The 144179-nt window shown below is 36.3% G+C and overlaps 1 protein-coding gene across 1 annotated transcript; it reads right to left on the minus strand.

Annotated features, from left to right (window-relative positions):
• Positions 1-50832: 50832 nt before the first annotated feature.
• Positions 50833-119954, minus strand: LOC130146722 (cadherin-19-like). Its single transcript, XM_056333179.1, has 15 exons — positions 119791-119954; positions 109319-109357; positions 108885-108976; positions 99311-99451; positions 91532-91761; positions 87937-88231; positions 80063-80183; positions 79255-79418; positions 78082-78266; positions 76592-76845; positions 73407-73543; positions 66723-66844; positions 58355-58472; positions 56011-56262; positions 50833-52300 (listed from the first exon to the last, which is right to left on the minus strand). The coding sequence occupies exons 5-15, from the start codon at positions 91730-91732 to the stop codon at positions 51810-51812; spliced, it is 2340 nt and encodes a 779-aa protein (XP_056189154.1). The 5' UTR covers positions 91733-91761; positions 99311-99451; positions 108885-108976; positions 109319-109357; positions 119791-119954; the 3' UTR covers positions 50833-51809.
• Between the last annotated feature and the right edge of the window lie 24225 nt (positions 119955-144179).

Consider the following 144179-nt stretch of genomic DNA (forward strand, 5'->3'; position numbering starts at 1 on the left):
CTGACCCTCAAAATAAAATCATATAGCATTGCCCTAGTTTTAAAACTATTCAGTCCTTTAAAAATTGCATTTTGTTTTTATTTGGATTAATACTAAATTAATGTCACATTATTTCCTTTCTAAGCAATTCTTTGGTTTGGTGTTTGGTGCTTTTTTTTTTTTTTTTTTTTTTTTTTGTGTGTGTGTGTGGGTTGTTCCTTTTCAGGCTCAGATGAGTATTAACTTATGACTCAAATACAACAAAGTAGAGAATATTTAAAGTTACATCACATTTCTGACAAAATACTCCTTTTAACAAGGATTTAGAAAAAAATAAAACCATGTGTTTGCATTTCTTAGGCAATAAATAGTCGTTGGTATTTTGTGTACCACATGCCAGCTGATAAAATGAAATGACTCTGTGCCTATAAAATTGAAATGGATCCCTGCCTCTCTTTATAGAAATTCTGCCCCTGCTGAGGACATTGTAACTTTTAAGTAAAGACTATTTAGAACTGAGTATCCGGTTTTTCACTAAAACTTCCTACAGCATTGTTCTATTTCTATTTCCACACTGCGCATGGATTGATTCTTCCCTGTTTAATGTTGTAATTCTTTTCATATTTTGTGCATATTTTTTTTGTCTCAGCCTAGCGCAGGGCTGAAATGACAATACACATTCTGAAGTGAGACTGAAGAAAACAGACTTTAACTACAGCTACATATAACTCTATCTACCTATATCTCTATTTAGGTGCATTCTTTAATCCATACTACTGCTATATGGCAATGCCTTATATGCTGTCAAAGGATAATGCTATTTCTTGATCCTGAGATCATTCCAAGTAAAAAAGGATATCTAGAAATGGCCATGCAGATCTCATAAGTTTATTTTCTCAGGAATTATAGTATGCTTCTCATTATTTATTTCTGCAAGATGGTTTTTTTTTTACCATGATTTCATATCTACCCTTCACGATAAAGGTCTTTCTGGACATAAAACCTCACATAACCAGTCACCATGAACTCACTATATGGTAGAGGATGCATGGTACAGACAGATCTGCTTACATTGCATCATCTGGCTTGAGTATCAGTGAACATGATCTTTCAAGCTGGTCAGTTTATTTTTATACCTTTTCAAAAGAAATCAAGTGGCATATTTTGACGTCTATCAACAGAAAACTATCTACTGGAGCTACAATTATACAATCTGCTCCTAGTACACCATGCATCATAATGTATCATGACTGAATATTAACACATCCAACCTTTCCTGGCACATTTACAGCTGTTTGTTGTTCTAACTGACCCCTCCCAGGTCTATTATTATTGTGTTTTTCCAGAGCTGCAGCCTTGAGTAAGGACTGGCTTTGCCGACTTGTAGAGGGAACAGTTTGTTACATTGAAAATGAGAGAGGGGATCTATGGTCTCACTCTCCAGATCTACCACATACATTATCCAGAAAAGGACAATATGGAAGATACACAACCACAAAACTTCACAAGTACAGTCTGGGATTTTTAAGATCCAAGCTGACCATGTGCACTAAGATCTTGCAGAATACAAATGTGTTCAAACTTACTCTCTTTTCCAGCAACACCCTTTATCATGTCACTTCTGTCAGAATGGGGGAGAATTCTGTAATAGTAATATCTATTCTCATATTTCCCACAAGATATCTCACTTTATCCTATCTGTAATGTCTTTAAATAGTCATATGGCACTTCTGACTGTCTAATAATACTTCTGTGTCCATTTTGCTGCAAAATTAAAGATTTTCTGAAATGATAATGGATCTGAGTAGAGCTGGATACATGATTGTCATTCAGTTTATCAATATAAACAAAAACATAATGCAATAGTTATATATGTTGGTATCAAACATTTACAAATATTGATAAAAAAAACACTGGAAGCAGATAGATGGTATATTAATAGCAGATTGCTAAATAGTGGCTCTAATGAATATTCATTTTCAGTCATAGGGTGTTTTTTTTTTCTTCTTCAGATTATTACTGAAAACTAAGAATATATTTAAATTAAATCTTTGACTTTTAAACCTTATATTTTACTTTTTTTTTTTTTTTCCTGACAAACTTTGTATGTCTTTCCAACTTGCTCATACTGATTATCACAGCCTGGGTTGAAGCTGTTCGACTGTTGCTAGCAGTTTTACAGACTATAAGATACTTCTAATTTGTCCTAACAGCTTGTATTATTGGAAGGTAGGAAATCTAAGTCACACCAAAGAAATTCATTTTTAGGGAATGATCTTCTAGGACTTGATAGACCCTTCACATATTTTTGGGTAAAATCAGCTACCTTTGTAATCTGCATACATACTGTTATAACAGGTATTCTTAAACTTAGTGAATTACCTAGTGAAATACCTAGGTTAAAAGCTGTGTAGTTATAAACTAGATCTCAACCAGCCTTTACAGAAAATTCTCTATACATGCAGACCCCAAGAAGGTATATCCCAGACCTCATCTCATTGCTTAGTTGTTGCAGTATACTGAGACAAGACATAGGACTAGAAATAAGTCATCATAACCCATGACTGTGAAAAAGATTATCAAAATCCAACCTGTGTGTGATTCTGCCTTTTAGATATAATATTAATAGAGTTACTGGCATGTTTAATGTGTTCATTTGTTCGACGATCTTTGCAAACAGGGAACAGCACAGCGTTTAAAACTGTTCATAAGCAGAATGGCAGGGTTTTTATTTATTTTCCTAATCAATAGAAATTAACAGTATGTTTATAACAACATTGTTTTTTCAACAAGAATTTGAAGTGGAACTTAATATATTATATGTATTACATTATGAATCAGAGCTTAAAAATTTATATATAATATTATATATATTATATATATTCAGAACCAAATGAAATAATGTGAAGCTAATTATTCTGTGACTTGTTTCTAAAAGTTTATAGGATTGCAGTATGTGAGATGCTGAACTCTTCTCCAATGACATAGCTAAATTCTGCAATAGAAAAACAGTGATTTAATGATCTCTGATTACAGAAAGCAGGGCTTGTGTCTCTAAGTGTAAGTGCTCAAAGGTAGTAGTAGTGCTGTGTCCCTGTATCCTGTCTGCCTTTCCTAATTGCTGACCAAATACGAGCCGTTGTTTTCGCTCATAATGGCAGAGCCTCCTGGGCAGGCCTTGTGAGGATTCCCAAACCAGAAGGTTGAACCATCATGTTGTTTTGTCCTGCTACAGCTTACACAGGCTGTTGCTGGGTTTTGTCACTGCTCTGACTGGCTGAGCTTGTTGGAATCGATGAGTCAGAAGGTCAGACTCACACATTGCCTTGAGAGGGCACAATTCCTTGTAGCTTCTGATGATTTTCACTGCTCGTACTTGAAGTCTTTATCTACAGAAATAGTTTGTCAGATTGTGAAGGTCATCCTGTCAGAAAGTGCTTACAATTTCAGAATTTCTGTGTTTCATTGCAAGGCTTTTCTCTTGTGCCTAGATGGACTTGCACATCAGTTCAATCACTGAGCTTTGGAAAATGCTTTCCTCAGTGTCTCCTAAAAGCATCTGTGATCACAAGAAAAAGGTTGTTGTAAGAAATTATTACCTTTGCTCTAGTACTCATTCCTTGTTAATACCTTGTGAGAATGGATTAATTTTGTGCTATCTTCCGTCCTCATCAGAGTTTGCCCATTGGGAAAGAGAACTGAGAAATAAGTACATTTTAGCCTTTAAGTTACACAAAAAAGGTTGCAGTCAAGTGGTTTCATAACATATGTCAAGCAGTTAGAGATCAATGTATGCCAAGGTTCTTAGAAATCATGGACCTAGTGTTTAAATCACTATGGGTCCTATTTTCAGACGCTGACCTTTCCCAGCAAGAAAACATAACTTAGTACATCTGAGACATGCAAATGACCACATAGAAAAATTTAAGACAATAGGAAAATATTAAAAGAAAGAGTGGGTGTTTGAGAGCAGTACGGACTCTAAAATAAATATGTAACTGTAAAAATATTTCTTTATGGTATCTATCTGACATTTATAGCTGCATAAATTGCTTTACAAGTATGACAGCATAACAGGACTCCATTTTTTAATTAGAGATGCCAAGAACTAGTAGCATACAGTACTAAAACCGTAAAATAATAATAATAAAAAAAGCAGATGCTAATTATACTCCATTACAGCCATTATAACTGTTCATTTCATTTGGTTTGCAAGTTAGAAAACATTAAGAAATAATATATTTTGAAAATAAAACTATTTTTTTCTCACCTGAGCAAGGCTTTTAAGATAGGATTCTCTCATAGACATAGTTCTTTATGCCCATTCAGCATACTTATTTGTAACTGATTGAATTGTGAGTTGGAAAAAAAGTATGCAACAGATACTGTAAATAGAAAAAGGGAATTTAACTGAAGTGTTTAATATTTAACGAAAGCCTCCTACATTATATATTCAGGCTTTCTATTTCCAGTGAAAGAAAAAGATTGAATAAATATCGGATAAGTATTTTATGTCAGAAGAAAGTGTCATGTTAACAGCAATGACAATGGACTTTTAATGGAGTTTCAAGAAGAGCCAGAATGGGGGAAATACTGGAGGCTGGGAAACTGGTCATGGTTTAACCCCAGCTGGCAACTAAGCACCACACTGCTGCTTGCTCACACCCCCGCATTGGGATAGGGGAAAGAATTGGAAGAGTGAAAGTGAGAAAATTTGCTGGTTGAGATACAGACAGTTTAAGAGGTAAAGCAAAAGCCACACATGCAAGCAAAGCAAAACAAGGAATTCATTCACTGCTTCCCATCAGCAGGCAGGTGTTCAGCCATCACCAGGAAAGCAGGACGCCATCACATGTAACAGTTACTCAGGAAGACAAACACCGTTAACTCCAAACATCCCCCTTTCCTTCTTCTTTCCCCAGCTTTATATGCTGACATGATACCATGTGGTATGGGATATCCCTTTGGTCAGTTGGGGCCAGCTGTCCCAGCTGTGTGCCCTCACAGCTTCTTGTGCCCCCCCAGCCTGCTCGCTGGTGGGGTGGGGTGTGAAGCAAAAAATCTGTGCAAGCACTGCTCAGCAATAAGAAACCATACCTTTATCATCAAGACTGTTTTCAGCACAAATCCAAAACACAGTCTCATGCTAGCTACTATGATGAAAATTAACTCTATCCTAGTGAAAACCAGCACAGAAGTGAAAACTAGAGAGAAAACAAGAGAGAACTCTGGGCTTGGAGGAAGAGCAGAAGAGAGTGTGAGGGTGAATGACATGAGAAAAGCTACATGTCAGAATGGCTGACGAAAATGAAAGGAAAAAAAATCAGGGAAGCAGTAAGGAAAAACAGATGTTTTACTGATTTCAGGAGTCGGCTCAGAGTATAGTTGCTGACTTTAATAAGGCAGACTTAAACAAGCTTTTTAAAGATTTAAAGGAATGTTAGAAATAAACACACACGGTCTAACTGCCTCTTCCCCTTTCCCAACTGTATGCATTAACAGTGAGATGGCACAGTTGTGGGCTGGAAGAGCCTTGAGTGCACAGAGTATGTTAACTCTCTTGCTTTGACATAGAGATGGTATTCCACATGAGGTCCGGCCACCAAACCAATTTAAAAGATTTTCTGAAACTTCTGAGCTCAGTAATTCTGCAACAAAGTGTAATGGTTCAAATGTTTACTCAGAAGTCAACGTTTTGGATTTTTTTGATCTTTATTGAATTTTAACATAGAGATATACATAAAATGTAAAATTTAATGAATATTTGTATGTTTAAATATGTAAACAACAATTATGAAACTGTGCAGCTGATGTTATTCTGAACATGCTATTATAAAATAAAACTCACATTCTGAAATAAGTTGTTTACACTTACACAACATTATGTTTAGCCTGCTGAAGAGAACAGAAAGTGAAAAGCTAGCCCAGAAAATGCTCTCTCTCTTTTTTAACTCAGGACCTCTAGACTGAAATCTCCCACTGAAACCAATCAGTCAGAACTGTTCTCATATGAGAACTAAATGAATACTGAATATGGGCCTCAATTTTAGGTGCAATATACCTTTGGAAAAGATACAGCTCTGCTCGCAACCAGCTGTTGTCAGCATAAAACACAGGCACTGAAATGAAAACCACTGACCAAACTGATTTGCCTATCATTTTGTGCACAAAAATTAGCATAAGGAAGTGATGGAAATCCTTTATACCAGCTGTGCTACCAGACTGCATCAAGGTTGTTTCCTACTGTAATACAAATGACAAATTAATGTAACCCTCAGAGAGACATACTGAAATATACCTAAAATACAGGCACCACTTTCTCTGATCTCCCAAGGTGAAACCCTGAATTGATCAAAAAAAAAGAGAGGGAAAGCAAGAGGTCTTTGCCTTCTTATGCTATCTTAACTCACCTCTACTGAAGGTGGGAGCTCACTTGTCATGTGAGAATGAGCTGGTTACCTCGTAAATACCATCTTATGCTTCTTCTGGCACACTGTAGTTTCATGAAACAAGGTTGTATCTAAGTGGTAAGGCTGAGCTCTATACTACTTTTCTGCCGGGGTTCCAAAGTGATTGCAGCTTGTTCCTGGGATTTATCATTATGAATTTTCTATACACCTTCTGAGAGGTGTAATTTCCCATCTGAGTATGTCTAGCATGTGTGTCCTAATTGAAGAACTTCCTTGATGGACAAAGCAAAAATTCACATCTTAATAATCATGTAAAGCTCAACTTCACAGTAAACAGTTACTCAAGTGTTACCTGTGCAGGCTTTGTCTGGACACCAAATAGGTTGTTGTTGGCTGCTTGGTTGGTTGGTAAGACTGTTGTTTTTGAGACAGGTCCACTGTCTCTTCATTGACCTACACACAGATTTGGGTACTATATATAGTAATAACCATTCCCAGTGGGACTATGCAGATGCAGAGGTTTATCAGTATGTAAATTTTACAGGATCTGGCTTGTTCTTAACGGTTCATTTAGGTTGTCCTATTTTCCATGCAATATCAGGATTTCAAAGACCAGACTTCTGTTGTTGAAACCTATGCCAGAAATTATGACCACAGAAGCAGGAATACATAGAAGAAGATGGCAGCTCTAATACTGCTTATTTCAGGAATTTAGAAAGCTTGGTACTAGTATGCATAGTATGAACAACTCACCTTAGTGCAAAGTTAATTTTTTATATCTTGTGCTTAGAAAATGTCATATGGCCTTTGACCCTAACAAGATATAGTGTGAAAGGATATACAAACAAACAAAAAAAAAGTATGAGTGTTGTAATCATATACGATTTGTCTTATTTATATTCTGTATTTAATTAATCTGCTTCCCTACAATCCATCCTTGTCTTCCCAGCGCATATTGAAGAGACTGGCATGTGTTGTATATAACAGATGGACATGCCGTGGCGTACACAGATTCTCAGCACAGTTCTGGCACACATTTTCTGCTGAATTTGCTAGGTAGCAAGGATTCCAGCAGCAGCTGTTTCACAGAAAATGTTGCTCACTGTCACTGTATTAAAAATAATTAGGCCAGGATGAATCAATGCAACCAAATAAATGAAACAACCTTGGATCAAGCTGGATGAATATCTTTGATATGTACTTCCATAATTTGTTTGGTTTTTGTTTTAACTGGAATATATGTTATTAAAAGGAGGAAATTAAATTCTCATCCTGAATTCTCTGCTGAAGGCACTTATCCAACAACTTAGTCTCTTTGGAGAGCGCTGTTGAAGCCCTGGTAGGTTTTGCCCATGTTGGGAGGGCAGTCTCAAGCAAACAGTATCAGCAAACTCCACTGACAGATGCAAGGAACTTTTCTCATTGCTGTATCTTGTCTGTTCTGAGGACGACTTGGTTTGTGTTTTTTTGTTTTTTTCTTCAGTGTAAGCTAGCCCTAAGTGATGCAGCTTGGTAGACCTTATATTCCTTTCTTGGATGTAGTAGAGGTACTGATGTTAAATCTCAGACTATCTTTTCTTAGCACTGTTAATATTATCACAAAGATAATATTAAAGTTTGCTCATATATATATACATACCTAAAAATAGGTAGATAGATACTAAATGGACCTTTGATTTATCCCATCATTTTTGCTGTCCAACTAACTGGCCAGTGTGGCACAGAATAAAAAGGCTTCGTTCTTACAGGGTGCTAAAAATATTTTGTTACCCCTAATGTTATTTGATGAGTGGAAAGAATGAAATATGGAGAGAACAGGAAGGAATTACATCGCTTCCCATCATGTCTTTCCTCTTTACATGCTGTAATACCCATTTAGTTTTCTGTTGACAGATTGTAATGTTTGTTGGTGATAGACAATGATGACACCTGATGTTAAGATTTCATCATTAAATGCAATATACCCTTGTGTGTTTAAACTTGCAATTCATTCCCATTGTAATACTTCACTTGCAGCCTGTCAGGTTTTGATCCTCAGTTTGAGACTACTGTATTGATAATTGTCCAGATGATTGGCAGTCATGTAAGGTCTTCCTGACAGGAACTGATAATAAGAAATGATGTTCATGGCTCTTCCTTTAAATCCTGACCTTTTTTTCTGATTTATTAAAAATGTACTAAATGATATTTCTTTGGTGCTTGCTGATTAATATCTCCTCATTAACTACATACCTTTCAGCTTTAATTTCATACTGAATACCAATAGCTCCAAAGAAAACAAAGAAATTGGCAATGCAATTACATTGAATTTAGGGCTAAACGTAGGCATTCCAGCATTTCTACATTAAATTTATTGCTGTTAGTAACTGTCATTTCTGTAGTTGCTCAGAGGTCTTTGTCTTCTCTAGTTAATACCATTGCAGGTTTATTACCTGGAGAACTACTGATTGCCTTACATGGGAAGGAGTATTTAGTGCAACTGATATACTCTTCTGCTCTTCCATGACAGGATTATGCTTGTAGTTCTTAATGGAAATTGACCTATTGACCTCATCCTTATTTATACACAGCATGTACTGTTTGTTACCTATCTAAAGATCTGCTAGGAAGTCTTGTTCCTTATAACATAAAATAGCAAACAAAAACTCCCACTGCATAGATATCTTTGTGGAGCCTGCTTGTACTTTAATTCTGTGTATACAGGTATCTCAGGATTTAACCTGATTTTTTTGATATTTTTTTTTTTATGTTGAGGATGCTTCACATCACATATACTTTCTCTGATGGAATACATAAATTCAATATGTTTCTTTTTTACAGAAGAAAATGGCTAAGAACCAGATTATTGATTTGAATTAGAACACTGATTATAAAAATATAATTTCTGAGCTGTACAAACTGCCTCATGTATTTTAGTTCTATACTTCACTTGTGAACACAAATTGGTTTCTTTTTAGATGACTCTCCACTTAAATGATTTGCCAATATTTTGCCTTCTTGTTCACCCTTACCTTGTGTGAAATTATAAAGCTGTCATAGTATTAGCTATTTTTTCCCCCTAATATTAAGGTCTGTTCATTTGTCACTGATTACTGAGCTACCTGTACGTAAAGTTACACAAAAGAATTTGCATTGACTTGCCCTAGCATAATGAGTTTCTTCTCACCTAAACTAACATGATCACTGAAAACACATTTAACACAAAGTCCAAATGGTGAAAGAGGCTAGATTTACTAAAGCAATATTTTGATCCTCCAGACTAAACGACTATAGATTTGGAAGAGGCAAGAGGAAGAAACTGCACACAAGCTGAGAAATGGAGGAAATAAAAATTAATTACCACATGTTGAAAGCAAACTGACTCCTGTAATTAATAGGACATCTTACCATTTTTCAGATCACTTTGCTTTGTACTGTATTTATATAGCAAAGCTTTGACTATTTTTATTCTTCTTTCTTTTTGACAGAATAAAGAACAGCACTACAGGTGAGGTAAATCACACTTTGTCAGTTTGCTCCTTACAAATCTCCTCCTGGGTCTGTGTTGCAGGGCAACATTTCAGGCATTATTGCAATAGTATTAGTAATCACAATTGTCAGAGCCTTGTAGTAACTATGTTACCTGGAGTACAGCTAAACTACTGATGCAGTTACCTTCCCCAAGAATGTATTCAGTTTAAAGAAGGCTTTGTGAAGAAGATATATGCCTTATGACAAAGTACACCATCTTTTCCTAGGAGTTCTGTAAGCATAACTAAGCGCAGAAGCGTTAAAGACAAAGAAAAATACAGCTCAGCTAGGTGGCTCCAAGTGTAATAACAGCTACACCTCTCAATAAATAAATTACCCACATGACATGGCAGACTATGGAAAATGAATAGGAGAAAATATATGTCAGTAAATCAACAGAAGTTCAAACAGCATTATGCTGCATGGGTAGTGGAAAGGAAATTCAGAGCAGTAGCTGACACACTATTCTTTACTCACCCTCATTGCCAGCTGGTACCAAAATGATCCTTACTTGATTTTACATTTTTCAGCAGGAAAGCTGTTCATCTTGTGGCAGGAGAATAACTTAGTAAAAAGGTAAATAGTATTAGGACAGAAGGGTGAAACAGTTTAATTCCTAGCTTTGCAAGAGACTTCCCACATTGTGACCTTGGACAAATGCCTTAACTGTTACATGTCTCAATGTGTCCATCAAAATTCGTATCCATGATCTACAGATGACTATGATAAATTAATATTGTCAAGACTGCCAATGTCATCCATAGTAGAGTTCACTTTCAATAAGAACATGTTTACAGCTTTTCTAAGCTTTTCTTCCTCTTTTTTTTTTTTTTTATTTCTATTTCCAATTAAAAGGTTTCATTTTTTTCATTTGTGATTAAAAAATTTCTCACGTTTTGATCATCCTTGGGGAATGTCTATTGAACTACAGTTTTAATTTGTAAAAGTTTTGGCAGTTTTATCTCATAATGACCTGAGTAATACTTGATTGATTAGTCTTTTAGGAAGTAATATACACTTGTTCTGGTTTTAGACCATTTACGATCATTATCTTGTCTATAACTTTGAAAAGAATAGTAAAAATTTCATCTTTCTTGCCTGTGGTAAAAATCTATGTTTCCAAAAAGATATATTTGTAACCTGCAAGAATATTGCAGCCCTTTTCCTTTTGAAACTAAAATGTTTGTTGGAACTTTTCAACCAAATGCACAGGTAATGTGTCTATACCTCATTTTATGTAATTCAAAGGAATAACACTGATTGTAATATAATTATAGAAATACTGAATTGCTGAAAATATAGAAGAAAATCCCTTGATGTATTTCAAAATAGCTATGTAAAATAGTCAAGCAAAATAAAACATTTTCAGTAGGAAATACTTTATGAACACCTGATAGTCACTGACTAATTAAGATGAAAATAAAACAAAGAAAAAAATCCATATTTTCAAGAATTAGTCTTTTGAATCATCTCTGCAGAAATGATTTAAAAGTATCAGTGAATGATCCCAGCAAACCAAGGAAATTTTTCTCCAATGTTTGCTAATGCCTACTGCTTAATAAAAAACACCTGGGAAATTGTGACTTGATAATCCTATCACATCTGTAAGGACAAAAAAGGAGAATGCAGTGGTATCATCTAGTCAGAAACCAGCTGTGCCTGTTGAGGGTACATATTAAAGCTACCACTGGTTTGAAATTTGACCTCTAGGTAAGACTCTTATCATATTTGATTCAATGATCTTTCTGAGAAAACACTACAGATACTCCAACTTTGCAAAAATGGCATCATCAAAATTTTCCTCTAAGTGGCCTCAGTGTGTCAGTTGTATCCTGGAGGGAATACAGTGGCTCCCTATCAAACATAAAATTGATTTTCAAATTACTTTGATGGCTTATAAGGTAGTGCAGTTGAAGAAGTGTGTATTTATCAGAACTGCTTTCTCTGCATGAGCCCAGTCTCTCTTTGAGATCATAAAAAGCAAGTAATTTTGCAATTCTGGAATGTACAGTAGAGTAAAAACTCAGGAATACATATTTAGCTGTTTTACAGCTCAAATATGTAATTGATTCTCTGACCAGGGTCTGTAATGTGACCTGATCCATTCACGTTTATGTAGCATTTCAGACGCCTCTACATGATGAGCAGTATTTTTTTGTATCTGTTACTGTGTAATGATCTAGACCAAGACACAGGAACTGCCCTTGCAAAACACTTTTAAGGGAAGGAAATTGGTTTGAAGGATGACTCATAGTTGAAAAGGAAAGGACAGGCTTCTGTATGTGCTGGAACTTCTACATTGAAAGCTGACATACAGATGTACAGAGGACTTTGTATCATGTCAGTAAGAATGCTATGACCAGTGTACGTGCCGTACAGTTATTTATATACATTCAACACTTTGTATTTGCAGGTGTGGAGCCCAGAAAGAAAGGCGGCCTTGTTCTAAATCATCTCCTTTTGGTATCTTTTGATTCAAAGGATAATGGCAAAGTCAATACATTTAACTCTTAGGCACATTTGAGTTAGGGATTAGGCAAATAAAAAGCCTTTCCTACTTGAAAAAATACCCAAATAAAAATATTCTTTATTATTTAATTGTAATATTGCAGTAGTAGCTGAACACTCATTTGCCTTGACTGTGGTGCTAGAAGCTGCTTGGTTGTGTAATAACTGATAAAAACTAATTTTCTGGGTTTCTGAAAGAATTTCTAAAATCAAGGCATTTTCCAAGTGTATTTCTCCCTTTCAATGGGAAAAGGATGTAAGCTGGGGATCTGCCAAACCTTCTGTCAAACCAGCCATTTGCTCTCAGTTTTAGGTATGACAGGACCCCAAATTCTTTCAACAGTAGTAATCAAACTCTGTGGCCAGTATTATTTTTCATTCATCTCTATCTATTACTGGTCACTTGTATTTGGTATATTTTGTCTATAAAATGTATGCCCGTAAATTGAATAAGTTTAGGAAATGATAACGAGACACTAAGTTCCCCTACTTTCCAACAGGTGTTTGTGAAATTAAGAGTGAGCTTAGATATGGAGAGCTGTTGATTTCTGTTGCCTAAAGGGGTATAGAGTTACACAGATATGAAAAAGAAAACTAGAAGCAAAGTTATATTCAGTTTGGATATGTGCTTGAAATTTTTTCCTACATTGGGATGCACCTTTAGTCTACTTTCATCTTCATGGTGCTGTTGTTCAAGTGACCCCCAGAATGTACAAAATGAAATTTATTTATTCTGTCATTTTTATAACTCATCTTTGTGTGTCTGTGATAAACCACAATTTTTCAAAATTCAAAATCTTTAAAATGTTTTCCTATAGCTACACTAACACTTTATTTATCTTTTTTTAAATAAATTTCACCATATGTAAATAACCAGACCCATGTTTTCTAAGGTAGTTTAGAAACTTCTTTCTATACATAATATACATGTATTTTATAATATGGAAAGCAAAATTCATGGAAGCAAAGAGCATTGTCAGTAAAAGTTACCTGTGTGTAGGTGAGAGTTAAATAGTGAGAATTGCATAAAATATTAAAGGTTTTCACATGCTAGGAAAAAAAATCAAGGAATTATAAAATTTAATCTAATCTAATCTAATCTATTTTTTTTACTAGGTTACAATCTGGAATGTACTCGGTTTTTTGCTTTCCCAAGATATTCAAAAGGTTTTAAGGAATATAATTTGCCTGCTTTTTTCTTACTGACTTTTGTTTCATGAAAATAAATTGTAAACTCTAATTATGTATTTTTATAATATTTAACACAATATATTGTTGGTCTCAGATGAAGGAGTTCAATAATTATAGCAATAAATATTTTTCAACCTTTCCAAATAAAGATCTTGTTGGCAATGTAAAAATACTTTTTAACTGTATTCTTTATTTTTAATAACACATACAAATGTTAATGCTGACATTTTCAATATGACTATCAATCTCCTTCATTAAAATTATCTGAAATGCTTTGAACTTTATAATGAGTCAGGGTGGCTGAAATTTCAATGAAATTAAACTATGTTTTCTTAACAAGCTTCTTTGAGTTAAGTTTAAAAAAATATAAAGTATTTTCTTTCTGCTAAAGAACATAAAAATCAATTAAAATGTCAGAAAAGCATTTCAGTTAGATAAAACCAGAAATAAGCATTTTTGATAACAAGTAAAAATATGTCAAAAGTTTAAAGCTTTGTTTTCTTCTCTTAACTGAATTTGTTTACATGTGAAATATTTTAAAATTGTAATTTATGTTCTTTGATTATAACAGATATTTTGTCTTTTCCTTTAAAAAGACAAGGATTTGTCTTGCAATAAGATTTTCTATCTATGGCATACTAGCAGTTTTACTTGACATGTAAAGAATTCTCCATTTCTATACATGTATTTCACCCTGACTATGGCAGATGTAGCTCCTGCAGTTGTAATTAGAATCTATGTATTTGTTCAAGACAATTTCAGTTAGTTCTATCTGACACATATGTGATGTTATCACATAAGCAGATTAAACGTTAAGTCAAACAATTTACTATGTAATGGTGTGCACATTGACCTGGTGGGCACACAGGTCAAGTATATGGTGAATAAAGGGTAAAAATAGTCATGTTCACTTATGGTGCTACAAATCAATTAGTAAACATTATGAACAGGCAGTACAGTACTTCAGTTAGTTGTTTGATTTGGCCAATCATGTAATTGTAACCTTGAAAAGTGCTTCTGTATCCTTTTAAAGGAGGTCTTAACGGTGAATATTCATTTATTACATTTTTGAAAACTATTTAAAAAAAAAAAAAAAAAAAAGCTGCTCAATTAACATTCCTGTTAGGAACAGCAGTTGCAGAAAGCAAATCAGTGTGACTAAATATGCACATCTTTTGTAACACACTAGAAAACAACAACAAAGTGTTCTGGAGATGTTATTTCTGTACCTATGTAATTAGTTCCACTTAAAATAATTATGCTGAAGCATTTTTATTTTATAAAAGCATAAAAAGCTCTCAGCTGAGATTAGTCTCCTCTTTTGATAGAGAACATGCAAACATATAGACAGAGGAAATTATTCATACTCCATGGACATGAAACCAACCTCATAGATAGACAAATGCATGAACTAACGAAAGGACTTGCCTAATTTCATAGAAGATATGTCTTCAAGTAATATCTGTAGCAATTTTCCAAGCTCCAGCATGAAGTTTCATGCCATACTCAGACTCCGGGCAATTAAAAGTAACTTATCCTGGTTTCTGTATGGAACAAAAGTGAACTGGTGCCACCCAGAAGAGATTACCAGGACTTTGATTAGGTTGTTAACAACTATCTTCTGTGTGCTAGAAAAGCAGTGAATCAATGACTCAGCCAGGAATAGGATCCAGATTTATAGACTCACTGTCCGTACCTTCTAAGCTATGGTGTGATATCCATGCAAGAAAGTGCAAAGTAATACTTTAATATTGTTTAATAATAAATTAGAAAGGAGTCTGTGGGCTCAGAAGTTCAGTTTTGAAACTTACTGAGGTATCTGATAAGATCCTTTTCACCCTTAACTAGCTCTGATTTCTGTGGAAATTGAAGATACTGAATATTTTCCAAGATTGAAACTAGACAGATAGATCTATAGGCTATAACTTCATATGACATAAATCAGTCATTCCAGTAAACTGTCCTGATATATACCTCCTGAACTACAGATTCATAAAAGTTCCTAAAAAGTTAGCATGTATTTCTTAAAATTAATGAAAATCTGTCAGTTTTGAATACATAAAAATTATTCTGATAAAGTGTATTTTGGGGAAGAGAGTTTAGTATGGTCACCTAAATTCTTTATTAATAGTGCCAAAATAAAGCTCTCAAAGCTGAAAATCTCATATTAAATATTTAAAATGTGTTTAAAACTCTCAGAATATATTTAATTAATTAAACCTAAATTACTTAGAAAAGCCCTAAAAAGATAGCTATGAATGCGAGGAAGTATGTCACTTCAGCATCTGTTCTCTCAGCATTGACGCTCCTGTAAAAAAAATATATATATTGTATGCCTGCATTTTTTACCCTTGGACATCCGTGACTCATTACTTCTTCTCCTTTCTTTGTCTACAATAGGACCTTCACCAATAAGACCAAACAATATCTTAACAAGATTTACTTTTCTCCTCAAAATATATTTCACAGGCTGTTCTCTCACAAATATCAAACACAATTGTACTGCTCGAGAGGAGACATTTTTCTTCAACTGCTAAACTTTAGTGAAGAATTAAGTTATTCTATTTTATCATATCTGCCATCATATCTGTTTTCAGTAATACTGTAACACACACAGATACAGATAGATAGATAGATAGATAGATAGATAGATAGATAGATAGATAGATAGATAGATAGATAGATAGATATTTGACTAGAATTTGGTGAATGTGTTGAAGATGGGCCTCAGTCAGTGTAACATACATTTCTACAGAAGGCCTGAAGGAAACAGGCTGCAAAAACTCTGACTTCCAAATCATCTGTAATTCATTCTAGAGATGTATATCTACATTTTTAGTGATTGTTTTGTTTGTTTGTTTGTTTTTACTTTAAAAAAAACCTCTTTAACTCATACTACAGAAATGGGTAATGAATAGTATGTTGTGGAAAGGACACAAATGGATTTCCTGAAGAAACACTAGGTAACTGGTAAACACAGTAAATTAAGAGCAATCAGTGCTTAGCTGAGGAGTTGCTCATTATGAGAAAGATTAACCCTCTGTCCCTTGGCTTGATTTCAGAATTGCACCATAGAAATTTATTGGAAAATCTGTGTACATGGCCAAAGAGGGTCCTACACTTCAAAAGTCTTTTCCCCAGACTATGATGAAGAGGAAACACAGTCAGTGAAATCTAGAGAGCTCTGGATGATAAGGAAAACAACCCTGCAGCCCAGGCAAAGGTGGAAGAACCACAATGCCCTCATTGAACAGCAGTTCCTCAGCCCTGTTGCCCATTCCAAAGCACTCAGAGGGCTGGTCCAACACAGACTGCTTTACTGAACTTCTCAGTACCACAGCCCAATGAAAGGAGAAGAGGATGGAGGAGGGGAGCTGAGTCTTGGCTTAGCTGTTCTAACTACTCTTGAGTGTTGAAAGATGATTATTTTTTCCTTAATGATTTAAAAAAATTATCTCAAAAACTTCCTTGACAAGTTAATTTTCTCAAAGCTACAACTGAAAGCGCTTTTGAAAGGAACACAAAAAGCCAAGAAATATAACTTTGTGCAATACATTTTGGTTAAAAAAAGCAAATTTTGCTTTATTTGTATTGCTTTGTTTTTTTTCTTTTTTGACCTGATGAATCCAGCTCTATGTGCGACACAATCCCACTTGACCCATTTTCTCACAGATCTGTTTTTGACAAGTGTCAAAACAGTTCTGTCCTTCTTTTCTGAATGACACAAAACAGCACAAGCTATAGGTTTCAAGTTAAACAGTTAAATATAAAATAAGTCAACATAAAGATTGCCAGAAAGATACTATGCATCTAGCACTGCAATTACAAACAAGTCTGTTTTCATAAGCATGTTTCCCTAGCTTCAGAAGGGTTAAAATACTGGCATGCATTCATAAACTAAATATAGGAAGTTATTTCAAAGGAGTTGGAATGAATAAACATTTATAAATACCCAGATGATTAATAAACTCAATTTATTATTATTGTTATTATTATTATCGTTATTATTGTTGTTGTTGCTGTTGTTATCATCATCATCATCATTGTTATTATCTCTCTGAGACAATATTTTCCAGCCTGGAGCCCACAGTGATAAAAGACATAGCAAGAAGAATTGCCAGCTTCCAATTTGCATTGCTCTACTTTTTCAGCACCTCTTGATCATGACATGTTTAAAGGCTCAAACCCAGCCCCTCAGTGTGTGATGGGGTCGAGAAGGTGATACAAGAGTCAAGGAGTCAGGATGGGTCAATCAGGAACATGTTGAGAAGACTAATTTTACTGCACACCACATTCCATAAACAGCTCCAACCTCTGAAGCATTCCAGACCTAGGTGTGTGGGTTGTTTAAACGCTCCAGAATCCCTCTTGCTGAAGGATTGTACATTTGGTTCTGTACCTGTTAATCTGAACTAGAGTAGTCTTACAAAATCATCCCACCATCTGCATATGTAATGTATACTTCTCGAGTATTCCCATTATAATTGCATATTCTGCAGAAAAAAATAAACAAAGTAGCAATATAATTTTAATAATCTTACATATAACTATTTTAGATTGCAGGAAAATACTATGCTGATACTCAGAAAATGTTTCAAAAATAGTGCTGTATGTTTGTCTTCAAAGAGATTATTTTCTGGGCTCTTACTGTTTTACAATGGTGTGTTTTTTTTAAATATTCCAATCAATTTCTGTTTTACAAAATAGAGGAAAATTAATTGCACTGTAATTTAAACAAAAATGTCTCTAGGTGCTGTTTCTGTGCCCCTTCTCCTGAGAGAAGTCTTTAAAGTCCCCCATAAAATGCTCATTTGCTACAACTGTCTATAATTAAAATATAAAAATAGCTAAAAATACCCTATTACCACAAAAACAAGGAAGCACTGAATTTCAGACACTGAACAACATGGATGAGTAGACAAAAATATGGTATAAGTTTTTAATCTATTCTCAGTAAATCTCAAATATTTAATATTTTTTTGAAAAAATGTTCAATAACAGTTATTCAAGTTCTTTCTGCTCCTATAAAAATAAAGCCAAATAATATCACAAACTGTGTCGCTGGTGTCAGCAATTATTATACTAAAAAATCAAGACATTATAATAATATATTATAAAATACAATAAAATATGTATAAATTTTATATGATATAGAAAGAATATATATTTTATATAGCTTATGAACCCCCAGAAATATAATGTAGCTGCACGTTCTCGGTTTAGTGAATTTTTTTTCCTTACACCCCTGAAAACCCCATTAGATATATTTACATAAGCAGGAAGAATACAGACGATTTTTTATGATAAAGGGTTTATTCCTTAGCAAATACTCTATCTTTGTGTATGTGAAATATCCCTGACAATATATGATTGTTATCTTTTCGAGCCTTAGCTGGATATTATCTGCTCATTAATTCAGATTAACGAAAGGGAGTTCATGGCATTATGTTTGAGGGTGACATATCTGGGACATTTTGGAAAACCATAGCATTACCAATAGTGTAGACATATGTTAAGTGCTTATAAGGTTGAACTTCCCATTTCAGGGACAGCATAGGTCATAAATCTGCCCAGAAAAGAAGTGAAAGTAAGATTTTTCTCTGGATATGTACACTTATTTTTATTGTCTTTCTCCCAGCACAGAATATGGAAGTATTTGATAACAACAGACAAAAGATGCAACTCTAGTTTCAAGTAATCTGGTAACAAAACTTCTCTTGACTTTATTTGGGTTGGTTTCTGCGATAAATATGATAAATTAATGTAATGTGTAATATAATTTCTTGCAAAGATTATACTGTGGCTGCATCAAGTACATTACAATATATGCACAATACCCTTTCTCTTTCTTGGTCTTAGTCTAGGTTTTAGATGCATTCTGAAATCTTAAAATGTAGTTGTTATTTTCCTCACCATGGCAGCAATATTATTTGAGGTTTTACATGCCTAAAAAGAAATGCCTGTATTGGTTTGTCCAGTGTGCTTTCTTAATATACTTAACAATGTATGAGATCTTGTTTGTGCTATCATTCTAGGTGGGGGTTTTTTAAATGTAAGCTTATAGTTTAGATAGGCTGGAATGGGATCTCTAATTTTAACATGTTGCTGAAGAACCTCAGATCCTGAAGCAAGTGTGGATTTCATAAAGCCATGCAAATTCACACCAGCTAAGACAATAGCCCGTTGGCACTAAACCCCTGCTTTCCTCATGTTTCCATATCCTGCTGAGTGAAGAAGGTTAACTTGTCATTGTCTGGATCATTAACTTTTCAGAGAGAGATTTTTGAATGCTCTCATACATAAATTTACATGGCAAGATGTGCTTCTTAACTCCGCAACTAGACATTTCAGAATCTCCCAAGGATAGCATTCAGAAATCATCATTTTGATTAGTAGATATTTTTTCTAAATGGCACTGGAATACCATTACTGAGGTACAAGGATGATGGATGCACAAGGTAAATAGAGAAGGAAAAGTTCTCTGTTTTCTTCGTGAAAAGGTTAACATTCCCTGAAGACAAATTTGTTTAACATATGTGGAGCGACAATTTGATAAGATGGCTGCAAGTAACTTCCTCTTATTTTTTTTAGTCACTTTTGAAAGACAAGTGTAATGAAGAGAATAAAGTCCTACCACGTTAGCTTTGTATTCAAATGTTACTGAAACTCTATGCAGCTGCATGCTGTCATAAATTTTCCACAGGTATCTGGCATTTCACCTACTTTATCCTACTGTTGTCGGCTGCCTTGTAAACAGTAACAGCGCTATGCCTCTGCATCTACACACACTAGCTTTTTGAAAACAATTAAAATTGGCATGTAGAAGCATTCTGAGATGAAATCTTGTAATTGACAGACTGAGACACTAGCCAAAGGGGTATACATTTGGGTAATCCCTGGGCTGAAACACTGCTGGTCTGTCAGCCTCTGAAATTATTGGCAATCTCATAGTCCCTGTCTTGCAGCTGAGAGGAAGCGGTGCCAACCTGTGGCAGGCTTCAATAGCTTTAGAAAAGCCATCAGTTTAATTGTCATCTTTAACACTGAAAAGTGCTTAGATGCCATTGTGGTAAGTGCGATAGAAACTGTCTAAATAGAAAAGAGCCAGCAGAGTCTTGGAAAAGGCTTTCTGCATTTACTATCCCCCACCGCTCTGAACTGTCTGCAAACAGAAAGTTTAAAACAACAGATAAGTAACTCATCTCATCAAATCCAAAGCATTATGAGGATGACTTCAATGAATTGGTCTGATTCCTTGTGCTACACCGCACCGTGTCATGGGGAGGAGGCCAAGAGATGGCGGAAGTTGCCTGGGTCACACAGCTGCAGCACAGGACTGTATCCCTCTCCCTGACATTGGGAAAACCACAAAGCAAAAGGGACAGATAAACACTTATTAGAGTGTTTTGTGCTATTGGTATCTTTCTGTATTCTGCGGAGGACAAACCCCCTCATATTCTCAATGTTTTAGGTACTTCAGTACAAAGTCTTCCAAACTAGCACAGAAGTATTAATGATATTCAAGTCATGCTGCACACTGTGAGGCTGATAAGCTTTTTTAGTGTAATGGGTTTTAACAACAAACAGTAAAACCAACCAACCAGACATCTATGTGGCTTTTTCATCATACCAAGATGGTTGCTTGTTGATAGATCACCCATCACTCAAAAGTCTGTAAGTCCTAAGGCATGATATATTAGAAAAAGTCTGGATAATTATGAGCCCATTTCATTGTTCAGTGCCATAGTACTAAATAAAATAAATACAAGAGAGAACTGTGTGAAAGGTTTTCTGTAGCAAAGTATCTCAAATAAATTGTCTTTGTATATTAGCTATTTATTTAAAACAGCCAAACTGGAAACACAGGGAAAAGGACTAATTCTAAGTTATTGATAAAGTAATTGCTTTCCTGCTTTTTCCAAATGTTATGACACACACACTCTTGTGCTCACACAGAGGAATACTTATTATCTGTCAAACAGAATTATGCATAAGAATTATAAGCATAACACTTGTCTGTCTTGTTTGCCCTAGTGCTTTATGTGCAGAGAGGCAAACTCAGGTTGCATGGGATGTCATTTTAGGGAAAATATTGTTACTTTTTGGTTGATTTATAGTGTGGGGATTTTTTCAAGCTAAGACATGAGTTTCATTTACTCTGTATAACAGAATGGTCAGCACAAGTATGCTAAATGCAATTGAATGAAGATTTTTTTAAAAAGTCTTTTTAAAGCAACACCTAGAGATCACTGAAAATAAAATTTCAGGGGAATTTCATATGCATTCTCCTTAGTACACATTGTAACTAAGGATTTTAGGCCAATATCAATAAAGATAATTAGGTGCCTGCTAAGATACTGTTGGTCCGTATATATCCAGTCCCCAATTCAGTGTTGCACATCTGTGCACACCTAACCTTGAAAAACATTTGAGTCTCCTGCATGACATTGCCTGAGGTACCTGCCACTCTGCTTCCAGGCAAGCTTGGCATTTGTATCTTAGGCTCAGGAGGGGGTTTGTTCCTACAGCTGGGTCCACTCACATCTGCTGAGTCTGGCTCTACCCAAATTGCAGCAGGAGCTAACACTTCCTTTCACAGACACCTGCTCAAAGAGCTGTGGTTGAATGGAAGAGGACAGTGTTTAAAGTCTGTTCAGTCCAGCTGGGGAGAGAGCTGTGCTGAATTTGCTGCTCAGGGAGTTCAAATAGCCTCTAGAAAAGTGTCACAAATACCAAGGTGAAGGCACCTAATCGGCTGGAAAAAGTCTTTAGATTAAAATTGAGTGTTTCCATGAAATGATGTTAGAGATTCTTCGGAGCAGAATGAGAAAAAGGCAAGGGTGATCCACCCACCTTGAGTTGAGACGCCTCTGCCTGAGGAGCTATGGAGGCTGTGTTTGTGTGGACCCTGCTCTGCCGTGCCTCATGCCAGCACCCTGCTTCCTACATCCCTGTGTGAGAGCCTGCCAGCATGGTTCAGGTGATGGCACAGCTTGACTTGAGACAGGGCTGGCAAGTACTTTCTTCTCATAAAGTCAGGGAAGTCCAACCAGAATTTTAGAAAAATAACAAAGAAAAGCACATTTTCTTAGTGGCTTCCTCTACAGATGTCTGTCTTCATTAAAATACCTAATAATTTACCTAAAAAATCACATTATTAAATTAATTAAAAAAAAAAAAAAGTGGTTTCTGCTCTGCTATGAGAAGGTTTAATAACGCGCACTTGAAGCACAGGTGTGACTTCAGCACAGGGCATACACTATGAACTGTTACTAAGATTGCAGATAGCAGCAGGGTCTTTTTACTTCTGGTTGGTAAGAAGAGTGAAGATTTTCCTTTGAATGCATAATGTTCTGCCATCTATCTACATAATAAATCAAGATGAATTAATGTATTATTAAAACATCCTATTTGTAAAATAATTCAGAAGCATCTGTTTACGTGTTCTCATTTAGTAAATATGATGCACTTTGGTTACCTGTAGAGAAATGGCACATGTGAAACAGCACCCAGTGGTGTTTCCATATTTTACTAATATACATAAAAGGATATAATTTCTTGCTGCATCACACTGAAATAATGCTAATGCAATCTCAGGTAAATATGTTCCTTTCTGAATTACCCTAAGATTATAGTTATTTTGTACTTCATGCAAATCGGGCTAACTAGTTCACTAGTCTAGTAATGTCAGTTTCTAATTTCAGAATTGCCAGCAACCACTTAGTGTAGATTGGGCATTTGGTGTATATTTGATGAAAAAAAAAGGTTTATGCTGATCATGGTGTTTTTCATTTGTATTTAGTTATAGGAGGTACCTGAAATGGTTAGTGTTTGTTTGTATCAAGCAAAGAAAATAGATGAATATTAAACCAACAACAGGAAAAGACTTTTATAAAAATAATCCCACCAATTGCACCACACTACTCCTGGTCAGTCTTGGCTGCTTTTAGTTCATTGCTGTTGCTCCAGTAAAACAGCACTCTTTTCTCATGGAATGCATTCAGTGGAAAACCAGAAAGTGAGTCTAATGTTTGAAATTTTTATTCAGTACTAAAAGATGTAAAAGGATAATCACTTATATGCTTGGTGAAAGAAAACTTGAATGACTGTGGCAAGTGAAGACTCACTAATAGAATATAATCCAAACTCTGATAGCGAATTATTTTCATAACTCACTATAATGTGTTTTTTTCTCCAAAAGTAGTTGTTCTTAGATATTTTTCAATGGTGCAGACAAGCCCTACCAAAAATTCTATAGAATTATATGGACAATGTTTTCTGCAAAAGATCTGAAGAGCTCAAAAAGTGCCATAGAAAGGATGTAATATTTCAGTATATTTTATTATAATTGCCTACCACATTTCTCCCTCTTTATTAATTTTTCCTAGACTTTTTATGATGGAGGATTGAATCCTTTCCCTCATGTGATTCTCTCAAGGAAAAAAATCCCCAAATATATTTTGAATATTAATATAAAAATCAATAATAATAATACTGGTCTTATTGCTCTTCTGGGAATCTCCAAACGCTTCTCATCCTTTCAAAGGAGATCTAAACTTCCTCCATTACTTTACTAGAAATCTGCAACCAAATATGTATGACTGAACAGCTTAATATCCTACACTATTGTAAATGTAAAATGATACTTGCCTTTCTACAGTTCTATTAATAACTAGCTTTTCATTTGGAATTATAAGGCAAAACCACTTAAAATGCATATAAATGAACTTGAGTGGTTATATTGTTCATGGGTAAAGTTCTCAGGTTTATGAGGAGTGAGAAACAGTAAATTATTTTAGGAGGATTCTGAAGATTAAGTCTTCAATAAAACTATTTAAAAAAAAAAATCAACTCTGAAAACATAAAATGTGATCTTCATTGGGAAGCCTCAGCTCCTTGGAAATTTCACTGGTTTTCCACCTTTGAAAAATATCTCTACAGTGTCTTCAAAATTCTTGTTCAATTCCTAAATTCATTGCTGAATTTCTAGCATCAGTCTTTTGAGTCACTCAGGAAAACCTTTGCCTGTTCACAGTTGCCTTCAGTAGAATGACAGTAGCACAACGAAGCATGTGTCCTTGTGTGTCCCGAATGATGGAATAAATTTCCTTTCTTCACAAACAAAAGAAAGGTATACCACAAATGGATAAAATTCCTTGGATTAGAAAGGTCAGTGATCTCCTCTGAATTCCTAGTATCTAAATCCTGCTTGCTATCCATTTTTTTGTATACTATAACACATACAATATAAACAGTCTTGAAAGTGTATATCCAACTACCTGTGCCCCAGGAGTGTAGAGGAGGACAGGCTCAGCTGGTTTTGTTGCTTTTCTTGTTTGATTTTTTTTTTTCCAGTTAGATGCTTTTGAGAAGTGGCTGTTAAGGATTTCTCTTTGTAAGATATAACTTCATGTAAGTATCTGGGTGGATTAAACATATGTCGAAACTCCAGACTTTTCTCAGATGTACTCTTAGGATGATATTAAGCAGTATTTCCCCTTGCAAACTGAAAGACAATACTAAGGGAAAAAATATCTATAACAATTACATAATCAGAAAGTATGCAAAACCACATAAGGAAGAAAAAAGGTTAGCCTCTCCTAGAATTCAGTTTGTTTTGTAAACCCTGATGAGCTTCTTGCTGGATAGAAAGAGATGGGTAAAATAACCTAGAAGAGTCAGATGACTCAACATGGCTCAGTATTTAACAAAGACAAAAATAAAATAAATGCATATGAAAAGAAAACTGAGAGATCAGTTTTTTGTGAGCAATAAATGGCAATTTTTTTGAAGTATAAACTCAGAAAAGAAAGAATAATAACAAAAGCATCTAGATTAATAAGAACAGTGATAAACCAAGATGATTAGAATATTTTGAAAATTGGTTTCCAACATGTTCTTCCCTTTATGTGTTATAATAAAAACCTATAATTTTTTGCCAACAGACCGGAAAACAACAATTTTCAGACATTTGACACTAGACGGTCTGACAAAAAGAACAAAATCATTCTGATTAAGGATAAGAAGATACATAACTGCATTTTATAATGTTGGGTTCATTCAGTGAACATATGTATGTACCACATGTAATTGGGTGCAAAAAAATTACTATGTACACAGAGTATACTGTTAAAATGTTCTTATTACTGTTATAATTATTTTCCAAAGAAACTAATGAAAAGGTACTAAACTATGCAAAATGCTTTGAATAAATCTTTGTTGAATGTTGACCTGAGCTGGATCTTTTTTTTTTTTTTTTTTCTTTTTTTCTTTCCTATACAATGCAATCAGACCAGATACCAATAGACGTTGTTAATGAGCATCTTTCTTCTAAACTTTGTGGTAATTAGTGACTATGGCCCTCACTTCAGTAAAACTGGAAACATGATTAACTTTGTTAAAATGGAAACTTATGATGAAATTGAGTAAAGGAACATGAGTTCTGTTAAACCATGATATCTCTGAATCTCTTTTCCTAGGCTTCATCTGCACTGTAAAGTATGGCTGTTTTGAAGTTATTAAATCTGATTTCACCCACATGTCATGACTCCATATCAGCTGAAAGGAGGAGTATGTATCATTCCTAAATTTCTTTGCTATTAATTCCAGTCCCATACAAATAACACATAGTTTAGACAACTTGCAATGATCTATCAATTTTCTGATGAGTGAATGAAGAATTTGGGCTTTCTTGTGGTTCTAATTAGAGTATATAGTTACAGATGTAGAAATTTGAACAGGCAAATGATATGGATAGAGCAATCTGCCTGATCTTTTGAGGAGTAATGAGATATTGTAAACATAATTTAATTTTAATTAATTTGTTTCCTATCTGGTTTTTCAGGAAGACACTATTGTGGACAATAATTCATCTTGTAGTTCTCTTATTACCCCCATTCAAGTTGCTTTTTTATGTGTATTTGCTTTGTTATCTCACGATTATTACATATTGGCTAACTTAATCATATAGCTTAGAATTAGTCTTTCTTAAATGTAGTTACCCCAATTTTTATTGTGAAGAATACCATAGTGAGCTGTTGATTTAAATAAATATATTGTTCTGCATTTGCATCATTCAGGGTGAAAGAGACTTCTATAAAAAACTGAGTAGATAGACCAGTTGAATGCACAGGGTACTTTAAAACAAATTAGTCAAAATAGAAGCTTTTCTAATTTTTTGAACACTCTATTTGATAGAAATAAGAATTTTATTTTAGTTTTTTTTGTTCAATTAACATACTTTTTCTGGACACCTGATGGTCCTGCAAAATTCACAGTGTCTGTTGAGACTTTGGCAAGAACTTTATCTTTGGGCAAGGGTGGTGGGGAGGGAAGGCGAGAGGGATAGACTGCTGAGCTGGCTCCTACATTTCACGCATACAGTCCCAGGGTCTCAGATGTCTGTAGGAGGCTACAGAGGGTTCTCAAACACCTTATACCATAGGAGAAGGACACATGCAGCTACCATATCAAAAGTCACTTTGTAAGTCTAGAGAAAGTCTGGTTGACTTGTAAATTTTCACAGGATGGACACTTGAGTCAGCCTTGGGGATATCTCATATAATTGGGTTTCCTTTTGTCAGAGCTATGATACACTGAGGTATTTCCCAGGTGCTAGTGTGTGGGAAAATCCCTACATTTTCATCCAGTAATGAAAGGAGTGTTGTATGAAATGGTGGACATATTTCAAGACTGGATCTTTGTGGGGAAAACTGAGTTTGTTTCAGGTTCAGCTGTAGAGCAATTAACTTCAAATTAACAAACCGTCTACAATTTTTAGATGAGAATGTCTTTTAGCTGAAAGATACTGCTTCAGCATATCTGAACTGAATGGAAGATATGTAGCCAACAGTCTTTGATTACTTAAAAAATTACATGTTATTATCTCGAATTTTTGCTATCACAATGTAGATTTTCATGAAGGTGTGCAATGCACCTAAAAAGTTACGTTGCAAATATCATAATAGCATAAACATGTAGGAACTTCAGCAACAAATTAAATAATTTGTTGAAGGTCACCTAAGAAGCCAGACAGATCCAGAACCAAAAATCAAATCTGCTTACGAACTTGTGTTTCCTTTTCTAAGGGAAAAGATTTTCTTCTGATGTCCTTCTCTAGTAAAGTAATATACTGCTCATTAATTTTAAATGAAAGATAAAAGCTCGATGTCCCTTCACACTGTGATGCAAAAGAAAACATTAATAAAATACAATGTGGAAAGAGAACATAACTTTACAAGTAATGCCTCAGCCACAGGGCCTTCCTTAAGCTGTAGCAAAATATTGAACAACATTAGGTTACTGTTCCTTACAATCTTTTAATTTCCTTCCCCACCCCCCCCAAGCACCCCCTGCCCCAACTTTTTAAAATTTCAAATTCAAAGGGGCTGGGGACTTGGTGTCTTGAGTCCAACAAAGAGTTACAATTCCTTTAATAAAACTATGCCTCTAGATTTCTACTAAAAAACAATTTTAATTTACATTTAAGTGTTCCTACCAATAAATCACATCCATCTGATTCTCTGTTTTTATCCATTCACCGCCTAGAAAAAGAACATAAGCATATGCTGAACTCTGAAATAAATCCAGTGTTTGTTTGCTTGTTTCACTGGTTTTTTTGAGTCTTTTTTGTCTGCTTCTTTCTGTTTCCTGTGAAACTGGTTTCAGGGTGCCTTATTGGAATACAATCATAGACAAACAATTACAATGGACAAAGATAGAGGCTGCAATTAAAAAAAATGTTACAATAATTGTCTTATACCTAAGTCTATTTTGAAAAAAAAAGTCAACGAAAATTAAATGTAATGGAAAACCAGGAAAGATTGGATAACTATGACCTATTCAGCTGTATTTACCTTCCCTATGGTTTCATTCTTCTACAGATTTTGAAATAGTCCCTTACGGATCAATACTTTGTTTCTGAAGGCCAGATCTATGTTACCTTCAAGACTGTGCTTGAGGTCAAATTTACATTTACCTATACTGGCTGTACAGAAATAAGTCTTAAGAGACAGACTTTGGGAAATCTTCCAGCCACAGAGTACAGAACATGGAAAGGTAGGGGGTTTTATATATAAACCCACACACAACTTATTTTTCAGTCTGGCTAAATGACCATCACCATGTTTCAGTCATTATGTACCTATTACGCTGTGCAACCTTATTATGTGACCAGCTTCAGGAAGGAGGATCCCATAAAATTCCAATGTTTATGGGTCAAGACACTACAGATCATACATATGTGTGGTACATTAGAGATTGTTTACACCTCTGAGCTACAGGCAGCCTGATGCAGACACAGAGATTGCAAGTCTCAGCAGAAATTCTGTACTCACTTCTTGTCTAACTCCAATCAGGCTTGCAACCTATGCGTTAAAAGGACTAGTTCCCAAATCTTATATCATTTTGGAGACATGAACAGGATTTTTTTCTTAATTAAAACCAATGACAAATCACCTTTTTCCTAAAATCTGCATTGACAAAGTTCTGAAGTGCTCTTACAAGGTTTGATGCTTTGCCATTGTTGTATGACTTGAAGAGTCTAAAACCCACAGCATTTTAATAACAACATAAAGAATGAGAAAAAGGTAAAGTGGGATCTCTACAAAGAGACAGCATCTCTAAAAATATCAGACAAAATTGTGGTAGTGTTGTTGCATAACTAAGAAAAAAAGTACATACTAATTGTATACCATTTATATCTTTATCAGTCTGGAAAGCCTGAGTTCTCATGTGTACTAGTAATGCTAAAAATCACATTTTCCATTTTGTTTTGCAAACACAGCTTATTTTCATCAAGAAAGATGCACATACTTCTCTTGTTCTTTAACAGGGCACTACTATTTAAAAAAGCCAGAAAGCAAAACTGTACTGCAAGATCATTAGCTCTCTCATTGCCCCTGTTTTGCACCATTTCAGCTGTCCTCGAAGTAAAATCTAGGCTTGAATCAGAGGACAAGACCACTCCTAACAGGAATTGTCACACAAGACTCAGAAGATAGATCCAGCATTTTGTCTTCTTGTTTCCCTGAAGGCCTTGTATGTACATGGGCAGTGTTCTGGGTATTTTTGATGGTGTTAACATGTGAAGTCGTTGAAATAGATGTCATTTGGATCACAATTTCTTTACTACTAAGGGTACCAGGAACTCAGCCATGACTGCCCTAGGAGCTGTGGTAATGTGTTTGAAAGTATATTTATAAAATGGAAATTTATCTCTGCACGTGTATCGTACAACTGCTGTTGCAGCTAAGAACACACTTAATTGCACATGAATTGAGCAGAATGTTGAAGGTAGTGCCAAATGCAGATTAAACCCCACAGCTCTGCAAATGCAACACATACTTTTTTCTTGAAAAGAAAGAAGAATTAGTATTCGTTTGAGTTTAATATGGTAGGTGTCAATTCGTTGGTTTTGCAATTAAGAAGATAAACAGTTTTCCTATTTTTTTCCTTTTAAACTACAAAGATCACATCATCATAGAAAACGCAATTTTAAAAATAGATAATAGAAAAGTAGAAATAGACTACCTGGGACAGGAATATCAAAAAAGAGAAGCAGCTTAAGCTGTGAGTTATGGAAATCTTTCTCACTTTCTCACCTATCTTGCAAATATGAACAACAGAGAATCACAATATGAGGGCTAAAGAAAAAGCAAAGCAGGAGAAAAAAAGAGAAAATATTATTTCAATTAAACTGTATTATAAAAACATGGCCATAACATTAAAAAAAAAAAAAAAGCACAACAATTTTAAGACAAAAATATTGAACATGCTGAAAACTGTAAATATAGGTTTTGTTTAAAGATAAGCTAACCTCAGGTTTTAAAAGTCTGACCTAGTGGAGGAAATCAGTAGTAACTCAGAAAGGATAAACAGGTGAAAGTGAAGTATAGTGAATAACCTCTTTGACCTCACTAGTTTGCAATAGTTGTTATTAGGGCTTTATGAGAGAGCTGTGCTCCCTCTCTAAACTGAATTCTTTATGATTAATAAAAGGAGCAAAAGCACTAGGCAGAAATCCTCCAGTCAGAGAGGTAAATACGCTACTGAAAATTTACTAATGAGAGAAAAAAGTAGGTTTTCCACATTTTGTGTAATTAGTTCTTGTATAACTACAGTGATGGTATAGAGAGCAAATTTTGGGTGGTGCAGCCTCTTTCACTCATATCAGAAACCATTTCAGACATTCATGAAGATCGAGTGATAAAGACAAAAAGCACTGACAATAAATTTGGCATTCTTGAGTTCTACGTTCATTTTTTAGCTGTGATTTCTGCCTTAGATTTCATCAGTGTCCGAATCAGAAGGCTTTTTAATTTCTTTGCCCACTTTAACCACCAGATACATATATGCCACCAGGCATATGAAATTCCAGCTGTGTATTCTCTAACTTCTAAAAAATTGCAAAGACCGTGCAGTAAACACACAGCCAAAAGTTTTGCCAACTATGATTCAAGCAGAACACAATAATAGTTTTTTATAACTGTTATTTTTAAAGTTGATGCATAAAAAAGCCTTCTTTGTTTTAGAAAATAACATGCATCTAAAAATTGCTTAATCCAACAAAAAATGGAGGGTAGGAGAGGAAATAATACATGACAGTCTATTTTTCAAATAGTTGTATTATTAACCATTACATGGTAATTTTAGAGTTGCCAATGAATGTGTCTTTAGCGTAATACCTATTACTGCTTGCAAGTGTCAGATGTTATTTATTGGAAGCCAGAAGAGAAAAAAACAGCAACAAAACACACCCACCACACACCCACCCCCTTGAAAAATACCCCTTTCTCTGCCCTCATTATTTGTGATGGTAGATAGGAAAAAAATGAAGGACTCCAAAATAGACACTTTTAATAGAAGCCAGTATTTGATATGAAAAGTGAACACTGACAAGCCTTCCATCAAGTTAATTATCTGAAATTTGTAAATAAATTACTGGAAATTGCCCAGCTCCTCTGTAGATTAATGAAGTCACTACTTGGTTCTCATGTTTAGAATTTGGTGCTAACAATTTGTTGCCAAAATGAATTTGGAAGCTAGTCTATGAAATCAACGCCTTTATAAATGACTGGAAAGATATTTCAATGAATGCCAAGTTACAGCTAATTATTTTTCTTCATTGAAATCCCAGGTAATTTTCCAGAATTCTGTTAAGCTTGGAATATGATACTTTACAGTCTAGCAGCTACAAGTGTACTCTAAATGTACCAATTTTTTTTTATATTATGCACTAATCTAACATATTCTTGGGTCAAATTGTACAATGAGTTAATTGATGTAAGACTGCTAAAGCTTTTCCACATGCTTAGATGTGTCAGGAAAAAAAATAATTAAAAAAATTACAGATTACTTCTAATTCAGGAGCCAACTTAAAATGAACTTATTCTGTTCCATACATACGAAGCAGTAAAATATCATTTAGGCTATTTTACAGATATGAAAGTAAATCAAGATTCTTTCAAAGTCATTAGTACTCCTCTAGAGGTTTGAAAGTTGATTTCTATGAAATGCTATTGTGAAAGTGGCATGTAAATACAGTAGAACATAGAGCATAAACAAAAAGTTAAATCCTGGGAGAACTAATTGTGCAACCAATTTTAGGTACATGAAGGACAAGAAGGTGATTGAGAGCAATCAGCAAGGATTCACAGAGGGGAAGCCCTGCTTGGCCAGCCTGATAGCCTCCTACCGTGCAGCGACTGGCTAGGAGGGGAACAGGGAGCGGTGGATATTGCATGTAGACTTCAGGAAGGATTTGGACTCTGTCTCCTGTGGTAGCCACATAGAGAAGCTGATGAAGTATGGGTTGTATGAGCAGTGAGGTGGATTGAAAAGTGGCTGAACACCTGAGCCCAGGGGGTGGTGATCAGCGGCACAATGCCTGCTTGAAGGCCAGTAACCAACAGTGTATTCTGGGGTCCAACACTGGGTCCATTCCTGCTCCACATCTTCTTTAGTGATCTGGATGGTAAGGCAGTGTACCCTCAGCAAGTCTGTGGATGACAAAGCTGAGAGCAGTGGCTGATATGCCAAGGGTTGTGCTGCCACCCAGAGGGACCTCAGCAGGCTGGAGAAAACAGATGATAGGAAGCTCATGGAGTACAGCACAGGAAAGTACAGTCCTGCACCTGGGGAGGAACAACCTCCCTAGGACATGCTGGGCAGTGCTGCTGGCAGCACCAGTATATTCTGGGGGCCGACCAGTTGAAACTGAACTTTGCAGGAAAGGACCTGGGTCTCCTTCCTGGTGGGCATCGACTTGAACATGAGGCAGCCATGTGCTCTGGTGCCAAAAAACCCAAGGGTATCCTGGCCTGCATTAGGCGGAGTACTGCCAGCAGGTGGCAGGAGGTGACCCTTCTCTGTTATCACTCTGTGAGGCCACAGCTGGAGTGCTGTATCCAGTTCTGGATCCCCGGTACAAGAGAGATACGGAGCTGTCGGGCAGAGTCAGCAAAGCACCACAAAGATGATGAAGGGCCTGGAGCATCTCTCCTGTGAGGAAAGGCAGAAAGAGCTGGGACTAGTTAGTCCGGAGAAGGAAATGCTTAGAAGGGGTATCTTATCAATGTGTGCAAATACCTGAAGGGAAGGTATAAAGAAGACAGAACCAGGCTCTTTTCAGGCAGCCAGTGACAGAGGCAGAGGCAACGGGCACACGTGGAAAAACAGGAGGTTTCGTCTGAACATTAGAAAACACCTTCTTTACTGTGAGGGTGACCACACACTGGCACAGGTTGCCCAGAGAGGTTTTGCAGTGTCCTACCTTGGAGATATTCAAAAGCCATCTAGACATGGTCCAGGGTAACCAACTGTGAGTCTCCTTGCCTGAGCAGGTATGTTGGACCACATACCTCCAGAGGTACCTTTTGACTGCAACCATTCTGTGATTCTGTGGAAGTATAGCACTGTATGACAATCAGTTTCAAATACCTGTTTTGTGAAACAGAAAGAGAGTGTTTTCAGCGTTTCACGCAGATCTTTAAAGGTGCCTTCTGGAGAGCTGGTGGGGGAACCTAGAAGCTTTCCTTCCTGCCAGCACCCGATATGCCAGTGCCGGTCAAAGGCTAAATAATACAGACCTCATAAGGAGCACTGTAATATTTTTTTCAGGGGGGGCAGGGGGGAGGAGGGGACAGGAATCTTTCAGATAACTAGTAGAAGAGTGAAAAATTATGAGTTAAATGTAAAAACAAATATTGCAAAATCCCAAAGTCAGAGAAACTATTAGTAAACTAAAACAGAAGTTTCAGAGGGAAAAGAACAAAATATAGATGTATGTTAAGACTTCACACATAACTAGAGAGAAAAAAGCTCTTTTTTTTTTTTTTTTAAACTAATGTTTTCCTGGAGGTTTGTGGTTTGTTTTTTGTTGGTGTTATTTTTTTTTTTTATTTCTAGCAATCTTTATCCTGTTTTCCTTATCATAACATTTTTTAAAAACAATATGAATACATGAAATATTCAGTTCCCTAGTTCAGAATTTTGAAATGTTTGTTTTGTTGTTTGGTTTTGTTTTTTTTTAACTTATTGGTTCATCCTTTAAAAACTTGCCTTTACATCTAAATATTTAATTTCTTTTTAAAAATAAAAGTAATTTACTACTTTGACAGGTTCTTCCCACAGATGGATGTTAATATATAACTGAACAAAATATTAATGTCTTTTGAAAGTGATTTCAATTGAAATGATAAAGGCAGCAATCAAGGAGGAAGTTAATATTGAAGCCAACACTTGAAAGCCTAGAAAGAGTAGAAGAGAAACACACCAATACAACCTTTAACATTGACTAAGTCTGGCTTGATCTTCTCTGGGCTCATGTTGTAATCCCATCATACCTGACAAACTCAGATGAATGTCATGTCATTGTCTCAAATTTTCATTAGGAAGACATATACATATATATATATATATATATATGGACCTGATACAAAACCTGTAAAACACCTCACCCCAGAAACCTCTACTAAGAACATGAACAAAAAGAAGAGTCTTTTCAATGAAACTGAATGAGTGCCATCAGCTGTGATAGCTGGTGATAAAAATCCTGTCACATACTGAACAACCAGAATTTGTCATTCCTGCTTGATGCCAATTATCTGTGCTGGGATATCAGCCAAGCAACCTGATGGACTCAATGGACCCTTCATGTACAATTCTGTAAAACAGGTTAAGGGGAAAGGATGCCAACTGCATGTGAGCCTCTGTCAGAATTCCTTACATGGCATTTGGGAATATTTGGTAATTTTTTTATTCCTCTTACACAGACAGTACATGCAAAGCTCATCCTGCTTTAGGGAAGTTCAGTGTGGAGACATGTTCCTTCTGGCTACCAGTTTAACTTTTTCAGCCGTAGATTTGGATTTTTTAGAGCAATCATCAAGCCTAACTCACTGTCACCCAAGCAAACCACCATGTAGGCAGTGAGGTTTATTTAGAAAACCATGTAGTCTTCAAACACCCTGAGGTCACTGGGCTAAATAGTCTCTGCTTTTCTTCTCTAGCCTTTCTTAGTGGGCAAGACACTGAAACAAAAGATGTAGGAACTTATCCCCATCATGCAGAAAGTGGGTTTCTCCTCGCTTGCCCTCCCCACCAACAAATATCCTTAATTTATGAAGTCTTTATAGGATGAGTCTGGTCATAAGTTGCCTCTGCATATGCCCCCTAGTGCTCTAGGAACGTGCATCTGCCATCACTATGGGTGGAACTGCTCAGAGTAAGGCCTTTTGCATAAGCTTTGACCTCATTACCTAGGAGGAGGATGACATGGGTGCTTCTTGACATTCCTAAACTATGCCTCCTTTAAGGGGAAGCTGGTTCTATCAGTCACAGTTCACTTTCTCTGGCCTCTGGCTCTCCTACAGAAACCACTTCAAGCCCCAAACAGCAGGACACTCACCGTGGTAGAGAAACAAGGAAAGCTCAGTCCATAACCCGTTTCATTCTCTCCTGGGCTTGTTTTTTGGGTTTGTTTGGTTTTGTGGTTGGGTTGTGGGTTTTTCTGGTTTTGTTATAAGAATTCTTCCCTTATTATTTTCCTTAGAGACGTTTTAAAATAATGTTCTCTCTCTGATTTCTCAGTTTGTGCAGTATTTCAAGCCCTTCATTTACAGCAATAACATTTCTCCATTGGCTGGGATCACTTATTCTTCATTATTTTTATTTATAACAATAATAATGACAAAACAAAACAAACATCTGCCTGACTGCAGTAAATTATCTGGCTTTCCATGTTATGTGCAGGGTAAAGATAGCTGAAGTTTATTTCATAAAGTGAATGTTTTCAGGCTATAGTCTGTCCAACATGAGTACTGCTCAAAGGCAAAATTTAACCTTTGTTCTTTCATCACTGCTTTGAAGTGCTCAAATAGTCTCCAATAGTTTTCAGTAATTCCCAGGCTTGAGTTTCTATAAGTCTTATATGACCAATTAATTAGAACACAGCACCGCTTGAAGAAAGAAGTGATTTATAATGGAAGGTTTACTTCTGTAATTTGCAGTGTTATTGGATGCTGTTAAAGTAGTTAAATCAGAAAACACTAATGCCTGTTCCCCTGAGAAGTAGCTCATTTGAATTTGACCTCTAATAGTATAAGAATCCTCTCAGAAGTCTGGGCTAGGCTAATATAAGAGCACCTCTCTGCAGAGAGGTCCAGGCAGGCAGGTCTCAATACATCAAGGCAGCTATGTGTAAGCCAGTTATGACCCTGGAGCTGCATACTGGGGCTGTGTTTAGAATAATTTAGCTTACTTTCTTCCTAATAAGGGTTTATTTCTGTGCTTGAATGGTAATATGGTTCCCATATCTACATCTGGCTGGCATCTGGACAGCTCAGGGGATGGTGGGAATATTCAAATGATGCTCTGCATCTATATGTGTATTCGTACATACATACATACACACGAACGAGGGTGACAGGCTACCTCCTGTGCAGACTACAACCTGTTCCACACTTTTGTTGCCATCTTCCCGGTAGTGTCTCCTACAGCAGGGCATACTACATGACTTGTTACGCTGCACTGGTATCACTCTGCACAGCACCAAGTCTTCCCAGTCCCTTGCACAGAAGCCCTTATTGTCTATGTATGCAGTAAAGCGAATAATTTTTAGCTGTTGAGGCTGTGGATCATACCCAAACAAGCAATTTATGTGTTTGGGTTTTTTTATAGTTAGCTTCACTGTTTTAGTAATTAGACATAAAAGCAGCTCATGAGGCAGAGAGATGTTGCACTTACAATGGGATAGACTGGGGGGGAGGGGTGGGAGAGGAAGCAAATTTGAATAACCTATAATCAAACTGAATTGATGGGCATTACCGAGACAAAATAACAAATCTGCGTAGAACAACCTTGGATTATCCAGGCCTTAAGAGCTCTGCAATGGATCCATACCTGTTTCAAGAAGAATATTACTGTAAAGTATCAAATACTTTAGCCTATCACATACAGAATAGTAATAAAAATAATAATAATAAAAAAGAAAAACACTATCCCATAACCAGAAAGCAGTCACCTTTTACAGACGCCGTGCCTCAGGCTGCTGTTGGGTGATAACTGGTCAGCTTGGGATTCAAAGTCAACCCTTAGAACTGTATAGGTGGACATTTTCTGAACATAATTGTTTTGTTTTTTTCTCTAATGTCCCAGAGTCAATAACAGGTGTTAAACCAATTACTTCCCAAAACTGTGACAAGACCTTCAGTATCATTTAGGTCTTTGTTATTTATGATTTTTCTCCTCTCCTCCACCAGCTGAACCTGTATAGGTAAGTCACAAACAAGCCTGACTTATTTAACAGCAGATGCTGCCTTAAGAGTTGTGTGTGACTCAACAGAAAAATCACTTGGAAAGGAAAATAACTGAAATATTAAGTTTTAAAGCCTTGTGTGAGCCTATTTTGAAATGAATCCTTTAAGAAAGAAAAATAATTATTTGCAGAATTGGTTTATGAGAAGATGAAAAAAAAAAGTGGATGCAGAATAAAGACATCTCATAAGAGAATAGTGCATTTCTAACCAAAGTGTTCAGCTGATAACTGACATAAACTTATTAAAACCTAGAATTAAAAATCTCATCCTGCTGCCACTGAAAAGTTAATCGCAATGTGAAGCTAATCCTGGATATCAGGATTTTACTACCAATAAGCTCTGTGGTATATAAAGTAGACCCTACAGTAGCACATCTATGCTTTACATGCTAGTACTTGAACCCATATGAACCATCTTCAGGGTTCAAAGAAAATGAAAAAAAAAAAAGAAAAAGAAAGAAAGAAAATGAAAAAAGAACCACAATAATCAGCATTTAGTTAATATAGGAGCATGAAAGGATGTATATAATCATCTACTTAGCGGAAGCTGCTTGTGCAGTAATTCTCAGTAAGCACTGGCTCTTCAGGTCTCTTGTAAAGCAATAAAAAATCACTTCTTAAACTGAGGAAAAACTCTTTTCTGCAGTCAGCAGAAAAATAAATAAATAAAGTCAGCAGACCTAGCTATAGTTCATTAGGATTGTTTCACTAACTTCACAAAATAAATTCAGTTGATGAGAGCTTTCAACACTGCACATAGCATACTGCAATAGTGAAGACACATCAGAGTAGCGGTTCAAAAACCAAGGGCTTAGTCTTATCACTTCACTGATGTTTTGCAATGAGGTGCAGAAACCTAACAGACAACTGACATGGTTCTTAAAAAAGTTTTTCAGCTAGTCTAGCAATGCAGAATAACACTAATATAAAAGTGTTGGGCAAACATTTTCAGAATTGTTTCAGCAGTGTAACAGTCTATAAAACGGCTCAGTGGTAAAGCATTTAAGTATAGTCTTAATGAACCTGTGTGCTTCTACACACACTCAGAATTTGCAGCAGTGCAACTGTGTAGTGATTTTTTTTTCCCATCCATTAGTCTAAGCAAACCTGCATGAAACATTACCATCAGTAAATAGCTCTATACTTTCACCATAAATATCCCCACAATAACATTATTTTAAGGACTTTTCTAATATGACTTTTCATTGTATGGATGATTGATTGCTCCGAGCTGAGTATCCTGTCTCAGTAAAAAGAAAAATGCCTTCTAAGAAAATCAGTAGGCACTTTATTTTCTACGTATTTTGCATAGGATAGGGTTAAGTATGTACTGTACCTTCAGCATATCAGTAAAAAGGTGGTAGGGATTTAGAGCACATGTTATAAATTGGTTAATTAGATTTTTTTGATGAGGAAACATGCACAGTAAAAAAAGACAGCTGAGACAAGAAGAAGGAAGGTTTTGAAAGCTATAATGTTAGAGCGAGCTGGACTGTTGCCTGGAATGTGCTCAAGGATTAACTTAAAAACTTGAAGTGTAGATAGCATTGAAGAAAAGAGTTGTTCTATCAGAAAATTATTTTTTTCCTATGTTTAAACTGTTGCCACATATGTGCTTTTGAAAGCTCGGAGGATGGACCAGAGGCATAGTTACATTTTAAAATAATCACAGAGGAAAGAAAATAAATGTTTTTATCTAATATTCATCTCTAAGGCTTACCTTTCTATGGCTTTTCAAGATCTGTAAAATTTTTTGTTTGCTTCTTTGGTTTTACTATTTGTTGTCAAAGATGACTTGTGACTTAATTTCTAATTTTGGTTTTGAGTTGCATGACTTAATTTCTTTCTTGTCCTCCCGCGTTCTTCTCTAACGTACAGGCTGTAGGAGTTTCCTTCAGCAGCTACTATGAGAGATAATAGTAAGGAGGCAGGAATACAAAAAGTCCTTCAGTCATACCTGGATTCAATTTACCTTTTTCTGGGGCAGGGGTCCTCAAACTTTTTAAACAGGGGGCTGGCGCACGGATGAAGTGGCAGGCAGTCATCTGTGGCTGCTTGGTTTTCCCCCCCAACCCTCGGTGGTGTGTGTGTGTGTGTGTCTAAATACCGGAGGGCGGATTGAGGACCTTGGGGGGCCCTATCCGGCCCACGGGCCATAGTTTGAGGACCCCTGTAATCTAGGGTATGCCAGCTTCTGAAAAATGGCAGGGAATATTATATTCCCAGGAAGTTATGCAGTTCTTATATGTTTTATTGCTTCTAACTGTGATGAAACAAAGAAATAAGCAAGAGTTGTTTGGTTTAGGACAATGTTATTTATCTAAGAAAACAGTTCGTATGCTTTACCTGCATATACATATTACAGTGTTGGCAAAAATTTGCTTACGCCTCTAAAATCATAAGATTTAGATAAGCAGATGGTTATGCTACTTATTGTGTACCTTTCCTTTCTCCCAACTAGAATATTTCTGGATGTAATTATTACATTTGGTGAAAATTATCCCTGAAGTTAAATTGGCTAACACATTGTTTCCTCATCTGAGTTAGTTAAGCAAAAGAGGTGACAATGAGTATCATGTTAGCATGTGAAACTCCACACTCAAACAGCTGCTACATCTTCCAGTGTACTGGTGGTATTGAGACAGTGCTTGTTTTGGTTGTTGCTGTTTTTTAAATGTAAATCTTAACAAATGCATTCTATTATTCATAGAAATAAGTGACTCTTGTCAGAGCAGAATAGCTACGAGCAATCACAGAGTAGCTTTTCCCTATGATTTCAGCATACTGCCACCTGTGCCTCTAGCTTCATTAGGAACCTTTTGAGGTTCCTCCCAGTTTGGTGTTGTCCATGAACTTGCTGAAGGTGCACTTTCTACCATTCAATTCCCAGGGAATTGTTGAAGGTGATAAGCAGTATTAAGCTCAGTAACAACCCTAAGGAAACCCACTAGACTGGGCACCACTGAAGTGCAGGTCACAACCCATTCAGACCAGTAGTCTAACCAGTTTCTCACCAATATTGTAGTCCACCCATCCAACATATTGACCTTTTTCTGCTTCAGGTAGCATACTTCCTAGGTGGCCCATGAGGTAATCCTGTAACTGGCCCACCCGATTCATATGTCAAACAGCTGTCATCTGTCATGCTAGAAAATCCTGGACTGCTTGCACCCTACTGTGTTGCTCCCCAAGTAGATGTTGAGGTGGTTGAGGTCCAATGGGGCTTCTGTTGTCTTCTTTTTTTATTGTTCTTTTTTTTTTTTTTTTTTCCTGTGCAGATCAGCATAAGGATTTGATTATCTTTTCCTTAAATGATTCCTGTAGGCAAGGAATATCTATTCTTAAACATTTTTAAACTGTCACACTTCAACTTTCAAATTATTTAAAATAAAAATAGTAATGATAATAAAAAACAAAAGGAATATCAGATCAGATTTTCTGTGTGTAACAATCATGGTTCTATCTACTTTAGAAACATCTTTCCCATTATCAGTTCCCTAATAAGGGTTACAAAATGCTTACCAATACACCATCGCAAGCTTAAGAGCTACAGTGACATATCTGTAACATGCCACACCAAGAGAAAAGCATGAGGGAAAGCATCTCTGATGTCCCAGGTCTCTGCAACAGCAGATATGTTGTTAGGTGTCTATAAGGGTACTTCGTGCCCTACAAAGGGAAAATAAAGCTCCAAATTTTTCTTTTGTTACAGCTTAAGTTATAGAACTACTGGTAGGATCTGCTCCTGATTGCATTTAAAACTGCATTCCACAGTGGCATTTCTACTGCTTGCTGAGTTTTTGGTTCCCTCCTGCTCCCTTCTCATTTTTTTTTAATTTTTTTTTTTTTTTAAAGGAGCACTCAAAAAGGACAAGTGCCCACCTGTCAGAATCCTACAAGCCAATAAATCAATAAGAAGAAGAAAGCTAAAATTGTTTCATATGATCTTGGGAGTAAACCAAAAAAGTGTGAACTTTACAAGGAATGTCAGGAACAGTTAATTTATGTGCTGGAAACCGCACAGAAAATTAGAAAGGGGTTACAAAATGGATGCAATTTTCAGTGTCCAGAAATACATTCCTTTTCCTTTAACTTGCTGCTCAGGCTTAATCCATGATATCAACATTATTAACAGCCTGCAAAGATCTGCTTTATCCCCAAGGAATGAAGTGGGGCTCCAGAGAGGTCTGCTACAACAGCTGTTTGGTCCATTTTGATTGTCCCCACAATGACTTGCATTACAAAGTTCTTTTCCTGGGCATCAAAAGGAAAGCAAACAAGTAAGCATCAGCCAAGTAGATTTTTCTTTGAATCTCTGCTGTTCCAAAATTTTGTAAGTTTATAGCAGAAGCATTCACTTAGTGGATGTTTTTTAGAAGATTTGCTCTCTAATCATCACGTCCTCATTGTCTCTACCACTCTCCAATAACAATGGAAAATAAATAATGCAATCTTGTTGCAATAAGTATTGCACACTGCTTTGCTTTTTTTTTTTTTCACTTGGTTTGGTGGGTGGGTGGGTAGGTTTTCTTTAGTGATTCTGAACCACCTAGTACATAGAGGCAGTTATACAGCAGAAGGCGGAGGAACTTTTCAGCTGAGAGCAAGATCTGCAAACCAAAACATGTGGTGAACACTCAGGAATTTCATATTGCAAATATACCATGAAGAAATAGCAAGGATGAAAACTGTTCTGGTAAATGCTTGCAAAATGCATTTGTTTTAATGTTGGTTACTTTTTCTCTGGTAACTCAGACCAACAGAAAGGTTAGGGTTACCCACTCCTTTTGGAGGTGATTACTCTTACAGAAAAACTTGAAATTGTAGTAGACAGTTAATTCTTAGTTTTTGATTGTGATTTCTGTTTGGAAAACTTGCAGGGATTATACACTTGTAGGTAATAAGTATGGCGATATCACTGTTCGTAAGAGTCTTAGTGTCAGGATAACACAAGCCTCAGGACCTGCCAGCAATTCCCTGAATTTATTTTAGCCTGACTGGAGATATGTTTTGGCTTCTTTAACCATAAATTAATTACCTAATGATCAGGTGAGTATCATCTAATTTATTTTAGCTTTTTTTAGCTTTGTATAATTGTGTGGTATAACTATATATATTTTCAGGGGGGAGAAAATGTAGAGGGATTTTTAAAGGACTGAGGGCATATGTTACCATTGTCCGGGTTGGACAATCCAGGCCTGTTAGTTGAAGCTGCAGAGCAACTTTAAATTGTCCTTGGAACGAGCAGTGTGAGAAAGAAAACAAGCTATGAACTAACAAGAAGCCAGGTGCAGAGCAAGTCCTGGGAACCGCGGAATCAACACACGCTCATCAGCACACTCTGATCAGGCGCCTGCAGCATGCTCACCAATCAGCGACATGGACACCAACGTGACCAGAGACTTTTATCCAATCACCTGTGTGTAAGGTCGTGTGAGAGGTTGGTTCAAGTTATAAATATGACCTGTTTGTTTAATAAAGGGAGCATGGCATGTAGCCATATTGGTGTGATTGTCGTGACTTGGCCAACTTTCCATGGGGGACCCTCTTCGAGAAAATAGGCAATGAATTGAATGATATGATGTTAATTTTTATATAATATTGTACACTGTCACTTCTATATGACCATTAGTGTACTGGGTGCCTAGTGGAGCCCATCTCTAACACTTTGGATTTGGAGATCTGAGCCTGACTCCCTTCCAATTGACATATCAACGAAGAATGACCGGTTAAACCAGACCAGTGCAGCCATGATAGAATCAGAACTGCCTTCAGCATGCAACAACCAAACCTTGTGCCATGCTCCCTGCCTCAAAGGACTGTTGTAACAGGTGAAGCCCAACATCATAGACTAAATTAACTCAATGGATTTTAGAGAGATGCTCAATAGACTGAGGGAGTGATAATCTATGTATTTATGTTAAAAGACAGGAAAGGTGATGATGCATTGGAAAATGTAGCATGGCGTAAATGGTATGCAATAAGGGGTGGATACTGTCCTGGTTTCAGCTGGGATAGAGTTCATTTTCTTCTTAGCACTTGATGCAGTGCTGTGTTTTGGATTTGGTGTGAGAATAATGTTGATTGTGGATGTTTTTCAGTTGTTGCTAAGTAACATTTATACTAAGTCAAGGACTTTTCAGTTTCTCAGGCCCTGTCTGCTAGAGGGCTTGAGGGGCACAAGAATCTGGGGGGGGGGACACAGCTGGGACAGCTGACCTGAACTAGCCAAAGGGATATGGCTTACCATAGGATATCACGCTCAGTATATAAAATGGGGGAAGTTGGCCAGGAGGGGCTGATTGTTGCTTAGGGACTGGCTGGGCATTGGTGAACAGATAGTGAACAATTGTATTGTTTTCTTTTCTCCTCTCCCTTTGGATTTTGTGCCTTTTCCCTTCTCCCTCCTTTTCATTATAATTACTATTGCTATCATTTATTATCATTGTTGTTGTTGATATTATTATTATATTTTATTTTAATTATTAAATTGTTCTTATCTCAACCCTTGAGTTTTACATTCCTTTCCGATTCTCCTCCCCACCCCTCTTAGATGCGGGGGAGTGAGTGAGCAGCTGTGTGGTACTTAGTTACTGGCTGAGTTTAAACCACAACAGAGTTTAGTATATAATGTAGCATAGGATAAAAGCACAGAATGAGAAGAGACTTGTAAAGCATTGGCACAGGGTAATGCCATTGGCATAGGATGCTATGGGGTACAAACAGCTTACTAGTGCTTAACGTCTGACCACCAAAGGGAAACACTGGGAGCTGGGTACATTGAGCTTTAGAACAAAGTAGTATTCAGCCTATGTAAAACAAACCATATAAAATATATTTAGACTTGTAGACCAGTGAAGAATGATTAAAGTGTAAAGAATGATAACAAACATAGAAAAATGCCCCCAAGCAAATGTTGGAGCAAGGAGTAAGACATGACCAACATCAGTGTTGCATTCTTCCTGGCAAAGGACTAGTGATACTCATGACTTGTGGTAACATTCATCCTGTTCCAGATTGAAAACTCAGGAGCATGAGCATAAAAACAGAAAAAAAAAAAAAAAAAAAAAGGAGTAGAGAGGAAAAAGTTTGATTATATAGCACATTAACAGTATATGATTTGAACTTTGAATTTTAACTACTAGACTAATAATAACTTTAATTAGACCAAGAGTAAATTCTTGCTTTTGAATATAACTGTTTCTCTATAACAAGATACTCTGTCTAATAAATTGGTGGGTGCAAGCAACCTACTCTTGACTTAGCTACAGCTAATTGGTATCAAGTCAATGGTGATTTCCTTAAACATTTCAACTCTCTTTCATCTCATTTCCTTTTGCTTCTCCACAATTAACTGTAAATCCTATTCATAGACTGTTATTTACAAAGTTCCTATACAAAAAAGAAGATTGTGAGAGACCAACATTTGCTAAGGCTTTCTGTTTCTTTTAAGGTACAACAAAGGCAGATCCACGTAAGTTACATATCAGGGAGAGAGCAAGATAAAGTGTTTCCCTGAGATGTACCCTTAACTCTTTTTTTTTTTTTTTTTTTTAAAGCCACTCATACACTTCTAGTCTAGGTTACATTGGGAAAAAGCATCATAAACAAGAAACAAGCAGTTGCATTACATTCACCTGGTTTGACAATAGTCAGATGCAAAAAGGTGTTCAAAGTGACCTACAAAACAAGAACAGACCAACTTAGGTGAAAATAGCATTTTTATTTTAAATTACTTTATTATTCACCAAGAAAGCACAGCTAGAGCTGCAAAAATATTAACTGCAGCCCAGGGAGCTGAGCAGTGTACTGAATATTTCAGGATCTACAACTTGTTTCCAGCTCAGGACCTGACCAGTTACATGAATCATTTGACTTCCCTTGACCTTGATTTCATGTCTCTTTCACTACATTTGCTGAAATTTGAGATTAAAAAAATAGCTATCTCCACAAGGAGCTGACTTGGAAACCTTTAGCTGTTAACAGAATGCTGTAAAGCAATAATAATCAAAGACTGATGGGAACTATTGTCAAAGAAAAATATTTATTAGTTTGTTTGTGTTTTGGTTTTGTTTTTTTAAATAAACCCAAATGTACATGAAGGTAAGAAGACAAAGCAGAATCCTTATACCTCTATCAGGTAGGGAAAAGCAGATGAAGCTTTGGGGGTGATTCATCAGTGGGTTAGAGTCCTCAGTGACATTAAGGAGACATAGCAGCAGGAGTTTTTTGCTGTGGAAGGTCTGCCATGTCTAAGTCAGTCCCATAATGAGGGATGCCTCTCTCATTTTGCAGCCAAGGAGAGTGTTCAGCCTGCCTAGGACTTCTGGGGTGCCCAAGGGAGTGGCAACATGGGATGGAAAGTTGAATAACTTACCCTGGTTATAGGTGGCTAAGGTTGGGTGAGATGAACTGCAGTGGATGCAAATGCTTTCAGAATCAAACTAGGATGTTTTTATACTCAGCAATAGTAAAAGCAGGGTAAGATTTCTGTGCGAATATGCTGCTTTGACAACAAGAACCTCCATAAAGTATTATTAAAGTCATTATAATATTTCAGAATTCTCTTAAAATATTTGTAAAGTCATTGCAATTGAATTCATAAGCGATGTAAGTAAATAGACATTGAAACCAATGAAATGGGGTTCACTGAATATATAAATGAATGTGTGCATATTGCATTAGACGGTTGAAATTATCAAAGGATATATATAAAAGGATATGAAGGACAACTTCTTTTATCACATCTTTGTGGTTCATCAGAGTCTAACAAAAAAGAAAGAGTTGTCAAGTAAACAGGTAATTTCATCTAATCTCAATCTAATTTCATGGTCTACATTTTCTTTTTTCTACTGCATTTTCTAGTATAGCTTTGGTTCATATTTGATTTTTTGGGCTCTTGTAGGCTGAATCTTGTTGGCAGGTCATAGTTATTTTAGCAGCTAGAATATACTTGTCCTGTTTAATCACTTTACTGGACAAGTGCCCAGTATAATACCAGATATTTTTTTAGGAACTATTTCCAGAGTGGGTGATCTTTATTTTTTCTGTTACATTTTAATCATTTTCTATTCTCCAGTCTTCAAGGATATCCAGCTCTTGCTTATTCAGGTGTCTTCACTATTAATAATGGGGGACATTTATGACATTTCTAAGTCCAACATAAAGAATCAGTACTTTAAAAAATTTTTGTTCCAGCCTCTAAGCTACTAAAACAATTCTCCATGATATCCCTTGTCATGATATCCCTGTAAAGTCCCTTTACAGAAGAATTTGTGATGACAGAGATTAATTTACTCATAACAGTGTCAGAAGGGAAGCATCACATATCTGTGGGTAGGTTTAGGGTTTTTTAAATTTTAATTCAAAAACTTGTACTATTTTGGTCACATATATGTATGCAGTTGTTAATGTTTTGCTACAAACAAATCCTACTTGAACACCCACATGTGGAGTATTGTTTAAATTATAAACTTTAATATTATTAAAGACTGGAGATTAGCCAATGTAATGGCCATCTACAAGAAGGGCCAGAAGGCAGATTCAGGGGACTACAGGCCTGCCAGCCTCACTTCGGTGTCTGGGAAGGTGATGGAGCATATCTTCTTGAGTGCCATCATGTGACCTGTACAGGAAAACCAGGTCATCAGGCCCAGCCATCATGGGTTTATGAAAGACAGGTCCTGTCTGATGAACCTGATCTCCTTCTACAACAAGATGACCTGCCTAGTGGGTGAGGAAAAGGCTGTAGATGATGTCTACCTGGCCTTCAGTAAAGCATTTGACACCATCTCCCACAGCATTCTCTTGGAGAAATTGGCTGCTTATGGCTTGGATGGGTGTACTCTATGGCCAAGCCCAAAGAGTGGTGGTGAATGGAGTTACATCCAGCTGGCAGCCAGTCACAAGTGGTGTTCCCCAGGGCTCAGTGTTTGGGCCGGTTCTGAATATCTGTATCGATGATCTGGACAAGGGGATTGAGTGCACTCCCCATACATCTGTAGATGACATCAAGTTGGGTGGGAGTGTTGATCTGCTTCAGGGCAGGAAGGCTTTGCAGAGGGATCTAGACAGGATGGATCAATGTGCTGTGGCCAGTTGTATGAGCTTCAACAAAAACTGTCAGGTCCTACACTTGGGTCACAACAACCCCATGCAAAGCTAAAAGCTTGGGGAAGAGTGGCTGGAAAGCTGCCTGGTAGAATAGGACTTGAGGGTGCTGGTTGACATCCAGCTGAACATGAGCCAGCAGTGTGCCCAGGTGGCCAAGAAGGCCAACAGCATCCTGGCTTGTATCCCAAACTGTGGCCAGCATGACTAGGGAAGTGATTGTCCCCGGTACTCGGCACTGGTGAGGCTGCACCTCAAATGCTGTGTTCAGTTAGGGCCCCTCACTGCAAGAGGGACGCTGAGGTGCTGGAGCGTGTCCAGAGAAGGGCAATGAAGCTGGTGAAGGGTCTGGAGCGCAGGTCTTGTGAGGAGCAGCTGATGGAACTGGGGTTGTTTAGCCTGGAGAAAAGGAGGCTCAGAGGGGACCTTGATGCTCTCTACAACTGCTGAATAAATATGAGAGCATAAGAATTACTATTTTAAAATGAGTCAACCTTTTTTATAAACATTAATCCACTCTATTTTTCTCTATAAAATATAGGTCTACCAATTTTCTGGTAGAGAAATCTTTACAGACTTAGCTATTAGCTACTGATTCTTTTCATATCACTTCTATTTTATTTGTTCATATTCTGGATCAAGGGTAAAATGTATTCTTTTCCAGAATGTAAAAATATATAATCTCCTTCAACTTCTTCTCCTTAGAGAGCATGTATTAGATCTGACTTTGAAGCATAAAATGCACATTGCCTTTTCAAAAATATTTTACTCTCATCTGACAGAGTTACCCCATACAGTTAAGAATGAGTGTTAAAACAACCACATTTCCAATGCAAATGTTAAAAGCAAAGCTAGAAGCATAATGACAGTGTCTGTGAGAAAATGTGGTAGAAAAATTATGTGAATTAAAGACTAAGATTATCCTCAGTGGGAAGCAATATTGTTTCTTAGTGTTATGATAATAAAAAAAGCCCTACATCATGATGTAGAAAATGATTTAAAGAAAAAAATAAATTATTATGGGTGAATTGATAAACAAAATACTATTTTCAATCACAAGTCTGAAGCCAAAATGTGCTATCAAGTGATTTTGTTTGCATAGTCTTCATTCCCTTGGTTTTTAAATAATAAAACCAACAACACAACATTTTGAATCCCTGTGAGCAAAGAATGAAATAGGAAGCCAATCTTTTGTCAGGTATTTCACCAGTTCTTTACCTTTCTCATTAACATGTTACAGAAAATAAATATACAGGAACATTTCTTCAAAGCATTCACACAGAAAAGCCTGTGTATGACCATAGTTTCTTTGACCAGTCAGTAAGTCTTCCTTATATTCCCTCAAGTAGGTCATGAACAGCTGAATATATTTTTACTATCTGGTACTATACTTGCACTCTTCAGTTCAGTCAGTAACAGCTAATACTAACTACTAATGAATTTTAAAAGGTAAAGGTAATGGAGGATTCTCTTGGGAAAACCGTTCCACAATTTAATAGATTTCATCAGCAGGAACTCTGGCTTATGATTTATCCTTTCTTTATTTCATACTATTAATTACTGTGGTATCTCTTATGTGTTTAATTTTGCTTCCCCAGAATGTTTACTTCCTTGAAAGAAGGAGATACGTCTACAAAACCTTTTTGCAGACACTGTTCAGCTAAATTCAGTGTAGTATATTCAAAGAAGTGTGAAGTTACTAGGTCATTTCAGTGATTCTTTTCTCACATGTGGAGATAAATGGACAGTTTAGACTTAGTTTGAAAACCGGGAACCTAATAATATGTGGCCCAGTAACAGCTAGGAATAACTTCTTACTTCAGAGCAAAACATTACCTTTCTCTGCTGTGCAAATACGATCCTATGCCTTTTCAGCTAAAGACCATTTAAGATCCATTGTAGGCCATTATTTTCTGTCATACAGGTGTTACTGAAAATGGCATACATTGATTAAAAAAATAACATAACAGTGGTATGCACTGGTTACAAAAATTATTTATTGTTAAAGTTCCTTACATTAAAAAGAGGAAATTATGATACAAGTGGAAATCTGGTTGATTGCTCAAGGCCATTTCCCCACATAAACGGGCAAAATCTCTGGATTGAGAAAGGAGCAGACACTGCTATCCTTTTTGTGCTAAATACAACCTGAAAGCATGAGGAATTCTATTAATGCTACCGGGACCATCGGTGGAATAAGAATTTGTTTAGGGTATAACCCACATAAACCTCTAGACTTAATCCTAAAAATATGCTTTTCACCACACGCCACATCTACAGCAACCAGTGCATGCATAGTTGTTGTCTCTCTATTCCTCTCCATGGAACAAATACTAATATGAACAAGATTATCTCAAAAATTATTTTGCCATATCTTTTTGAGAGCCATTGAACATAATCATTAGCCATTTATATAATGGGTTTACTTGTGCATCTTGTAAAGCTGTCTTGTAGGTGCTTATTCATACTGGTGTCCTAGTGTGAGACTGGGAAGAAACAATTTTCCTTATGAAGCAGGTGCTGGTTCATCTGCACCTGGTTGGGTGACACCAACCCTGTATTTTTCCAGCTATGAATATCATGAATAACGTTTCTGCCCTTAGCAGATCTCAAACTCCTCCACATGTTTTATTTTTAGCTAACAGGAATTTAAACTCTGCCCTGGAACCTTTCCACTTAGTTTTCTTCAATCATCAGCAATTGTAGCAAACATCACAGAGCTTGTATATTACATGCCTTTTTCTGTTGCGTTTTTTCATTAGGTTGGTTTTTTTTTTCTTTTTCCTTGCAAAAGCTTTGCCTGGCTTTTTGTAATTCAGTAACATTTATTTAAAATCTTATTTTAAAAAAGAGAGGGGAAGAGAAAACAAAACAAAACAAAACAAAAAAAAAAAAGCAGCATGTTGCGTAATTTTCCTTATCCTGATGCCAGCTTTTACTTGTGGAAATGTATGAATTGATTACACCATGTAATTTCTGTAAAATAAGTACATCATGGAAGAGAGATGAATAAAAAACAGGTGGATTGCTCCTTCCAGACAGACCATTTTCAACATTTTTGATAACCCTCAGATCCAAAATTGCTTCTGGGTAGTGGTATAAGGAAGAGTAAAACAATATTCTGAGACAGATTCATATTCGTTAATGAATATTTGGAAAAAATACAGTAGGAAATTAATTTTGACTGACTTGAGTCTTGCAGAATGATCCAGAACCATTTTCAGAAGTGGATTAACATTAAAGCATTTTATTATCTTATTATCTAATGTTACACATAACATTATATCCATATAATGTTTATACATAACATATATCCATATAATGATGGTTTATAACCATCATCTTAGCATTTTAAAGATTCTTAATATTGTTATAATACAACTGACTGCTGCAGATGATTTTCTATTCCATAATAAAAAAATAAATCTGTGCTGGTAATTCAGTCATCCTTTAAACCCTTAATAAAAGGAAAAATGCCTGTATTTGTATAGCATTTTGTTCTAAGTACAGTCATATATAACATGGTCGATTGCAGTATTTATGTTGACTATTGATTCTAACTTGAACTGATTTCTTTTTTTCCATCTTATTTGCTAAATTAAGTATTGGTTTATACATTTTCCAATAGTTCTATTAAAAACTAAAATGGCAGCAAATACTTGCTGATGTTGTAATAGGTCTTTATTTTTACACTGATAGGAAAAGACATTTGTTTTAGTTTTATCACCCTAAGAACAATAAATAGATGATTCTATGAGTGCTTCTGACAATTGTATTAGAATATGTAAGGTCCACTTTTTCACACAAGTAGATTTATATAATGAAGCATTATACAAATATGCATGTTTAACACTGGTTAATGAATATACTCAACTGCAACTGCAAAAGTCTGTCTTAACTTTGGAAACAGTTTAAAGCTTAAGGATGACAGAATATTTACAATAACCATTTATGGCTTCTCCTCCTCCTTTTGTACTTGCAGGACAGTTTTCAGTATCCAGAAGGGGACCTATGTATCCAGAGCAGCACGGTTTGCATTTGGGCACCTAAATAACCACAAGATTTTAAAACAAGAGTCTCCACTCCCTCACCTCATGACATACCTGGTGTGGTTTTTCAAAAGTTCTTTAAAAGATTTTAAAAGTTCTTTTTCCAGGGAAAAAAAACCAAACCACCTTGGGCTTTTATTTTTCATGCTTAAATGTGGGATGATCACCTTTTTAAAAATCCACAGTTCTTTTTGATGGCCAAGATCTGGGAAAATAAAACAGCAAACCAAAGAGTAACTAATCCCCCGCACTTCTACTGGAAGTGTACATGCCTGCAAGCTGTTTGAAGTGAGGTCCCCAGTTTGTAAGATAGTCATAACTCTGATCCTCATCTGACATATTTGAACCTAAAGAACTGAGGGATCCTGCCAAAGAACCCATTCCCTCAAATGCATAGCATTGAAGTGAGTCATATGGAGGAGCACTAGGGTCTGTATTTGCTTCTTCAAGCTTTTCTGAAATGAATTGCCTGAAAATTGCACTGTCGGGGCCAACCTGTAGAGACTGTCTGTAGAGGCTGTGGATCTCTGTGCTGACCTTCTTCCGAGGTTTGTGCATTCGCATGACGGTACGGGTCCTCAGTGCTGAAATATCAAAGGCTTCTGTATCCTCCTCACCACCTCCTTCATCATCATACCTGACAATATTTTCTCTGAATTCTTCTGTTTTCTCTGAAAAAGGAGACCTCTTCCTCTGCTGCCTTATGGCTATGATTGCCAAAAAGAACACTGACAAAAAAACAAAACAAAACAAACCAAACAAACAAACCACACAAAGAGAAAAGAAAAAAAAGACATAAACAAGGGAAAAAATAAACAGAACCAGACACTTTGAATGTGCTTGGAAAGATTAAAAAAATGGTAATGTTTCTTAATACTGATGCCATTGCAAAGTGAAGCTATCTTAAAAAAAATATGGAGCTGTAATTCTTATGGGGTTTATGGTTTTGAGATGAGCATAGTATGTGGTGGGAAAATGGCTACAACAGGACCTGTAAAACAGGTGAATGAAATGGAGCAGCTCTTTTGGTAGATGGGAGTTTGAAACTGATAGAAACACAGGTTATGCTTTTTGAAACTGCTTTGGTTTGTCACATAATACGTCAATTTCACATTCAGAATTTAAATTCTTTATCTCTCACTTTCTCTCAGAACAAAGCCCCAGGAAGATCAAATGAAAAATGAGGCAATAAGATATTTTCCTCAGCTGGTTGAATCATTCAGTTCCATAGACCATGCAGGGTATGGTTCAATTATTTCTGTTATGTTGGTTTGGAAATTTGAACATTATCACCAAATTTTGCATGATGTTGTAGCAGTATTTACTACCAAGGCCTATTTATCAGAGCACCTTGTTTCTCTCATATATGAAACTTTTTTAGATTTTATTTTAAAGCATTATTTTTTAATCATAACTCATTTCATTTTCAGCTGAATAATCCCTCTGAAACAGTCTATGACTTCACAGAGATTAATGATTTCAGTTTTTAAATAAATCTTACTGCTTTTCTATTTAATAAGGAAGTAGTTTGTGGGGTTTAATTTTTTACTCAACAACTACCAACAATGGCAGGATTCTACCTCACTTAGGGATATGAAGGACCTGAAGTAGTTCTTTATTTCTATATATTTACTTTATACTATTTCATTTGATTGGGAGACACCAACACCAAACTTGAAAGTGTTGCAAATAAGAATTTCTACAATGTTATAATACATTATTAAACCCCAGATTGTTTCAACTTTCTAAACCCATTGCATGATGAACTCTTCCAATGGTACACATGATGATACAGAAAAATGGAAAAAAAATTAAACTTTAGTTTTCAGATATGTGCCAAACACATTATGCATAGAAATTTTTATAATTTCATTTCAAATAATCACAAAAATACATTTGAAAACTTAATGCATTTAAAATATGTGTGTCTGTAAGACATTTATCTGTATCCCTGCTTTGGCTTTTGTGATATGCATAGGCCCAGTAGACACCAAGGGCTTATTCCATCTGGAGAGAGGACCTCTCTGCAATAATTTCACTGATGGCTTGGATAATGCAGTGATATAGTTTCTCTGACCCTCAGTCTCTTAAGTGCATAACACAAAATGATGAAGTTCAGATATCCTGCAACAATCAAAAAAACCCTTGAAATGCGTGCTGCAACTACACTGCAAGGTTTAAAACAGGGACTACAATCAGGGGGGCTGCTTTTGAGGCCACTACTGAAGATTGCCTGAGACAAGGAAAGCTCAGATTTAAATAAGGTGACTCTGAAGTGCAGACCAGTCTAGAAACCAAAAATTCAATTGTGTGTTCCTGCTTTCACTGTTGGAAAACAAGACATGTAACTAGGGGAACTAGTACATCCCTGGAGTTTGCTATGGAGTCAAGAAATGGCTAGTGTCTGGCCAGAAGTACTCCTATCTAGACACAATAATTATGAGATAATCTTCCATTGTTTTCGTCCTTGCCCTGTTTATCCAATGTGTTCATAAGGATAAATAAAAGCACATATCGTTTTGTAGGCCATTCTGCTTCTGCAGTTTCCTGCATGTTACCTCATCTTGAGACTTCAAAGCCATATGAAGATGCTGACTCATAACTGACAGGTACACATGCTGCTTCTGGGCAATTCATTTAACTGTGGAATTAAATTACAGGGTCCCATTTTAGGAGAAATTTCCATGAGTTCTCACCAGAGATCCAGTCAGGAGGTCAAAGGTACAACAGGAAATATTTAGACCCAGTTTTTATTCCTTATTCTAAGGAAAATAAGCTGTGACCTTGTGGACATAATGCAGAATATGGGTGATTTTTAACTTGTTAAATTTCTTTTTTCACTGGTGTAAACTCAAAATAATCCCATTAGCTTTACTGGACTTGTCTTTCTTGCCTTCTATTGCTACTATGGCATTAGAATAATGCTGCAAGCCTTCATTTTCTAGCCTCAGCTTTCATGTAGTTAATGATTGTATGTTTTGTGTTGTATGCTGTTATTTATAGGCTAGTAGAGGTCATATTGTGTAACAAGAGTAGAAAAAAGAATGTTCTTTACCCAGCTAGCCATCAGGGTGTGGGGTGTGGGGTGTGGGTGTGTGTTTGCTTAAAGTTTTGTGTATTTCTTTCAATAATATAGGACTTTAAAAATATTACTATTATATTTGCTGTGACTGACAAATACGTTGTGAAAATAATTTTCACTGAAAGTTTTTGTTTCTTAAGGCAGTGTAATTTCTGTTATTACTTCTTTCTTTGTGGACATGATATTTGTGTACTAGTTATTATGCTGCAGTTTTGTTTTAATTCTGGTCATATTTTGCCTTTTGTAAAAATTTTATTGAAAACAAATTTATGCTATGTTTGCCCAATATATAATGATGATGTGATATCACATTGCTTAGTGAAATCCTGATTCTATTGTAATTTTCTTACTTTGGAGTTGTTTGTTTGTAGTTTCACTGGTGGAAGAATGGTTTTACTATATATAATCCATTGATCGTTTTGTGGTATTTTTGGATATGTCACTTTATGAAGCATACTGCTTTATGGCATAATATGGATATGCCATATTATTGCACATTATTGTATATTATTTTTGCTGGAAGAAGACAAATTCACTGTAGCAGGGATACCTGCATGTTTCACCAGGTAAAGAAACTGTTTCCCTGTGTGCTGTCACTGCAATATGCCTTGCAGCAGCCATGGCCCCATGCAGAGCAGGAACAGCCAGCCTTGGGTAGCTGGTCTGGTTCTGAGTGCCATTTCCCAGCTATGACCCTTTGCAGCAATACAAGTGCAATTGTGTGCTTAAAATGCTCTCAAACCCATTTTGACACCCCCACAAGCTCTACACTTTAATGCAGGTTAATCTGGTGTCTGCTGAAAGGTAAAAGGGGATGTCCAACATTTGGAGAAAAGGCTGCCTGGCAATACAGCTTTATGAACTCACAGAGAAACTCCCCATTTGTTTCTGGAGTTGCTTTCTGAGAGTATCAGATTCTCTTTTTCTTTCATTATTTTATATTGATCATACCTCTACATTTGGCATACCTAAGGCAGAACGAGTAAGGTGTTGCTCCTTTACATATATTCTTATACTAGCGAATTTTCTTGTGTAACCCGGTCTTCAGCTTTACCCGGGCTAAAAACAGACCTTGGACTCCCAAGTCTTTATTATTATAGAGCTGGAGGAGTAAGTAGGACCATGATTCAACTAGAGCCAACTTTGCGAACATTGTCTTAGAATTCAAATTTTACTGAAAACTGGAATTGTGGGAGGTGAACTATAATTAGAAAAACAGAAAAATGGATCATTTGCCTTATTGCAAGTTTTCTGAATAACACAGTACTTCCAGTCTTCCAGTCAAGGAAACATCTTTGTCACTCAACCAAGCCCACTGTAGAAGGAAACAAAACAATTTCTCATTCTCATACTTACCGAGGAGTATTAGTATGCAAGCCAAAACAGCTACTAAAGCTTCTGTGCTGAGACCCATGGAATACATGAAAGCCCCATATCGACAGTACAAGGCATTAACTTCAGTGTCACAGTCGCAGACAGTGATGGTGAGAGTATTTGTGCTTGACAGTGGTGGAATTCCGTTATCCAGAATTAAGATTGGCAAGTAGAAATAAAACTGCTCTTGCCTCTTGAAGCCACTTTTTGCTGTGAAAATTCCAGCTGTGTTATCTAGAAGATAAATTATTATGTATGGTACACATTTATCACTTTTTAACGATAAAACTCTAGTGGAATCTGACCTATTTTAAAAACAATGGTACTGTGCAAAGCTACCTATTAAAAAAGTTAAAAAAGTAAAACCAGGCATTGACATGTGGTGGGTGTTTTGTGTAAACTGTATAAACTGCATTTATTTTTGACATATGTATTCCAGGGGCAATAAAAAAAAAAAAAAAATTGACATAGAGGCTTTGTTTTTTATGTTCAAAGCTAAAAAAACCCCCACTTTTTCCAGTACCTGAAACCTGCTCAGACTAATTAATTGATTCTTAAAACGATTCCATGTATCCAGCTGCTAGCAATCCAGCAGTTCACAGATGAAATATAGACAGTTTACCAATCAAAAGGCTTCAAAAGTGTGTCTGGCAGCCCACAGAGAAAGCAGGTGACAAGGAAAAGAAGAGAAAGCAAGAAAAAAGTCCAGTGAACTAGTCTTTTATTTATTTCCCTGACTCAAAAACTAGACCTATCTAAGCTCCTATCTAATTTAACGACAAGCTGCTATAGGGTCTCACCTTACTTTGTATTTAACTATTAGAGTTTAGAAATCAGTTCTGTACCAAACCCAGTAAATGGCTCAAATTCAGCTCCTGTTGCATATCAACTAATTCAAATCTGAAACAGCTTGTTGCAAAACAAATTAGCTCTGCCTAAATCTCTGTATAATGGAAAGAAGAAAAATCTATAAATATATACATATCAGATTTTTTTCATTTTGGCAGGGTGAATTTCTGCATGTGTGCATTCATGTATGTAGGCAAAAAAAAAGTGTTTCTACCATTATCTGTGTAATACCAGATAATCTGGTATCTAATCTAATCAAAGTCTACTGAAGTTAACTCCCTCACATTTAAGTTCTTCTAGGTTTCTGTCATAGTTCAGAAAGTAACTCTGAGGTAAAATTCTCCAGATCTGTAGAGTCACTTTTGCTTTTGCATAGGATGATCCCAGTTCACCCAGCCATTTCTATGAAATGCAGCAGAAAGAGAGATTGCACTGACAGTACCATAATTTAAAAGATTTCCTCCTCTGCCCCCTCCCCACCCCATCAATAACCACCAAAAAGAACTGGTTGTATTGCCATGTGTGTGGCTTTGCTTGGGCCTTGCAGAATGAGCAAAAGTGGGAAAGGCTCGTGGCTTGTACACAATTTGACCTCAGTGTAACAACTTATCTCTTCCTGGCACTGAGTGAGATGTTAATGAACCTGGGAACTGAAATACATATTAATAGATTGACTAACTTTAGAGGTATTGAGAGAAGTAGTTTGCTTTTTAACATAGTCTGAACATTCCAAAACTGATTTCCACTGATTTATTCACCTAGGCAGAACATTCAAATAATCAGAAAAATCAGTAAGTACAGCGTGTACTTTAGCTGAGTCTGAAGAAGCTCTTCTTTGTAGTCTCAGCAAAGTGACTCTGAGTGGTCATCTTCCCTGAAATTCCATCAGATATTGTATTGACGTTTTCACAGCAGACTGGTTTTGTTTGATATCTCTCTATATCATTCTTTTAATAAGACTCTCAATCAATATAATTTCTGAATACATTAGAATATATATAGAAGACATTTGTATGATGTCATCAGTAATAAGTGTATGCAGTTTAAAAAGTATTAAGAAATAAGACTGCATTCCTGTTTATCTGTGTTTATAATTTTGGTCTTGCTGAAGGGATGAAGTGATGGACTTACATTAACAACAATCTTCTCTTTCTGGCCATCTTGTTTCTTCAACAAAGAGATAATTTTAACAAGATTGTTGGTATTTCCCACCATATCCTACATTAAGTAAATAGATTTTAAAGAATACCAGTGTATTTTTCATCTCAGCATTTATTTCTTTCATTGAAATAAAACTGTCTTTTGCTGTTTATTTGGCTGAAAAGGGAAAATAAACTTTTTGGTATTATTGAAATGCATGATCATATCTTATAAAGACAATTTATATTTAAGTGGAAATTTTTACAGAATGTGAGGACCACTAGAAGCATGAAATTTTGATTAGGGAGGTCTTAAAGAGCTACATGAATGACACTACCTTGATTATCTTTGACAGTAAAATCTGAATTGTTTGTGGCCTCCTGAGCCAATGAGAAGTAAAAATGGTGACCATTTGCTGAGTCATCTTGATCCACTGCACTGATGCTTTGAATTAGCTGGAAACACAGACAAACAGAATTGTTTAAGAATAAAAGTATTTACTTGTCTTTAAAAGAATAAAATAATAATAATAATAATAATAACAATAATAACAATAACAATAACAATAATAATAACAATAATAATAATAATAATAATAATAATAAAACAAAACAAAACCCAAACAATCAAACATGAAAGTATTTACTTGTCCTTTAAAAGAATAAAAAAACATCTTAGGCATGTTAAACTGTTGATGTTAGAGATGTGATCTGTGAATACATGTTGAGTGCATGTTAAAGCACTAACAAATATATACCTTCTATACCAAAACAGGCTTATTGAGACTAATATTATGCAAATTCTCTGCTTTGATTTTTCATCAATTTACAAGAGGCAGGCATTAAAATCTTGAGAAAATATAAAGTATTTACTGGATCAAAAGACCAGGGGTAAATGAAGTTTCCATAACTGAAAAAAGTAACCATATATATAGTGTTCTGTTCTTTTTTTTTCAAGGTGAAAATTTGAACAAATCCTTCTATACAAAACCCATTTCCTTCCAACCCACAAACAGATTGACATCATTCAACTGATGTATTGTAGCTCCAGTAAGTGATATATGGTGACAACGTCATGTGTTCAATTGTTGAAACTGGATATTATAACGGATTGATTATGGAACTTCTTGGTTGCTTTTTCTGAAGAAAGCAAAACAGCCTTCATTTACAAATATGTCAAACTAGATAGTCATTCCAAGATAAAATAAAAAATAACAGTTATCATGCAAAGGAATATCTTCCATCTCTGCAAATAAATAACCAAGTTACAGTTAACATAATCAGCAAAATTTATGCTTTAAAAGAGCTTATTTTTGTTACTTTTATCAGTAAATGTTTAATGACCTGAGCATCAGCATTATTAGTAAGTGATCAGGAGGAAAACAAACTGATGCAAGCCCACCTACTTTCAGAAAAGATAGTATCCAATTTGAACTTGGGTTCTATTTTATCAGTCATCTCACGCCTTGTAGAGATTTGTGCCCAAGAAACTTAAAGCCTCAACTTTCCTTGAACCAGAAGGAACCTGCATGTTACAAGTGGTGCTCTAAAAGTAAAGCAGTACGTCGACGGAAATGACTACAGCTTTCCATCTGTGCCTTTGAAAATTCTTTCTTGATTAAACCATTTCTCAGTCAAAGATCTAAGACTTCAACACACATTATTTTTCTTTTCAAGAAGCTAAGTTTGATGAAACCATCACAGCAGAGTGCAAAATGAGGCTTACACCCCAGAAGATAGCACTGTTCCCTTTTCATATCTGAAATTTATTACAAATTTATGTTTTCACTCTATGGAAAAATGACTACCCTTGAGATTTTTTTATTGCCACTAATGAGAGGAGTGATTGTTCAGTGACGTACTTCATCAGGGAATTTTTTCCCTTTCCTCAGAGAAAACAAAACAGCTAAGGTGACGCAAAGACAGGTATAAGCATGCAGGTCAAGAAATCAGTGAAGAACAATAACTATTCACTAAAATTATCTTGATAATAAACCACAGGCTTCAGTTTTAGAAGGGGATACCATTCCTAAAATATGCCTAATATGAACAGCCATAAAGAACAAAATTATATACCCAGCCTAAAACATGAAGAATGGCACATTTTTATGATAATATTTTACCATATACCTCAAAAAACTTTTAAAGGCTATGCTTTGCTGCTAACATCTCCATGGTTGCCTCTGAGAAAAAGATTTGTATGGATATATGTCTATCTGTACAACTCAGGGTCTATCAAGCTAGAACAGACTGAATATGAGAAGTAATATAGTAGCCTACAAAGACATCTTAGCCACATCTAATTTGTATTGGTTTGGTTTGGTTTTATTTTAGTGACATGCTAGTGAAAAGTTACCTACCTAAAAAACCAAACCAAAACAAAACAAAAAAGACCAAAACCAAAAACATTAATTATAGATGTGATTTTTATACTTTCACTTTTCAGTCTGATTAATAATTATTTAACTAGGTATTAGCAATGTCTTTGGAAAGTAGATGCTTAGGAGTCTATCATGTTTGAAAATCAAAATTACTGCAGTTGTGAGTTAGATACTGTTTTGCTATTTTATTGTTAACTTCTGTTATTCTACATACAGAATGTATTTGCCCCAACAAATTTGATTTATATGTGATCCAATCAATAAACTTCTGAGGAGTATGTGGCTAGCTGAAAAAAAAAAAAAACAAACCAAAACCCAAAACACCTTCCCTTGTTTTGAACTGTGCTGCTCTCCACAAACCTAAGACTGCTATGGCTATTCTAGTCATATGAATATACCTTTAAGGATTCACCTTAGAAGTAGGGGAATATTTGGAACACAAGGACAGGGAAAACCCTTATTGTTTATTTCTTTCTTACTGTACCACTTCCACTAAGAATCAGCAAAACTCAGATGAGTCTATAAAATATTCAGAGAGCAATAGGCAGCTCTGATTTTGCTGACTCTAAAGGAAAAATCACCCAGGAGAACGAAACTGTTTCTTTTTTTCTCGTTTCCTAGGATTTTGTACATCTAATGTAGGAGATTCTAGCCTTTCACCAGGGAGACTGTTATCGCAGACTGAAAAACTGCACTTCTTGCTAGTGATTCAAGGTTTAAAAAAACATTACATTTTAGTGTGTAAACAAAGAGTTTAGACTGAATGATTTGTTGCTTCTGCAAGGTTGTATCAGTTGTTGTATTGAATAGGCTGACATTTAATTGCTGTAAAATTCCTTATATCAGGTCTCATGCATGTAGAAGCTGTAATAATCCAGCAGCCCATTTGAAAATGTACATTTCTTTAAAACTGAGATTAAGTCACTTAATTTTTCTTGAAAAAATGATTTAAGTTCATGGTGGGTGGGCCTCATTTACTGTTTCTTTCCAAACACAATGAGATCATTGCTAGGAACAGCAGGAGGCCCTTTGATCAAAGGTCACAAAAAGATATGGCCTGTTACATTCCCCTTCCCCTTCCATCTGATTAGGGAGCACTTGCAACTAATAAATGTCACCAGTGAGGGAGTCTAAGATATTAGTAACAGCTCTGATCTTTCATTGACTAATTACTTTGCGTAAAGAGATTTTTTGTAAACCCTTCTGTACTGAACATCTAGCTGGGTGTTGTTTGTCTTGCAAATAGCAAGTTTGGAGTATGGAGTAGCTGACTGCCAGGTAGTCTTGATGAAAATTCATTGAAAATGTATTTCCTTAATCCTAGGTGGTCTCACTGAACTGGCATTATGGAAATGCTCAGAAGGAAGAAGAAAGCTTTTCTATTATAATCCTTTTAGATTCTAAGAGTTTTCTTTCTACCAGATTCAACTTAAGGCTTAAACTATCCAACTGAACAATCACAAGTACCATTAATTTTTATGCTAAAGTACTCTGAGTGTATAATGTTAAGTCCTTTGTGCATGCCTCCATACCCAGGTATAGTCTTATCATTCCCATCAGACAGGTGGAAGCAAGTAGGCACAGATTTGCCACCTCTTCCTTCTTACTTTAGTTTCTTTTGTTTTGTTTTCCACATAACATCCTTCAATAGGAACTGCTATCATTTGTAGGATGTAAGATATCAGATCACCCACCTGTTTGGGGAGTATAGAACTGGTTTTGTTCAAATTGGCTAGTGGGATTTTTCTCATTGCTTAATGATATTTGATCACCATCAAAGTTTAGTGTAGGTAGATTAGTCAACACCTGCACTTTCCAGATAGACCTTCTAACTCAAGACTAAGGTTTTCCTTTTCACTGCTTCTATTTCATTTTTGAAAACCAGATTTGCACAATATTGATCTGATTTCACTGGATATACTGTAAGATGTTTCTTCTCAGCTATAAATAAAATGGTGTACATCTCAGCAAAGGAATAACTATTACAAAGCTCATGCCATGACACTTAGGTGCATTTTTATGTTTGTTTGTATATGCTGAAGAACTATTCTTACCTGTTCCATTCTGCTCTGAGATAATGTTGATGAATCATGGTCTGTATAAAATAGAAAAAGGAGTTTCCCATGGGCCAATGTGGCCACTGTTGCAAAATGTCACAAATTACGATCTGTGAATCTGCAGGTATAGCTTAGAGTAAGGGACTGCTAGGATATATGGTGCTTTCACAGCTTCACAATGTTTTTATACTCTAAGTGATGCCCTCATTCTTTTTCTCTTTTTAACGTTTTATTTTCTTATCACTACTGCTCAGATGTTTTTCGTAAATGATGAAGAGAACCTAACAAGGTGAAATAACAAACATTGGCTTACTAACATTTCATTTTCACTTCTCTGCTATCAAAAATCATTTTACATCACGGTTTGTTAGAAATGATCTGTTTTAGCAAACTGCTCATTTATGACATTAATCATAAGTTAAAGATTTCCTCTCTTCTGTCAATATTTCATTGTGTAGCAAAGTAATATCAAATGAGTACTCCATTTTCACTGTAACACTGTAATGAATGATTATTTTATTATATGCTAACTACTGAGTAAATAAATTTGTTGGGGTTTTTTTGTTGTCTCTAACTCAAAGTGCTCTGCATACGTACTCACTTCTTTAGATCTAATGAAAATTACTAAGCAAGCTACAACATAGAAGTCACTTCATATATGACCCCCAGACTACAAGAACTCAGAATAACCAGAATAAATACTCATTAGAGAAGACAGCATTAATTCAGAATGTAGGTGTGTTCAGCGTAGCTTGTTTTCAGCGAAATCTGTTTGATATGAAGAAAGACCAATATCCACTAGTGCTGAATTACCACGCATACAAATAGGTACATTCTAGATGGTCAGCTTGCTTACACATAACATAAGATATTTGATACAGCTTACATCAAACTTTTAAGCTGCAGTTTCAGGCTCAGTTAATTTATTAATGCCTTGGCAATTAAGCTTTCTGCTTAAAATTCATTCTTGTTGAAATGTCTTTAGTGTTATCTTTGAGACAGATTTGGTCCACTTCATGTTCTGATCATTTTTATAGAATATTTCCTCTAGTATTCAACAGTTTGTAGTTACTGTACACACACATAAAGGGTAAATATAAAGAATTAATATCACATTGGAGTCATCATTTACTTGCCTACATATAGATATAAAGTCAAAAGGCCTGATCAAAAGGGAAACATGGGTTTGGATGCCTTATTAATACTGTTCCATTTGATCTGATGCCAGCTATGGCTGTAATAGGAGAGAAGTTTATTTTACATAGCAACTTTCATGTTCAAGTATTTTGAAAATAATGTATTTAATACTGGTGGTACACTGAAAGTGTTTTTTCAATGTGCAAAATAAAACTTTAGTTCTGGTTAGTATACAGATAACTTTTGTATTATAGGACAGCACAGACCTATAACATGAAATGAATAGTGAAAACTCCACTGATATGTCTAATAAAGATGAAGAATGGATTTAGACAATGCCAAAAAAAACTATCTACAGTCTTTACATCCATTTTTATTGTCAGATTTCAGACTATATTCTCACATTCCAAAATATATCTTTTTGTTTGAATGACTTTCAGAGGTTAAGTATGTCTGTAACTCACAAAACCACTATACAGGGACATGAAGATCAACGCTCTTTCAATAAAGGTAGACAATTTTTTTTTAACGTTGCAGAAAATTCAAAACTTCAAACCAAGCCTTCTTCTCTAGAATGAAGGCACTATTAACTGCCTCTGAGTTTGGATAATTAAACCAACAATTAGTTTTATTCATGTACTATTCTATTCTACACATTCTTTATCATAACCTAGTATACACTAAGGCTATGTGAACTTATTTGCCACATGACTCAGCCTTGCTTTTATTGTAAACCAGGCAGACACCAAGAAAAAGTCACCCAAATAAGACAATTTTTTTGACAGTATCTTGCCCTCTGCGGTGACTTTCCTTCCCTTTTCCCAAACACTATAAGCTGGAGGATGCAAATATATGTTGAGGCACTCATGAAACCAGAAAGAACTCAGCTGAGATCAGGGAAGGAAGTAAATTCTAGAAGTGGAGAACATCTCTGAGAATATCTTTCAGTGTATCATTTCCAGCTAAATGGATAGAGATAGCTGCTTTAGAAATTGAAATGCAATAGAGTATCTATACAACTTTGATCTCAACTTGTAACATGTAAGCAGATTCCTGAGCTGTTCAGAATTGATTGCAGATATATGACTAAGATAAAAAGGTGTGTAATGTCCTGATCAAGCCCTTCAACTGCTGTAAGAGATTATTCTGAAATGTGAAGTGTGTTATGCAGTGGATAGCCAGGCTATGGATAAAATCAATTTTGAACCTTTTGGCTTCTTGCTGATGAAAGTAAATAATCATTTTCCTGTGAGTAAAAAGTAAAAAAAAAAAAAAAAACAAACCAAAACAAACAAACAAACAAAAAAAAACAAACCACAAAAAAACCCCAAAAAACACTAAAGGAGACACATCAGCTATCAATTCTGTTTTAAATCATAAACATTAAATAAAAGATCATAAGCTCTGACTGTCATAATTATGCACTTCAATTGCAATTTCCTGTTGTTCTTCCTAAGGTCGTTTGTTAATGAGAAGATTATTTAACATTACTGTCATGGTCTCCAAAGGATAAACTAAAGATGCCTGTGACTCTCAAAAACCTATAGCAATGAAAAAAGAAAAAAAAAAAGATGGAAAAAAAAAATTAGACAAACATTTTGCCTGTCTGTAAAATGGGAAGTATATCATGCGCATCCTTCCTTCAGATATTACAGTGTTAAACAGGAATAATTCTGGTTCTTATGCTTAAAGAGTTTATTATTATTGTTACTACTACTATTTTTTACAGTGCCATTTTCACCAGTGATTCTCAAAATAGTTAATACATATATACTTAATTGTTATTGAAATGGAGCCATTAATGGGTTAGCATACAGATGTTGTTTGTCAGTAGGTAATTATGGAATAATGAAAACTCTAAGAAATAAATCACTTAGTTTTTTATATTGTAGGCAACTCCAAAACATGGATTACAAATATCCATTCTATAATCCTCCATATTTAATTCATGGTGTCTTGAAGGCAAGGAACATGAAGTGGCATTTGTTTTAATGCCTGTACTTTGATCTGTCAATGAGTTACCAAAACCCCAAAAGAAATGGCTTGCTGCAAGTACCTCTGAACCAGAGGTAGCCTTTGCAGAGTGGAAAATTACCAAATGCAGAACAAACCAACCAACTGCTGATAGAAGGACACATAAATGGATGAAAGCTGTAAAGAAATTACTTCAGCAACAGGGAAAGCTTTATTTCACTGCAGACTAATCCAGGTCAAAGTAAACCAAGCTGGTGTAAAAAGAGAGGCTCTGCTCTGTGGTTCAGAAATCAAAACACAGCAAAATGTTTGAACAGAACTATCACAGATATCCCAAAGGTCCTTTTCATTTGTCCGAATAATGCTTTAAAGTCTTGAAAAAACATATAGATTTTTCTGTCTATAGCTTTTTGTGGTTGCTTTCTTTTGTTGCTCATTTTGTACTTCTTTTTTTCTTTTTTTTTTCATTTGTTTTCTGTTTGTTTTTAAGCTTTGAATAGCCTATTTTTCTTTTTGCAGGAGGAAAACAGAGTCAGTAGTGTTACTTGGGAGATTGGGACAGCTGACTGATGTTACTCCATTCACCTGAGAAAGGAGTAGGAAATGGAAAAGAATCCTCCAGTGGAGGATACTTAATTCAACAATCACTTAAGCTGCTAGCTAGAGAAGGTATTGCAAGGGGCGTGACTTAAGCATCTTCATACTTCTACTGAACTAGACAGGGTTTGAATTCAGTTTGCAATAAATGATTTCTCACCAAAGGAAACAATCTTGTTTGAATTATGTCTAAGTCTGGTTCTTCCAGGCTACATTATGCTGTTGCTGAAATCACCATGCCTAGGTCTTACATCTGTGACATTAGCATGAAACAAATCTGTGCCTTACGTTTTCTTTAGAAGTTTCTGTCTGTACTTGTGTTACCTGTTTTTACAGATGAATGAGATATACTGATTTTTTTTAAGGGAGGAAAAATACACATCAGTCTTCCAAAATTTAAATCTAAAACTATACATATAGCAACAGAACTAATTTTGGAAATAGACAAAATACAGCCTGTGCTCACAGTACTGAAATAATCAATAGTAAAGGGAATAGTAACATATCAGGCCAAATCTTCATTGTAATGAGAAAACGGGTGGCTAACCCCTTCACCTTACCTGGCCAGGAACCGCATTTTCACAAACAAATGTTTCATAATATTTAGGGAATTCTGGTGCATAATCATTAACATCGAGAACTTGGATATACACATTTGCTTCTGAAATTTTTTCAGGATTTCCTAATAGTTAAAAAAAGACAGAAATCAAAAGTTATAAATAATCTACTACATATTTTAAAGTACTGTAGACATTAGAAAAATGTAAGTATATTCTACAGAGAAGAACATAGTCACTGAGACCTACAGGCACATTTTATACTAATTCTTTTTAATGAGTTCAAATACATCCAATACATAAAAAAAATGGCATTCTCTTTCTTTTCTGGGGTTCTGTTTACAAAAGGTGGTGGGGTTTTGGGTTTTTTTTCTTCACCAATCCATCATGTTACATTATAATAGTATATCTTGCAATATGTAAGGTTATTTCATGTAAAATTTTGGATTTGTTCAGTCTTTCACTTACCAAGTCAGAAACTGATCTAAATGTAAAAAATAAAATCTGATCTGGAGAAATTAAATGAGGTTTTGTTCATGCAGACTGATTTACTATATTGCAGAACAACACTAGACATGTGGAAGGTTATATGGAGGAAGAGTGTCTGCACCTCTAACAGTATCTGGTCAAGGACCTTACTCAATTGCAACAAGAGTTAATAAGAAAAGCAGGAAGCCATAAACAAGAACATAAAGGACACAAACTTTGGGGAAAAATAAGGGAGGGGGTAATGAGAGCCAAACCTGGTAAAACACACTAATTGATGGGGGCAAGTGAAAGTGTAAGAATGCTTATCCCTGCGAGGTTATCAGACCAGGGACCTTGTCAGCTGGGAAACCAAGGGAGAAAAAGGGGAAAACAGTCACAAAATATACCAAGACACAGACTCTAAAAAAGCAAACAGAGACTATGGCAATAAACAAACCTCACGATAATTGATGGGCTATTCAGAAACCACAGGGCAACAGTTCCAGGAGGTCAGCCTGGACTTTGCAACTGATAAGACTGTAAACCAGAGGGACCTCAGACCCGGAAAGGCACAGGAATCAACGGAGCTGTACAGACCCATGGAGAACATGCAGGGAGAAACAGAGAGGGACATACAGAAAGGGATGTAAAAGGGGCTGGTTACATGGAAAATGGAACCAGCCAGTATACTTGTCTGGCTAAGGCCTGCACCTGATTACCAGTCAGTCCTAATGTCTTATTTCTTCCTATTAAATCTTTTCTTAACTATCTCTCTGCATAATCTCACTCTGCCACTGTGTATGTGTGCCGCAGGGACTAAGTGCCAGATACTGCCGACACCTGCATAAGTGTGAGTGAAAATTGGTGCCAGCATCTGGAGTCAGATGGGGGTATGGATGCCCCTGGCCCGTGGTGCCAGCTACTGGAGTGACAGGGAGGTGCAAGGAAAGAATATCTGTATCTTCCCCAAACAGTGTGCATGGAGTGTGTGTGTGTTTTTGCTAGCAAACTTTAAGCTGGACTCAACATTTAGTAGGGGGTCCTTTGGTCCAGGCCAGGTGCTCAGAGGGGTCCATGCTGGTATGCTCAGGGGGGATTTGTGAATGTAGGGTGCACAAGAGACAAGTGCGTGAGTGCTGTGGGTTTGCAAGCAAGCATCAAGCATGCACTAGTTGGTGAGCTGGGGACCCACAAAGTTGATAAGAGGGCCTGGGGTCTGGGCAGGGGTGCTGGACAGATAGAGGGTCCACACAGGTACTGAAGGGGGTGTGTGTCCTTGTGAACCTGGAGAGTGGTGTGTGTGCCTGTGCCAGTCCTACACTTGGGTCACAAAAACCCCATGCAAAGCTAAAAGCTTGGGGAAGAGTGGCTGGAAAGCTGCCTGGTAGAAAAGGACCTGGGAGCGCTGGTTGACATCCAGCTGAACATGAGCCAGCAGTGTGCCCAGGTGGCCAAGAAGACCAACAGCATCCTGGCTTGTATCCCAAACAGTGTGGCCAGCAGGACTAGGGAAGTGATTGTCCCCCTGTACTCGGCACTGGTGAGGCCGCACCTCAAATACTGTGTTCAGTTAGGGTCCCTCACTGCAAGAGGGACTCTGAGGTGCTGGAGCGTGTCCAGAGAAGGGCAATGAAGCTGGTGAAGGGTCTGGAGCACAGGTCTTGTGAGGAGTGGCTGAGGGAACTGGGGTTGTTTAGCTTGGAGAAAAAGAAGGCTCATGGGGAGACATTATTGCTCTCTGCAACTACCTGTTGTAGGCAGGTGGGGGTAGGTCTGTTTTCCCAAATAACAAATGATAGGAAAAGAGAAAACAGCCTCAAGTTGCACCAGGGGACATTTAGATTAGATATTAGGAAAAATTTCTTCACTGAAAGAGTGGTGAAGCATTGGAACAGGCTGCCCAGGGAGCTGCTTGAGTCACCATCCCTGAAGGTATTTAAAAAATGTGTAGATGTGGCACTTAAGGACATGGTTTAGTGGTGTATTTGGCAATGCTAGTTTTATGGTTGGACTTGATGATCTTAAAGGTCTTTTCCATTGTAGATGATGCTATCATTGTATACAGAATACCTCTTGGAAGTCCTTTGCCTGTCAGTGCATTGAATTCACATTTACAGAGCACAGCTCTGAGAAATGTCTGCCTTCCCCACAATCTAATTTGTTAGTTTAGTAGGCAAGATGTTTCACTGCAATAGTAACACTCATATTAGCTTGGACATGTTGTTGGCTAAGGACCATAAGGAAGACATTTTTCCAGTTAATAAAATAATCTTAAGACATTCCAGGAAAACTAAATATCTATCAACTTAAATATCTATCAGTATCTCAATCTGCTCTGTCAAAACCAGTTTGTCAATCACAAGAATATTTATTATATTTAAAATATGCCTCATGATGAATGCTAGTGTCACTGCTTCTGACCTGTTCAGAAGTTTTTAAGGCATTTTCTTAAATTAGTCAAATGGACCTTTAAGAAGAAAATAAAATGAACTCCTTTCTGCCTCACTTCAAACTATATGGGTTTGGTTGGTTATTGCATTGCTTTTCTAATGTATAATTCACTAGATGCTTGGAGCAAACATTTGTTTTCTTGGATCTTATGAAATCTGTGCTGATGGCTTTGAGTCTTTTGCCAAAGGAAATGGCAGCAAAAAGCAACTGCTACAGAGATAAAGGGCTAGATACTCAGCAGTTTCACGTTGCTGTTCCTTCTGTGAAATCATTAGAGATGTGCTAATTTACCAAAGCTTATGATCTTTCAGAGTCATCTCAAAAATACTCTTTTGTGAGACAACATTGCTCTTATTGAATCCCAACATCCATAATAATACAATAGGCAATGAAATAGTGCTTGCTTATTTTTTAAATACACATAAAATGTAGCACACATCCCTTTTAGAAATAATACCAAGATTGTAGGACAGACTTAACCTCTTTTACTTAAGACAGAACTGGATGTATAGGGCAGATATCTGGCTGGCTTGGTATTGAAAGGAAAACTATCACATTTATTAGGAGGCTGGAAGTACCCTTGGTGGCTTCAGTCACGTACAAAGTGGCATACAAAGGAAGGACCCAGATACCTTGGCTTACTCCTGACTTGCTTGTTCATAAGAGTCATGGATACTATATTTTCTTTAAAGCCTACCTTTTTGCTTGCACAAACTTTTAGATAGTACCTTTCAGCCTAGAGCTGTCATTCACATCTATTTTCTTTCACTAAATACCCCTCCTTCTTTGTTACTGGGAAGTTTCTAAATTTTGTGATATTACAGGTAGGGTTTTTAGGGAAGGAGAAACACATACAAAACCAATCCTGGAATCAGTGTGTGGTAAATATCTAATGAAGATTTTGGGTGAAGCAGAGTGATTCCTTCGGTTGCAATTGGGGAAGATGGTAGGTAACACTTACTTAGTCTTTTATCCCTTACGCGGGAAAAGAGTTGTCAGAATTTTAATACAGCTATTGTATTCATATCCTACACTAAGCTAAATATCTTTCAATGAGCAGAAAATTTCTTTGTTATAATCTCCATGAGAGAGATCAGAACTTGAAAAACAAGGTCTGAGAGAACAGAATATCAAGTGCAATAGGTTGGATCAGTGTGAAAATGAAGTTGATGCTTTAATTACTATGGAGAAAATTAGTAACTTGCTCATTATGGAGCTGGGTGAAAAGAAAAAAAGTGACCATCTCTAGAGACAAATTAGAACTCAGTACTTGCATGGGATTAAAGAAAGCTTAGCATTGTCATCAGCCAGTAAAAGGAAATGTTTAATAATAATAATAACAACAGTAATAACAATACTAACACTAGTAATTATTAATTATAAATTAGGCTAAAGCAAATTTATTTACTTGCTAAAGGAAATTGATGATTTTTTTTTCTTTTTTTAAAAGGACTAATCTAAAAATAAGTCTGTCAACAAAAGTATGTATGACCAAAGTAGGGTGACAATTAGGCATTGAATTAATTATATGATCGATAACTGAAATCTTCAAAGAGCTGTAAGTCCTGTAGTAGGTCTGGAATCCACTATGAAAGGACATCTGCAAGACCCAGTGGGAAAACTACTGTTGTCTCTTGAGGGTAAGTAAGTTTGCTTATGACTGATAGTGCACTTTTCCAATGAGTGTACAGAGAAATGAGGATCAAAGTAAGCTCAAGTTAGTTGCTGTCACGGGGAATTTTTGTTAATCATCTATAGTTCAGTAGAGAGAAAGCTGAAACAGATACTCTTCTTCTAAATTAATTAATTGTCAGTCAATTATCATCCGACTCAGTAAATCAGTGTTAAGTAAAGCTGATGACTTAAGGATTTCTTGCTCTCATGTACGGTTAGAATGATGTTTACGCTTCAGCCTTGTACAAAGCAGAAGCTAACTATAACCTAGTAAAAACTGATTAAAGGACCTTTGATTTCTCTTGAGCTAGAAACATCTTAGGCATTAAGTGGAATAAGACTCAACAGATTGCAGGTTCTGACTGCTTACGTTTAAGTTCCAATGAATTAGATCTAATTCTGCATACCTTTAAAATATGCTATCTCAAAGTTGTGAGGATAGGATGATCCACACCACAAGTCTGCAATAACAGAGGCAATCTCCTCTTACTAATTCCTGATCCCTGTCATTGCAATGGAGGCAAAAGTCTTGTGTCCTGTACAAATGCCAGGACATCAATAGGCCCCAGGGGAGGTTGCTGTTTTAATGCAGTTTCAGTATCTGTCTCAGCTGCAGCAAATATCTTGTGTGGATGAACTGTAATGGCATTTTGATTTGGCTTCAGTGGAGCCACAATGTCATCCACCAAATGTCTCATTCACACAGTGTATGTTATGATTATATTTGAAGGAATAAAATGCTACTAGTCCGTGATATAAATCATTTCAGGTATGCTCAGATAAAGTGACCTAACTTCAATGCTTTTGAATACAGTGTTATAGACAGTGACCTTATCATCATTAAAGAAATAAAGAATAAGCCTATGAAGATCATAAGGGCTCGGTTTCCCTACAATAACTTTCATTACTGTGAAAGGCTCACTTTCTTTTGCTGCAGGAGACACTTATTCACTTATACCATTTGGTTCTTTCCTATTTTATTGTTTAACTAAACAGAAAAGTCCAGACCAAAGTCATCCTGCTGTGTTTCTATAGTGCCATTCATGACATGACATGACATGACAAAAGTATGCCAGAGATCAACACCTGCCAGCTGCCCAACAACATGAAAAGTAAAATACATTCATGTTTTAAAAGGCACAGAGAAGCTGAAAAGGAAGATAATGCTATGAATTCCCAAAGACAAATTAAAGACTTCAACGAAAATGGCTACTGACTATCCTGCATTACACTTCTAGCAGTAATATTCTACATATATACAGGGAATGCTCCCTCGCTCCCTTTTGGGAACAGTGAAATTTATGAATATGTGTTTAAAGTAGTCTTAGCAATCAATAACATGTAACTGAGATTCAGGATCCAAAAACATGCTGAAAATATTTGGCAAAACCTGTCTGATTTATTGTTTGGACTCTAGTTCCATATGTTTTTCCTCCTTCCTGAGGATGGATGTAATTAGTTTTTAAACAGTATCCCAATAATCTTGTTAAACTACGTTATAAATCTGTAGCTGTTATTTTTCTAAAGTGTTGTCCCAGACTTAGGGTAACCAGATCACCAAAAGCACAAACAGAGGCAATTTGCATTTGACTTTCAAACAAAACTGACAGGTGAAATCTATACAAAGGATGCTTCACAGATTTAATTGTCACTGAAAAGAAGTCTAGCTGATTTAGGTCTAAATTCACAATTAGAGCCAAAGTTTCTGACTGGTGTTAAATTAAACACTGGCTAATTTCACACTAGTCAAAAATCTGGTGTGAAATTAACCAGGGTCTAATTTAACATAAGATCTTGCACTGCAGGAGAAATTCATATGCTTCAGTGTAACTTGAAAGCGTTACAGTCTCGATCTTATTACAGTTCCCTTTCTTTTTTATAAGGTCATCTTTTATGAAAAAGCACAGGACCTTGGAGTTCAAATACATTCCACTTCTGTTTAAGTAATCATTTTAATAATGTTCCTTAACATAGCAAGCAACTGTAATATAATGAAAAAGAAGCATGTATTCTCCACTTAAAAGAAGGTGTATTCAGAGGATAATTACAGTTCACAGTATATAAAACACAGCATTCCTTAAATTTCTTACTCACTTGTTTCTGTGGCTGTAACAGTTATGTTGTGCCAAGAAGCTCTCTCTCGGTCCAGAGGTTTAGTTGTAATGATTGTTCCATTGTGCTCATTGATGCTGAACAATCTCTTTAAATGCTTGATGTGGACAATAGAGTACCTGAACCAAAAAAAAAAAAAAAAAGTAAAGAGGTTCCCTAATACTGAAATGTTCCATCAAAGCAAGGACATAGAAAGCTATTGTCAGTTGAGAAAACAGAGCTGTGCATATATACATACAAATGTGTGCTCAGAAAACTCAGAAATCATGAAAAATGTACGCTTATAAACATTTAAAATTCACTGCTGCCAAGATCAAAGTTCTTCTTTTTATAAAACTAAATATATCTCAGATCTATATTAATGCGAACTGAATCTGAAATGCATTATTCATTCTTACTTTTAAGTCAGGCTCACAGCAGGTGAATGACTTCGTTGAAAAGAAAAAGCATAAGTGCCACTTGTGAGATGAATAATAGTAACAGCTAAGTGGAGGTATAATGGCAAATCTATTTTATCATTGCTGACATGCTTTGATGCCAAAGGAGCAGACATTATAAAGAAAGGCAGACAACTATCTGTAATGAGGTGACACCTAGGCAGGGTACAAAATCCTAATGCAGGACATGATTGCAAACGAGTCCAGTGTTCCTAACTCTTCACTGAAAAGGCTCCGGATGCTATGTCCATACATACATACATACCATTTAAATAGTTAAATCTAACCAATGGTCACAGGCCAGAGAGAGACTGAATAAGACACCAAAGATACTGGTTCAGAAGGAAAGGGTATTTACTAATGTTTTTCATGACATACAAAAAAAGACTGCATGTCACAGTTCCTAGCAGTGTCTGTTTCATGGAAGTAAAACCTGTTTGAAAAGTTGAAAGTTCTTACCACTCCCATTTGGAATTCCCACATGCAACTATTCCCTCTTTTATTGTACCTTTAATTGTGCTTGACAAAGTCTTTCTATCTCCTGTTGACACTTAGGACTCCTGATCAGAATATATGCCAAAGGTTGGATGACTCTCTAACTCGTTATTTATAGTTACCTTTTGTCTGTTTTGAAGATCAGCAAGAGGATAAATCAGGAAGCCAGCAAAACAGTCCGTGAAAGTTCTTCTCATGAGCCAAAGATCTGACGTTTATAAACTTCTATTTTAGGGATTTACAATTCAATTATTTTATTTTATTTTTTTAATGTGAGTATTCCTCATCATCTGTATCCAATGCTTGTTTAGGGTTTTCTGACATTGATATTTTTTGTTTGGGGTGTATTTGGTATTCTGATTTTTTATAGATAATTTTCAAAAAAAACATGTTGGATATTTTTAGTTGTTTGTTATTATTGATGTAGTGAAAATTTGTTCATGTCTTTTTTACTTTGTTTGTTTGATGATTGGCATCCACAAGGCAGCACAGCTGGTTTTCTGTATTATAAGCAACTGCTGTCATTTACGGTAGCAATGGTCTCAAAATGAGATTCATATGCATGGTACTTACCCAACAAATTTATCTTTACATTAGAAGTGACATAGTCTATTTTTAAAAAACTCAGTGATGCAATATATGCACCACTGTTTTGGGACTACACAGACATTCAGCAAGTTCCATCAAACTATTTCAAACTAAGAAGTCAGATATATATGCACTATGTTTAAATGTTTTGCAGGAGAAATTGCAGTCCTCTAAATAAACAAGACTACCCCCACCCCTCCTTTTTGTGTGTGTGTGTGTGTGTGTGTGTGTGTACATATATATTTTGGTTTTATTTTTGTTTAATTTAACCTTTAAATAGCTTAGTAAATAAAAGAAAATTAATGTAAAATCATAACAAATGATTTGCATTGACCAAACTTCTGAAGACCGAACTATAGGTAGGTAGGTAGATAGATAGACACACACATATATTTCTGCTATTAGGAATATACACACCATAAAGTATTTTGTGAATCATCCATTTTTCCATGTATCCTAGCCTGTCTAAATTGTACAGTGCACAGTGACGTCAAATAACTTGAGAAGCCATTTTAATTATAAACCCTATGTTAAAGATTAATTACCTGTTTTTTCCCTTAAGAGACAGAAAAATTATTCTGCAAAATTGAAAGACTGAGAGACTCTTTTTATATAGTATCTCTGTGAGGCAGTTGTGGTGGATGTAGGTTTTGGTCATGCTGAAATGAGCAAATGCCAGTGGAGTTGTTCTGTGTCTCCCTCCTAGCAATGAATCCATCTCTCCATATCTCCAGAAGTTATTTGGAACAGACTGGAACACCTCCAGACACTTACAGCTTTGGCTGTGGTACCCTACCTCTGCTGCTATGCACAGCCTCTTCCAAGCCACCGATTAAAACATTACCCCATATCAGAATTATTGCAAAGGTGCACAAAAACGCTCATTTATTGAGACTTTGGGATAGGGGTCAGGATTTACTCTACTTATTGGTTTTGGCTGGGATAGAGTTAATTTTCTGCATAGTAGGTTGGATGAGGGTATGTTTTGGATTTGTGATGAAAACAATGTTGATAACACAAGGATGTTTTAGTTATTGCTGAACAGTGCTTACACAGAGCCAAGGGCTTTTCTGCTTCTCACCCCACCAGCGAGCAGGTGGCGGGGCACAAGCCATTGGGAGGGGACACAGCCGGGACAGGTGACACTAACTGACCAAAGGGACATTCCATATTGTATGACATCATGCTCAGCAGTAAAGCTGGGAGAGGGTGCTGTTCACTGGGGACAGACTGGGTATCTGCTGGCTGACAGTGAGCAATCGTTCTGGGGGGGTTACATAATTTGTTTTTCTTGGGCTTTTGTTGTGGTTTCTGTTTGGTTTGGGTGTTGGGTTTTGTGTTTTTTTTTGTCTTTGTTGTTTTCTTTGTTCTTTTTTTAATTATTAAACTGTATTCATCTCAGCACATGAGTTTTCACACTTTTATCTGTGATTCTCTCCTGCATCCCAATGGGTGAGGGAATGAGTGAGGGGCTGTGTGGTTCATAGCTGCCTACTGGTATTAAGCCACTAGACGCAGAATAACTTAGGCTATGACAATGAAAGCATGGTTAACTGTAATCATGAGCCAAGGAAAGGAACAGAAATAGCCTTTGGAAATGCCAGCTACATCTATATTTGAGGCCTGTCCACATTTTAAGTTAAGTACCTGACTGGGCAGTTAGCATCATCTGGATCTCTAGCAGTTACGACGCCCACCACTGAACCACTCACGGCCCCTTCAATGATCTCCATCACATAGTTCTCCAAGGTGAAAACCGGAGGTTCATCAGCATCTTCCACAATGATTTTGACAATGGTTTTGTCTTCAAATGGTCCTTCTTTCAAAAAACGCTCATCAATGTACCTGTTTACAACTTTTGCTTGAATACTGTATCTCCTCTTGCTCTCATAATCCACTCTCTGTTAAGAAAGAGACATGTGGAATATTTCTTGTTTCATATTTGAACTAAATATAATCGAATAGGTGGTGTGAGATTAAAGATAAAACAGTGCTACCCTTCTTTTAGGAATGTTTCAGAAATAGTTACTTCTAAAATTTCTTTTTTATGTTAAAAACACTTTAAAATGAAGCTATGCTAAGCCACTGTTTGCTTTCATATGTAGACTGGGTTTAATGTTACAGTTAAATAACACCGCAAAAGAAATCTTCCTGTAGAATGTCACCCCTAAAAAAACAATTTCTTCTCTTAATACTTTTATTTCCAGCATAGGTGTAACCTAGTGAACACTATTCTTTACTCTTACATAAACAATGTGAATCAGTTAATTTGTAGGGGTTAAACTGAGTATCTTAAAATGTATTATCTAAAGGAAATATATTCCAGAAGGCAACAATGAGTGTTTGATAAACACATATTTACATTACTATTTTAGATAGTAATTTTCTTCTGTAATGAAAAAAAAAAAAAAAAAAAAAAAAACCAAGCAAACAAAACCTAAATAAATACTTTCCTGAATTGTAATAAATCCAAAAAGGGGAAAAAACCCCAAAAAAACCAACAACCAAACAAACCAAAACCACAAAACCAAATCCACCAAATTTATAGTGTTCAGTTCTTCAGGGTCCTGGGTTTCACTAAAATATCAAAACCTATTATCAGTTCATATGATGACCTGGAAATTCCAAAATAAATCACACAGTATCAAAGCCTCTTAAATATCTTAATTCATAAACTGGTATCTTTTTGAGTGTATTTAGTGTCTTTTCAAAGCTATATCATGACAAAAACTCCACTGTCTATCTAGTACTTTAATATACTCTAGCTTCAGTTAAGTTTAAAAGGAGGTGTTGGAAGTAAAGAAATATTGTGTACAATTTATCGATAAAGAATTTACAAAAGATGCACAGAAGAGATAGACCATTCTTTCACAATGGGATACACTGTGTTGCACAGCTAGGAATAACATAAAAATATTTTGACTGCCACTATTGTATTCAGCAGTAATTTGAATTCAGTAATTCAGAAAGAAAAGCATGTTTCATTTTATCCCCATAATATCCCAATCGAATCATGAAGACTGAAGAAAGAAAACATAGTAGAATACAAAGCAATAGGCCTTTTTAAAACATCCAGGTTGCTTGAGGGGGTTCTTTACAGTACTTAGAGATTTTTTAGAAGGTTTCTGAGATCTCACCTTTTTTAGTAAGATAATTCCTTCTTGAGTCTCATTGTTAGTAATCATGTCAAAAACATCCGAAGTATCTCCTTCAATGAAATAGTTCATGGCTGCATTCTCCCCTATGTCGCTGTCTTCTGCAAAGACCTTGCCTACAGTAGTGCCCACAGGAGCCTCTTCAGAGACACTCATATAGTAGATTCCTAAAGAAACAAATACTGGCACAGGTTAGTGATCTGTCATGGTTAACAGCTGCTGTAGCTATGATGGCCTGAGGCTTTCAGAAAGTTCGGAAAAGCTCCCTGCTTTTATTAGAGCAACGGATCTAATCCATCAATGGATAGATCTTGGAGGCAGAGGACAACAACCTTTCCACTCATGAGTCCTCCTCTCTCAACCCACTTTAGCAGTAAGTAAAGAGCTAGGGACAAGGGGTAATGGTTTTAAACTAAAAGAGGGTAGATTTAGACTAGATACAAGGAAGACATTTTTTACCGTTATGGTGGTGAATCACTGGAACAGGTTGCCCTGTCCCTGGAAACATTCAAGGTCAAGCTGGATGGGGCTCTAAGCAACCTGATCTAGTTGAAGATGCCCCTTCTCACTGCAGGGGCATTGGACTAGATGACCTTTAAAGGTCCCTTCCAACCCAAACTATTCTTTGATTCTCTTCTATGATTCTATGAACCAACAGGGTGAAAAAGCAGTGGAGGGCAACACTTTCCAACTGCATTTCATTAGTTCTTCCTGACAGACCAGCTAGCAGCTCCCATGTCTGCTAGAAACTCCCTGGACAGAGAAGGTCACATCATTTGCCAAAAGGTTTACAGTATCTGTAAGCAAAGAATGAAGAGAGGATAAAAAGAAAGAAGCTGAGTGAAAATGGTACTAAATATCCCGTTGTCCAGATTTTAGGCTTAGGTACAGCAAACTATATGGAAAATAATTTGGTAAGTCATTTGCTTCCAAAGCCTAGTTATAAACACACCAGGCTTGAGGTCTTCTGTAATGATAGGTTTTCTTTTCCTCTTTACTTTTGAGATTTTGTGTGGGATTTTTTAAATTTAATTTTTATTTAAAACTGTATGATGACGTCAAAGCACAGACCTGTCTCGAACAGTGAACTTAATGGAGTTCCAGTATATCTAAATTTCCTCAAAGCTTCAACTAGTATAAGTAGCCTATACTCACGCTGTTGAAATTTAGGTGGATTGTCATTGATGTCAGAGAGGTTGATGGTAACAGTGGCTGTTGCTGAAAATGCCCCTGCTTGCCCAACCATATCTTTGGCTTGAATGATGACCAAATACTGATCTTTTGTTTCTCTATCCATTTGGGAAGCCATTCTGATGACCCTAAAAAAGAAAAGTATCATGTAATAACATATAATAGTCTCAGTTTTTCCAACATGTGACCATATAATATGGGTATAAAATGCATCATTGGACACAGTTATGAACTTACATTTGAGACCATGCACAGCATAACTGTCCTAATACTGGGAATTAGTACTAGTGGTAACATCTATGCTGTATGACAGATCCATATGCATACCTAGACTTCTGGCGAACAGAACACACCATAATCTCCTCTCCCATTATAACCAGCTTTCTTCCCCAGAAATCGGGACTTTGGACAGATGTCACATATCTGTGTTTTTTCCAACATAGAGATAGTAATGTCACACAATGAGTCAGAGATGTTAACCCAGAAGTGGTCCCACATCCATTTGTTGTATAGGGTAGTCAGAATCCAGCTCTTCTCTTTAGCAAGATAATTTGTTAAATACATTGTTGATTCTCTAGAGATAAAGAATTTCAGCTTCCTATGGGAAAGAAAGTTTTGGCTGTTTTTTTTTCACTCTAAGAACTATGCAAAGTTATACAAGTGTAGGGTGATATCAGTTGATCTTTGTGTTGAAATGAATGCAGACATTTTTGCTTGCATCCATTTTATGTTAGTTTATGAATGTTTTCAATTTACAAGATCATTTGTAGTACCTGTCTTTGGCTCCACAGAGAAATAAGGCTGTCCCTGAATGAGACTGTAAAGCAGACGGGCACTATTCCCATAAGAAGGGTCATCACCATCTGTAGCTGTTACCTGTGTAACTGACGTACCTCAAGGAAAAAATGAAATAGACTATGTTTATTTCTTCTTATATAAATTACCACATAAAAGCATAAACTCTTTAAAAACCTTTTAACATACCAGTTATATTAGCAAGCAGTCCTGAAAATTTACAGGAGCAGACAGCACTTCTAAAATTTGTCATTAAAAAGGGAAATATTTCCTCAGAAACTATTCTTGCTGCATTCAGACTTTCAATTAAAATAAAAATAAATAGTGTAAGACTTTTCAGAACTATATTTATACTGTTTAAAATTCTACATGTCTGATGCCTTTTCCCCTAATTTCTGACACATGAATGGAGTATAACAAACTTTTTTTCTCCTTCTCTTGTATGTTCTTCAAAGTATTTTATGGAAGTTTCCCATGGGAATAATAAAACACAGCCACTTTATCAGCAGTAGGCCCGCTGGTGATAAAGAAATTAAGTGTTAGCAAACAAAGCAGCCACAAAGTATAACAAGGCTCTGATATTTTTTTTTTCTCTTTGAGTCTTTAATGAGACTGTCCTAGTGCAACAGTGACGGCAAAATCCCCAGTGCAAAGACACAGCAGAATCAGTCTGCAGAGCTTGATTTCATTCTGGCTGGAAGGCGGTTATATCCTAGATACAAGATTGACAGCAATCTCACAAGCTCCGTCAGTGATGATTGTCCTTTGAAAGAAAATATTCACAGTAGCATCACTTTGTAACGTAATCATTATTTTTGTCTTTTTTCCTCATCTAGGTTCTGCATAAGAATACAAATATCACTTGTGACTAACAGCAGAAAATCAAACTACTTTCTAAAGTTTCTGACATACAATCACATGGTTTGCACCTGCTTACCAATATAGCTGTATAGTTGTGCTGAGGAGAAAAGAAGAAGAAATGATGGAGTGCAAGGAGTTAGAACAGAAACACCTTTTTTATGACAAATTCAAAGTTGATAATTATCCCCATTAAAACACATAAATTAATTTCTGAATTTTCTAGCAGGTCAATAATTTTATTTTAAATGGAAATGAAGATGGCTTTCTCATAGAAGGATATGCTGAATGAAATATTTTGATTATTAAAAAAAAAATATTTTTTTGCATTTTCTCTCATTTTATTCAGCAACAGTTCAAGTGATTCCATAATGCATGTTGTCTTCTCTCAGAGTGGAGGTACACTAAAATGTTATTAATTGCCACCAATTTTAGAGTTATATGTCCTTCAAAACATACCCACAATACCAAACTTCTGACCTTTAGGTGTGTATTAGATGTGTGCATAGAAGTATACACATATATGCTGTTCCCTATTCCTCTGGAGAAACGTTAAAGATGAAATGACAAATTAATATTTAATCAGGGCACTTATGTGCTTCAGAAGTAACAGTCTTTTTTAATATGACTGAAAAGTGAAGGAAATCTTCAGCTACACAACTGTTAACTTCTCATCAGCTGCAATCTATGAAAACTGTTCTAACTAATACAGGAAATTAATCCTTTAAGACAATTTAGCATGACTAGAATGTAGTTGCCTTGGGAAAGAAAAAAAAAAAAGGGGGGGGGGGGGGGGGGGGGGGGAAGAGTGCTAGTTAGAAAGGGATCAAGAACTTTGAATAATCCAATAGGTGTAGTCTGTTATAAATGTCATTTTCTACTAAACCGAGGTACCCATGACTACATTTCGAAATTGACTCATTTACAGCACCATATTTAATAAATCAGGAATAAGATCCAACATATATGGGACTGCAATGCTTTTGTGCATCTCACTCATTTAAAGGTAGATTTATTTTCTGCACAGTTTCTAACCATTAGAAGGAAATGTTGAATCTAAGCCAGTATTTGCTGCTTCTCTAAGCCCCAGCCTACTTTTCTGCTTGCCTGTTGACTCTTCCAGAGTCTAGCAGAAGGCAGGACAGAAGCACGGAATATGTCTAGTACTCAGTGTGATGCAGCTGCTGGCTACAATAGAAAGGTAAGAGGCATCTGGTAAAGAGGGAGCTGACCTGGAGGAAAGCAGTAACAGATCTCCTGCACTCTCAGAAGGAAGACTATTTCTAAAATGGGATGGCATGAGACCATGTAAAGAGAGGGCTATGGTTTTAACATTTTTTCAGCCCAAAGATTTCATGATTGTTGTATGAACCTCCACATTAAATATGGACTATGTAATAAACAGAAGAAAATATTATCCTAGGTTTAGAATACTTTTTCCATTTTTAACTTTTCACTGCTATGAAGCCTGCATTTCTTTATACATTTAACCCAATCACAAAAAATAGCAAGACGTTTACTGAATGGAATCTTGTTTACCTAGACATTTGTATTTGAGTGATAGAAATTACAATGTTAATATTAGGTACTCAGAAACTCCAAAAAGTCATTTTTGGTAACGCCATGTTTGGGAGAAGTATAGTTGATCAGATACAAATAATATATTGTAGAACAATCCATTAACACAGACCCACCATCCACAAACAAACAACAACAACACACAAAAAAACCCAAAACAAAAAACAACAACAAACCACCAAACCCTTAACTCTTGACATTGCAGCCATGACATGATGTAATTGACAGTCAAACTATGATACTATGATATAGTTTCACAATATTTATGTGAAAATGGATATCATAGCAGAGGCAAATTAACTAAATATGCCTGTGAGCTTTCAAACAATCATTTTGAATATGAAAGTCTGTGTGATGTTGACATAAAGTTTAGCCTTAAACATATTTTTTATGTACACAGCAAAGTCTTACGCTGGATAGTAAACATGCTTACACATTTCTTGCTTTTTATTATCTTTATTTAAGGCAAACTACATTTTGCTGATTGCTGTATAAGATTTTTCTTTGCATTTCTGCAGCCCTGGTTTTACCCTTCCTGGGCAAAACATAGTGGTGCCGTTTATACACTGCAGGCTACTAGGTAAACTGTAGGGCCTTCATATGGCAAATAGTTATTATTTTTTCTAACTAGAGCTTCAATTCTATAAAAACATTAAGTATGATATATTATTGCATCTAACTCTTAACCATTCCATCAGATATACTGTATTTGTACAAGTTTAACAGCTATATGGAAAACACTTAACATAAAATCGTACCAAATGCCTGAGGGAAAACCAGTCCTGTGTTCTCAGAAGAGTCCATTTGCTGACAGGCTTTTCATTTACTGTGACACCTGCATATAAAATCCTAATAAAATTTAGTAGTGAGGATAAGTAGAGAGCTAAGAAAGAAGTAAAATGTGTTCTAATTTGTTGACTCATTAGGATATATATATATATTGATATTTGTACCTAACTTTAGACAAAATTATCTGTGCTTAATTTCTGTTTTTCTGCAATTCTCTGAGGCAAGTGGCTGGCTATAAATTATTTTTTATTGCTTTCTTATGTCCAGACAAAATGTTCACTAACAGTGAGCTGTTTTCCCAAGTATCGAACATGCTTCCTAAGTGTGTTTTTCTGTGATGAAATTACTAGGAGATCCCAGGTCTAGCATCAGTGAGCTGAACTGATGCTAGAGAAATCTGAAACAGATCAAAGGGCAAGCCTCTCTATTGCACTGCATCACTCACATAATTCTGGTCTGCATCCCTTATTATGCAAGAGGATGTTTTGTTTTACTGAGAGAAAAGCCCTGATACAATGAACATTATGGTATCAATGATACAAATTTTAGTTGGTTACTGTTTCTATCTACTGGGAAGGTAGAAATCTCCTTGCAAGGATGAATGCTTTACTGTGCATACTGAAACAGGTTTCACCTCAGAATTGCAGTCCTTACCCTTTGAGAAGCAGAGCAAGTAAGCCCAGAGAAGTGTCATTGTGTGTGGCTCAGCTGTTTCATGAGTTGGAGTTGATCACTGTTAAGGTATATACTACCATACACCACTCCACTTACATGCTATATGAAAGACATACACATCAGTGTGCCAGTAGTGTTGTAGTGTCTACGTGGAAGAAGTAGGTGAAAGAATGATCTCTGAAATAGCTATGGTATTAGGGCTGGCAAGGTCAAAAATAGCAGCAGTGTAGAAAACATTTTAAGATCCATAGGACTGACTTAGATTCACATATCATACACTGGATGATTGCAGATCTGTGTTTACAATTTCAGGTAGTTTGCGTCTGACAGAGGAAGTACACAAGGATCTTATTTTGGTTTTCACCCATTCGGAAAAAATGAGAGGTGATGTTACTTCTGTTTTTTTTTTCATGTCATATATTTCTATATTTTATTGGAATGTTTTTTAATAATCTTACCAGAATATCACAAAATATTTTTTTTTCCAGTTTAATTAATCTTATGCTGGTGTGATACTGTATTTTAGGAATTTAAATATATAATAGATGACAGAGGAGACTGGATGAAGGCAGGTGAACCTTTCAGTTTTAGGGTATCAATTTATAGCAGACAAGTCAATAAAGGTTGAAACTTCTCATCTGTCAACTGCTTGTTGATGGTTTCAGGTGAGAAACAAGTACATGGGAAAAGATTGCTGCTGTTGGTTTTGGCCATAAGTACTGCCCTACTTAACTTTTTCCTTTTTTTTCCATATAACCATCATTAAGACAGAATCTCATCATTAAGACAGGAAGATAAAATAGAAGGAAAACGTAACTCAATTCTTGATATACTTCTGTGAGTAGTTACAGGTTGGCGTGAGTATAAATCAACGCATACTAAATAATCTGCTATTTTAAAACCATTTTTATAAGGACCAAGTCTCTTGTAAGCAATGCTTTATCACAGGGGAAAAAAGAAAGGGGGGGGGGAAAGAAAGGAGAAAAAGAAAGAAAGAAAGAAAGAAAGAAAGAAAGAAAGAAAGAAAGAAAGAAAGAAAGAAAGAAAGAAAGAAAGAAAGAAAGAAAGAAAGAAAGAAAGAAAGAAAGAAAGAAAGAAAGAAAGAAAGAAGAAAGAAAGGAAAGAAAGAAGAAGGAAGAAAGAAAGAAAGGAAGAAGAAAGAAGAAGAAGAAGAAAGAAAGAAAGGAAGAAAGAAAGAAAGGAAGGAAGGAAGAAAGAAAGAAAGAAAGAAGAAAGAAAGAAAGAAAGAAAGAAAGAAAGAAAGAAAGAAAGAAAGAAGAAGAAAGAAAGAAAGAAAGAAAGAAAGAAATTGTAAATTTGTAAATCTGCATAAACCCAGATAAAAATATCCAGATAATTCTAGACAATAAACTATGTCCATTATTACTGTGAGAACATTAAAAAAAAAATATGCAAATGTCCTTGACAAGGCACCTGTCTTCTATTCTCCAAACTTCAGTGAATGAGCAAGATGCAAAGGCTAGAAGTAACCTCTGAATAAGTGACTGATAATGTTAGAAAGACCAAGGGATAAGATGCAGAAGTCTTGAGACAAATATGTCTGTCTGCATGGAAGAAAGTAACAATGAAGAAACAACCATACACCCAAAAGTGATTTCCCTGGTAGAAGGTGGTATAAGCAGGGCGACTAGGAAGCAAATTGATTAAACGGATGCCTTTTGTAGCTCTTGCTGGTACTGATGCTGACCTACTGCCTCCTGACAGAAATTAGAATATTCACCCCACTTTTGATTAAACCCCAGGCATGAATATCCTTTTCTTGCAAGTGCTATCTAGGCTGTCAGAAAAAGATTAAGTTTACAGCTTCCTGTGAAAGATTCGCTGAATCTATCCTAAAAGTTGAATGGCTAATGCTCAATGAAACATAGTTTTTATTACTTTTTATGATCACTGATGCTGTTACATTAATGACCTCATTAATTCATACAGTTTTAAGTAGTACAATATTTGGATTTCTTTTCAATATTATTTGGTATAGAGACAACCAAAAGAGATAGAGGTTTGAATTTAAAAGATTACTGGGATTCTTTCTGTAAGAATTTGGTTTTCCTCTGAATTTGAAAATAGTTATTTGGAGATAGCACTTTCTATAACATGCTTGTTTATGTCAGCTGCATTCACACTTCGGGGTTTTTTAAGGATTTAAATGTATGTGTATACATGTTAGGTATACATATGTGCGTGTACATAGATATATATATATATGTATACCTATATTTGCCAGGTGTTGACTTTGCTTCATTTTTATTGTATTAAGTTTCCAGATACATGACAGATCCTAGTACAGGTCTGTTTGAAAGTGTGGAGGTGGAAAAGAAGAGGTGCAGGAATTAAGGTGTTCCTCTTGACAGAAAATTGCCATTTATGTGCTTAGGAAATTGGAAGTCCCTTTCACACAATCTAATCTAAACAAAGAGAACCTGATAATTGGGAAGAGGGTTGGCAACGCAGATAGGCAGGCATCATACATGGTGTTACTGCAGTCATCACATCAGCCCCACATCAGCTCCATACCACTCCTGCTCTGAATCCATTACTTATAGGAAGGAAATTAACCCTATCTCAGGGGATAGGGTGGGGGTGGTAATTTTGAGTGCCTGTCTTGTGGATGTGATTCTTTACCAGTTGCAGTACAAAATGTTTTATATTACACAGGGTATAATAAAGACATATTGTTTAATCGCTAAGTAGAATCACAGTATACTGAAGGATACTGTTCAGTACTTTTCAGTTCAACCAAGCTTATATTTATGTCCTTAAAAGAGCCAGCTGAGGTCAGAGGACTTTAAAGTTTGTGTGCATCCTACTCCTCTTTCAGATTGATAGAGGTTTGAAAAGCTGACAGACAGGTTGTAACAATAATCATAGACTGACAAATTTTCTAGAGACTAGGATGCTATACTGTTATGGTTCAACTCCAGCTGGCAACAAAATACCACTCAGCCACTTTCTCACTCCCCCCTCACTCAGAGAGATGCAGAGAAGAATCAGAAAGTAACGTAAAACTCCAGGGTTGAGATAAAAACAATTTAATAAGTAAAGCAAAACCCACATGCACAAGCATAGCAAAACAAGGAATTCATTCACTACTTCCCAACGGCAGGCAGGGTTCAGCCATCCCCAGGAAAGCCGGGCTCCATCACGAGTAACGGTTACTTGGGAAGACAAACCCCATAATGCTGAAAGTCATTCCCCCCTTCATTCTTCTTTCCCCAGCTTATATACTCAGCATGATATCATATGGTACGGAATATCCCTTTGGCTAGTTCAGGTCAGCTGTCCTGGCTGTGTCCCCTCCCAGTTTCCCGTGCCACGCCCCCACCCCCCCCCCCACCCCCCCCCAGCCCTCTCACTGAAAGGGTCCAAGGAACCAAAAGTCCCTGACTTAGTATAAACATTCCCCAGCAACAACTAAAACCATCAGTGTGCTATCAGCATTGTTCTCACACCAAATCCAAAACACAGCACCGCTAAGAAGAAAATCAACTCCATCGCAGCTGAAACTGGGACATATACTGATTGAAAAAGTAGTGAAATCTGTCAGTCCCAAATCTTTGCAGTATCAACTGGCTATAGTACTCCACGTATTTTGAATGGTAATGTTATATTTTTAAACAAGTACAAATTTCAAGGCTGAATCACTGATGGGAAAGACAACTCTCGATAGTCAATCCAAGCATGTATTCAGATTCTGTAAAAAGACTTAGATACATGTAAGTACCTAAATATTTAAAGTCAAGGATGTTAACTAGAGGTATGCACAACCTTCAGTGTAAGCATATACCTTTCCAAATTTTCAAGCTTGTAAAATACTTTGCTTTCTTCTCACTGAAAAGCAGTCCATAAAATATGCTATTAACATTTTATATCAACATAGCTATCTAGAAAAAGGTCAGGAAATAAAAGAGTTTAGTTCAGGGCATGTCATACCTTCAGGTGACATCTCTGGAACAGTGGCAACATAAGGTCCATCCAAGAACTGTGGTTCATGATCATTGACATCTTGAACCTTGATAATAAATTCTGATTCAGGTTCAACAGGAAGCTGAGTGCTCTTGCTAATTGCTTGTGCTCTTAGAGTGTAGAAGGATTTCTCTTCTCGATCAAGCTTTTGTACCACATAAATTTTGCCATTATTTTCATCAATAATAAAAATGCTTCCAGCTCCCTCCCCAGTCAAAATGTATTTTAGCTTGCCATCCTGCTTGTCTAAATCTGATTTCAGCTGCAAGTAAAAAACAGAAAAATAAGCTGCATTATAAGAGGAATAAAGTTTTGGGATATTCATTTTAGGTTTTCATTGTTTTTATTCTACAGTGAACCCTGTGATTAGTAAGCTTTCTTGGATACTAATATTTAGAAAAGCATACTGTCACATTTTCAGTCAGTCATGTCTCAGTTTTAAAGTATTGATATAACAGAAATATAAATGCATGGTAAACCTTAAAAATGATGCTTCAGCCACTTTGAAGTGAAGGGAATGACTGTAAGTACCTACTTTAAATCGTTGCTTTATCATCTTCCATAAAATTCTGCTGAAAATGATACAAAGGTCATTAAACATTATCTACATTTTTATTATTATGAATGCCAAGTGCACTTTATAAGTTTTATATATTTTTTGTACTCAGCAATACTAAGTGTAAATGAAAGACACTGGTGTTCTATTTCTGTTGAAATATTGTATTGAAGAGATGAAAAGCCGTTCTATGGTATAAGCCTGTATTATTTATTCTAAAACAAATTGATAGACATTTTCCATTTCTTTCCAGGATGATCTGCATCCTCTGTTTTTTACTAGGATGAACACCCTCTGATGAAGCTGAGCCCTGGACACCATTGCGGTCCAGCTGCATTTGTTTATGCCAACAAAATAGTTCTGTTAATGCTAACAGTACACACCAACACCTTTTTAATAGCAATAACTTAATTTCTTAAAATGTCAAGCATCCAAAGTTGAATTTTATAGGAACAACAATTTCTATCATATTTTTATTTATTTATTTATTTAGGGTTTAGAACAAAAGATATCAAAATGTCTAAGAGCCTGGATAATAATTGAAAAATCCAATGTAACAAAAAGAAAAAAACCCCAAGTTTTATTAAACCTGCTTCTCCTACAAAGCAGCAAGTTTAAAATTTAAATAATATGTCTAGCTTTTGACTTTGATAATCTCACTGTTCTTCTTTATGCTTATTGACCCCACAGCTCAGTGTAGGATATAAGGCCACAGGATGGGGAAGAAGTGACTATGAGGTGTAAAAAGGGCACATTTCCCTATTGAATCTACTCAACATATTTTGTAATAGCTTTTAAAGCTGCAAAAATAATTTTAACTTTTCTTTGGAACAATGCCCATACCTTTTGAAGATTTTCATAATGCATAGTTTTCTGCATGCATTAAATGGATAGTTTATTCCAAAGGCGATGAGGACACTGCTCTGAGGTATGAGGAATAGTTTTGAGTTCCTGCTCTGAGTTCTGTCACAGTATTTAAACCCTAGATTATACAGAGTTAATTCCTTTTGCCAGTACAAGACAGAATTTTCAAGGCTAGGGAGTTTAGAACCATTTCAAACATGAGCAACTTAAAGCCAAATATTTTCAACACAAGTCGTTGTGTGCAAAACATGAAGCAGGTTCATCACTTTATGAGTGATCTGGTAGAACTTAATTTTAACACCATCCAAAATTGGCATCTGGATAAGGGGCACCACAGTTTCTTTTTGAACGATAAATCTTGGTTTCCTTCTCATGAACCCCAGGGCATGGAAAAGGTGTTGAGTATCTACACCTTTAACCTAAGATGGGGTTCAGATGGGATCATAGAGTGTATCAAACTCTTAGAGACTGGAAGCATGCCTCAGACTGGCTTTTTAGACATAACTTATGTTGAACCACTTCACTCAGAATCATTTCTCCCCAAAAGATTGACTTTGACCATGACAAAGCATGCTGAAGGTTCTCAGTTTACCTGTTTTAGTAAGCTAGACACGAAAAAAAAAAAAATGTTCTTCCCATTGTAAATAAGAACTGGAAACAAGAATGTATGTACTTGTCCTCACATATCTGCCACTGCAGTGCTGATGGATGTTTTTTTTTTTCTTAAACATGATAGTGGGAAAGGATTTATGCATCTATTTTAAATGAAATTTGAAGATTGAGCTCTGAATCTGACTGTGAAAAGAAGTTGATGTGGAATAGTGCCTTAAAAACAGAGACTGTCTACCTTTGTATTTTTGTTGATACAGTTTCCTTCAGGGCCTTATTTACTAAACATTCGTGGTTTGGTCATAGTCTATAACTTAGTTTCCTGAAAGCAAAGTATATTCTACTCAATAAAAAGACACAAGTAAATATGTCTGATTAGATAATGGTTAGACTGTAATAAATTAACCATAATCTTCAATAAAAATTCTCCATGTTTTACCTGTGAGAAATAGAAAGGAACTATTATGAATTTTTTCTAAAGCTGTATGAAAATACGTGACATTTATGAAGTCTTTTTACAGGAAGCTGTTTTCCAGCTATGGGAAAAGTAATAATAATTAAAAAATAAGTGTGTCTACACTTGTTATTTCAGAAGAGAGACATCACACTTCCATAGTAGTTAGTTTGAAGGGGCTGTGAAAAAGTAATTAATGAATTTTAAGCACTTTACCCTTTGGGCCAAATTAAATTTTAGTGCTAGTTAATTAGCAGTTAAACTTATTTTGGTTCATTCATCTAGAAAGTGCCTTAAAGAAAAGAAAAGTAGATCTCAAGATAAGAATTACTTCTAGCATACAAATACGAATAACATTCAATAATGATTAATAATAATAACAATAATAATAATAAGCAGAGGGAAGAAAGGCACAGATAAAACCTCATTAAGGCAATTATCTTCTAGCACATTTTTAAAGGAGGGTGAAAAATAATTGCTCACTTTGCTAACCCAACATTAATCTAATGAACCATGCAGATTCCTGTAGTTTCTCAGTAGTAAAAGGATTTAGTATTAATCTGTTTCATTAAAAATTAATGAGGGGTAAATCAGCTGCTACTTAGTGTAATAGAAAATCAGACTAAATACTGTTTGTAAACTACACTGCACTCAGTTTGGCTGCTTTAATGCTGTGCCAAAAATAGCACAAGCAAATTGCCAGATGTTGATAAATGAGTCCTTAACTTTCATTCAGAAGACAGAAAGGAACTTTCAGCTTGATATCTCTATCTGTTGCGTATGGAACTAGTTTTAGTAACACAGTGAATGTGGGGTTTCCTTGACAGCAGACCTAGGTGAAGGAAGGTCCGTGGTACTGTCACAACCTCCAGCTCTTGGATCCGTACTCTGACCCTAAGTAAGGTCACAGGAAAGGAGAGATGTTGTGCCCTGATTAAAACTTCCTGAGCTCCTCTTTCTATCTTTCTTGATACTTTCAGGTCACTGGAGATGTTTGGTCTTCCAGGTGAAGGTACTAAACTGCTAATCAGCACAATAAATCTAACCTCGTACCATCCTTGAATGATTACTTATCATACCTGTCCAACATACACAGGCACCGTTGAAGTCTGCTCCTCAGTCACAAGAAGTGGCTCACTTTTCACCCAGCTACGTTTCACTCTTCGAACTGCTGTGAAAGGCTGATCTGTGCTTTGAGCACTGCGGTTCTCTGTGCTTGGAGAGCCAGGCCAGAGCTGAACCAGCATTAGCATGAGAGATAGCAGTGCAGAGCAATTCATGCTGAACCAGTCTTTCAATCAATTTTCATCTGTGGAAGAGGAGAAAAAAATAATAAAAAAAAAAATGACAAAGCATCACTTTTGGTTTTCTGCTTTTACATATTGATTCTGTGCAAATGTAAAAGCTCATCTGCAGTCTTGAAACTTCCTCCTCTCCCTAAAACGAAAGAGCTGAAACAAAAGTCTGTTTCTGATTAAACCAGAGATTGTCTCAGACACTCTGGCATGAAAGTCAAGTATTCAACTTTCCTTTATGAATATCCTACATAGGGACTTTCTATGAAAAAAAGGAAAATCATCCTTCAATTAATTCATCTTCCAAATTAAGCTGGGTAATTGCATTGTGTAGCCTCAGAATAATTTGATTGGAATAATTGTATGTTTCTGCTTTCTGCTTAGACAGGGCTCATTTTAGCAGCAGCCACAGAACTGCCTGAAGGGTGCACATCAAGCCTTAGTGGCCCCGATGAGTGACAGTTGAAATAGAGTGGTGTAGATATTTTTTTTAACCTCTTCTTTCCCTCTTTCCCGACTCAGCAAAATGCCTGTAAAAATGCAAAGGTGGTAGGGTACTATGAAGAAACAGCAAAAATGTACAACTTTCTCCTTCCTGGTCAAAAGAAATCCTCTTAACTGATTTTACCAAGTCTGACATTCTTGTCTTCAATTAAACAGACAAAGGGCAAATGCATCTTGAAAGCTGTAGGTTTCTGCATCTAGTTTCATTGCCACAATGAAAGTATTCTTTCAGAAAATGAAGGCTTTGCACAAACGGTATGCTGTTATTGACTTTTCAGTGATGTAAATTAAACTAAATTTTAGATAAAATGTAATGCTCAATTAAGAATGGTCACCTTCTATAAGGCAAAAAAGGAAAACATTGAAAATCCTTACCACATACATTTCGGGTCGTAAAACTTTACCTGGCAAAGACATTAGTGATTTTATTCCAGGCTTTAGCATTGAAGAATAACTTTTCCTACGCAGAAGCAGTCTGTTTTATGAATTTATCACATGCCAGTCAATTTGTAAAACACACTGGAAAAAAATATTTGGCTTCATTTACTTTAGGCCTGAAAAACCCATTAGCCTTTTTCCTGTCCAGGATAAAATATGAATTTATGTATTTTAAGATCATGATTTTAAAAGTAATGTTATTGATACCCATGCTTATTCAAAGGTAAATGCCATAATTGCTTAAAATGACAGACAGGTTGTATAGACAACTGTTTCTTTCCTTCCAGCAATTTTACATGATGTTGAACATTATTCTGTTAAAAAGTAATCTGCATATGCATATTTAGTGAGAAAAATGAAGGAGTTCTAATAGTAAGGTATATTGAATTGCCAGTGTTAAAGTGCATGTTCCAGTTTCTTAACATTTTCTGATTTCCAACTGTAAAGCTGTAACAGTGCAAGATGACACTTGAATAGAAGGAATGTGACTTGGGTGCTTTCTCATTTCGATTTTCTGTGGAAAATTTGTATTTTCTTATAGCTGCAAGAATAATATTTGTTACATGGAAGACAAGGCCAACAAAGCTCAGCTTGGCTCTCAAATAAAGCTTGAGTGAGGTTTAAAAGGCTTAAGGGCCCTGGAAAGTCTCTCTGTATAACAGGTATATTTAACACTAAACAGTAATTTCCACAGAAACCAATCCCGAAATTGAACATTTTTATTGCAGTACTTACCAAAGGACAGACAACTCAGACAATGAAAGCTGAATAGTCAAAGGGACCTTTCTGAGGTATCATAAAGAAATTTATTTCAATCATTATTTTAAATGAGGAGACAGGTATTCAGCCTGGGCCACAGCAAATGCTTCCGTCTACCCATTAGCTGGTGTTTTGGCCACTTGTTCAACAAATTATTTCAGGTCTGTGGGCCGGTATTTCATGCAGAGTGAATGCCAAACAGGCACTCATTATCAAACTCACCTGCCAGACACCTTGTATACATATCAACATAGGGAGGGTACAGAATATGGCTACACTGGTCTATTGTTGGCCATCTTTTAGCAATACAGTCAGCAGTTAGCTATCAGCAATGAGGAGCTTAAAGAGCATAATTAATGTTTCGGTCCATTTCAGTGTCGCCTCTTTACTGATTTATGTTAATAGCCTATGATACATGGATTCAAGCATCATATCTTGGACAAACTTGGGGGAAATAAGCATTTTTAGATTTTGATGTGTTGCACATTGTTATCTGTATGAAGACTTTACCTGGGAAAATACAGATGGTAGGCAAATTATTGTAAAAATACCCCATAAAGCTATGTGGTGGACCTGAGAATTATATGTATTTCTGGTTTTCTCTTCTCTGCTGTATCAGACATACTCACTTTGCTTCTACTTTCAGGACCTTTCAAACCATATTTTCTTCCAATGTCCTCCTACTCATTTGGCCTTGAGACGCTGCCTCCAGCCTCTGGCCAGCACATGTTACCATTCCAATTACTCACTTGTGAAACAATCACCTTCTTTCTATTCCACAGACTGTAACTCATCCTCAGAAGTAGGTCTTGTAAAATATTCAGAATCAAATTTCTTATTCCCTCCTCTATTTCTAGTCTTTCCTTAAAAAAAGTCTAAATTTCAGTGTTACCTGCTTAAAGGCAAAAAAAGTGTTCACAGTGTTTAAGGTAATTCTGTGCTAAGACTGCTGCCAATCACAGTGACTAGTATTGTCTCATCATTCTCTTATACTCCTCTGTCTTTCCCTATCCATCAGCTGTCTCTTGTTTTACACTCAATTTGTAAGGTCTTTCTAAATGAAATGACCTTGTACTTTGTGTTATAATTATAATATGCAGCACAAGGGAGGATTAGTAAAAGCACAGGGCTTTTAGGTACTATAGTAATGTGCACAAATAGATAATTGTTAATAGAATAATCTTTCATTGAAAACAAAAAGACAAATATATTTTCAGAGATGAGCAAAAGAACTATCACTAATAATTTCCCGAGGGAACAAGAGGAATGGGGGCTATTGTTCTGTTCCTGTCTTATTCTTCAGGAAGTACATCTCTCTCACTTGCATTGGCTTGCAATAATAAAGACTGATACTTAGAACAGAGTAATGAGAATATCAATTGCAGTTGTAATAAACAGGCTACTTTTAAAGTACTATCTTCCTTTTACACCCAATAAAGATCATGAGTTTCCTGACTAAGAACAGATTTACCCTCTTTGCACAAAGTTGCAGAGTCCATTGTTAGGTTCATTCTAGAACCACCAAGTGACATACTGTCACCATTTGAAACTGGATATTACTTTTAGGTTTGCTGATAGTCTGACTTGGTTCTGAATTTCCTTTGTTTAAATAATAGTGATTAAAGTTGAATTATGACCATGTCATTACATTACAAAACAATACCTGTTACTGCTTAGCATTGCAAGAACAACAATAGGAAAAACAAGAGATTTACAAAATACAGCCTCTGGGTTATAGTGAAGTTGGTGGAAAAAGTAAAATACAAAAAACAGCCTTCTAAAGCATTAAAAAAAAATACAAACAAGAGATTACAATAAAGATGAGGATAAATTCTGGTCCAGATATGTTAGCTGAAGAATAAGGGAAAAAAAAACCCCAACAAAACAGGTTAATTTTGTAACACACACACACACACACACACACACACCCCAATTTGATATAAGTAAAGCATTTTAATTAGGAGGTGATAAAATACTCAAACATGGTAACCAGGGTCATGGTAAATACTCCTTAACTAGACACCATTAGGACCATCTTGTATAAGTACTTGATCCTGCTTTATAACAGGGTTTTGAAACAGTGGCTTCTGAGAAAAACAGATCTCTCTGTCCTTAAAATTACTGATCAGAACCAAAAATGCCAGACTGAAAAACATTTCTTTTGTGGAATTTGGTGGGTTTTGCTTGTTTTAATAACATCAAGTAAACAACAACAAAGTGGATAAAATCATGTAAGCCAATCTAATTCATTAATATGCAGCTTCTGAAACATATTTCTTATCTCAAGAAGTGGCCTACCATGACATTGTTTTATTTGCAAGTTCTCTTTTCTCTATCGGTGTTGCTATAATTATAGTGAAAGTTGTCTCCCTTATATGGTGCTATCTTTAATTTTCACTTAATAGGATAAAAACGAAAGGGTATTTGTAACTAACATCTACACACTAATGTGTTAGGAAAAGCTTAAAAGGATAGAAACCTTCATAGTTTCAACTATACATTAGTTCATTTGTACTATGTCTGTTGGCTGTTTGTCCTAGTTACATTTTATATGGCTGGCTGCTGACCAACCTCATTTCAATTGCAGTGCTGCTGCTCTATTTACCTTTCAGAAAAGACTGTATAAAGACTGTATATCGATTCATTTTCATTAACCAGTTTAGGTTTCATACAATATGGTAGACACCTAGGCTATATTACTTATAGAATTCCCAAAGAATTAATCATATGTATAACAACTAGTTTAATTAATGCATATGTATTGTGATGTTGGTTTGTTGGTTTTTTGGTGTGGTTTTTTTTTTTTTTTATCTGTATAGAACAATGACAAAGTCTTCCAGAGTGTGCAAAGTAGTGGACTTAATCTTATTATTGCTGCTTCTTGCCATTGTTGAATTTCACAGAGAAGCAGATAATAATTTTTACAAGTTTGATGTATTAGAAACTCTTCATTTCCATTTTCATTGATTTTTAGCTGTGATTTGATATTTTGCAAACAGTACCAAGATATTTCATTATGTAAGTTTTCCATTCTTCATGTATTTTAAGTATTTTGTTTGGAGGCATAGCATACTAAACCCCTAAGGAGTAAATATGGCATATTCAGCTCCAACTGTGCTGGATTTGCCCTCTGGTTCCACAGATCCCTACCATCACAGACTGGCACAGAAGTCACTATTTTGTCAGTAATGTTTAACTGAGTTGATAAAGAGCAACAGTGGGAATAAAAGACTAAAATTTGCAATTTATTTTGCTATTTGAACTTAATGTTTTACTGAATATCATAGTTGTCACTGTGATTGATTGTTTGATTGATTTATTGATTTTTGTGAATGGGTAAATTTGTAAATTTTATACTAGTCCTGTTGTAGCTCAGGTCACCTTTTCTATAATTCCTCTTAGCTTATATTTATCGGTCTGATTTAGCTTCTTTATGATCAGTTTAGTGTTTAATAATGGATTAGTTTTCCCTATTGTTTGTATTGACTCTAAATATTTTGACTTTCTGGCCTTTCACACACTTTTTTAAAAATAAATTTGAACTGCTACAGCTAACAAGTATGCTGAATTTAATTTTACTGTGGCTATCAGAACTAACATCTGAAATGTAATAACGTCTTGACTCAATTAATTATAGCTGTATCAACAATAGTCTTGCTAGTCTGTTGCACAACTAAAAGCCACTATTTAACCTTGAGAAGTCTTCCTTAACACATGACTTGATGTGACGTTTGACCAAATTACATTGACTGGTAGTGCATATTAATACAGTACAGCTTCATGTATCTCCACTAGTCACTCAGCACTCCAATTGTGTGGATAGTAATTACTTAGATGTTATGAATGTAATATAAATTTCACTTCATTCTAATTGGTACATTATTTTCTCTATTTTGTAAATATGCTATCGCATAATTAGGAAAGACCTTCAAACTATTGCATAGAATTGCCAGAGTAATTATCTGTCTGTTATACAAGGACAAAATAGCTTTAGAGAAATTACTTTTTTAGTTGATTAGTGCCTTTATGCCTGTGGATTTTATTCAGTGTAGAGTTGACTGACTAGAAATCCTGTCATTCCTATTGTTTTTTAATGGTTTACTGATTATCTTTTCAGGTAGTATATTAACACACATTATCCAACTCCAGTATTTTAGTAGAATATCTGTGGCACTGTAGAAAAAGCCCAGATGTCACTTCAAATGACAAAAGCCTGAGTCTTCAAAGCATGACAAGCAGTAGCCAGAAGTCTGTCCATACCAGAGATTCCAAACACCTTTTAGAGTATCAAACTGTGTTACTTATTTCTTCAAATCCTTTCTCCCATTTAAAAACTATAGGAACTGTAGGGAAAGGTAAGATAATTCTTTTAAATTAGGGGAAAGGGGTCAAATGTGAAGGATGAGATTTCCTGCAGTGACTTAAGTGCTAGAGCTGTTCCCTGTTCAGTCCACAAGCCAAAGGAGGTACTATAGAGGATGAGGTGACACATTTTGGTTTACAACCTCACACCACAGCATTTTTGGTCATTCCCATTCCTTAGTGACGCTACATTAAATGACGAGTAAACCACATTGAGAAACAGCCTTTTTCTGAGTTAAAGCCAGTGAGTATTGGTGCTATTCTATTCTTTTTGAACTTAGGCACAGAATCACAGACTGACTGGGTTTGTAAGGGACCTCTGGAGATCATCTAGACCAATCAACCTGCTGAAGAAAATTCACCTGGAGCAGGTTGCACAGAATCGTTTCAGGAAGGCTTTGAATGCCTCCAGAGAAGGAGACTTTGAGAAAGGCCTCTTTGGGAGCCTGTTCCAGTGCTGTGTCACCCTCAAAATAAAGAAGTTTTTCCTCATATTCAGATAGAACTTCCTGTGTTGCCCGTTGCCCCTTGTCCTGTGGCTGGGCACCACTGAAAAGAGCTTGGCATTTTCTTATCACCCTTAAGATATTTGTATGCATTGCTAAGATCCCCTCTCAAGTCTTCTCTTCTCCAGGCTAGACAGGCCCAGCTCTCAGCCTGTCCTGATGAGGGAGATGCTCCTGTCCCATAATCATCTTCATAGCCCTCCACTGGACCCTCTCCAGTAGTTCCCTGTCTCTCTCAAACTGGGGATCCCAGAACTGGACACAGTGCTCCAAGTGCAGTCTCACCAGGGCAGAGTAGAGGGGATCACCTCCCTCCACCTGCTGGCCACATAAGTCCTAATGCCTCCGAGGATCCCTTTGGCCTCCTTGACCACCAGGGCACACTGCTGGCTCATGGGCAGCTTGCTATCCCCCAGGACAATGTATATCATATGTCTATATGTCATATGTCCACATGTCATATGTCCACCAGGACAACATATGTCATATAAACCTGGCTGCATAGTAGTTATTTCCTAATGGATGTGAGCATACATACGAGAAAGCCAGTCTCTTGACTTTTTAAACTCTATTCTACCAGTAGTTTTAGAGCTGAGCAATTGGTTGCTGATCTGCAGTTTGCTGGAGATATATGTAGCTGGGACCAGCTCAGTGTTTCTGGGCCTCGTCCAGCATTCCCATGTTTGACTTCCTTTAGGTCACTGCTGCCACTGCTGTGACTGTGGACAAAGATTCTCATGATTTTGGAAACATGAAATCACTGTTTCACTGTGATGTGTCATATAACACGGAGCTGGAAGTGCAGCCTCAAACACTTCCGTCATGCTGAAGACAGAAGGAGACCCAAGTCTTTTCATTGCAATTCCTTTGAGCTTCTTTACAAACAGGCTGGTGAAGATGGCCCAACCCATCCAAAAAGTCTCTGGGTACAAAGAGAGAGTCATCCACACCATTCCCATCAACAGAACAGAGTGTGTGGGGAAGGATAACCTACTGGTGGCCAGGACTCTGTCAGACCGCTTTTGTCCTGCAGAGGTGACCTTTGAGAACGCTGGTTAAGGTAAGCACTGTGTATGGATGGAGCACGATATTACTGTAAACTTTCCCTGTGAGTGCTTATGTTGTTGTTTTTCTGCTGGAACCAAGATAATATTCAAATTAAATCTGGAACATCAGGAAGTGATAAAGAAAAACCAAAGATTTCTTTTGGAGTCAACTGAAATCCCCCAAAAGGGACTAGCAGTTATCACTGAGAACGTCACAGTGACACACACAGAACTCCAGCAGATTCCCCAGAGGTAATTAAACCTTTAGGATTTTTTCCTGGTTGGTGTGGCACTTTCACATCTTTTGGAAGCATACCTTTTCCACATGTAATTAACCACAAAATAGAAGTTATTCAGTGAATAGTTTCATAGACAAAAGACACAGATATTCCTACTTCAGTTTCTTGTAAGGAAGAAAAAGAAAGGAAAACTTAACTAGGAATATCTGTGTCTCCTGTCTAAACATGGGTAACTTAATGATTGTGTTTAGTTATTTTTCTCAGACTATTTTTCTATACATCCTACTTCTGTCCAGGTGCTTCCTAGCTAAATAAAAATTGAAATGCTTACCTGAGGACTTAACTTTATGAAAAATTGTGTTAATTTTCTACAGTCATTCAATACCTTCAGCAATTTTATTCTGATGAAAAAATCAATTTAGTAAACAGATGCTGAGATGCTAAAAGACTCAGTTATGCCAGTAGTTGTGGTACATACACTGCACTCTTTACACTAGAAATAAGTAATTGTTTAGTTTTAATTGTAGCTTTCCTTAACTATGACTATTATTTATTTTTAAGAGAGTTTGCACTATAGAAAATTATGACTAAGCCCATATCTTTTAGCATAAACATTTTTCCGATTAAAGAGTCTAACACACATACACAGTAAAAACCGAAATTCTTGCCTTCTAGCATTTGCTTTTTGTTGTCGAGAAGTAGCAAATCCAATTACAAGATGTTTGATTCACCGGGTAAATCCTACTGGAACATTTTCGGCTCTGCAGGATACCACTCAGTACTGAAGAACTACTTGTCATCATAATGATGTAAAGGACCACATTCTGTGATTCACATTTGAAACTGTTTGCCAAATGATTTTCAGGAAGGCACCTTATAAAATGCCCCAAAACTCTCTTTAGTATTTAGATTCCTTTTTTATTATTATTATTTCATAATTATTCTTTGCATACCTTAAAACTAATAATGCAATGAATTCACCTTTGCCATGTTTTTTTGAGGAGATTTAATTCCTCCAAACATGAAACTCCCCAGGATAAAAAGAAGCTTCAAGATTTCAGTTAAGTAGATGCTTTTTGCTATAATTTGACTTTTTGTTAAACTGGTGGTTTTGGCTTCAGAGTCAATTTTCTTCATAAAATGAGGCAAATCAGAAACACCCTTAACTGAGCTCATTCGGTCTATGTTAATGAGAAATTGGACTGAAATCAGACTCATATGTTTACATTTGAGGAAACATACTAGGACTCATTTGTAAAGTCAATAAATAATCACAAAAACAGTCTCTCACAAGCACTGAAACAAACCATACTCCCACATAAAAAAAAAATATTTTCCTTTTTTATTTTCATTAACTCACTTTGTGTCTGTTTATTAATGAAACACATTAAGGTAAATAAAGCAGGGAATAATTACTTTTAAGAGTATTAAGAGTTTTTATTATAAGCTATAAAATTTGCTCTGATATATAATAGAGTTTAAAGATAAAATTTCAATTCATGGACAGACATCTCTTGCATACATACATACATGCACTCTGTGCACCACCACAGACGAAGTCAGTTGGAAAAAAGCTGAAAGAATGCACTTCCCTCAGAAAGGTTACAACAATATCAGGTAATAAAGGGTAGAATTTGCCTGCCATTTGATAGAGACAACAAACTGAAGAGCATTTGTATTTTTCAGAATAGTGAGAAGTACAGATGGAAAATACCTAATTGAAAACTTGCTAAAAAATTAATATTGTTTCTTGCCTTTTTATTCTCTTAGTCTAGTTTTCAGCTGATGAATCTTCCATCACTTCCTGCAATAAGCAGGAATAATAAAAATAAACAAAATAACCTCATTTTTGGTTCTGCTTAGGTCTCAATGAGCAAAGGGTCATCTCTCCCTTATTCCTTTTTTTAATATTTCACTGTTCTGCTCCACTACCAAGAATATATCTTATCCTATTTCTTCACTCATTCTATCAATGATGTTAAAGGCTAATATCCTTTTTTTTTTTATCTGTCTCATATACCAAAGATATATTAATCAAATGCAGTTCCTATTTGATTTCATTAAACTTTGTAAGCATTTTCCAGTCACTGAAGTATTCAGAACAGGATAGGAACAGAGCATTAGGTCATCCAGGCAAAATAAAGGGTGTTGTATAATCAGTTTCATGTAGAATATTTTAAAAAAAGGATTTCTTCTCTTTTATGTTCTGTTTCAAGGTGTGGAATAAAATATTCCGGGTATAGTTCAACAAACCCCATCAGATTTGCCAAAGATGCATTTTTTTATTTTTTTTTTTTTAATCAAATCATTTTATGAGAGTTATTTAAAAAAAATCTTAAAAGAGGAATGATTTTTCTAGCTGTTGCATCTTCCAACAATTCTTGACTTCAAAGCCATTTCTATAGGATCTGAGTTACTTCAGACCCTTCTGATATTTCTATACTCTAACATAACATCAAAGAATAGTTTCAGTTTAAAAAAAAAAAAAAAAAGGAAATTTAAAAATCTAAGTTGCATAGTATCTGGGACCTAGGTTTTGGCACTCTTCATAGTCAAGTTGCCTGTTCTTCCTGTGATATATCAAAGCATAAATTTTGTCTATTACTTTCATGTTTATCCATAAAATGAAGTTACATTTTTCCCCATTTCCAGGGGAAAATACTGTTTATACTTCCATTATCATTCAACATAGTCCTTACCTCAGATCAAATTAAGATCTCTTGAGACATCCTTATGAATTACAAGACTTCTGACTGAAAAATCCATTAATCAGAAAGTCAGGATTTGTGTTAAAACTTGCCTTTGTAAAATTGTTCAGGTTGTAGTGTGTTGTTGGGTGATTTTTAATGTATTATATCTATGTATGAAGTAGCCTTTGAAAAGTTCCTAGCTATTATTTCTGCCTTGAACATCCACAGATACTGCTGGTAGTATGCTGCCTTTTTCACACTTGTTTATCTCAGGTCCTTAAACTCTGGTCATTCTTTAAGTGTATTACATTAATTTAGAGAGGGAAAAAAAAAAAAAAGTAGTGAGAGCAGTGGAAAATTGGATTAAAAATCCAACATGTTTAAAGACTTCACGGTAACCCCCAAAATTCAGCTGATACTATTTCAGCTAATTGTTATTGTTAGTTGATAAGACTCACACTCTTGATAGAAGAAAACCAGACTTACTGTTCTCTTTGAAGCTGGTAAAATATTTTGCTTTTTCTCCATATTTTCTGTTCTATGGGAGTTTTTTTATTATTATTTTTTATTAATTCTTTCCTTTTTCAACCAGTTTTTACCTTATTACAACATGATTCTTACTCTTCCTAGCCTACATTGAATCTTTCTCACTGAGAAGCTGAGGCACTGAGGATCCCTCCCCACTTTTTTCCCATTCTTCATTTTAAAAAAAATTCCTGTTTGCATCTAAGATTGATGAGCTACCTACTTATCTATCAGTTCTGTCCCCACTACTCTGACTCATCTGCAATAACAGTTTATTGCATCTTTATCCAAGTTTTTTACCTCTATTTAATCTTCATCTGTCATTATCCCCTCGTTACCTGTGTGAGCTTTTGTTGCTTCTCTGTTCAATGGTATCTCTCAATCAGACCTCTCTGTACAGTTTTCTTTTGATATTTTGCTTCATAGAAACCAATTGTAAAAACATAAATTGTGCTGTATTATATTGTTGAGCCAGGGTCCCTGTGAGACATTCAGAGGGTAATTTTGCCTATTTCAAGAGCGCTTATGTGCTTAGAAGTCTTAGCTTTTATATCTCCAGCTGAGCGGACATCCTCAGTACTTTATGAATTACCAGAGTCAAAATGCACAATCATACTCAATATTTTTAAACTTCATCAACTACCTTTTTCTTTCACTCAAAGAAGCTTCTTAACCCAAAAAGAAAGTGGAGGAAAGAGGCAGAAATAGGAGGAGTTCACACTAAGAGTAAACCCTGGCTAGGGTGACTTTAATAGGCTAGGAATCATGATAAGTGTTAAGTGACAAGAAGTGACAGGCTAGGAGAGCCTGGTGTTTAAAATGCACGACTAGATTTTCATGCACTCATTAGGAAAGAAAGAAATGAGACATGGAGTCAGCCCTGAATTGGAAAGAAGCGCCAAGTGTGTTGTGCCAGGGGCTTTTCATTCCATGGGAGACATTCACAGGATTAATTGACTCCTGGTCTATGCACACTGCTGTACAGCAGAGCTGTGGAAACCAGCCAGCAAGTCTTTTGCACATTTCGATTTTCTCCTCAACTTTAAGAGTCAGACTTACCTAAAATCTATAGGTATAGACAGTTTAGCCTAATTGAAATTGCTCAGGAATATTACTTCTTGAATGGTTCTGTGTCCTTTCAAGTGATATCTGTAGGAGCTGCAGAAATTCAATACAAGAGCCCCATGTCTGGTAGAAAGCAGGAGAGCACTCTGTTAAGTACTCACCTAGTTGTTTCCAAAGAATATAAAAAACACCAAAGGCTGATATTGGTGCTGTGACATCAGTGCAGTGTGTTGCATGGTCAAAGTAGTTTCTCCAAAACAGAGGCAGCAAAATAATAGATTAAGAAAATTATATCAGTTACTACTATCAGACCTCGATGGTGACATGGCACAACACATAACACCAAAAGAAGCTTTGCAGTCGAGAAAGAGGCAGATTTATGGAAGGCAGAAGTAGTCTGAGAAGATTTCAAAGATCCATGAAGAATTGTGTTGACAATCAGGAAACAGAAAGCTTGAGAGTTGAACCAAGGAAGAAACATGAGACCTTTGCAAATAACAAACTTAACCCCAGATGATGCATGTTTGAAGAGATAACAGCTCCAGAAGTTCTGTGGGTTTGTTTTATATAAGAATGTGTAAAGCTGAACTATTAATTTCCTGAATAGATTTTCTGAATAAGGAAACAAAGTAACAGGGTGAAGAGTGAAAGAACTAAAACCAAAACCAAACAACAACAAACTAAATGGAATTTAAAAGTATATTATGGGCAAAATTTCCTGTCTACAACTAATTTCATACCATTATCTGTATTAATTTTCTTAAATAGAACCAACCATATAATTGCCAATGTTTGAGTTTGGAAACTCACCTATAAAAATTAGAGACTTACAGAGTTTAGTTGGCAAAGTATGACCAGGACTAATTCTTTCATCACCATTTCAATACATTTTGTTGCTAGTTATATCTGTAACTTTTATATGTCTCTGTAAATTCAGCTGGCAACTCATAGACAACAGCAGGAAAAGCAAGCATGGATTGTATTCCGCATCCCTCACTGCATTAATTACTATGTTTGTGAGAAGAGTCGGGGGTGGGAGTTTCCTCTATAAAGTAGTATTTTAAGAAAATCCCAGGATTGGAGGTAGGTCTATATTTTTGTGAAATTGATGCGCAAGGCTTTAGGTACTTCTTTCAAATTTCATCCCTTTACAGTGGCTCACAAAAATTTGTAGTGAAGAAATAGGACTTTGAAGTCCATTGAAATGAGTGGTACTTTTAAAACTACTTCTTGGCCTTGGATCTGGCCATTGGCATACTTGTTTTGTAGACATTTCTTTTCCTTCATCAAGCTTGAGAGCATTCTCTGGTTTTTATGCAGCTGAGTGGATAATTTCAATGCATATAAACATATGAATATGTATGAGCTCTTATGAGCTCTTGAAGATGCCATGGTTCACTAAATCAGATTGTTTAAATTTGCCCCAGCCACGTAAGTTCTTCCAAAAGAAATTACTGAAATAGGTTTCTATGGATATCTCAGTTAATTAAAGCTCGTTTCATCCACATAATTCCCCTTTTTACAGGAGTCTTTCAGAGTTTCTGACTTTAATTCATTGCAAGCCAGCTGAAACTGGGAAGTCCATAAAGTTGCCATAGTAACTGAATGGACAAAGGCTTAATTCACTAGTTTATATAAGCCAGAACTCATATCCTGCAGATAGTAATGGTCTTAAATTATTTAGGTCTATAAAGTCCACTATTAATGGATTATATATATATTTAATAAATAGGTGTCAGTTCCTTAGTTAGTGAAAAATGGTCTTGGATTGCCCCATGCTGTCTCAAAAGTAGTTGTATGTTGGGTAGTAAGCCAAAGCCAATCAAAAAGTCAAGGGGAATGAAAAGGAACAAGAAACCAGCATATGGTAACATCTTTCCATCTTGAGAGGATATGAATTATGTTATTTATTTATTAAGAGTTTATTTTTTAAAAATCCCAACACTGAGCTGTTAAACTCCACAAAGTCAATGTGGATTTAACAGTAAAGAGTACAGCACATTTTGAAATTTGCAATCTAATGAAAACAACGGGACAGAACTCAGTTGTTATTGCTCCAAGCCCATGGACAGAATTTGCAGTGACACTGCTCAGGTAACAAGATAGATGTGGAAAAGCAAGACTCAAGGAGAAATCTCTTGAAGAATGTTATGAATCACCTCGTTTTGTCATCGGCAGCATGATTTATTTAGGGGCACTGCATTCTTTTGGATTAAAAAAAGTGTGACATAGCCAATGGTTATGCTGGGTGGTGTCAATATGGATGTCCCAAAATTAAGCAATTATATATATATATATATAATATATATATATATATATATATTGCTCAGTTCAGACAATTCCCCACTTCTCAACTTCTTGTTCATGAACCAAAAGTCTTTTACTTTGAACTGATTTGAGATTATCCATTAACTTTGAGAACAATAATGTGGATAACTGGCTAGCTGAAAAGGGTCACATAGACATAGTCCAGCTGGCTGGACAAAAATGCACATCGCTCTCAGCTTATCTGAAGTAAAGCAAAAATACACTATCCTTGGCTGTTCTTGTTACACAGTATCAGGAAGATCGTGGTGGGAAAAGAATGTTACAGGTGGGAACAGATAACTACAGAAGAGAAACTAGGGGCGGGCTTGGTATTTAGGCAACTAACCAATAATGAGCTTAACTTTTGTAATATGTATGAGCTAATTATAACAAGGCATAAAAGGTGACTGTAAGGTAAAATAAATGAAGTCTGCTGATCACTCATATTGAGTGACTGTGTCTTCCCTCCGTCGCGACACAACAACAATAACTTTTTCTGTCTGCTTGACTTTGCCTTCTTTCCCCACACTTTCTGCTTTATGCAACATTTAGCAATTGGGCAGATTAAAATTGTAAACCAGGCCTGCTGCACTGCAACTTTCCTAAACAGCATTGGTAAATATTATAATCATCATAAACATTCTTTGGGAACTTTGTACTAGTAAATGGATTCGGACATTTTCATCATCAAATCTACCTATAATTTCAATATCTTAGAGAACAATTCTATATAATTTAATTCCCTAGATTAATGAATTCTATAGCTCTTTTTCATGATATTCCTGAGTACATCAGTTATTCATTTTAATCCTGCAAGCATGAAGAGAACAGCCCAGGTGGGAATTGCCACTACAGCTTTATTGTATTTTATGTTGATTTCATTCTTTTCTTGCATTTTAATTCTACTGCCAGTTTTCAGCAAGATGTTGAAACTAAAAGTTTCCCCTGCACATTTAATTCAAAGAGCAGATTGACACCTATATTTCTCCCTGGATGGGATTCCACTGCTCATCAGGCGATCAGACTTTATAACTAGATTTGTATTTTGTGTCATGCCAGCCATCTCCTATCATTCCAGGTGGTTTAGGTCCTTTTATAGATTCTTGCCCAGGATGTATAAATACTGGATAAATGGCATGAGGCAATAGGATGTGGAAAACCATTCAGAGAAATAAAAAGCAGATTGTTAACAAAAGTGAATGAAAACAGGGAATAGTTAGATACTCCACTATCATAAATTTATTTTGTTGTCACATACAACAATAAAAGGGTTGATGTGTTTTGTGATTTTAGGTTTGTTTTGTTTTGTCCAGGAGCCTCTCATGAGCTGTGAAATAGCATAGGTTGCTGCCTTAATGACAGGTTTACTCTCGTCTCCCTTCTCCAATCTCCATTACTGTTCAGCACATTTTGACTTTTTAGAGATCTCTTATGGAAAATGTTTTTTTATAAGAAGATGTTCTATAATTCAGGATTTATGATATAAAATTTACTTGTAAGGGGGTTTTTCACACACATACACACACACACACACAAAAGGCTGTTACACAGCATACAAAATTTGTATTGTGTGCGTTACGGCCTATGTAGCTTTTAACTTTAAAGAACATATCTGTCTGTAAATCAGTGCTTAAATCACAGAAATATATTTAACTGCTTTCACAAAGGACATCACCTACCAGTGTGATGAGTGGAAGGGTATTTTCTTATGCAAGGTGTTTGTAAAATACAGAGATGTTCTCAACTACCTTGGGTTGAAACTTCATTCAGTAGTGCATCATATTTCCACTGGTGCTTTGCTTCACTAGTGCTTTGTTTAAAAAAAAAAAGCCTAAATTTAAAGTATTTAGACAACCAGCTGAAAATTTATGTAGAGACAAACTGGGATTACTCTGTGGTCTTACTGTTTTGCCGTAGAGAAAGATGTACAAAAGAGCACTAAAAATATTTTATTCCTGAGTTCTTTCTGTTATTACCAACAACTGTCAGCCAGGAAAGTAAATTCTGTACATTTCCCTTCTTATTTTCCTTCAAATTACTTTTGTGACCTCACTGCCCTTAACTGAAATATGACTCAAAATGTACGTTGCTAATGCTGATTATGTTATTGTACTATTACACCCTTGCAGCCATGCAGGAACAAAGGAGTAGAAATGGGATACAGTATTGGCGTGGTGCAATGAAATCTTAGGCACGGCACAGAAATCCCCCTCTCTGGGAAGGGGCCAGGGTTGTTATACATGTTAAGACCAGTGGTATAGCAATGTGAAAACAAAAAAAAAAAAAAATCCCAACTGGATAGGAAGTATGATTATTCTAACTAATAAATAAAGTTGTTTCAAGCTTTCTTAGTAGAGCATGACAGTAAGCTCTACTCTGTAGAGTAACCAATAAATCTAATGTGCTGACTGTACTCACTGCTGAAGTAGTCCTAAGAAAGGTTAGGTAAAACTGAAGGGAACAAATGTATGAAACATTCACTTACAACCTCCAAAAGAAAAGAGGTGGTATGTCAGCTGGAACAGGGAGTAGGTAAGGTATTTTAGAGCTTCTGAATTTGTCTTTTGGGATGTCTTGCCATTTTCCCTACCTGGTATCAGGTGAGTTTTACAGAATGTACACAGTAATATTTAAAATAAATAAAAATAAAAATAAAACAAACAAACATCTGCAAGTGTCTTGAAAAAAAAATTTACCTTGAAGAAACAGTTGAACTCTGAGATGTTTCAAAGTTGAAAAATTCCAAGCTTATCAAAATCTCTGAAATGCTTCAAAGGAGTATCTTTCTCTGTTAAAGAGAATCAATCAGAAGGAAAAAAAATACCTAGTTATCTCATACAAATCCAATTAGTTCATACAAAGAGGAAAATCAGGCATTTTTATCTGTGGATTACACCACTTGATGTTGTTTTTTTGAATATTGATATCAGACTGAATGCTGAACTATTTGCAGCTAGGATCAAAAAGAGACCAATCAGGCTTTGTGAAAAGACAATCTTAATGCAAAGCATGATCTATTATGAGGATCGTTGTAATTAGGTCTATTCGGATTTACAACAGCATCTTTGTAGAAACAGCAACTGATTCAGTATACAGGCCACATAATTAATCTACAAAGAAAGCACTTCACCTTGAATTCACTTCCATTGGCTCGTCTTAGAATATCGTTCTGTATAAAAAAAAAAAAATCAGTTCTTTTTATGCTAAGTGGTAAATGAACTGTAAGAAGTCCCCTTTTACCCCCTCAGAAGCATACTCTTCTGCAATCCTCTTACAGGATAGTTTGTAGTTTATAGCTTATAGTTTAACCTAAGCTTTTCCAGTAACACCATGACTTTAGGCTGCCTTTTTTCTCTCTTCTGACACCAGCTACTTTTGTTACCCCTGGTCAGCCCCTGTTGTTGTTTGAACACAGAAATCATGTGCTATGAACTGAACAAACTGGGGGGGGCATGAGGGGGAGTAAAGAAGAGGTTTCTGCCAAGTTATTTACTACTTGTACAATAAAGGAGAAGGTTTGAAGGGAGAAAATGCCTGATAGGTAGGAGAGTGACTGGGATGCTTACAGAATGTTTATGACTTCAGCTCCTTAGTAAGGATGGTACTGTTTCTTTTCAAGGTTAAGGCTAATCTCTTCATGTTGCAGGGTTTTTTCTTGTATAGTGTTCAGTCTGTTGAGCACCTTAATACAATATCAAAGAACTACTTCCAACCTCACCACATCTAAATCTACATGCTTGTTCCTCTTTAGAATGCTTAGACAGTATCTCCAAAACAATGGGGGTTTTCTGTGTAGGAAGCATAGGGATGAAAAGAAGTGAAAGAAAATTAGCATTTCAAGATAATGCCTTTTGATAAGATTTTAGCACAAATTTGTAACTGATACATAAATATCACAAAGATTTTCTCAATACAAGAACCAGTGCAACACAGAAAGGATTTGAAGCTTAATCACTTTACCCATCTGAAAATCAAGATTCTTCCTTGCTTTCTCACTCTTTACAGAAAGAGGTCTTTGATTGGGTTGAGTTTAATGGACTAAATTGAACTCCATAGATTTTGCCTAAGGTTATCAGCAAATGGCAAATTAATCTCAAAATGTGGTAAAAGATTCACATGCTGTAATTGTAACCTGCAAGAAGGTTACAACAGAAAGATGTTATAATTTATATTTTTTTTCTTTATTACAGATTTAGAAATGGGAGAGTTATAGGGCATTATGAATACTGGAAAACAAAACATAAAGGAAATACATACACAGTTACTGCATTTTTAGAAGTATTACAGAAGTTCAAAGTGTAAAGTAATTTCCAGCACTAAAAAGGACGGGGTTTTAGCACTCCGTTAGTATCATTAGTGGACTATTGCTGTACAGCCAGGTTGTGGCCTTGTACATGATCAAAAAAAACCCCAAACCTTCATTTGCAAATTAAGGAGCTTATATGTGATTTAATGAACATGCTATCAAATAATTTCCCTTTTTTTATGTATGTTGTTTATTTTTTAAATAAATTGTAAATACTGGTGAATGCACAGACCTTCATGTAAATTTACCAATACATATCTATACCTAGCTATCAGATGGAGAAGTCTTGAACATCTAAAGCAATTACTGTTGAGGTATGCCCACTAAAAATCTTTACATCATTGTGACTTCAGTGCAAGATACTGAATGAAACTTTTTTAAAAAACAAAAATTTGTTTCTGTGACATTTTATGACCATCGCTTATGAATATGTTGGTGTTTAAAAATTGAAATGGTGGATTTTGCATGTGAAAACCATACAGTTTAGCATTTTAGTTTTTCAAAACTTGAAAAGTGTTGGTTTTTTTCTTTAAATCATTTCCTGTCTTGAGAGACGTATGTGAGAATATAGAATTTAAAATTTGAATTTTAAAATTTATTTTTAACTAATTGTGAACATGATACAATACAGGGCAAGACTGAACAGGTTGATACTAATAACACTCCTGTGATTTGTCAGCAGTGCAGCTGCAACCTCATGCGTTTGTGGTGTGAGTGGCAGCAGGGCCGGGCTGGCTCAGCATCCCCCAGTTATCTCCTTCCCCCAGCCTCGGGAGGCAGCAAGCCATCAGCATTGCTGAGGCTGTCACCTCCCTTGCATCAAGCAATCGATGTGTCTGACGGGCAAATTCTTTACATTGTGTTTTACACAGATGAACTTGCCACCACTTGACAGACTTCCAACCTTTTACACCTATTAAGGGAGGAAACAATAATGCTGTCCTCTTCTCTCTAGGGTTTTCTGTATGCTACCTCTGACTGTGTCCTAAATTAATCAAGAAATCAATTTGCAGCCTCTCTGCTCAGTTAAATCAAACTTATTCACAGTTTCTGCTGAGTAAAAAACATCCAGGGCTTCTACACAGGTACCTGCTGTCACTTTGACAAGTTGTATCAGAGCCTTGGACAAAGTTACAATGTCCAAAATGTTTAATTTTCCTCTTTTTTTCTCTTCCTTTTTTAGCTTTACGTGTTGCTTTTTCACTATTTTAATACATTACCTTTACAAATACTAATTTTGTGAATTAATCTATTCCTAGAATCATTGCTTGCTAAATACAACTGCTAAACGAGGTAGAAAAAATAATGTTATTACCAGAAGAACAGAACATAATACAGTACAAAGTTCCTTTTTATTGAAAAATCACGATTACAACATGAAATATTACAGTGTTTATTAGGGACTTCTAGATATTATAGGCCTGCTAATAACCTAAGGGTTTAATTTTTTTCCACGTCTGTGAATGATTATTCTTTATGGCACAGATAGAATTTTTGTTTTAATAGTACAAAGCCTAAGGCTCACATGTTTTCTTAAAGCTGCAGTTATTAATTAAAGCATCTGAAAGTTAAAGACCTAGTGTAATGTGCCTGTGCAGGCCTCTTCAATAGTCAATGGAAAGAGAAAGGCATCTGAGTTTTACTGCTTTGTAAGAAACATAACTAACATATGTAATCTAAATCACCCTCTTTCTGTCCAGAGAGGATTTGGACAGTTAACCTCAGCTAATAAACAGGCCAGATGAACTGCATTCTTAATCTTATTGCCATCCCCACAGAAATATCTTATTTTTGAGAAAGTTCTTTGACTTCTGAGTTCATCTTCATATTAGTGAAGATCAAGATACGTCTTATTAAATATGTTAGCACCGATTTACACATAGGTGTATAGCTCAGAGTTCCTCTGTTAGATATATTTTTCATTTTAAGTAGAGATAGACGATTCCAGTAAAGGAATTCAGACTGAAACAAAGATGTTTCACAGATTAACTATCTTAAAATAATGTTTGAAATTCACATAAAACACATTATTTATCTTCTTGGAACTATTTTGAATTAGAATATAAGTACTTTATAGAAACCATTTGTCTCTAGATTGGACTAGAGGAATAATATTATCCAATGGAGTTGACATTTCTTCATGTTTTCCAGTATATTAAAAAAAAAAAAAAATCTTTATGAAATTTTTTCTCACACATTTTGAATCCCTACTTAACACAGTTGATTACCAGAATGCTTTTCCTCCATATGATTACTATGATCGATATGGTCATAATGTCATACTATTATGGTATACTATCATATCCAAATAATAATTACTATGGCATAGTGCAGAAAGAAACGTGTTTCTTTTGAAAGTGAAAAAAATATCAAAGCAAAACTAAGTTTTCTTTATTTCCTCAATTTATAGTTTTTGGTGATTTTGTCGCGTACATATTAAACCTTTCACATTTTTCATGCATTACACAGGTGAATACAATTTCAGTCTTTTACTGACATCAGTTCACTCTGCAATGGGTTTTGCTATGTGAGCCTGTAGGCTCATCTCGCCTCCCTGGTTTAGATATAATGAGCATTGCTCTAACATACCCAGATTTAAAAAACAGAAAGCCTACACACAGTTAAAAATTCCTAGAAGTCTAAAGTTGCTGTCAGTCAGTAGGAAGGCCACTGAATTTGTTCCAACAGAGTTTATCTTCAGAATTCCTCCTGAAATAGTATACTTTTTACTGTTTCCCTGATATTTATGGTTAATACTCAGGACTACAGTCTATCATTTTTATGATGCAGCACTTTTTGCTGTGCTGCCTTGTTTTCATTTGAAACAAAATGGACTTAATCAGTTTATAGTAGATCAGACTTAAACAGTATTTCTTCACTCGGAAATCAGCTTTTATTCTGGAGAAGCTATCTATCAGGGATAGAAAAAGGAAAAAAAAAAAAAAAGAACAAAAAAAGGCAAACCACAGAACAAAACCCCCAATGGATAGAAAAGTAAAAATCCATTATTCATGACAACTTACCAGTTATTCACATTTTTGAATTTATATTTCAGTTTCTATAATATATCTAGAAAATGTCATTATACATTCATATTTCAGACTTTCTTTGAATGCTTCATATGTGCAACAAACTCGTGCTATTATGCACTATATTTGGGGGTAAGTTCTTGCTTTAAATTTTCTTTTCTTCTGAGACGATAGTTTTGTTTGTGGGAAATAACCATTACCTACTCGGAAAAACTTTTTTTTTTTTTTTTTCATGTAGCTTAATTCTTGGGTTTCGTTTTAAGAACTCAGTGTAATAGGAACTTTTTGTTTGGTTTTGTTAATGCTGAGCTGCTAAGAACAGGCAGTTACTTGTCTGGGTCGTTCAGGTGGTGGTGGTGGAACTACCTACCTCTGCCCACCAAGAGAGGATGCTTCAGGATCTGGCCTTGGGTTAGTACCTAAAGGGGGGGCTCAGACTCCTAGCAGTGCTGCTCTATGTTAGCTGCTCCTACTGATGTATCTCTTGAGAAACTTGGTACCTGTCCATATGTGCATGGTTGGGCCTGGCAGTGCTAGGATGTGAACCCCACTCCACAGGGGAGCAGCCCTGTCACCAGAAAAAGCAAAGCACCTCAGCCACCATCAGCCTCCCCATGGCTGTGGGAGCAAGCCCACAGGGGCTTGGCCACAGCCACAGCCATGTCCATGGGCTGGTGCAGGGTGCTGAGGAGATTTGGGCAGGGGATCCCAGGCAGATATTGCCTGTGGAACCAGTAACTGATGGGGTTGGGGTCACTCAGGGAGAGTCCCCAGAGGTACATGGAGGAGAGACTCCAGGGGTATTGAGGGGAGAAATTATTTGGGTAGATGTGGAAGGACTCTAAGAAGGAACCAGAGAGACTCCAGGGACCCCCACGGCGCCACGCCAGGCTGTGCACCACATGGTAGGGACTGCTGTGATGAGCTGCCTGGTCTTCCTCCTGGAGGCCACCATGTCTGCGCGCGCACACACACACACACACACACACCCCAGATCAAGGGAGTAGTATCACTTGTAAAACTTATAGTTTTTTTCAAAATGCTCAGGCATCTGAGTCCATTCAGTCTCTACACTGTCAAATTGTCTTAAACTGTGACAGTCTTTGATTCTAGGCTCTGTTTTCCCTCAATCTTTAAGTGGAAAAAAAAAATCTTTTCCTAAGTTGATCACTTGAAAAAATAGCTGAGATAAAGAAATGAGTAGAATAATATTACATGTTAGACACAAGAAAATGGGTCTAATTTTGTAACATTTGCACACTCTTCAAAGTGCATATATGAAAAGCTGAGCAATCAGCACAGTTTATCTCTATGTGACATTTCCAAATGCTATTTATACATTTCATGGGTCAGTCTTTTATGAAAATAGCAGTGTATGCCAGCTATCTAATGATCTGGCATTTGAAACCAATTCAATTTATATGTTAAAACTGATGTTAGGGGAAAACCAATACACTTACCACATTTTCATTCTGTAAGTCTGGTTGTCATCTTAATTTGTCTGGAAACGTCTTTTTATTTTCCAGGGGTATCTCATGGGATATAAAGTAGTATAAATCATTCTAGCTCATCTACCACTGGAAATTACCGTCAAGGGTAAATTTTGGTCCAGCCTATATATATCACAGTGATACATAAAAGCAGCACCAGCAATGCCCTTAATATTCTCCAACAGCCGTCTGCATCTCATGGAGAAAAGCAGAGTGAGAGATCAGCTGTTTGAAGATGAACAGGGCAGTAATTGAAACTAACACTATTTCCAATTTGTTTGCAAAGATGTGGGGGGGTGTAGTTTGCACTGTATTGGCACATGTCCTCCTCTCCCTTCATTCTTTCCCTCGAGTTTTCTGCGAACTCCATGGGAATCTGAGACACCCGTGAAGGGTGTCATGAGCATGACCCATTGTCATGGCTCATGGACCCTTAGACAATGGTGTCTTTTTGTGTTCTTCACTGAAGGATGAAAAAGAGGAGGAATTTGCACCATTTGGAGAAAAATTATCCCATTTCATATCACCTCAAATGTCATGGATTATCAAAAGGTAACCAAAGTTAGGACTAATAGCCTGAGTCCATCTTCTCAAAAATACATGCAAATACATCAAGATGCCACGGAGCTTCTGTAGCAGTTTGCACATTCATACTCCTTATGCCAGTATGTAACACAGAGCATGGTTTTGTGTATGGTGATGTGTACTTCTACGACTTTTTTCAATAAATTTCAAAAAATATGCGGAGATAATTTAGAGTATTTTGTATTATACAAATTCTTACATCTTGCTGTGTTATGATTTTCTCAGCTTTTATTTATGAAGTTTGTTGTCAGTTGGGTTTTTTTGTGGTTTTTTGTTTTGTGGTGTTTTTTTTTTGTTTGTTTGTGGTTTTGTTTGTTTGTTTGTTTTTTAATTTCAGAGTGTTTCAAATCATCCAGGAATCACAGACTAATGATTTTACAAAGATTCATATATCCTTGGGGTTTGGCTCCTCTGTTTAGCCATCATGGATAAAACTCTTAGGAAGTGAGCTCTGTTCACTTGATGTGGTTCATCCAGTGAACCACAATCTGTTTACAAAGCGATATAAGACATAGCTCCTCATTTCACCTTCTGACAAATTCTAGTTTGGATATTGAGATGTCATTTAACAATTTAAAATTGTTAAAGAGACACTAAATAAATACAGTTTTCTTTGCAAAGTCTTTTCAGTTTTCTTTGCAAAGTCTTTTGATCCCTTTTTTTTTTTTTTTTTTTTTGGTTGGTTTTTGTTGTTTGTTTTTGTTTTGGGTTTTTTTTCTGGCCAGTTTTGACAGATGGCATTATCTCACTTCAATTTATGAACACAGGATGGAAAAATTTACCATGTTGCCATGTAAATTGTTCCCCACATAATCACCATTCTGAAAAGGTTCCCTACAGGGAAAGGAGTGTGTAACTATAGTGTCTTCACAATTTTCCAAACATTGTCTCTTTAAATCCCTTTTAATTTTGGTAATCTCTGTATTTAAAGATAAGTCATCAGTTTGGTTACACCATCAGAATGTTAATAATGAGGAGCCACAAACCTTTATGTTGCATATAACAGATGCAATGCATAGAATGAGGGCAAGGTATTTTAGATATTGATTAATATAACAACAAAATATGATATTGCTTAATGTAGTTGTAAAAGCAGCCTTAAACAGATTTTTTCAAACAAAATAAAACTTCAAGAACTTTAATTGCTATTTTATTCACCCATATTATTTTTCACTGACTGTCTTAAAGATCTGTAAAATACTAAAAAAGAGTTTACTGTGCAGAGAGATTTTATCCTGGCTATGTTTGAATCAGAATAAAGACAGTGCTCAGTCACAGTGAATTCTGTTATTCATTTGTTATTTATGGTTTACAATTTGCTTTACTAGAATGTGTTTTGGCTTCCAATGTGTCATAATTCCATACAAAAAGTAAACCAGGAAAATGTTAAGTGACACCTTATACTTCCTGTAATGTTTAGTTAGCAATTTTAAGGTTTCAACAACTGTCACTCATAAATTTGGGGTGGGTGGGGGTGGGAGTTGGGAAGTGCTAATGCAAAGTAACCCACAAAGTTTGTCTTCCACAAATCTAACATTGCATCAGAATATGTAAACTTTAGAGTTCTCCTTTAAGAGAATCTTAGTAATCTTAGTTCAGGTATTATCATATTTTTCAGTTCCAGTACTGTATTTATAGACACAAAGCTTTTACCGAGGTTTTATTTCTTTCTTTTCTTTTTTTTTTTTTCAAGTTGAATATCTTTAATGTTGTTGTTTATTTGAATGTTTATAATGTTGTTGTCTCAATAGGAATTTGATTTAACAGGTAGGTCAGTGGCCTAAGAATGAGGGATTCTAATGTAATATTACCTTCCATTTACAAGGTTTTCGCTATGTTTGTGTCCCTGATAGAAAGCCTAGGAGTAATGCCCTTTTGCAAACATTTTTAACAGTTGCAGCCTCATTAGCAATATCAATTGCAATTCCTTTAATGCTACAGGCAATGCAGCTGTGGAGAAGATACCTGGATCTGTGTATCCAAAGCACATTTATGTTTCCATGTGGTCTTGTTGACATTGCTCCATCCTCATTGACTTCCTCTGTAATGGATATGTGCCTTGCCTACTTAGCAGGGTCTGGAATGAAACGTCCCACAATACTCAGGGTAGCTGAGGCCACCATACACACTCGGGCCTCTCGATTAATTCATCTTAAGAAACAAGCATTTTGCTGGGTTAAGAAGATCGGAAGGATGGGTAAGGAAGACATTCTGTTATACATTTTTTCCTTCAAAATGTAGTCTCAAAAGGGAAGACAGTTGAAATGGAGAAAAAATTAAGGGACCATGTTGGAACCCATTTCTACTGTCTGTGTTAGAAATCAAGACTTTCGGTGACTTGTAAAGTAGAATGAGAATAAGGGTTTTCACCTACAAAAGAACTAATACATTAATTCAGTATTATCTATTGTATTGTTAGGTCTGTTAGCAAAATTACCTTTTTTAAATTAAACTGATTTAAGAAATAGCCAAATCTTTCTGATTAAGCCAAATAAGGAGTTTCCAAGTATATTTATAGTAAACATGATGCAAAGATTACACAATGGAAATTTCAACCCAAGCACTTATGAAGTATCAAAGCAAATAAAACAAAGGGCAATGATGAAAAGGAGCAGGTAGCTTGAACCATGGTATCAATAAAATCTGCCTGTATAGCATATCACATACTGCTTCCTGATTTCAGTATCAAAATGTGTTGATTATTTCTGATATTTACTTTTTGTTGGTAATTGTAAATCATTCTGAAACAGGGAGGCAACATATTGAGTTAATTTTGAAAATAGTCTATAATTTAGCAGTTCTGGATGCAAAATGTGTATTTTTTATAAATTACCTAATACTACGTTAAAATATTTAAGTTTTGTTCTAAAAATGCATGGCTTTCCATAGTAGACTTGTAGTTTTGTTCTTTGGTTTTAAGCCACTTTTCTTATTTTGTGGTCAAGTCCCTCTTTCTTCCTCCCTCCTTTACCTAAAAAATAATTCCAAGTATGGATTTTCATTGTCTGCTAGCTCTTACACCAATGCATTTTTCAGTTTAAAAGTGTAGAAATTCTGAACTCCAGACACAGCCCTATATTTACTTTATGTGAGTGCTTAGTTCAACACTTCTAACAGGAAAATGTTGAACATCAAAATGTATCATTGTGACTCCTATAATTGAGTCCACAGATCGGTTTTTGCACCTCACCACAAATATATTTTGTATAAATTAAAAGCGGTTTATCTGGAGTGCTTTTTCAACCACAACCAATTCTAAATTATAGTCTATTAAAAAATAATGACATAATCCAAAAGCCATGAAATTCCTACCAGTTTCATACCAAAATGATTTCTAGAAATGGACAAGCTGACAGACATTCAGCATTTGAATAACTAATCAAGAGCTACTAAATATCTCTGCGCTGTATTCTACTGGATGTTTCTGGACTGTAGTGTAATTGGGGAGTTAGAACATGAAAAATAAATTGTAGCTATACAATTCTAATAGAAGATTTGTGAAAGAAACATGAAATACAAATATTTTGATAGCATATATACTGCATTGCTCTATGAATATCTTATTTATTAACAAATCACCATTTCACATCTGAGATCCAATAAAAGTAGAAGCATTCCTTTTTTGTCATCTGAAAGATTTTCAGTTGCTAGGTGTGGGTTTATAAAGATAAATGGCCATAGAAATGTGAATGTAAAGTTAAGAAAAGGTGGGGTTTTTTAAGAGAGTATTATTGCTACGGTAGAATGGAGAAATACAAGAAGTATTTCTAAGTGTTCCTGTAAAAAAAAAAAGAGACTTTTCAGTCTTCTTGACATTTCTCTCAAAGACTTGTAAGCACATTTTAATGACAATTACTTGCATGAGTGTAGATGAAGCAATCGCAAGCAATCTGTCAGAGGTGGGGGTCTTGCAAAAACAGATTCATAATCAGCATGAATATTTTAATGTGCAAGTTGAACACAAAACAGACATAGTAAGTATGGTAAATCCAACTTAGAAAGTTGAATTTCTACAGCTGTAAAAGTTAGTCATTGGACTCAGAGGAAACAACAAAGGCACGTTTCTTCTTTTAGAGATTTTGAGTGACTGGGGTTTTTCTTTGCCTGTTGTGGTTTTTGGACTGGAAACACCCAGCTAAATGTTTTAAATTTTATTTTTGAAGGTGGTAAAAAAGAAAGATAGAGATCTTACCTGTGTAACCTCAGGGCCTTCAAGGTTTCAAGAAATAGGTATCGTAAAAGTTGAATTAAACATCTGATGCAAAGAAGTAAGCAGTTTTTTTGTACTTCACAGAACCTCCGAAAGCTTTAGGAGTTACAGCTTCCTGCCAGTGTAAGTCACTTCTGCTTTTAGTTTTGAAAACTCACAGTATGACACTGCTTAGTGCATGCTATTTTGGGTGCCCTGAGTAAAACTATGAACACAGGCACTTTTGTGCAAAACATCATAAGGCCTCTCTGATGTTCATTCGGAGTTCAGAATTAAAATGCGGGAGGCTCCAGCAAGCAAAATACAAGCTGATTTTCTTTTTCCTAGTGGAAAAATAAAGTACTCCCTGGCAAGTAACCAAGGTGGTGGGAAGGTAATTCATTTTGTGAGAGAGTATTTTGCAAGTGAAAGGGATATGCCCTCTGTTTAGAGATTAGTCAGGAAAACAAGTGATCAATTTAGAGTAGTTACAAAAGTTAGTCAAAGAAGAGAGTTTCTACAGTCTTGGTTTTGCCCTCCAGCCTTCCCCCTGCCCCCAATTTAGTTTTAAGAATCATAAAATCTTCATACTGAGGGGGAAAAAAAAACCCAACACATGCCGAAGATAGTGGCTTCTGTCTTTACATATTTTGGGATACATTAAATAAATTCTTTACAACTCTTGCAACTGTCTATAACAGTTTATTTTTGTCTACTAGCTAATGTTTGAAAAATATAATGAACATAATCATAAAAAAAAAACCAAGCAAACAACCCTCAAAACCTTGTGGAAAAATTACGCAACAGGTTATATTTTTTTCATAGAATTAAGTTTTATCTTAAGTCAGTTTGGAAATTTTTAAACAATAACTCAATTATACCTTGTCCATTCCTTGTGCTTTCAAAAAGAAAAAAGGATATATTGGGAATAAACAAGAACTATGGATTACAGTAACATTTCTGTAATTATTATGAAGACATTTATGGTGAGATAATCTGGAGCTACATCAGTTTTAGCTCCAGGCCAAGAAGACTTCTGAGAAGTCCTAAATGGTAAAACAACAAACATGACATTTTGTCAATGTATTCTGTTAAGGATAAAACTAAAACAAACAACAACAACAAAAAAAAAAAACCACCCAAAAAACTTCTAAAACCATTTTAAATTTTCCATTCTAAAATCAGTAGCTCTAAGGAATAAATATGTTAGATTTTTTTTTTTTTTTTTTTTTTGTCCTGAAATTGCGTCCTTCAGGCAGAAATTTTTGACATCTCGAGAAAAGTTACCTCTCCCTCTTCCTTCTTCCCCATCCAATCTAGGAAAATTTAGCAACTGTTTCTATGTAGAAATTGAAAAACTCTTATCTGTACTTTTATCATATATTTTAAACATATTTTCTTCTGGAAAAGAAGGAAAGTAAATTGTGACCAGCCCTGTAGAACTGCCTTAGAATTTCAGGAATCTCATGGCCAGAAGACAAAAGATTGTGAACAAGGAACGGTGATTCTTCAGTATATGTAATACTACAAGAAGACATGACTATAGTGCTGCCAAGTCAGAGAATAAAGCAGAGCAGAGCACTGTCTGCAAAGGAAACACTTCCGGTTGATCCATATGTGAGCTCTGGTACCTTGGCTAACACCAAATCACTGTTTACTTTATTCATGTCTAGATGTCAGGGGCAAATCAGCTGGTTCCAAATAAATACAAGCCCCTCTAGTATCACAGACCTTAAATCTCGAAATGAATGGGCTTGAAATGACACAAGGAAAACTGTCCATCCATTATGTCCATCTTGACACAATTAGAAAGTCTACTCTATAAATTATTGTGTACACTATCTGGGCAGCTGGATTTTTGTGAGAATATTCAGAATTACTTCTCAGCCTTTTGAGAATGACCTCCTGACAACTTCTTGAGGACTATCTCCTCCTAACTACTTCAGTATAAGTAATACAGTTTCTGTATCAGACTGAAAATGAACACAAAATTCATCAAATTATATACAGTTTTATCATTAAGTAGATAGACGGGCTAATAATTTTTTCTCAAACCAGAGCAAACATCATAATATTATACAGCTTAAGGTTCTTTGAGAAGACTGTATTCTTAGTATTTATGAAGTTAGGTATTAAAAACAATCTGACAAAGTTTTCTTTCTGGTGCTCTTACCTCAAGCATTTCTGCCTGTGCTAGGTAAAACTTGATTTCTTTGTCTAAAGCTTGATGTAAGATTTGAGTCAAGGTATTGATATAAACTAAAATAACTTTTTCATATCTTCTGCAATTTTTATCATGGTTGGTTGTTTAAGAAACAGGAATGTTTGGGGAGAGCTGCTGTTTAGTAAGAATAGTTGCATTCTACATTTGCTTCATGGTCTGACATGACCTCTGCACAGGGTGAGGTATAGCTGATGCAAAATAGAAAAATGGGAAGAGGTGAAAGACTCTTTCTTAAGATCTGTGGAAACTGAAAAAGTGTAATTGAAATTCAGTTATGTGTTACCATTTACCAATTGGAAAAATGGATTTTTTACAAATGCTGCTTCTCACTGGCTTTCTAGCGATACAGGAGAGGTGACGTTTCATTCACCGAGCCAGAGTTAACTAGACATAGGTGTAAGAAAAGGGTAAAACCATTGTTGACAGTTGGCAAACAAGATATGCTCATTCATTAAGAATGCTGAATCTTGTCACAAGATGAAATCTAAGATGTGCCATGTGAAGGGAACAGAAATGAGCAGTAGGGATCATATAAACATGAAAGTTTCTTGGAAATGTTTGTTGGAGAACTGGTGAGGCAAACTGGCCAGAACAGGAGGGTTTTTTGACAAGGTACAGATAGAATGCAACAACAAGGAAAAAATAGATTAGTTGTGTGGTCTGCATAAGAAGGCTAGTTCACAAAGTTATAAGAAACATTTTTCAGCTGAGAAGAAAACACGTACTTATTGCCAGTACAGTGCTCCCATGGGATAAACAGTCTCTGCTTCTCTTTATCTAGGCATCTGTTAATGACAGGCAGGCTTCTTAATATTAATATTGAAAGGAAACAATTTGGGCCATCACATATTAAGGAAAACAGTTACCCTGTTAGCTCTAGCCTGATTTCACAGACCATGCTATTTCCTGCAGTGAGGGATCTCAGCAATATGGTAGCTTTCAGCAGCCACTGTCACCTTGACTATTGTCACAGCATCTCTCCAAGGTGTGTTAAAAGCTTAACATCATCTTGCTTCACAGGGGAGGCCTGTTGCTTGCTGACAGTAGAATTAATAGCACAATCAACATGAACGGGCAACCCATTTCTGAGGGAACATGTGAGGAGCTCTACTCATCGGCTGAGCAAAACCTTACTGGAGGTTTGCAAGAGTTGAGTGACCTTTATTTTACCTAAATAAATAAATGAGTTGGCATATAGACACTGGAGACTGAGACAGAAACTTAGTAATTCCAATTAAACTTTGGAGTAAATTCCTTTTTCATTATATGTATTGTGATTAAAATTAGGATTTTTATCCATCCAAAAGCTATAGCTTGAATTACGTGTTTGCTTGAGGGCAAGAACTTGATAATAAAATTGGAATTAAAATATCTATACAATTTAAAACTTGGATTTTTTTATGATATCTATTAATTCTTTTTAACGTTAAATTTAACATCAAATATAGTGACCAATCATAATTTGTGGATATATATGTTTGTGCTATAATGACTTGAAGAAAGACAGTCCTAAGAATCCAGTAGAATTAATTATCTTTTCCTAAGGAAAATCTATTACATTTTCTGAATACTAAAGAAAAAATAAAGATGGTAAACAGAATAAAGAGCACTGTGTGGAAAAAAAAAAAGAAAAAAGAAAGGATTAAAAAGGGATCAGTTCTCATTCAAGATGATGAATGAGACTGTATCCTCATCTTTGACACTTGCCTAATTGGACTGATGTCAGAAGATTTCACTCCCTTGGGTTCATTCAGTGGGACTACAGGTAAACAGATCTTCCCTTAATCACTTGCCAGTATGAGGAGAATTCAAAATACAGACAGATGCTTTTGCAAGGGCAAAATGCTTTCTTGAAAAATCTTCGAAAACTAAAAGGGGAGACAAACTGGGGGGGTGGAGGGTGGGGGGAGCTGGGTGGCAGAAAGAGAAAAACCCCTTAATTTGTTTCTTCTTATTTTATTTTATTTGTGGTTTAACTATTGTTCTACTGTGTTTGTGAGCTGCATTTACCCAATGCAGGGGTTTAGAGGAAATTCAGTGATGGGATTTCAGTCCTATCCATCTGAGGGGGAATCTCTTTCATAAAAGACAGGGAAGAAAAAAGAGATTTTATACCCAGAGCAAAACTAGATTTTTTTCTTTCAAGGTATTTTTCTCTAAAACGTGAAAAAATGAATTAATATGTTGCATGTATTAGTCTGCAAAGAATAGGAAGCCATGGGTTTATCTACCAATAAAGGTGATTAATTTAGAAAGGAAGTAGTTTTAAAAGCCTCATATTTTGTCAAAAGTTAAATGAAGTTAGTCAAATGTCTGCTGAGTTCATGGCAAGCATGTATAAGAGCAACATATGTGAAGACTTATCTAGTCATGTCCTCAGTTTTGCATAGGCATTCATCGATCCTGTGAACTAAAATTAGGGGGAAGAGGATGCATTCATTTCCCTATTTGGTATCAGAATATTATGGAGGTTATGATGTTTTTACACTTTTACACATCATTGGCATGAAATACGAGAAGAGCGAAGTTGTATTCTTTGATTTTTATATATATATATTATGTTCCCAGCTTCTAAATAATAGCTTATAACCTTTGCAAATATGACAGAGAGAAAATAAGGCAGATTATTCAAATATCAATCTGATATCAGAGTAAGCTGAATTTGCTTAGTAAGGGACTGGGAAGGAGAGGGACAGAACTCCAGGTTTCAAGGGGGATGAATCTCCCAGATCACCTATATCCAAATGATGGTTCTTGTGTTTCAATTAGGTGTTTGTCATTTGCATCAGGCTAAGCAGAAATATTCCAGGCTCAGTAAGCAGGTGGCACAACACTGCTAAAAGGTGGAGAAGGTGCTGTAAGAATAGCAGCAGTGGCGTATGAGCAACAGCAATGAGAGCATTAATAATATCTTCATATCTGGGGACTCAATACTGAATTTTGGGGATCTGTCCCGAGGGTTTTCTTTTTGTTTGTTTGATTGTTGGGACCTTTGCCATTTCTACATGGACATTTTTGGGGGATTCAGATATTCAGCTTGCTGCAGAGCAAATCTTACCTATTACAACTTAAGGGAGCCACAGCTCTGAAAGGAGCCAAGTGGAGCCAAGAGAGAAAGGAGAAGTGGGGCTTTGAGGGCTACATAGTTCTGAAATGCAATAATATTTTTTTTTAATTCCTGAGCATATATCTTGTCACTATAGATAATAAATATAGTATCAACAAATGAAAGCATTTTGTTGAATAAATGTATTTCTTTATTTTCCTTCCATTTCCTTAAGAATTCTACTGAAACTAAAATTCAGTTCCCAATGAAATGTTATAAACCACTTCTTCTGGAACAGAAGTTAGAAACTACACATAAGGCAGTGTAAATGCAAGAATGCATGGATTAATCTACAGCACCAGTGAGACTGATTTGTATGGAATTGCTTGGAATCAGTTTCAAAATCTCTTTGTGTCTTAGTTGTTTCATTATTTATCAGCTTGTGTGTTTTACATGGTTCTGTGCTTTCTGTGTTATGACATCCTTTTTTTTTTTTCTTCTTCTTCTTTTTTTTTTTTCCTCTGTTTCTTTGTTTCTTTTTTTTTTCCCCTAGAGGGGAAAGAAGTTTAATGAATTGCAACAAAGCATAATTACTTAAGACAAGTGTGTACCTAGTAGTATGTATGAAAAGTCTGTGGAAATGGTGCATAACCTTCTTAATTAAAAGAATCTGAATATCACACTGTAACCAGACCTTCCGAAAGATGATTCTTTTCTCTTTTACTTTCCCTTCTCATTACCTTTTCCTTTCCCAGTGAATATTTTTATGATATACTACGTTGTGTTTGGAAAATAATACACAGACATGTTTTTATAATTTCCTGCTTATATTCCCATGACAAGATACAATCAATAGGAGGAAATTCTGAGCAGGAAAATGTTCAAGACAATCCCCTGAAGGAATGGAGCTCTCTTATTCTCTCAGTGTTACACACTGTTTAGATATAGATTGAATGAAATTGGGGATGTCATCTCATCTCTGTCTTTAGCCCAAGGTCTCATGCTGATGATCACATTCTAAGAGCCTGAATTCAGCTGATTTCTGTGAGTAACTAGTTTATATTGTCCCACCTGTCTCTTGCAGAGGTGACAGCAGCTGCTATTAGATACAGGTCATATATAGCATAAGACAGAATTCAGTCACGAATCATTATAGAATATCTTGAAGAATAACAACACATATTTATTTCCATTTGGGTAGCTATGTAACCCTCATACACTTTTTCAAGTACATGATCAGTCTGCTACAAATATCAGAAAGCTATTTTACCTTTACGGTAGGTAGCAAAGTATGTATTAGTATACCCGTTTACATGTAGGAAAAAATGAAGCATGAATGTAGAAGAAATATTCGAAATATTAAATACAAGTTCATGAAGACCAAATATATAGCTGTGACTGATCAGCCCCATGTTCTGCTGCATTACAACCTCTCTGTAAGTACAAAAACTAGTGTAGAGATTAGTATGAGAACTGGTATAGAGATTATATGGTCAAGTCAGCCTAATTTGGAAAATACATTTATGCATAAATTTCAGTGGCAGAAAAATAATTCTGTTGGATTAGTTCAACAAAACTAAATGAAATATTCCAATTTCAGAAATGTCAATGTGTTTTGGCTTTTTTCTTTCTTTCAATTAATGCCCATGACATTTCCATTCCAAAAAGAAATGAAATTAAATAGAACAAAATAAAATAAAATTAAGGATTCGCGTCTGAAGAATTTCATAATGTCAACATTTCATTCCATATTCCACCAGCAAAGCCTAAATATTAGCTTAGAAGACAAATGTGAAAAGTGAGAACCCGTTGAGAGGAGCTGCTGGGTAAATAAATGTTCCAAGTAGCATCCCTCCTGCCAAGAGGGAGACAAAAGCACAAAACAAAATTATTTACTTTTTCTTAATGGACATAGGACAAGGTGCCCTCTCGTTATGATCCATGGACAACCCCTCATTTCTGCACTTGTTTTGATTTCTAGGTACAGGGTAGGGAATAGCAGTAAGGCAATCTCTTCTGAGCTCTGTTTTTCTTGAATGAAAAATTGGGCTTTTCTGTTACACCCTGAGAAAATGAGAAAAGCGAGGAAAAATGAAACCTTGATACCAATTACACACACACACACACACACACACACGCACGCACGCACGCACGCACATCCACCCACCCACCCACACCCACACCCACACACACCCACCCACACACACACACCCACCCACCCACCCACCCACACACACACCCACACACACACACCCCCCACACACACACCCCACACACACACCCCCACACACCCCCACACCCACCCACCCACACCCACACCCCCACCCCCACACCCACACACACCCACACACACCCACCCACCCCCCCACACACACACACACACACACCCCCACACACCCACCCACCCACCCACACACCCACACCCCCCCACACCCCACACCCACCCACCCACACACACACACCCCCACACCCACACACCCACACACCCACACACCCACACACACACACACCCACACACACACCCCCACACCCCCACACCCACCCACCCACACCCACACACCCACACACCCACACCCACACACACACACACCCACACCCACACACCCCCCCACACACACACACCCACACCCACCCACACCCACCCACCCACACCCACCCACCCACCCACACACACACACACACACACAGCGCCATTTTTTTAAAAAAAGGAATACCTGCCTCTTTTTATTTGTTGCTCTAATTCAGAAAGGAAAATCTTGGGGGTGGGGAGGGAGTTTTCTTTTCTTTGCAAATTGTGTTTTGCATTGAGGTCCAGAGGCAGACCGTTGACACAAGAGAATTTAATAAAGAGTTTACAGTTGCATTAAGGACACAACAATTTAACCTCAACTGTCATTGCATGACACTAATCCTAATGTTTTCTTGTGTTTTTACCTATAGGGTATGTGATTGCTTGCACTATACTAATACCTATTGCAGACTGAAAGGATTGCTGGTTTAGTTACATAAAATAATGACAAAAAAGCAAACCCAATCTGAATTTAAAACATTTTGGCCTCCCAAAAAGAGGGTCAAGTTAATAATTTCAGCTTAAATAATCCACTGTACGCTCTGTAAAATATCTGAAATTAAGTTTAAAGTGTGATTTATTTTTCTGTTTCTCACTGTAACGTCCACAGTGAGATTATCTTTAGTATCTGTGTACAATTGTCAGTATTAACAGCATGTCCTGCCTAAAAAGCCGTTTGAAGTTTCACTAAAATCAGCAGAAAACCCAAAGCAACCAGCAGATCAGTTTATGTGGGCTAAACATCAAAAATCTGAATTGCTCATAAACAATATCAAATTTTATGTTTTGGTTAAAAAAAAAAAACAAAAAAACCAACACAAAACCACTACCATAATTGTTATTAAAGAGTTAACATAGCATTACTTAACACAAATTAATAGCTGGTGTAATGTAATTCTGTCCTATCTAGCATCTGACACTGTTATTGACACCCTTGTCTCTAAATTGGAGAGACATGGATTTGACAGACGGACCACTTGGTATATAAGAAATTGGCTGGACGGTCACACTCAAGGAGTTGCAGTCAACGTCTCAATGTCCAAGTGGAGACCAATGACAAATGTCATTCCTCAGGGGTCAGTACTGGGACTGGCGCTGCTCAACATCTCTGTCTTCAGCATAGACAGAGAAAAAGGGTACACCCTCAGCAAGTCTGCCAGCAACACCAAGTTGTGTGATGTAGTCAGCGTGCTGGAGGGAAGGGATGCCATCCAGAGAGACCTTGATAGGCTTGAGAGGAGGTGGTTTTGTTTGAACCTCATGAAGTTCAACAAGGCCAATTGCAAGGTCCTGCACAAATGCAGTCTGGGCAGAGAATGGATTGAAAGCAGCCCTGAGGAGAAGGACTTGTGGATGTTGGTGGACAAGCTCAATGACTTGGAAATGTATGTTTGCAGCCCAGAAAGCAAACTGTATCTTGGGCTGCATCAAAAGAAGCTTGGTCAGCAGGTCAAAGGAGGTGTTTCTTCCCCTCTGCTCTGCTCTTGTGACAACCCACCTGAAGTACTGCATTCAGCTGTGGGACCCCCAGTATAAGAAGGACAGGGACCTGTGGGAGTGAGTCCAGAGGAGGCCCACAAAGATGATCGGAGGGCTGGAGCACCTCTTCTATGAAGACAGGCTGAGACAGCTGGTGTTGTTCAGCTTGGAGGAGACATATGAGGAGAGCTTCTAGTACCTAAAGGGAACCTACAAGAAAGCCGGAGATGGACTTTTTACAAAGGCATGCAGTGATAGGATAAGGGGTAATGGCTTTAAACTGAAAGAAGGTAGATTTAGATTAGATGTCAGGAAGAAATTCTATACTGTGAGGGTGGTGAGACAATGGAACAGGTTACCCAGAGAAGCTGTGGATGCCCCATCCCTGGAAGTGTTCAAGGCCAGGCTGGATGGGGCTTTGAGCAACCTGGTATAGTGGAAGGTGCCCCTGCCCATGATGGGGAGGCTTGCAACTAGGTGATCTTTAAGGTCCCTTCCAACCCAAACCATTCTATGATTCTATTCTATGATTCCACAGTCTTTAAATGTCAAAGACATGTCAGATAGATAGTACTGAGTAACTGCTGCCTGTAAAATGCTCCTATTTGATCTGTGAGCAGGATGGGCAGATGTAAACTTGCAGGAGCGGGCTGGAAATTAGGACCATACGTGGCAATCAGTTAGCTGAGGGGAATGTGCTCGAGCTTGTATAGACACAACAATTAAAATGATGAGTCATGCTAAGAGAGCATAGGGGAGTGGGGGACGGATGGTGCCAAGGAGAGATAACACCTTGCTGTTAATTGATGGCAGTTAACCACCGATCGGGGATTGCCTAGTATGCAGTGCTTAGCTTAAAGAACCAATCTGTTTAAAACGCGCAGCTTCAAGAACCAATCTGTTTAAAACGCACAGCTTCTGAAAGTATATATAAACTTGTGTTTCTGTACAATAAATCGACATTTGCTTGCATCAAGCTGTGTCCCATCTCTTCATTCGCCGCAAATTGGTGACCCCGATATAATCGGGTTAAGGATCTGATGTGAAGGGCTCTCAAATCGCCTGAGCGACTTGCAGCGAATCCCACAGAACTTTGAATGGACCACTGAAAGGGAGCGGGAGCCGGCTGGCCTGAAATCCCTCCGGAGTTGAGAGGTGAGCTGTGGGAAATCCGTAATGGGGAATCAGGCTTCGTCCCCAGAAAGAGACGTATATGGACTCATAAAGGGTCTTCTAGTCAGATCTGGGAGTCCGTGCCTCAATCTCCTCAAATGGTGACCCCTCTGGTGGTGTTCCAAAGCCTTGGAAGAATAAGGACCGAACTGGTCGATAAAAAAGACAGCTCATGGAAGAGGGCTGTGTTCCGGAGGAGACGTCTTGGCTGAACGATCGTCTTGCTGGCTGGACCAGGTGGACAACCTGCATCGAGACAGGTGAGCAGCCAAGAAACTTTAGAGACTTTGAAAGAAATGAAAGTGTGTACATACAGCAGCCAATTGTATGATGCTGCCGTGGAGGGGAACTCCATGTCGGGAATGCACTTAACATCTTGGTGGCAAATTCTGACTACTCTTTGCCAAGTGTGGACTAATTCTACTAACGGTGCTAAACCAGAGGAAGCTGTAAATTCCACCGACAGCGCAACTCTTCTCAACACACCATCAATGATGGCGATTCTGTCCACACCTCCTCTGCCCCCAAAGCTTCTGTCACTGATTGCAGCGACCCTCGGAACACAGGACCAAACACGAGAACAGGACAACTCGGACAATGATTCCATTGACACTGATAAACCTTTTGATCCAGGTCCTATAGATCTGGAAAAGGAGCTAGACCTTTCCCCCACCCCCACCCCCCCTCGTCTCTTCCAATGCATTGATTGCCTTTTGGGGGAAGGTGAATGGGGGTCTGAGGGATTGGTGGCAGGAATGCAAGTGGGAAACACTTAAGTGAGGTGTTTTGGGAGTCGCTATGATAAACATGGTTATCTAGTTTTTAATAGGTGTCTGCATGCTTGTAGAGATATATAGATAAGTAACTACATGACTGATTTTTGCCCTGAGCCTGGTGGTTCATATAGCTGTGGTTTGTGTCCGGGCTCAGAGATGTAAATATGGGCTTCTCTGTTATGGTAAAGTGTCTCTGGTTGCATAAAAAAAGAGGGAATGAAGGGAATGACCCCAGAGGTATGTTCAGAGAAAGCATGCCATGTTTCGAATGTATGTGGGGAATGAAGAATCTTACTGAAAGCCTTGATATTTGGGATAATTGATTACCTATGTATAATGTTAATCCAAAAGAAGTTGATATTGTTTATACTTTGAATGTCGATAATTGTCTTTCTGTAGATGCTAATGTAGTAGGAGGCTATGATGGGAACGTATTGCAGTGGTTCTTCTCTTATCCAGAGTAACAGCAGGGAAAGCATTAAAGAGTTAAATCACCTTGTCTGTTAGGCAGTTAAGAATGTGAGTCAAAATTGCCACTGCTTTTTGTTGTTGGTTCAAGGACATGGCTGTGAGGATTTTGATGGTATGTGCTGCGTGGATTTTAGGCACCCCATTGCAGCAACATGTTATCAAAATCTGACAAAATGTCAGCCTTTTTGGCATCCATTCACTCAGTTGGCAGTATTGTTTGTTTGCTATTACCTTGGTTGCTGTCATGTTTGCAAGGGCCCTGCAGAACATGGCAAGACTGGTACTAGCTGTTCAAAAACAAAAAGGGGAAATTGTAAAATTGTACGGAACAGAGACAGTGGGTTGTTTTGACATTGGTAATATGTCTTAGTTGCTTTTTTTTATTTGTTCTATTACGAAAACTAATGACTCGTTTGGTTTCAAAGGTTCTTTTTGTGCAACAGGAAGGGAGAGATGCAGGAGCGGGCTGGAAATTAGGACCATACGTGGCAATCAGTTAGCTGAGGGGAATGTGCTCGAGCTTGTATAGACACAACAATTAAAATGATGAGTCATGCTGAGAGAGCATAGGGGAGTGGGGGACGGATGGTGCCAAGGAGAGGTAACACCTTGCTGTTAATTGATGGCAGTTAACCACCAATCGGGGATTGCCTAGTATGCAGTGCTTAGCTTCAAGAACCAATCTGTTTAAAACGCGCAGCTTCTGAAAGTATATATAAACTGGTGTTTCTGTACAATAAATCGACATTTGCTTGCATCAAGCTGCGTCCCGTCTCTCCATCGCAGCATAAACTTATCTAGCTTCATTGACTGCTGTGTAGTCCCAACCAATTAGAAGACCCTGATGTGAATACTACGTGAGCAACAGCATGGAAATGTGTTGACCTCTAAGAGTCAGGGGCACAGTCAACTAAGAGACAAGACTTTGTGTGATAAAACCTGAGGAGAAAAATCAGCCTAGTTTCCCAGAGATATTTTATAGTAAACTAAAAGTATTCTTAGAGGTTCTTCCTTTTTAAACCATCATCTGTTCATGTGTTTTACCATTTGATACCAATAGAATAAGATGTTCATATGGAATTAATTTTTATGAATGTGTGTTATTAAAGGGCTTTACCCACTGGAGAGAGACAAAGAGATATGTGTGTGTAGTTGATAGTGGAGCATCAAAAGGACACTGAAAATAGAGTAAAACTATAAAATAAAGATTTTAAGCTCTTTGGTGGTTTGTTATTTGTTTTTGGTTGGGTTTTTTGGTTTTTTTTTTTGGAGGGGGGAGCCTATTATTACAAAACAGGGGGGAGCCTATTATTACAAAACAGCAGAGAATAAACAACAAAGCAGGGCAAAAAGCAAGGCAAAGATGGAGAAGCAATCTTGTCAGTGACAATTTCACGGTATTTAGCAACCTTTCTGCCAGCTACTGGAGAACAGAAAAGGAGCAAAGGACAAAAATGGAGGGAAAAAAAAAAAAAAAAAAAAAAAAAAAAGGAGAGAGAGATATTGAGAGAGAGTGGGGGAAACAGGCAGATTTCCTCTTCACAATTATGCAGAAATCTAGCCAAAATTAAATAAATTGTAGATGCAGTAAGTAGGCTGGGGAGATAGGGTAGGGAGAGACTGACTGTCCTAAATTAAGAACATCCAGTTCATCTTTCCAAGGATAAATCAGATGGAGAAACTATGACTGGATCATCTTGGACACTAGCCAGAAGGAGGACCAGTTTTTCTGGCTGTTGGTAGAAAGAGAAGAGCAACCTATGCAAAGCACAGCAAGATCTCAGACAGATGATGTGGGTAGCCCAGGAGCAAGGTCAGCCCTGCCTTGGGTGCTGGCCAGCTCACTGGCAACCAGATAGAGAACAGCTTGTGCAGCTGTCAGGCCACTGCCTTCAGGAACCATCCCACCTCTCGTGCAAACAGCCAGGCTGTGGGGTTTCACACAGGGAAGGAGGCTGATAGGAGCAGAAGCTATCATTGCCACTGGATGACTCTACCCTTTAGAAGGGGTTTAGGGATTCAGGAAGCTAAATCTGTCAAGGGTACAACAGAGACACTTGAATTCTATTGTTTGGTACAAAATACTGAAGCTCTACTTTTTTTTGACCTTGGCCAAACACCTTGCCTCCTGAAATGCAAAAGACATACAATATTATTACTCAAATTGCCCAGTGTTTTCAAGATCACCAGTAACATTATAGGTCCAGTCCCAAATATGACTGCTCCTTAGAGAACTTAAAAGTAGCACTCATATTGTTACTGCTAATAAATTAAAATGTTTGATCTTTATTTCACAGGGGGGGAAATGAAACATCTTGCAGTGTTCACTTAAGATAAAATGTATTGCATAACTTTCATGGCTATAGTACTGTTATTTATTGGTGGGTTTTGTTAATTGTTTAATTCTTTAATTGTTGGTTTAATTGCAACATGATAAATTAAAGTAATGCTTAAATTGCAGCCCCAAAATAGTACATTTGACTACTGGCCAATTTTTTTCCCATTTTTTTTTTTTTTTATATGTGAATATTTTATAAACTGTAAAGGTTAAAACTTCCTTTCTTTTCAACAGAAATGTCATGCTTGTATCTAAATGCAGACTTGAATTTCAAATGTTTACACCATAAAACTGTGCAAAGATGCATGAGATAATGGGAACCTGAGTTAGTAAGCCTAGAATCTAAGACACAGATGTGATATATACATAGATTCTTCCACAGACACCAAGTACCAAAGGTACCAAAAGGCAGGGTTTATTTGCCTGATTACTCTTCTGAGCTTATGTGATTGTATGTACCCTCATGTCCTGGTTTTGGCTGGGGTAGAGTTAAATTTCTTCACAGTAGCTAGTATTCAGCTATGTTTTGGATTTGTGTGAAAAGTGTTGATAGTTCAGAGATGTTTTAGTTATTACTGAGCAGTGCTTACACAGAGCCAAGGGTTTTTGTGCTCCTCACCCACACCACAAGCGAGCAGGCTGGGGGGACACAAGAGGCCTGGAGGGGACACACCTGGGACAGCTGACCCCAACTGATCAAATGGATTTCCTGTATCATATGATGGCATGGTCAGCATATAAAGCTGAGGAGGAAAGAAAGTTTCCTCCAGCATTGATATCTTCATTTTACCATCTCTATAGAATTATAGTTTCTCAGTGAAGTGAATTTTAAAATCTAAACATTGTTTCATATCTTTGCTACTATCAGTCTGGACTGTATTTGTTATGAAGAAACCAGCAATTTCAAGATTTACAGCTCATTAATTTAAGTTATGTTACAGAAAATAAAATCAAATGGCACATGTCATTGTAAATTCTGTCTTACAAATGTGTTCCAGGCCTGACCTGTGAGAGAATAATTTCTGCATAGTTCTCCACATGGGCCTATATTAATAGAAACAATATCTACTCTACTGGAGTCTACCAAGACAATCAGTTTAATCAGTGTTCTGTTATCTTGACTTTTTGGATGACTTCAGAAAAATTAATCAGCCAGTCTGTGATCCTACAAATCAACATCAAGTGTCTTCTTAGGACCATCTCTTTCAAGAAAACAAGCACAGCTGTCTAGCTCAGTAGAATGACATCATTGCTTGTAATGAGCTACAGGCTTTGTGTTAAGAAAGCAACACATGCTCTAGGACTTACAAGGCTTTGTCTGGACTCATCCTTGAAGACCTTTTTTAGCTTGTTTAACCATAAAAGCAATTATCCAATTATCAGATTTGTAATTATCAGATTTTTTATCTTTGTTTAGTTTTGTACAATTTTGTAACTATGTTTACCTATGCATATGTGTTTATGTGTATAGCTATAAACACTTTGGTAGCTGCTTGACACTCATACTCAGCAACTTTTTGGTGTAGAATGAACTGTCTATGACCCTGAAGGGAAATGCTGCATAGAGGAGGGGAGGCATGGGATAAGAACAGAGGCCTTATAATTGTGGGCATAGGATGGCACCAGAGATGACCTGGGTAAACATGTAAAACATACCATATACAGTGTATTTGGATGTTACACAGTCTTGCAGACTAAGGAAGAAAGAGCAAGGTACTACAAAAGTAAAAAAAAAACCCTCCACTCAGGCAGTGAGGGGGAAGATGTTATCCATATGAACATTTAGCTCCTTCCAGTGAAGGGCTGCAAATGCTAAAGTTTCAGTGTACAATTTCCCTCAATCCAAGGCCATTGACCTCAGCACCCAGCAGGGCAATGGAGGGGTGAACCTTTGTCAAAGAAAAGTGGAGCATATTAGGAAATTTGAGCATATTAATTTTAATTGTATATCTTTTGAACTACAACTTATCAAGATATTAATTAGGGTAATTATTATTATTTCATCAGACTCTGGAGACTAACTACAGTAATAAATTCTTGCTTTTGAAGATAACGTGTTTGTCACCCTTTGTTCATAACAAGATTTGGTAGTAATTAATTCAAAGGAATCCAAGCAACCTACTCAACAACTTGGATACACCAAACCGGTAGCACATGTACGCATGTGACACAGTGTTTCAGAGTTTGAGAATCTTTGTTCATCAGATGAGTTAATATTTTCCATATAACATGAAGTTTTTGAGATTATGAAGCAAAAAAGTAAATGCTTATGAGTAATTTATATTACTTTGTTTAGCACTTTGAACAAAGCAAAAAAATATTGATATATACTCTACATATTCAATTATTAAAAGAAAAAAGTAAGAGTAAGCTTCATTAATTTAATAAATCTTTATCTGAATATAATAAGCAGTAAACTAAATTCTTCAAAAAATGGGATGCAAACAATGTATTACATCAATTGATTGGAGTAAAAATTGTTATTTCCTCTTGGATCGTAAAACTCTGGAACCTACATGGTAGGAACATTGACATTCAAATATTTCTTCTTTAACACAGTAAATAAATTCAGCTTGTAGGCTAGTAATGATATTACCAGTGAAATTTAGATGTTTTTGTGATTAAATGCCCAAAGAATCTCTCATACAAACATCACAGATTAATTTTTCTCAATTAATTTGTCTGACTAACCAGCTAGGGTGGGTATGCGAAGTATTACATGCCAGTAGGACTATTTCAAAAAGGCCATCTTCAACAACAGCAGAAACAAAGTATTCAGGATAATATCCTAAGATTCATCAAACAAGGCAGTGAGGCTTTCTCATCTTTATGTTTTAATGTCACATAACAGAAAATTTACGTATCATAGCTGTCTTGGTTTCAGCTGAAATGATTTTCTTCTTAATAGCTGGTGCAGTGATGTGTTTTGGATTTGGTGTGAGAGCAACGCTGATAGCACACTGATGATTTTAGTTGTTGCTGGGGAATGTTTATACTAAGTCAAGCACTTTTCAATTTCTCGGGCCCTGCCAGCGAGAGACCTAGAGGGGCACGGGAAACTGGGAGGGGACACAGCCAGGACAGCTGATCTGAACAAGCCAAAGGGATATTCCATACCATATGATGTCACGCTGAGTTAACAAACTGGGGGAAGACCAAGGAAGGGGGGGGGGGGGGGGGAATGGATACGTGGAGTTACAATGTTTGTCTTCCATTTGTCTTCCCAATTATCTGTTAGGCTTTGATGGCACCCTGCTTTCCTGAAGATGGCTGAACACCTGCTTGCCAATGGGAAGTAGTGAATGAATTCAAAGCAAATTTTGCTTTGCTTCCATGCACAGCTTTTGCTTTACATCTTAAACTGTCTATCTCAACACACAAGTTTTCTCACTTTTACTCCTCTGATTCTGTCCCCCGTTCCACTGTGGGGGCAGTGAGCAAGCAGCTGTGTGGGGCTTAGTTGCCAGCCAAGGTTAAACTATGACAATAGCTTAGCACTTTTTTCAGCCTAAAATTTTACAATCATTCTTAGAATAAGCAATATAGAAAGGGAATGTAAAGCTGCTCAAAACACAATTTTTAAATAATAAAATTAACATTCCTTATTACAAGGAATAATATTCATTCTCTAGAGGTTGATGAGAAGATGTTTTATTTTCAGTTGTATTTGACTTTCTTCCCTTTTTGTTTCTAAGGCCAATACATTGTCACAAACCAAGTCACTCTTTCATGTTATGTCTTTACCACTTCATTTTATTTCATAAAGCCTTTAAACTACTAGAAATGTAATTATGTAATAATTAAGGGCACAGCTCGATAAATAAATTTATTCTGAAGTGCTACCCTACTGGGTTAATAAATTATTTTTTTTTCATATTATGTGCAGTAACATCTAGGAGACTCTAAAAAATAACATTTTCATTGTGTTAGGTACTGTACATACAGAGAAAACAGTAAGTTCCTTCATAAAAAAAAAAAAAGTAAATATTTTAATGAAAAATGAGAATTTCTGCTGCTTTTTTTAAAGGTTAAGCCTGATATTCTTAAATTAAAATCATAATTCATCATCTGTATATGATCTGTTAATTTTAAACATAATCAGGAAAATATCAGAAAATTTATTTTCTATCAATGGTAAAAATAAAGATTGCAAAAGTTTGTATGTTCACACCAGAGCGCTTCCTTGTCATCTTTGAATTGTCCAGTATCTGTGAGTCTGAAAAGCTGGAGATTTTCCAAGAACATATGTTTGTATAAGGTTTTGAATATTCTGCTCAGTGACTTTATCAGATCAGACACAGGAAAGAAAGTTATGAGATCTCAGCTTCTGTGCCTTGCCATTCAGGAGGTATAGCTGTAAGCACAAATGAAAACTAAAAGCTTAGGTTTTCATTCATATTTTTAAAAGTAAAAAAATGTATATCCATGTCTATTTTGTATTCAGTTCTTGATTAATTCAAATTACTTTCCTGGTCTGTAAGAAAAAATAAAAGTTATCTAGGTCTTTTACACACATAAAATGGATTTTGACTGTATTTGAATGTGTTTCTACTATATTAGTAATTTATACAAGCTTGCAAGCTATGTTATTCATAACTGAATGTAATTGCCAGCCTTCTTTACCTAAACTGTAATAAACTTAGCAGGCATAACCACTTACAACTGTCTTTAAAGATGTTTGTGCATGACCATGCCTTCTTCAGGGAATGTTTACACCCATGACTTTCAAGGTTACTAAAGTTACATTTAGCAGAAAGTTGAAAGAGATCCAGTATGAGTATGCAGAAACGCTGGAATAGCTACACTGGATGAGACCAAGGTCTAGCCAGAAAAGGAGTCAATCTTCAACAGCTGGTGATGTTAACCTATTCCAGGAGTTATGAAAATGCTGTACTAAGTGATTGTGAGATAATATGATTTTTTTTTTTCCTGAGCTATCTGTATCGAGAGCCTGATCAAATCTTTAGGTGGTTTCATGTTTCTTTGTACCGTTCAAATATGCACATAGCTTATGTGCTGATATTGACCTGATCTTGCAGACAAAGAAAAGCAAAAAATGTTTCCTGCAGAGTAGGGTAGATGTGGAAGAGAGGTCAAGTTTTTCACATGGTGGTAATACTGTACACTGGCCTGAATAACTGAAGCCTTTCCACAAGGTAAGTTGAAAGTATGTGTCATGATCCCCACTACTGGGGGTGAGGGACTCTGCTTGGGCACAAGGGCTAGTTAGACTGCATTGCTTGAAGAAATGGAGAGCAAGTTAAGATCTGAGCAAATAACTCCAGCAAAGTTCTAATATGTAAAAAAATGTTAACTCAGAATTTACTATATGACCCATAACATGCAAGACTTGGGTTCAGAATTGTTCTATTTCTTGGGTTTGCAGCAGGTGCAGTAGCAGTCCAGGGGTTGGAGGTATTTCCAAGCCTGATGTAAATAAAGTATCATAAAGGTGCTGCTCTTAAACTAAAAATCTCTTTATAGTAAAAGGCTAAACCAGTTTTCCAAAGTATAGCTAAAAAAGATATTAAAAAGTGTGGGGGAGGGGGGGGGGGGGAGAAAAAAAAAAAAAAAGGAATACTTAGCTCTGTGCTCTGTGTAGAAGAGGAGTTATCAGGAGAAAGCAACACCTTTACACATGCAGCACAGATATCTCCTAATTCTAGTACATCCAAATTCCTGCTCAGGATAATGGCAATATGTTATGATTGCTAGTTTCCTTTTGGTCATTGAATTTTTGAAATAAAGTTGTCAATGGAAGCAGATGATAAGGAGTACTATTAACCCCATCAAGTTTATCCATGGTGAGAAAAATAGTAATCTGTTATAAGCTAAGAATCAACTATACAGTAAAAGAAACAAAATCAGCTACCTAGTAAAAAATATATTGATATGGAATATAACTTGATATTAGAATGGAAGGCTGGAAGTGGGTTATTATTTTTAAATATGGCACCAAATTAAGGAACAGTTGGTGTTTGCAAAGAACAGATGTTAAAGATCATTATTATAACCACTGCAATATTGTATCTTATAATCAGCAATATATTAGCACAAAATAGCATGGAAGCAAAAGGAAACCTATGTTGACAATATTGAGTTTTATGGGCAAAAAACTGTCTTGATTAATGTTAATTGAGATCTTAAAAATATAGCATATACCTTAAATAATCTCAAAAAGTCATGCTTTGCTCATAAAAAGAGGAAGTAGAAATAAAGTTCACCAAACTCTCTTAATACAGAAAGAAGCATAAAGAACTCTGAGAGTGACACCTCATTATGTAGTGCTAAGTGGGAAAGAGCTTCTCACATCTGCAATGAAGCAGATGACAAACATCATTATTGTGAACATCAGTATCAGCATCTAAGTTATACGGACATTTGAACAGCACAAAGGTACTACTCCCAATGGGAGATGTCACTGCCTGCTGCTAGCCAGCCAAGGGAAAGAACAACATTTCCCATACCCCATTTTAAATACACTCTTTTGGAATCAATGGGCCATTCAATGGAGAAATTAAAGGAAAGATATGAAAATTTAAACCAGCAAAGTATCTAGCTCACAGCATAGATAGCTAATATAAGAAACACAAAGAAATTACTTGTCAGAAAAGACATACACAAACAAAGCTCAGGAAATTTCTGGAAAACAAAACCAAACAAAATTGTTTCAAGACAGAATGTGTCCTAGCCTTAGTAACTCTGGGGTAGATTCAAAGACGGAGGGGGTGGGGGGATGGGGGTGGATATTGGGTGGTTGTTGTTTTGTTTGGGTCTTTTTTTTTTTTACTTTTTTTTCCTAGAGGTATGGACTGTCAGAAGTTGGAAGACTAGATGGGTTTTGAGAAAGAAGTTCTGATAATGATCTGTCTTGATCCTCCCTACTTCTGCCTTTCCCCCCACTCCACCTCCCCACAACTGGTTTACAAAGAAGACATTATCAAAGAAGGTATGCATCTTCTTTTTGTTGATGATAGCAAGTTTCAAAACTATAGGCTACTGGTTGGAAAAAAAAGGCAAACAACATATCCATGTAAATTAGAATAAAGGCACTGGAGTTTTTCCATTTTACATGGGAGAGCCTCAGCTACTTGCACCTGTGTGCAAGGGTTTGGGCCATTGCTTTCAGGCACTTAAAATATCTTTTACAGCTTAAACCTGAGTTGGCAGTCCCAAGTTTGTGGTTTAGTACTGCTGCTTATTGTATTTTATTTTTTCCTTTCCTACCTTCTAATGAAGAAATCGAATCTGCAAGAATAAAAAAGGCAGAAGGGTAAAGACATATAATGTGATTCATACAAAAGTACTGTAAGTGGCTCATTTAGATATAGTTTTGACATATGGGCTAAATTAAGACTTTAAATTGTGTAATACATCTTTTAATGCAAAAGAAATAGAATAAATGGGACTCAATTAATGAGCAGAAAACATAAAAGACATTCTGGAAAAGCTATAAATTGCTTACTAAAATAAACTGGCAAAATTAATAGATAATGACTCTTGCAGCTCACTGTCATGTCCTCTTAACCACAACATCCATCAGATAAAAAAGATGCTTACACCCAGTTATTTTTCTTATTGAACCTACATGGGTGAACACTGAGGAGAATAATTGAGTGTCCTTAATTGCCAACACAGTGGTAAAGCAGGACTTTGGAGAAAAAAAAAATAAATAAATAGATAAATAAATAAATGAAAGCTTATCCTTCCAGCTGCATGTGTTCACCTGTGGCTCCCTGCTTCTGCAGTAACAAAGAGGCATCTATCAGCAAGCTTTTGAAACCTCAAGGTGAGGGGGTAGATTCTGGTCCCTCCTTCTGTTCCAGGAAGGGTCCGCCTGCCTCCCATGTTGATCCTTCTGCAAGAGCAGGTGACCTGAAGATGGATGGCAGAGCAACACCACAGGAGGCAGCCCTGTGGGAAGGGGAGAAGCACAGCGAGAGGCAGGGAAGGGGCAGGTGTCTGCTGCAATTTACTGCCACAGGTGCAACCTTCCCCAGAGCCAGGGAGGAGAGACACAAGGCAGCAGGACACATCACTGTGTGCTTAGCCACAAAATGATTAACACAACAGATTTTATTTTCCTTCCTGTAAATGTTGATGCTACTTCTATTACAATCTTCTGAGATAAAAATTCACCTCAGGCTGCAGCAATTTTATTTCATGCTTACACAGGAAAAACTGATGAGGTGCTGTGATTATTTATATAATCTAACTAACAACCCAAAACAATATATAGTTCTGCTACATGTGATAGTTACCATCTCATCTTTTATTAGTGAACTACTGTTTAGCTCCTAAAAGAGCAACAGATTCCTTTTTTTATTTTTTCATTTTTTCCTTCATTCTTTTTTATTTTTTTTCTCAAGACAGGTATGTATAATACAAAATATTAAAATTATTTCCGTTCTTTGACCTATTTGTATGAAGCTTTTTTCTTGTTGCAGTATTTTTAATTGCTTCTAAGGCAATCTAGCCAACCATGCACCTAATGCTCCACTGCTCTAAGCAGGGCCTTAGACATCAGTGAACCTTTTTGTATTATCATTGATTTTATCGGGTTTCTGGCATAACTACAGTCCTAGGGTGGGGCTTTTTCTCCTACCTCCCTTGTTGATGGTTATCATACACATGGTACTTTTTGATTATCATCTTATATGTCATTTACTATAACAATGTTTCCGAGGTGGCTAGAATGATCTCATTTATTGTTTACAGAGCAGATTCTCTGTGTATGCAAACATTCCTACTTTTCCCCATTAATTCTTTTTCCAGTTCTGTTTTACACACTATTGGAAATGGCCATGCACTGATATTTCAGAGGCACAGGAGAAGAGAGGAATTACATCAATAGAAGTAAACCAGGCACAGTATGCCCTAACATCAGACTGCAAATTATGATCCAAAGGGTCCTTAATCTAAAACTCAGCAAAAAGAAAAGATGACTTTTTGGAGAGAATGTAGGCTCTGGCTTTCAGTAAGCTTCTAATGACAATAGACATCCATATCTTTCTTCAAAGTGTTTCAGATTTGGCAAACTCATCTTTTCACTAAATTTCTCTTTAGCAGAAATGTTCACATCATTTCTAGTCCTTTATAAGCCCTGTCATTCAGCTACACTGGGCATTGCTGTTCTTTTAAAGTGATGGTGTCTTTGACAGGGAACACATGGGATGTTGTGGGGAGGACAGGGTTGCAGTATTTCCACAGTGACAGTGGAGAAGGATTACAAATGGAGGGAGAAACATGGCAAATTATAAGTCTGTGGACATATCACCCAGAAACATAACTATCAAAAATTAAACTGCTTATGATAAGCCTACAGAAACATGGACATTTGGAGGTCTTTATTTGTACATTCTATTTCTATGTGCTATAGATATCTATGTTTTCTTTCCCACCTTGCCTCACCCCATACCTTTTTCTCCAGAGGAAAAGACTGAGAGACCTGGCCACTTAGGTATCTTTGCTTTCTTTTAACTGCACACAGTCACAGGCCTGAACCTTTCTATCTGTAGTGTATTTGTGGTTAATTGTGTTACTTTGCTTTGGTTACAGTTTACCAATTTTACATTTAAAGCAAAGATTTTTCTGTTTGTTTTGGGAGCTTCATGCAACTACATAATATCAATATTGTTTGGTCATTTCCACAATCCCAGAGTTAACAGTGCAATGACTTAGATGAAAGTTGGCACTACAGCAAAATGTGATTGAGAGCAAATATTGGAGTCAAATGCTTGAATGTAAGGGAAAAACAAGCTGTTTTAAAGGAAATTAAAATATCACAATAAGGGTAACATTTCAAGCAAATGGGTAGAGATAGATAAAGAGCATTACATGTGAATGTTGTTGAACCACCCAGGCAATAAGATCATATTATGGATATGACAATTGTTCCATAGAACTGAAGAAAAGCTCATCATGCAGAATATTTTGAAATACATACCCAGTTATTTTGGCATTTAATAAAGAAACTTAATCATGATAGGGAAGTATGTTACTAAATGAATGACGTAATGATGCCTTAAGGTCCATCCCACTTTTGTTTCCTGTGATTCCAGGGTTCTGGGATATGCGGTCATCATGTCTTTTAATATCAGAAGGTTGCCAGAACAATTTGTTCCAAAAGTCAGTTTTCAACAGCGTAATAATTGTCCTCAGCCAATCCTTCTGCCCATTATCTGTCTCTTAGAGCTTTATTTATAATGCATGGCTGAAAATATTTTCAGTCTTCAGTAGTTTTTAAGCCCATTGAATGAAATGCGGAAAGAAGCACCCTTTTATTTTAAACTTTCTCTCTGAAATCTTTTAAATTT

This window comes from Falco biarmicus, chromosome 3, assembly GCF_023638135.1.
Source record: "Falco biarmicus isolate bFalBia1 chromosome 3, bFalBia1.pri, whole genome shotgun sequence".
Taxonomy (NCBI): domain Eukaryota; kingdom Metazoa; phylum Chordata; class Aves; order Falconiformes; family Falconidae; genus Falco; species Falco biarmicus.

Bases quoted from the DNA above. Each gene is read 5' to 3' on its own strand.
- LOC130146722 (XM_056333179.1), bottom strand. From the start codon at position 91,732: ATGAATTGCTCTGCACTGCTATCTCTCATGCTAATGCTGGTTCAGCTC. The intron at 76,846-78,081 runs GTGAGATCTCAG...CTTTCTTAACAG, and splicing joins GAATTATCTTACTAAAAAAG to AGAGTGGATTATGAGAGCAA. The intron at 66,845-73,406 runs GTGAGTAAGAAA...TTTAACTATTAG, and splicing joins TGTTACAGCCACAGAAACAA to GAAATCCTGAAAAAATTTCA.